This window comes from Oncorhynchus kisutch, linkage group LG10 (assembly GCF_002021735.2).
Source record: "Oncorhynchus kisutch isolate 150728-3 linkage group LG10, Okis_V2, whole genome shotgun sequence".
Lineage (NCBI taxonomy): Eukaryota > Metazoa > Chordata > Actinopteri > Salmoniformes > Salmonidae > Oncorhynchus > Oncorhynchus kisutch.
In genome coordinates this window covers 60,832,335-60,955,633 of record NC_034183.2, presented here as the reverse complement: position 1 = coordinate 60,955,633, position 123,299 = coordinate 60,832,335, and the positions used below count along the sequence as shown (strand labels likewise).

The window sequence follows — 123,299 nt, the reverse complement described above, 5'->3', positions numbered from 1 at the left end:
GGTCGCAAAGTTCAAGGGGGCCGAATACTTTCGCAAGGCACTGTATCTTATGTGTAGAACCAAAACGGTCTGCCCTCCTGGAAGTAAGGTCAAATATTTGTGCTTCCATTAATTAACATTTAAAGTTTTACAGAATATTTTCTTCTTTGAGATGCAAATGCACTAAAACTGTTTCCCAAACATAAATCTTGGACTCATTCATTACCTATGCAAAAGTGATTTATTCCCTCATCAACCTTTCTTCTTTTTATCCACCTCGAAGGACCTCATAGATGTCAGTTACATTAGATTGAAAGAAGAAAACAGGCTTTTAGTGGTCATGAAGTATTCATTGATGTATATCTGTTCCGTGGAAGAAAACATGTACACATCTATCTGGCAGACAGGCAGAGCCACTTGTGAGCTTCCTGATGGACTCTGTATGATGGGGGTGAGGTGGGTGAGTCATCCTCTAGGCTTGTCTCTGCTGGCAGTTTGTTGGGCCCCATCTCATCTCAGGGTATTTGAAGGAGTGGTGATGTCACAGCTACACTCTGCCTCAGGCCACACAGACTGCTCTTCTTATTGATGAACACTGGGAGAGTGAGACTGGAATGAATGGACTGTACTGTCTCTCTCTTTCACTCCTGCATCTTACCCTCCTCTCTCTCACCCTCTTCCTTCCCCACTCCCTGTTTTCTCTGCTGTTTTCTGGCTGGAGGTATGCATATTCATTTTCCCGGAAGAAATTACGAAAGTCAGCCAATTGGTTTCCAAGAAATGCTGGAACGCTGTGTGAGGCTTGGCATCGCTCCAATGGCTTTTGTTAGACTCAACTGTATCAATTGCATAATAAACACTACACCGCAGGCTTTGTATACAAGCCTATGAGTCAGAGACTCATATTTCAATGGTATTTCAGAAATAGAAAAACGAATCAGTTTAGCAGGCGGTGTTATTTTTGCTTGGTGTTAACTGGTGCACCTCACAGATAGCAGTGTTCTATGACTAAGTAGGATATTAGTGACTCATAAATTATTTTCAGTCGTCAGCAACACCCTGATTCATATTACCCTTGTAGTGACTTTGTGGAACTACCGTACTGTATAGGAAATGCTTTCTCCTATTTGTAAGGGTGATATCACCATCTTCTGGTAAAAGATGGTATCACATGTCTGAATCCACCCACATATTCTCCTTGCTGTGCTAATTTTATAGACCTACATATTACTGTTAATTGGATCAACAATTTTAACTTTTTGAAGAGGAAATGACCACTCATTTTCAGGTTAGTAAATGAATGATATTGTATGTTTTGGTTATGAGAGTATGAAAGCTACATTGCCTATAGAAAGTTTACACCCCCTTGAACCTTTTTTCACATTTTGTTGTGTTACAAAGTGGGATTTAAATAGATGTAAATTGTACGTTTTTTTTTTGTTGCCATTAATTAGACGCAAAATACTCCATAATGTCAAAGTGAAAAGAAAATTCTACACATTTTTACAACTTAATAAAACATCTAGAACTAAAATATAGTCGATGCATAAGTATTCACCCCCTTTGTTTAGGCAAGCCTAAATTATTTCTGAAGTAAAATGTTTGCTTAACAAATCACATAATAAGTTATATGGACTCTGTGTGAAATAATAGGGGTTGACATGATTTTTAAAGGACCAACCTTTCCTATGACCCCCATACTATACATGCAACATCTGTAAGTTCCCTCAGGTAAGTGTTGAATTTCAAGCACAGATTCAACTACAAAGACCAGGGAGTTTTTCGAAAGCCTCTTAAAGAAGGGCAGTAATTGGTAGATGGTTAACAATAACACATTAGGAATTGTATATGTCTTTAAGCATGGTCAAGTTAATAATTATGCTGCGGATGATGTACTAAACCACCCAGACACATCAAAGATGCAGTCGTCCTTCTGAACTGAGCTGCAGGAAAGGAAGGAAACTGCTTAGGGATGTCACCATGAGGCCATTGGGCGACACAGTTCAATGGCTGTGACACGAGAAAACTGAGGAGGGATCAGCAACATTGTAGTGACTCCACAATAATTACTTACATGACAGAGTGATAAGAAGAATAAAAATATGAAGATGTTTTTTTGCTTTAACATACGTGTGTATGCAAAGTAATGGTGAAAAGAAAAAAAACATGGTAAAAGAATACTCTTTCTGGCCTGAATGCAAAGCCTTATGTTTAGGGACAGTCTAACACAACACATCACTGAATAGCTGCCTTCTTATTTTCAAGCATGGTGGCTGATGCATCATGGTATGTGGGTAGCCTAGTGGTTAGAGAGTCGGGCCAGTAACCAAAAGGTTGCTGGTTGAATCCCTGAGCTGACAAGGTCCAAATCTGTTGTTCTTCCCCTGAACAAGGCAGTTAACCCACTGTTCCCCTTTAGGCTGTCATTGTAAATAAGAATTTGCTCTTAACTGCCTAGTTAAATCAAATGAATCAAAAATGCTTGACAATGGCAAAGATTCACAGCCAAATTCATAGAGGAAAACCACAGCAATTGATCTTTCAGCAGGACAATAACCTTCAACAAAAACCCAAATCTACACTGGAGTTGCTTACTAAGAAGACAGTCAATGTTCCTGAGCGGCCAAGTTACAGTTTTGACTTAAATCTGCTTGAAAATCTAAGATTTGAAAATGGCTCTCGAGCCATGATTCCCTACACCTTGGCAGAGCTTGAAGAATTTTGAAAAGAATAATGGATAAGAATAATAATAATTGCACAATACAGGTGTGCAAAACTCTTAGAGACTCACCCAAGAAGACTCACATCTGCAATAACTGCCAAAGGTTTTCTAACATGTATTGGATCAGAGGGTTGAATACTTATCTAATCAAGGTATATTAATGTTTTATTTTGTATTTTTTTTTACATTTCTTCCATTATGACATAACAGAGTATTTTGTGTAGATTGTTGGGGAAAAAAGACACTAAAATCCATTTCAATCCCACTTTGTAACACAATAAAATGTGAAGAAATCCAAGGTTGTAGACTTATAAAAAAAAGTTTTATAAAAAGGTATGCAAAATGTTTTCCAGCAGTCTCAATGCCACCACCTCAGTGCCCAGAATGAGATGAATGCTAATTTCTTTACAGCTCAGTGTATGAGAAAACAGGACATTCTTCTAGATTGTCACTAGTTACCACAGCCACAAAGTCAGAATTATGGCTAAACCCCACCTATTTCCACAATTTATCTTCTTAAAATATTTTTTTTTTTACCTAACCTCTTCCCTAACCACATTGCTAACCTTATGCCTAACCCTAACCCTAAATTAAAACCAAAAAGCTCATTCTTACTTTGTGGCTGTGCTAACTAGTGACAAATTATTCTATGACATTGTGCTGATGTCACAATGCAACTGCACTGTGCTGCCCCCCTGTCAGACATTCTCACAGCTACAGCTAGTGTCATCATAAATCCCTGTGGCACTGTGTGCTGAGACAATCTTGTCCATCGAAGCCCTGTTCCTGTACCCTGTGAAGAGAAGAGAGGAAGCAAGGGGCTGGCGAAACCTACGCAGAACCCCCTGTCAACACCAGGAAGAAGGAACCATGACCGCCCTTCGGGACAGCATGTTATTAGGAGGAGGGAACACACGGAGGAAAGAACTCACCAACATCACCATGGCAGCCTTCATGCTCCCCGTGCAGCACCTTAATGAGATCACCTCTCTGATTCTGCTGGAGTTCCACCCTGAGGTGGAGGCTGACACTGTGGACTGGCTCCTGGGGAAGATCCTTACACCTGAGCCCCTGGGGGGACTAGACCTCTTGGCCAGAGTGATCAGCCAGACCAGGGCCGGGGGTGCCATCATGGTGGTGGGGGCCACGCCAGAGCGGCTGCTCCTGGAGGCTGACGAGGACCTTCTGTTCAGACACAAGCCCTGCTGCCCTATAGGAGGTCAGGCACGGGAGGTGGGGGACCTGGGGGGGACGCGCCCCACAGAGGGGGTGTATGGGATGCTGTCATCGGCTGAGTGTGTGACCCTGGTGCAGAGGATCCTAGACAGGCTGAGAGTGGGGGAGGGGGAGGAAATTCAGGTGCTCCAACGGATTCCCCTCCTTCCAGGAGAACCAGTGATGGCCAGTCTGTCCCGCTTAAGAGTCCTAACTAGCATCTACCCCCTACATGAAGCCCCGCTGCTTCAGAGCCTCCAGGGGAGGTGGTGGGCTGGCTGGTGTGGCCTCAAACCCTTCAGCCAGAGAGAGCATTGGCAGCTGCTGGAAGATATCAGGGCTTATTTTGGGGAGGCGGTGGCCCTCTACTTTGGGTTTGAGGGTTCGCTGGTCAATGCTCTCCTCCTGAAATCCACGTTGTCCATGTTTCTCTCCTTCTACCCCCTCAGGCTGGGGAACAACCTGGTCTTTTTCACCCTCTCCAGTGTGGTGTGGTCAGAGCTGTTCCTGCAGGGCTGGAGGGAGAAGAGCAAAGCCCTGCAGAGGGACTGGGGGACTGTGGTCACTCATCCGTCACACAGTCACTCATCAACAGCAGCAGCGGTGCCCAGGGTGGCACAGGGCACAGCACCACCACAGTCCCAGATCGATGCCCACCCTTTTGGAAAGATGAGCTTGAGGAGACTGCAACACTCCTTTGCCTTCTTAACCTGCACCCTCTGCCTCTCCTCCATCCCAATCCTGATGTATTTACACCTAGATGGACTAGTGGGGGACTTCCTCCTGAGAGAAGAGCTCAGTTTCCTCTTTCACAACATCCTTGTTTACCTCCCCAAAATCGCCTTCACGGTTGCCATGGCAGGGATGGACTATGTTGCATTCCAACTGTCCCAAGGCCTCAGCCCTGATCCCGAGCCGCCAGGTCATCAGTCACCAAGGCAACAGCCCATGCTCCCTGAGGTTATCCTCTCCTGCCTCTTCAACCACTTTTCCATCCACCTCTACAGGGCTCTGGTCCTGAATGACCTCACCATGGTGCGCTTCCACCTATCTGTGCAGCTGGCCACCCACCTGGGCATTAAGCTGCTGTCCGCCATGCTATTGCGCCGCTTGAGGAGGATGAGGATGCCCCCTGGCCGCGCCCACCAGGAACATCAGTCTCACGTCCTTAGACAGATCACAGAGCAGAGCAACAGACCACTGTGTGACACCCAGACCTGGAGCTACCTGGAGCTCCTCATCTCGTACTGCCACGTCATGTTCTTCTCAGGCATCTACCCCCAGTGTGCCCTCTGGTGCCTGTTGACCATCATAGCTAAATCCTGCATGGACTTGTGGCACCTGTGTTCAGGCGCACGCCGCCCCTTCCCTAGAACATCCCCCGGGGGTAATGTTTTGTGGCAGCGGGTTTTCTGTGGCTTTGAGGCTCTGGCTGTCCTGCTCAACTCCCTCCTGCTGTGGTCCTCTCTGGAGTTCAGGCTTCTCTTCCTGAGTTATACTGGGTGGGAAATGCTCAGGGCCTTCCTCCTGCTGCAGCTATTGCTGCTGAGCCTGAGAGGGGCGGTCACCTTCCTGCTCCTCCACCTGGCCTGGTTTGTTGGCAGAAAGGCAGAGCAGCCTGAGACTCGCCAACCCCACCTCCACAGGCTCCATCGCCACCAGCACCATCAACAGCAGCACTCTCACATACTGTAGAGATGCAGCAGCCACTCAGCTTTAGGCTTTGTGGGAGGATCATTGTGTCCTGCAAATAAAGTGAGGAGTGAGGAATGACATACTGTAGGTGTGCTGTTTGTGCGTGTGTGTAGGGGTATCATTTTTCTTTTACCGAGTCTATCAACTTTGGCATTAGAGTACAGAAAGCTTTCTCAAACAAATCAAGCTCACACATCTATATCTGGGATCTTTAGAGAGTCATTCTTAACCGTTGTCCCATCTACTGTAGGCTATGCCCAGGCTTTGGCCTACGTTGAATGGTGATAACAGTCAGACAATTAACACTGTGACTGGAGTCCTTCCGCCCTGGCAGTGGGACTGACAGATGGTGCTAAGCAAGGCTAAACTCAGTGGTCATGTCTGTGACCTCACAGATTAGACACTCTCCACTGAGTCTGATCACAGACCGGAGAAAGTCCTAGTAGGAGAAAGTCCTCCTGTTTTAATGATCAGCTTTTTGAGACTGATATATGTTTGGTAAACACATGACCGAGCTACAGTATGTATCAGTATGTATCAAATATGTATCTGCATTAATAAAGACACTGCACATGACTAGATTACAGTGGCATTTTACAGTGTTTATGGACTTACACCCAGGCCTTCCAGTGCCATAAGAGAGTGCTGCTAGCCTTTGATCCTTCAAACATTGCTATTGTTTTCTAAATTGCAACTCAGACATAGCAGGTAGTCTCCTGGGTTCTTTCTTCTACATTTTAAGAAGCTATAACTTAAAAATAATGTAATGTGAAAGTTATTGTAGTTCCAGACTTTGGCCTAAACTGCTCCGCCCACAACCGTAAGGCTCTCCAGAGGTGCTGCACAACGCATCACCGGGGGCAAACTACCTGCCCTCCAGGACACCTACAGCACCCGATGTCACAGGAAGGTCAAAAAGATCATCAAGGACAACAACCACCTGAGCCACTGCCTGTTCACACCCGCTATCATCCAGAAGGCGAGGTCAGTACAGTTGCATCAAAGCTGGGACCGAGAGACTGAAAAACAGCTTCTATCTCAAGGCCATGAGACTGTTAAACAGCCATCACTAACATTGAGTGGCTGCTGCCAACATACTGACTCAAATCTCTAGCCACTTTTAATAATTAAAAATGGGATGCAATAAATGTATCACTTGGCACTTTAAACAATGCCACTTTATATAATGATTACATACCCTACATTACTCATCTCATTTGTATATAGTCATATATAGTCCTACAGCCATCCTACAATCTAAGCTTGATGCCCTCAATCTCACACAAATTATCAATGAACCCACCAGGTACCACCCCAAAGCCATAAACACAGGCACCCTCATAGATATCCTCCTCACCAACTTGCCCTCTAAATACACCTCTGCTGTTTTCATCCAAGATCTCAGTGTTCACTGCCTCATTGCCTACATTCGTAATGGGTCAGCGGTCAAACGACCTCCACTCATCACTGTCAAAAGCTCCCTGAAACACTTCAGCGAGCAGGCCTTTCTAATCGACCTGGCCCGGGTATCCTGGAAGGATATTGACCTCATCCCGTCAGTAGAGAATGTCTGTTTCTTTTTATTTAAATGCCTTCCTCACCATCTTAAATAAGCATGCCCCATTCAAGAAATGTTGAACCAGGAACAGATATAGCCCTTGGTTCTCTCCAGTCCTGACTGCCCTTAACCAACACAAAAACATCCTGTGGCATTCTGCATTCGCATCGAACAGCCCCCGTGATATGCAACTTTTCAGGGAAGTTAGAAACCAATATACACAGGCAGTTAGAAAAGCCAATTCTATCTTTTTCAAGCAGAAATTTGCTTCCTGCAACACAAACTAAAAAAAGTTCTGGGACACTGTAAAGTCCATGAAGAATAAGAGCATCTCCTCCCAGCTACCCACTGCACTGAGGATAGGAAACTCTGTCAGCATTGATAAATCAACTATAATTGAGTATTTCAATAAGCATTTTTCTACGGCTGGCCATGCTTTCCACCTGGCTACCCCTACCCCGGTCAACAGCACTGCACCCCGCACAGCAACTCGCCCAACCCTTCCCCATTTCTCCTTCTCCCAAATCCAGTCAGCTGATGTTCTGAAAAAGCGGCAAAATCTGGACCCCTACAAATCAGCTGGGCTAGACAATCTGGACCCTTTCTTTCTAAAATTATCTGCCGAAATTGTTGCAACCCCTATTACTTTCGTGTCGTCTGAGATTCCCAAAGATTGGAAAGCAGCTGCGGTCATCCCCCTCTTCAAAGGGGGGGACACTCTTGACCCAAACTGCTACAGACCTACTGTATATGTATCCTACCCTGCCTTTCTAAGGTCTTCGAAAGCCAAGTCAACAAACAGATTACTGACCATTTTGAATCCCACCGCACCTTCTCCGCTATGCAATCTGGTTTCAGAGTTGGTCATGGGTGTACCTCAGCCACGCTCAAGGTCCTAAACGATATCTTAACCGCCATCGATAAGAAGCAATACTGTGCAGCCGTATTCATTGACCTGGCCAAGGCTTTCGACTCTGTCAATCACCACATTCTCATCGGCAGACTCAATAGCCTTGGTTTCTCAAATGATTGCCTCGCCTGGTTCACAAATTACTTCTCTGATAGAGTTCAGTGTGTCAAATCGGAGGGCCTGTTGTCCGGGCCTCTGGCAGTCTCTATGCGGGTGCCACAGGGTTAAATTCTTGGGCCGATTCTCTTCTCTGTATACATCAATTATGTCGCTCTTGCTGCTGGTGAGTCTCTGATACACCTCGACGCAGACGACACCATTCTGTATATTTCTGGCCCTTCTTTGGACACTGTGTTAACTAACCTCCAGACAAGCTTCAATGAGTAACAACTCTCCTTCCGTGGCCTCCAACTGCTCTTAAATACAGGTAAAACTAAATGCATGCTCTTCAACCGATCGCTGCCTCCACCTGCCCGCCCGTCCAGCATCACTACTCTGGGCGGTTCTGACTTAGAATATGTGGACAACTACAAATACCTAGGTGTCTGGTTAGACTGTAAACTCTCCTTCCAGACTCACATCAAACATCTCCAATCCAAATTTATATCTAGAATTGGCTTCCTATTTCGCAACAAAGCATCCTTCACTCATACTGCCAAACATACCCTCGTAAAACTGACCATCATACCGATCCTCGACTTCGGCGATGTCATTTACAAAATAGCCTCCAATACCCTACTCAACAAATTGGATGCAGTCTAAAGCCCCATATACTACCCATCACTGCGACCTGTACGCTCTCGTTGGCTGGCCCTCGCTTCATACTCGTCGCCAAACCCACTGGTTACAGGTCATCTACAAGACCCTGCTAGCTAAAGTCCCCCCTTATCTCAGCTCGCTGGTCACCATAGCAGCACCCACCTGTAGCACACGCTCCAGCAGGTATATCTCTTTGGTCACCCCCAAAGCCAATTCCTCCTTTGGCCGCCTCTCCTTCCAGTTCTCTGCTGCCAATGACTGGAATGAACTAAAACATCTCTGAAACTGGAAACACTTATCTCCCTCACTAGCTTTAAACACCAGCTGTCAGAGCAGCTCACAGATTACTGCACCTGTACATAGCCCATCTATAATTTAGCCCAAACAACTACCCCTTCCCCTACTGTATTTATTTAGCTCTGTTACACCCCATTATTTCTATTTCTACTTTTCACATTCTTCCACTGCTAATCATCCATTCCAGTGTTTTACTTGTTATATTGTATTTACTTTGCCACCATGGCCTTTTTTGCCTTTACCTCCCTTATCTCACCTCATTTGCTCACATTGTATATAGACATATTTTTCTACTGTATTAATGACTGTATGTTTGTTTTACTCCATGTGTAACTCTGTGTTGTTGTATGTGTCGAACTGCTTTGCTTTGTTGGCCAGGTCGCAATTGTAAATGAGAACTTATTCTCAACTTGCCTACCTGGTTAGATAAAGGTGTACCATCTACTGCATCCTGCCTATGCCTCAAACATTTCTGGTGTTAAAACAGAACCCTGTTTCCACTATTCATCTGAGTCATATCATGACAGTGTTTTATATGTTGATGGACTGAACTTTGGTTACTCCATGTCATTATGTCATACTCCATCCAATCATTGAGAGGCCAGAAAGCTGTCTGTCTCACCTCTAACTTGTGACTTATGGCAGATAGAGAGACCCACAGTGAAACCTTAGCTTTAGCCACAGAGGCCCGAGCTCATGTTGAAGTAGACTGGGTGGGTTATGGTCAGCTAACTATGCTTGCTGAGTCAAACATGGTTGCACCCAGGATAATAGTCATCTGGTGTTCAAAATGAATCTGGGTCCAAGCATATAATGTAAATGACAATTTCTTTAGGTCCTTGTTTGTTCACTGTCAGTCGTGACTATAACATGAAGGACAGGAACCTTCCTGTAGCAAGATAAATTAGACAGAGTTGATTTGAAAAGGATATTTAATGTATGGACTTCATTTCTCCTCACTGGATTGTATTAACAAACTGTACAATACTGATAAGCAGAGCCTGATGGGACAAAACTGAGATATGATTGCGGCATTTGTGCGTTTACTGAAACATTTATAGTAGTTTTGATTACCTTCACATTTATGCAATTCTTGATAATGACATTTCTCTGTATTGCGGATGACATTTGTCATTTTGATCGAACACTGAACAGGAGTTAAACCTTTACAAGCAGAGCAGTTAAATGAGAGAGGACGTCTTTTGTACATTGTGAATATTTGTCATGAAATTGTAATGTTATATACAAAACAGATGCTAGTCTTACAAAGCATGGAATGTTCAAGCTAATACTAATTCAAGTTTCTGCCGTCGTAGTGAATTATGCAGTTCTACCATCCTAGTTCCTTAGTGATACATTTGACATGTTAATGTTATAGAAGTCCTGGTATTGGTGACCTCCAGTATCAGTCCTGTTCCCGTGGCAGTGGCCCGTTCACCATACCTGCCTCCCAACGCTGCCACAGAGGAGTTTTCTGGCCGCCTGCCTTGTAAACCTTGGGCTCCTGGAGAGATAATGCAGGACACAGGAAATGGATTTAGCTAGTCTGATTAGCAGGTTAGGTTTTCTTACATGTCAGTCAATCTCCATTTAGCCACACACAGAACTTGAATATAAACACATCCCTTGTCAGATGTCAAACATTATAGGCCAGTTACTTCTGAAAATAAATGTTGAGGTCAGCTTTGCCAGTGTAAATACACCACTTCTCAACTACTACTGTAACTACTGTTACATTGCTAGCAGAGACAGACATACAGTATAATTGCAATCAAAGCTTGTGAGTGAATGACATGTTGTGTTCCTGTCACAGGGAGGATACTTCTTGGAAAGTAGAGCTGTACCTGTGTTTGTCCAGGGTTCTCCCTAGCACTCTTAGGATTGGGAGGAGGCCAGGTCCGATCCAACTTCCCCTTGGATTGTCGGCCATCAACTGCAGAGAGGCAGGATAAGGAATAATGAAATGGGAAAAGGAAAGGATTTACAGACTGATCAAGCAGGCTCCAAAACACTGCTAAGTAAAAATACAAACTCCTTCTAGACTCCGTACCATTTGAAGATGTATCCATTGCAGTTACTATAATTCATATTGTAATTCCTCCGATGGCTATTTTTGGAACGAGTTGATTTTATTTTAATCATGCTAGAAGTCAAGGAAATGATCTTCTCCCGTCTGTCCCCCCAGACCCCTAAATATATATATATATAACATCCCAATGTCCACAAGTTTATGATTCAGGAATAAGCTGTGACTGCACTGTGCTCACAGAACCCCTTGCTGCCCCCCAAGACACATCTGCCATCTCAAACATGCAGATGCCCAGAACACCCTTGATCTGAACTTCCTGGCCTTTGTACTGCTGTGGTAACTTTGGTTACATCCTACAAAGTCTTTCTGTGACATGTGCTGCTGATTCAGATAAGGGTTCAGCCAGAGTGATCTTGCCCTTGATGACACTAAGTTGACGACAATACTGTGCCCATAATAACATTATCTGATGCTAATGCAAATAGGCAGACATTAAAGTGATTGGGCTGAGATGAATGTGTGCTGTGGAATGAATGAGGCTATAACTGGCTTATCCACTTTCCCTCAGCTAGGTGTGTTTATCATACGTTGACACAACACCATATAACGATGGTACAAACAAATACTTTTTGCAAAAATTCAAACATGTGACTCCCCCTCACTTTGCCCTAATTCAAACACAAAGGAATTCTACATGTAATACAGGACATGTCCACTGACCTGATGCTGTGAAAGAGGAGGTGGATGAGGGAATGCGTGTGGTAGGTGAGTCTGGGCTGGGGTCCTCTGTGCTGTCTGGCCTGCCCCCACTGACTCCTGCCTCTCCGTACAGACTACACCTCTGCCTGCGCAGCTCCTCCTCCCTCTCCCTGGCTTCCCGGATGTCCTTCTCCACCTCCGGCTTCATGGCCAGGGAGGGACGCAGCTTAAAGAAAGGGTTCTCCCTAAGGATGTCAGAGCCCTCGTCCTCATTCCCTGGCTGTTCTCCCCTCACCTCATCCGTGTGCTCCTCCTCTGTAGAGACAGTGCCCCCTATACTTAGGCAGTCTAGGCTTCTGTAGAGGCGCTGGGCTCCTATGTCTCGGTTCGGATAGTGGGCTATGATTGTGTCGTCACTTTCCAGAATAACCACCTTCCTCGCTGCTCCTTTACCGGTGGGTTGGTTCTCTGCACTTGGGTTTTGGCCTGAGCTAGCCTCCTTTTGGTCCTTTAAGTCAAACAGCTGGTGGGAGTGGGCTCTTGAGAGAGGGCAGCCTTTAAAAGAGACAAGCTCCATGCTACGCGTCCTCTCCAGCACAGAGGGGTAGACATGACCTCTCATCCCCAGGCCTGCTGTGGTGAGGGGTCTCCTGTGCCTGGTGGGTCCTTCTGCATTGCCTTGTTGGAAGGCTTCAAACAGCAGCTTCCTCTCCCTCATCTGGCGTACTGTTCCCTTGCTGTAGACTCCAGGGATCTTCCCCATGTTCACCAGGACAAGCTCCCTCTGGATCTCCTGGCTGATCTCCTTCTGCATCTTCTTCTCTGAGAACTGCCAGTCAGCGCCCTGCCCCGGTCCTGCCTTAGAGGACAGTGTCTTAGCCAGCAGCGGAGTCTTCATCAGGGGGATGTCTACCACCTCCTGGCCTTCCTGGGTGTTTGACATGCACCTGGACCGTCGCAGGCTCTGCTCCCTTTCAGCAGATCGCCGGATCTCCCTCTCGATGGGAGTCTCCTTCCGGGGTGGGGGAGCCTTGTTGTCCATGATGGGGGCTGTGGTCGTGTGGATCTCGTGTGTGCCGACAGGGGAGAAGTCAGTGGACACCCCGCTGTCACTCTGGTCATCGTCACTGCATTCCATCTCGATCCTGACCATAGGTTGGACACTGAGCTGGGCAGAAGGACGAGACTGGACCTCCTCCGCTTTCTCTCCTGCCACTGTTTCAATATGTTCTTTCTCTGGAATCTCTTCCTCACTTACCGCTGCCCTCTCTTCCACCTCGACAGTCTGTACTCTCTCTCCCTGCTCCCTCTCTTCCACCTCGACAGTCTGTACTCTCTCTCCCTGCTCCCTCTCTTCCACCTCGACAGTCTGTACTCTCTCTCCCTGCTCCCTCTCTTCCACCTCGACAGTCTGTACTCTCTCTCCCTGCTCCCTCTCTTCCACCTCGACAGTCTGTACTCTCTCTCCCTGCTCCCTCTCTTCCACCTCGACAGTCTGTACTCTCTCTCCCTGCTCCCTCTCTTCCACCTCGACAGTCTGTACTCTCTCTCCCTGCTCCCTCTCTTCCACCTCGACAGTCTGTACTCTCTCTCCCTGCTCCCTCTCTTCCACCTCGACAGTCTGTACTCTCTCTCCCTGCTCCCTCTCTTCCACCTCGACAGTCTGTACTCTCTCTCCCTGCTCCCTCTCTTCCACCTCGACAGTCTGTACTCTCTCTCCCTGCTCTCTCTCTTCCACCTCGACAGTCTGTACTCTCTCTCCCTGCTCTCTCTCTTCACCGCTTCCCTCACTCTCTCCTTCCTCTTCTTCTTCCTCTTCCTTCCTACACTCAATTCTCTCTCCCTCTTGGTAGCCTGTATCCTGATTGGTTGTCTTCATGGCTACCTGGTGAGAGGGCGGAGGCTCCTGTGGCACGTGTTGTCCGTCCTGTCTCTGTTGCACCAGATGCAGGCGATGCAGCAGCTGCTCCCCCTGCTGGATGTCTTCAGCTACTGTCAGGCTGCCAGCCTCCTGCTGCTCCTGCTGCTCCTGCTGCTCAGAGGCAGGTGACTGAGGCGTGGGCACTGATACCTGTTCTCTGGATAAGCCTCTTGAAATAGATAGGTGAGGCTGGAGGCGCTGGACGTCACTGCTAGCACTGTCTCTCCTGACCCACTCATCTTTGGTCATGTCGTAGTCTAGTGATCTACCATTGACCATGTCCTGAACATCATTGTTACTCTCGTCTGTATGTTCTGGCTCTATGATGGTCCCTTCATGGGTTGGATGACTATTGTTGTCAAGGCAGTGCTCTGGCTCAGACTCCCTTGTCTGTGATAATGGGACAGAATCTGTCTCTTTCAGAATGCTGGTTTCCATGTTCGGATGTGTCTGCTCAGGGCTACTGGCACCCACTGCTTTATATCCGTCTGTTGGTGGTGGCGTGACAGAGCCAGGTCTTTCAGTCAGCACTGTGATATCCACAGATCCTCCCTTCTTCAGTTCAGTCTGCTGCTCCTCTTCCACTGTTACTGTAGCCTTGTCCATGACTGGAGTGCTGCTAGGCTGAACTCCATCTAAGCTCCTGGGATTTTCTTTAGCCTCTGTGACGGTTATGGCCCCAACATTGGGCTCCATTGTGCTGCCCTCTTCTGGACAAGAAGGGTCTTTGCATGGTGGGGGAAGGATGAAGACGTACTCATCCTCCTCCATCCTATCGGGGTGGCCTGCGCTGACCAAAGAGGGAGGTGGTATGACAGCCTGCCAGACCTCACAGGGCTTTTCCCCAGAAGTCAGGGAGGAGTTGTCTTTGGCCATATCTGTGTCCTCTGCCGGTTTACAGCCAACTTCCATCCAGAGACCACAATCCTCCTGGGAGACTGGACTCTTCGGAGATCGGGGGCTGACCATGGGCTCTGTTTCCATAGTGATGGGGTATAACTTCACACCTGTTAATATTTATATTTTTATCCTTTCACTGTCTTTGGTTTCAGTGTCACAATCTGAAATATATGTTAATGACTTTGCAATTAGAGGCATGTTATTTGAGCCCCTTCAAAAAACATACACCACGAGGCTTAGATGGTCTACCATTCAGTAAACCAAATAGTTACGAAATGTGTTGGTCTTTCAAGTGTGTACTAAAAATGTCTATTTTTATAGAAATGTTGTAGATGTCAGGTATTACCAGCAGAAATAGGACAATAAAGTAAACGTTTGTGAATCTGCTGTTGCCCAAGTTTCTTTTGAGGACTGCTGTCAGATCAGTTGAAAGAAAGGTTGACTGTCATTATGCCAGCTTTGGCCTGGCATAATGTGACTTTATGGGAATTGATTACCGTATGAGAGTTTCACATCACTAAAACATGGAACTTGGATTTTATAAATATATACTCACAAATTGCAACTTCACCTTTTTAAGCTTTAAAATGAAGGAAATGATCTGAAAGTTGTAGTGCATTCTGTTCTCTCTCACCTGACATATTTACTAGCTGACACTACAATGGTGATGCAAATGACCTGAGCAGAGTTCTGCTTACTAGGGGGATGAGTAATCAGCTTTTCACTGTCTGGCACATCCACTATGCATCTGCTACAGGAGCCTCCTTCACAGATTTCTCCTCCAGAGCCATATCACTTTCAGCCTTAAGCTCAAAACATTGATTTCATGACAACATGCTAATTTAAACTCCAGCCAAATTAGAGAGCTCTCTCTGTGAGAACCAGTAAACCACATAATGAAAAGTCATGTTTACGGTATGTCATTTGCATGAATGTCTCCAGACACCACACCTGTTAAGATGACACCAGATTTTTTACTATGCACAATGGCAAACTGATCAGAACGGTCATTGTCATTGAGGTTGTGCAGTTCTGCCTGTCATCGTGTCTAATTACAAATAAATGCTCCCATGTCATCTACAGATGCAGGATCTTAATTTTAAGACAGTTTGCTAGAGCAAGAAAATAATCCTGCAGCAGCAGGAAATGTGAATTATTGTGTGGATTAGCCATTTTTGTAAATCAAGTCTGAAATTTCAAAGTGGAATTTACAAACTTTAGAAGCCTTTTAATAACACTACAAGTTTGTGTTTTCTGCTGTGCAGGAAAATTCTTAGCAACAGAATAATGATTAAATTAAATTCCTACATCTGTAGTCACCTCAGGGGCAGGTGAGATTTATATGTCTATATTTACCCTCAGGCTTATAGCCATACTCCTGCCCTGGATTAGCAAAAAGCCAGCCACACTATGTATGAAGTGATTGCATCGCATCGCAAAATATTAATGATATTTAATGAGCTTATCTCCTCCATTAAGAGGAAGTCAACCAAACATTTCTCAGTGATACAAATACAAGCTCTTCCTTGAAAACCACAATGAATTATACATATTACCTCACGACATATCAAATATCCTGAAATCTCAGATATTTAAAGCCTTTTCGTGGGAATAAACTGTAGGCTGTATATATGTACATTAAAGTAAAGCTAGACGCTTGTTTTAAGGGTTGTTACTTTGTGATCAATAATAACAGCCATACTGTTCAAAACCATTATTATTCGTTTATGAAAACTAAATGGGTTATGGAAATGAAATGTAAATGAATCATATGCATCTGTGAGTGCTACTAATGACAAAACGTTGGTAACTAACAGTATAATATCAGAATACGGTAAGGTACTGTAAAATGAATAATAAGAAAGAGACCCACCTGTTTGCAGTGTCGTGGCTGTGTCCTGGCTTCTGTCTGAATGATGCTGCTAGGCTGCTGCTGAGACCCGTGAGAGGTGAGACTGCCTGTCACTCAAACGGCGAAGGGGCTGAAGCTCATTGACTACAACTCAAATTGCTACAGGGCTGGCCCACGTGGGGAACATTTTAGGGAAAATGTCATAGCACATCTTCCAGAAAAATATATCTTTTATACTAGGGATTTCATGGCTAATTGTGGTAAGACAGTAATTCTCCTCATATATTAATTATGTATGAACTACACATGGACACATCCAGCCCAAAGCGAGAGGTAAAAAAACAACTTAATAGTCGCCAAAGTTCCGTAGCGTGTCTTTAATGGTATGTCACAGCTCAGTTGCAATAAAGAGTCCTATACATGAACGTCCTGACAGGAACGTTGCTACTGCTGATCAAAAGGAGAGACCGAGACTAACAACATTTTTAAGAATATGAAATATATTGTGTTTTGATAATCACACACATTCCAGTTTTCTTTTAATCCACCTTCATTAATTAACAGACATGGCTAAATCAAAATTCAACTACCAAACACACTTACACATACAAATCGCACTGAATAGATGTAATGGCAACCAACCCTTCTTTAACAGACTGTTTTGGTCAGTGACGGAATACAATATCATATTCATAACCATAACATTTGTATTACTGATGCGGACACTCTAAAAGTAGAGAACAAAAGGGTTAGTTGCCATTGAAATAGGCACATCGGGCATTTCTGAGATGAATATTTAAAAATCTATTTCCAAAAAGAAACAGATCAGTGGTTGTTGTATTCTTCATCTTTGGTTCATTCCTAGAGGACATAATGCGGAGTACGTTTTTTGGGCTGACACAACCAATCCAGAGGAGTGTGAGATGAGTGCTGCTGGGATTCTGGCAGTAAAACCTAGTCGCATTACTGAACTGTGTCCAGCAGGAGGCAGAAGGGCTTTGTAACAGTCACACTGGAGTCTGTTCACAGAGCTGTTTGATGAGAGGAGGATAACAGTAAACACTCCTTGACACAAGCCATGTGGGACTGTAGTCTCAGAGGATACCAGTGACATTTTAGATGAGGAGCAAAGACACGCTTCTCTGGAGCACATCCTGTGCAATTTAGACAATGTTGTAGATTTAGGCCACACATACAGACCATTCATCATGAGTGGCACAGCTTAGAGGAATGGGGGGGTGATGCTCTATCATGTGCAGAATCACATGATAGAGCAGCACTTGGTATTGTGTTTGGATGACCTCTTTAATGTTTCCTCGGCTCTGTAGCGTGGGGTTGGTCTGGGGGGATCATCCTCATGTCCCAGATCCTCAACCTCTTCCTGAGTGTAGCCCAGGATGACAGGTGGGACAGGGCCCTCCACAAAGACAACCAATCCACTCACGTCCTCCTCATCATCCTCATGCACCACAGCCTCAACCTCTTGCTCAGTGTAGCCCAGGAAGGGTTCAGTCTCAGACCCAAGAACCGGAGACTGAAGAACAATCTCCTCCTCACCTGCGTCAGAAATGATCACCCTCTCCACCTCCACCAACTCTCTATCATTCTCATGGCCCAGACCCTCGCTCTCTGACTTTACCTCAGTGTAGCCCAGGAAGGTCAGTGTGACAGTGCCCTCCACAAGGTCTACCTGACCTACTCCTGTCTCCCTGTCCATCTCATCATCCTCATAGCCCAGATCCTCAACCTTTTCCTCAGTGTAGCCCAGGTCGGTCGGTCGGATAGGCCCCTCCACAATTTCCACCACTCCTATTTCTATCTCCTCGTCCATCTCATCATCCTCATACCCCACAACCTCAACCTCTTCCTCAGTGTAGCCCAGGGATGTAGGTGCGGCAGGGTCCTCCACATTGTCCACCTCCTCCTCCATCCCACCACCAACCTCTATCTTCTCCTCTGCCTTCTGTTGTGGTACAACTGGGATCTCATCCAGCAGCACTTGCATCCCGACATCGTTGATGACACTAAGGAGCTGTCCCAGCTCCTCAGCAGAAGGCTGCCCCTCTGCCCCACCGACGTGGTGGACACTCTTCCTGCTGTCATTGAACACCGTCTCCCCCAAGGCCCTGGGTGCTCCAGACACGGGCACCACAGACCTGATCTTGGTGACCCCTGTCTTTGAATCCCTCTCCACCTGCACTGTAACCATCCCCAGCACTGCAACACAGAGGGAGAAATTATACTGGTCAATATAACAGTCAAGTCACTATACTTGGAATCATGGTCAGAGCATGGATTACCTGGGATATAGAAACATAAAATATGAATGTTATATTCTACCCATACCACCACTCAAATACTATCAATATAGCCTTTCCCCTAAAGCAAGGCCTACATTACCAGTAGGTGAAGGACGAGAGGGCACATTTTTGTGTCATATGTCAGAGCCCTCTTTGCTAATGTCAGCCTGCACAACATGAGTAAACAGCACAAGGTCAATGTGCAGGCTCACAGTGCACAACCCAGTACCCTTTCCACTCTCCATAGCCCCCAGCATGCATAAGAAATGTACCAAGAGAAACAAAGTGGCCTAAATATAACTATCGCCTGCATTCTGCTCCAGCCCTTCAACCCAGCCAGCCACATCGTTAAGCCGTACCCTGGAGGCAAAACCCAGCCACAGGAACAGATATTGAGAAAAATATGGAGAGAAATACAGTTTCCCTCATAGTGAAGGTATGTTTAGATTTTCACTGTGGCTGGGCCCGTCCCAAATCAATGGTGTGGATGATGATCAGCACTATCACATTTCTGTGGAAGGAATCCTCCCCAAACAGTACCTGATCGACCTTCCAGTCCATTCTCATGGAGAAGCGTCTCCATTACTGGCCCAGGGAGCTGACCCCCAGCAGCTCTGATGATGTCTAAAAGATGAAGATACACATAATACAAAACCATTGTACTTTCCATATACAAATTCTAATGTTCTGCGTGACAATCATGCGTTTGAGTTATATCATAGCAATTATAAAACAATCACAGTTGTGGCTTCATTCTGTCACCCTGATTACATTAGTGTCAGTCAGAAAGATATGAAAGAACAGTCACATGCAGGATGGTCTAAGAGAAAGTGAGAACAAATGAGATATCCAGGCCTAGAGCTAAATGACCATGCAGGTGAAGCTTACCTTGTATCCCACCCTCTTCAATGTCAGCCTATGGGGAAACAGAGGAGACTATTTTAAGTGGAACCCCTGGTCCAATCGGTTCTACAGTCACTGTCTCCCCCAAACACTTTCCTCTTCTTCCCTTATCTCTCTCAGGCCCTGCGCACTGCCATAAATATGTCACAGTAACCATTAGAGCAGTGTGGCGCTGGGCTCAGCTTCGTGTTAGAGTGTTAGAGATGAATACACACTGAACTTCCTTGCAAGTGTTAGTGTGAGCTAAAGATGGACCAGACACAAACCGGAATGTAAAAGTTCAAGTAATGGTCAGTATATTATATACACGGAGTGTGCAAAACACACCTGCTTTTTCCATGACATAGACTGACTAGGTGAATCCAGGTAAAAGGTATGATCCCTTATTGATGTCACCTTTCCTAAATTAGCCATGGATGGAGATAAGGATTTGGACTGGTTCTACTTAATTCTCCGTACTAGACAATGATATAACGGTGATTCTGATCCAACCATAAATTCATACATTGTTGTGCCCCTGAACTGAGAGGATGGAAGTTCAATATGTAGCAAGATGTAGTAGGCTAATGTTAACTAGCTAACGTTGCCCATGAAAGGAAGTTGGGCTAGCGAGCAAGAATTTTAGCCAGGTAGCCCAGGGCAAACAAAAACTACAAGCTGTATGACAGAGTGATAGCCTGTTTCATCAACAGGAAAGAGAGGAGGATGACATTGGCGTTTCTCTCTAGGTAGGGTGAGTCAACATGTTTTTCCCATTATGCGCACACACACACACACACACACTCACTCACTCACTCACTCACTCACACACACACACACACACACACACACACACACACACACACACACACACACACACACACACACACACACACACACACACACACACACACACACACACACACACACACACACACACACACACACACACACACACACACACACTCACACATACATACACACATGACTACCATGGATAGCCACATCATGTTTGGCGTATGTTGATTGGACTAAATCTTTTTTTGGTATCTTTTAGTTGTTACTGTATTAGACTAAGCAGAGGTGATTTGATGGTGTTGAAATGTTGAAGTTGAAATGGTGCTGGAATAGTGGAGGCAGCTCCTGTTTTCTTTGTGACTTGCGGGAACTCTACGTGGTTCTAAATCAATAGTCGTTTAGTAGTCCGAAAATGTTCAAAACATTAACTTGCTTGACCATGCTGCAGGTCATGTAGCTTTTTGTTACATGCAATATGCTTTGTGGACTTTATCGGACAGATGTTACTCTCTGGTTTTGTGATGAAACAAAGGTGTGTTTGATTTTTCTGCCACTGTGTCTTATTATTGTCTCTGCCTTAGGCCTATATATCACAGTGGCAAGGCATATGAACTAACAGGTTATAGAGCAAACAACAACAATTATCACTTTTTTTCTGGCTTGGCTTCCCCGGTGATTTTACCCACGCACCACTACTGGTGGAATGCTTTTGACACCTTGTCCATGTCCCGACGAATTGAGGCTGTTCTGAAGGGAAAAGGCGGTGCAACTCAATATTAGGAAGGTGTTCCTAATGTTTTATACACTCAGTGTATGTTCCCCTGTAGAGTTCACAGTTGGTACGGGGTCAAAGTCCTGCCAGTCAATAGCCAGACACCCTTTAGGGCTCCCCCAATGTGTAGGGCTATAACGTCACTAAATGTCAGAGTCAGTTTTCCATTGGGTAGCATACATACACTCCTACTTTAAAACAGGGGATCGGCACTTTGCAATGTACTGTGGTTTGATTTCCAAAGGGAGGCAAAAACCAATCTGTTGAAAAGGTCATAACTGCATGAACAACGGGATACTTTACTATAGAGAGGAGTGGTTTCTGCTGAACATCAATCTGTAGGATCAAAGGCTTAGTGAGGGAAAAGATCTTCAACTGCTGTAGTTGTGAAATATCGAAGCTATTTATATTACACAGTTCCAAACTGAATCAGGTGTTATTGATGTAAAAACGTTGAGAATATTGAGTAAAACACACCTTTGGGGTAAAAAAAAGTATACTGAACATAAATATAAACGCACACGCAACAATTTCAACGTTTTTACTGAGTTACAGTTCATAGAAGGAAATCCGTCAATTGAAATAAATTCATTAGGCTCTAATCTATGGATTTCATATGACTGGGCAGGGGTGCAGCCATGCATGGGCCTGCGAGGGCATAGGTTCCACCCACTTTGGAGCCAGGTCCACCCACTGGGGAGCCAGGCCCAGCCAATCAGAATGGGTTTTTCCTCACAAAAGGGCTTTATTACAGACCTAAATACTCCTCAGACGATCCCGCTGGTCAAGAAGGCGATGTGGAGGTCCTGGACTGGCATGGTTACGTGTGGTCTGCGGTTGTGAGGCCTGTTGGATGTACTGCCAAATTCTCTAAAACGACGTTGAAGGCGGCTTAAGGTAACAGCTCTGGTGGCCATTCCTGCAGTCAGCATGCCAATTACATGCTTTCTCAAAAGTTGACACATCTGTGGCATTGTGTTGTGTGACAAAACTGCACATTTTAGTGGCCTTTTCTTGTCCCAAGCACAAGGTGCACCTGTGTAATGATCATGCAGTTTAATCAGCTTTTTGATATGCCACACCTGTCAAGTGGATGGATTATCTTGGCAAAGGAGAAATGCTCACTTTCCATGTTGCATTTATATTTCTGTTCAGTATATAATGGGGAAAATCTGCTAAGATATCTAATATGGCACAGAGGTATTGTAATTGATTAAGTATATTATAAATCATATTGAAACTCGGAATGTCTCTGCTTTTTCCACTTGCCTGGCTGTGGTTCTGGGCATTGGTGACTGTGTAGCTTGTTGATTCAATGACCTCCACTATATCCTCTTCAGTTGGCAACCTAATTCACATACATTCACACGATGATGACCGTAACACCACATAACATGTGAAACCAGCACATTAACATACATACAAACCCATTCACACATACAATACATACTTTCAGAGGCATCAATACAGTTCAGGGGAGGGTCAGTATCAAGTGCTTTATGTAAGAGATATAAAAACATCTGAGCATATCAACTCCCTCAGCCAACAGGCATGGGGAGTGATAGATTGTGTGTGTGTGTGCCGTGGGTGTCTCACTCCTCTGTGTAGTTCTCAGCACTGCGCCCAGGGACAGGCTGGGGGTTCTCGCTCAGCCACTGGTCCCTCAAGGACTTCCGCTGTGAGGAGAGATTTGGAGAGAGAGAGAGAGGGATGGAGGGAGAGAGAGAGAGAGAGAGAGAGGGATGGAGAGAGAAAGAGGGTTGGTGACTATGACTAGGGTCTGCTATGTCCTGTGCAGTTAGCATATGCATGAAACAGCCTATGCTCTGAGCCTTCTCTCTCAGCATGCAGCTCCCCCAACTGCCAGCTCATCCTTCCAAAACAAGCCTATTCTCTCAAATTCCCCATAGCAAAAGAAGCTAACAAAAACAAAAGCCTTCTGTCTCTATGAATACTGAAACAGTTATCCAGCATGCAGTAACCAAAACAAACAGCCCCTAGACACAGAGCTCTGGCTGCCATTTTGGATCTCCAGCAGGATGAGTGAGGCCAAGAGCCTGGTGTTATCTGTCTGTGAGGGAGAAACTGCCCCCAAACTGTCCCCAAACCCGGGTGTAGGCTTGATCACAAGGGGTTTGATTGAGACTGACAATAATAAACCTGACCATGTTAATTTAGAGAGTGTTTGTAAATGGACCAACCTACATTTGCTACGACTCAGTTAGTTCCCTTTTAACCTTTGAAGCAGAAACCTTCCAGAGCCCAGAGGTACAGTAAAGGAGGGGTCCTCCTTTCATTCTAACTCAGGTATGACAACACCAAGCCGAGGGGTGAACATAGTCCTACCTGGCTCCAAGCCTCATCAATACGACGATGTGGGGAGTGTGAGAGGAAGCCAATCCACAACAACAGACAGACAGTGGTGACAATGACACAACATTATATTGGAGTGGTGGTGACATTAAGTTGGCCTTGTTCACAACTATTTGCCAAGACAACCTTTTGGATGGAAAGTATGTGACCACTCCATGTGGACCAGTCTCTTACTGTGCTCAGAGTCAGAAAAGAAATGTAAGACAGGAGGGGAAGTGAGCTGTGCTTACAGAGATGCTCTAACTTCTGGGCTGACTGCGAACAAGAGACTGTTCTCACACTTCACACTGAGGAAGAAGGAAGCCCTGTGGCTTCAGACAACTCTCTTTCCTCTGCCATGTGTAAGGCTGGTGCCGCCAGCACAGCACACATCCTCAGGCAAACCCAGTAATGTAGAGTAGACTATTTGTGTGGGCGGCTGCCTGAGTGATATGTGTTGATGGAGCGGTTCTAGCCACTCCACCCCTGATCTGACGTGAAGGAGTTAATGGGGTCCAACAGGGATCAGTGCTGGTGGTCCCAGTGGAGGAAAGAGTTACTGACAAAGATCAACACAATGCACAGCTCTCTCTCACTCTCACTCTGACTCACTCCCTCCCTCTTTCTCTACAACCACCTCATCCTTTCAGTTCCTCTCTTTCATGTGATTTATCTCTCCGTTACAGAGGTCATGGTAGCAGAGATCATGGTAAGATGATGAGCAGAAGAGAGGTGAACAGGAAGGAGGAAGAAAAAGACTCTTATACAGAGGAATAGAGAATGCCTCAGGACACCTCATGGTGTTGGGGATGTTGTCTGGTGTTATGGAGCTAATTGAGTTTATCATCACACAGGAGGGCTCCACCCTGGGCATGTGAACCAGCTGCCAGCCATGTGGCTCCCTGCAACAGGACAACAGGGAAGGACAGACAGACAGACCTTGCGCTGGGCCTGCGTCAGCCACTCCTCCTCCATCTCCCTCCTTGCTTTCTCGTCGTCCTGCTGCTTACGTCGCTTGTCCTGGTGATGGGAGAAGAAGAGAAAGAGAACAACAAAAAAGAGAGATTTAGGGTTGAGTGGATTTAGATATATAATTATGTTTCTGAACCTAATGAGGAGCACTTCCTGTAATTAAACATCTCAGACGTGTGTCACCACAGAGACAGAGTCCCACAGCTCACACTGCTTCCAAGCTCTACTGAGATAGTCATAGTTGTCATTTGAATGATGCTAGTGGAGGAGAAGATAACAGCACAACTACAGTACTGTATACAGTATAAGTGAAAAGCTGTGAAAGTAGATTAGAGTGACAAGCCCCATAGACATATATGCTGTTGACCGGTGGAACAGCTGGTTCTTTAAGGTCAAAGTGCAGAGAAACGGAGATGAAGGGGCAAGGCTAGGAGTACGTAGGCATGCCAGCACTCCATCATCATCAGCTAGTCTGACAGTAACACACATATCACACAGACTGCACATTCATGTTCTTTCAGGAGGAGCGGTTCACTCCCATACATTAGCACCAATCCAGGCCTGAGACAGGAAAACAACCACTGCTATCCCTTCGGACCTCTCATAGTTTCCCCAACATCCTTCCTTTCAAAAGCAACTGCAATTAGATTACACTAAACAGAAGGGCTAATTTAGATCAGACTTTAATTAACGATTTTGGTCTAACCTAATTCAATAACAACTGTGTTGTGGCATAACATGTGGGAGTTGGCTAGAACACTACTTCATCAAAGAAAGACAGGATAAAGCATGGAGGGAAGGCATGAGCATTGTGTGTGTGTGTGTGTGTGTGTGTGTGTGTGTGTGTGTGTGTGTGTGTGTGTGTGTGTGTGTGTGTGTGTGTGTGTGTGTGTGTGTGTGTGTGTGTGTGTGTGTGTATTTCTACTGTATCTTAATGCCCAAGGTCCCTGTAGTGTTTAACCCTGCTGATGAGGTCAGTAGTGGCCCTGAAGCAAACACCATGCAACCCAATTGAATTATTCAAACATGGACAGACCTGGGGGAGAGCAGGTATGTTATGTGGATGTACATGGCTGAGGGAGAGCAGGTATGTTATGTGGATGTACATGGCTGAGGGAGAGCAGGTATGTTATGTGGATGTACATGGCTGGGGGAGAGCAGGTATGTTATGTGGATGTACATGGCTGAGGGAGAGCAGGTATGTTATGTGGATGTACATGGCTGGGGGAGAGCAGGTATGTTATGTGGATGTACATGGCTGAGGGAGAGCAGGTATGTTATGTGGATGTACATGGCTGGGGGAGAGCAGGTATGTTATGTGGACGTACATGGCTGAGGGAGAGCAGGTATGTTATGTGGATGTACATGGCTGGGGGAGATATCCATCATATACGCATAATGTATAGTACATGTCAATGTGCTCTGTGTGGGTTGTGTGCCTAATGTTAGAATGTCTTTAATTGTGTTGACTTCAGCAGAATGTGAGGTTAAAAAGGGTAACTATTTACAGATCACTGCTTGGATGCAGAGTAAAAGCCTCTCAGCCCTGACCGTTGTTGTGCGTCTTTATCAATGCACAAGTTCAAATACATTTGTAAGGTGGAACTAAAACCCTGAGACTCACCTCTATAGCCTGCACTCTCTGCTGGTACTTCTCTGCCTCGTCCATGTTGGGTCTAAAACACAAGAACACAGAGGAGAGTTATAGTTACTTTACTCCTACTGTAGTTGTCCAGAAAACTGTTCATCATTTAAATGAAACTCAATTATTTAAAGTTGTTCCACACATATTTAGCGAAAGCGCAGAACTGATTTTCAATTCCCTTCGCTGTGGGACAGTGGATGAGAGAGTGTGATGATGTGATGCCTGATCCTAGATCAGTCATATATCAAAGCAGTGCAGAGGCTTATCATGGAGAGACTGCTACACTACTGTATTCTGTCATGTACTGGGTCCTTTTGGGTGTTGTCCTGTCATCCTTCAAACCACCAACTACATGCTCATATTATTATACACTTTCCACAGAGGTGACTGGAAAACTGCCTGTTAGCAAATCTGCACTTGAGATGATTACTACATAATTCTTATATAATTATTTTCTAAACCCCTAAGTGAGACAGCCGAGAGGATCTGGGAGAAGGGAGAGCACATAGCAGCCTTTGATGCTGAGTTGCTGAGCTCCCAACAGTAATAAGGCTGATTGAAATGAAAGGAACGATTGATTCCTGGAGCAGCAACCTCACACACACATAAAGTGTATGAGAAGAGGGAGTAACACAGAGGCTGAGGAGAGGACTATGGATCAGTTTGACTTACAGTAAGAGTGGGAGGGGAGGGCTGCTCTCATAAGATGTATTCGGTTCACACTGCCTTTCCCCCTCTGTTTTCACTCCAGTCATACGGTATCATCAACTGTAAATAAAACGCTCTACACCAACCTGTCACAGCTTTGATCATCACTGACATGACAATGACACTAGTCCAGAGTGTACTACAGAGTGTACTACTCTACAGAGTGTACTACATAGTGTACTAATCTACAGTACACTGTGTACTACAGTACACTGTGTACTACAGTACAGAGTGTACTACACGAGAGTGTACTACGTAGTGTATTACACAATAGTGTACTACAGTACAGAGTATACCCCATAGTGTACTACACTACAGAGTATTACTACCGAGTGTACTACAGAGTGTACTACAGAGTGTACCACAGTACATAGTGTACTACAGTGTGCACTACAGTACAGAGTATTACTACATAGTATTACTACAGAGTGTACTACACTACAAAATATTACTACAGAGTGTACTACACTACAGAGAATTACTACAGAGTGTACTGCACTACAGCGTATTACTACAGAGTGTACTACGGAGTGTACTACACTACAGAGTATTACTACAGAGTGTACTACACTTGAGAGTATTACCACAGGGTGTACTACACTACAGAGCATTACTACAGAGTGTACTGCAGTATCTCCTCCTGTCATCTCTATAAACATACTTAGAAGTGTTGACATAAGAAGAGCTGGAAGAGCCCCTTGAGTCAAACTCCAACAACTGTCAGAATGGCTACACACACACACACACCAAAGCTCACTCTGAGAGACGGCTGCTTGATTGAAGTTGCAGATGTGTTAAGCAATAAAATATCCATTAGGATTTATAGCCAATGACAGCCATTTCATGAGAGCAGAAGAGATTATAATTATACACAATTTTAATTATACAGGTTATAATTCAACCTCAGATATTTACCTTATATCTGTAAATGAACAAATATTCTATACACATGATATACATGATTGGTATAACTAGCCTTCCATGGAGAATGGTACTCAAGAGGCACGGGTGACTATATTTTAAGTACTGTTCTGTCCAACTCAGATTGATACTATATAGCATAAGTGGTTAGAGATTGAGGATGGTTGTTTGGTGTCTGAGGGCTGCACAGCTGCAGTGTGATATAGCCATAATCAGCCACACAGGCCTATTGTTAGTCCCAGGTGGGCATTGTAGTGAGGGTGACGGACGGCTCTAGAGGGGGTGTTGGTAGAGGGGGTGTTGTATTGACGGCAGGGCTGTGATGGAGAGGGAGGGACTGTGACGTCTCACACCCAACACGGAGGTCATTAGTGGCCACTGTCACGGTGATGGAGTGCCACAGGCAGAGGTTCATTAGAAGAAGCACGAGGGCGCTGCCAACCCGGGGGACTCTCTTTGTCCAGATTATGGACGCCTTACACACTGCCAACCGCCAGCCATCACAGAGCCCCCCCCCCACACACACACACTCACTAGGACACCCCAGTCCTTCTGTGTCTGTCTGGGTACGACTGGCTGCTGCTGCTACCCTGAAGAGGGGGGGGTGTTGTTGCTGCTGTTTCTAGACACCATTTGTTGCATGGCATTCTCCTGGGAATCAGCTAATGTGATGTGTGCTGCTTATCATATGAGCCCACACTCCTTAGAGAGAGAGAGAGAGATAGATAGATAGATAGATAGATAGATAGATAGATAGATAGATAGATAGATAGATAGATAGATAGATAGATAGATAGATAGATAGATAGATAGATAGATAGATAGATAGATAGATAGATAGATAGATAGATAGATAGATAGATAGATAGATAGATAGATAGATAGATAGATAGATAGATAGATAGATAGATAGATAGATAGATAGATAGATAGATAGATAGATAGATAGATAGATAGATAGATAGATAGATAGATAGATAGATAGATAGATAGATAGATAGATAGATAGATAGATAGATAGATAGATAGATAGATAGATAGATAGATAGATAGATAGATAGATAGATAGATAGATAGATAGATAGATAGATAGATAGATAGATAGATTTCCTGGGAGGACGTCAAGGGACCGGACCTTCCAGGGAGCTTCGCAGGGTTTCTGCTTAACTTAAATGTAACTTCCGAGGAGAAATGACTAGGGCCAAAGGGACAGAAACTTTCCATGCATCAAATGTCCCTGTACACAGTACTGTAACTCAGCCCCTTGAGAGACCCTGACCTGAAAGAGAGAGATAGAGGAAAGAGAGACACCTGGGTCCTCTGTGACCTGACCTGAGGGGAAAACACAATGTACTTCCAACAGCTACAAATCGAGCACTTAAGCCAGGGTCCCTGCAACCCTTTTCCACTGAGCGGAGTCCTGGAGCGGGACCAAAATGGAATGTAAGCACAGACACTGAGGCTGGTGTGTGGGTGTCCCTCACCTGTCCCCACTCTGTCACTGAGCTCTCTGTCTCTCTCTGTCTGTCTCTCTCTCTCTCTCGTCAGCAGAGAGAGGAGTGCTCACGGAACATGGAGTGCCCACTCAGGCTGAACTGATTTCTCTCCAGCTGTGGGTGAGATCCAGGGACGGAGTGAGTGTGTTGTGTGTGTCACATTGAGTGTCTCACAGGGGAACACAGATAGTATGTACAGAAAGGTGGGGGATGTAAATGGGTGGGTGATGTGTGTGTGTGGGCGAGAGATAGATAGATCTGACCTGTGTTTCTCAGCCACAAACAACTGCAAGACGTCTGACAGTCAGCGCCTTATGTTCTCCAAGGGGGTTGGGAATCTCCTCTGTGTTTTCCGCTTAAGGCACGGCTCACTGAATGTGACTGTGAGACTGGAGGGGGGAGGAACACTGGGAGATATTTACACCAGTAGTACAGCAGGAGGCACATTCTGTAGCCTGACACCATGCAGTACAGTATGCATTACTGATGCATACAGAAATAGTTTAAAGGCTTTACACATTCAGTATTACTGTAATCACTATGCTGTACGAACAATACTCAAGAAGAGCACTGCCCATATGTTTGGAATGGTGGGTGGAAACATAGGGGAAAATGTAACATGTAAATGTTACTCCTCCATAGGGAACCCAGTTTATCACTATGTGGAGGATCAGGATAACCTCACCCTGGAATCCTAACTATGTGGACGGGGCTGGAATGGATCTCTCCCTGGAGCTCCCCATGGACTCACTGTGGGGGAGACCAGACCAGCCCCAGGATGGGGGTCAATTGGTCTCCAGGATTTCTGGTATACATTAAGTTGAGTGCCAGGAGTTTTTCCTGACTGTGTGATCTACCCAGGAAAATACTTGGCCTTAGTTGTGACTATAACTAGGGCTCAGATTTTTTTCTGGCCAGGTCCCATGATCTGGGAAAAACTAATGGCCCTACATGCATCGTAATCGCAATCGTTAGTGTAAAAACAAGAAATGGCCAATCTGGTCTGGCCACTGGTCTTCATGGCACATCCAGTCCACAGAGTGAGACCAACTCAGACCCTGACACTTAGCCATATTCTACATGGGGGTGAGAGTCAGCCAGTCCAGAGAGAAAGCGATTCTCTGTCCCAGAAACCAGTCATGTACTAAAGTTACACTGCTCCGCTCTCTAATGTATAATTCAGCACTAGGAAGGCATTCTATATGTCCCCCGGAATCGACTCGGTTTTTAAAGTTACTTTCTGTGTTGTTTTCCAAGTCCTCCTCTACTTCCCATTGCTGAAAGCATGGATTCAATTGTTTATACTTTTGGTTTTTAATAAAGTGCAAGTGCTTTAAGTCGTTGTGGGTGTGCATGTCAGCATGCATTTGTTGCTTTGTGTGAATCTGTGTACGTGTGTTTGGTAGATTGAGTGCTGGAAGTAAAGGGAGCCGTAAAAGTGACAGAATATGAGTGGAATCAGAAATATTTGATTTGAATGCCACAGAAGTATAACTCACAGAACATTCTTCCTCAAAAGCAAAAGCAGGTCTGGAGGAGGAAGCTCACAGCTCTGTGACTGATGTGACGGTGGGAACTCTGGAGATGTGACAACGGTATAAGCTCCCAGTGAGATTCTGGAGGTTATCAGGAAGCCACACATCTCTCCTGGTAAGCCAGTACACAGCTGTAGTTATACTAGCTAAATATTTTATTCACATCCAAAACATCTCTAAATGGGATGTAAGGCAGGGATCAGGGAGATAATTGGCCTTAGCAGAGGTGTTCACCCAGCAACAATATTCATACACCAGTAACTATGGGATGTCCTGAACTCTGTAACCAACACCACCATTTCCAGGAACAGAGGTGCAGCTAACATTCCAGTACAATGAAGTCAACTAGAGAATACAGCACGTTCCATCGGAATCACTGTTGTCCAGACATACTGTAGACTGTGGAACTGTACTAGGCTCAGGACAGGAGAGCCCCAACCCTCCTCAGCCTAGCACATGATGGGCTGCTAGGAGCCAGGACTTACAGGCCAGTACTCAGCTGATAGCACACAGCTTAGCAGGGGAGACTGACTCACATTAATGGACTCTCTGTCAGGGACCTGGGCCGCGCGCACGCACGCACACACACACATACACACACACACACACACACACACACACACACACACACACACACACACACACACACACACACACACACACACACACACACACACACACACACACACACACACACACACACACACACACACACACACACACACACACACACACACCACAATGAAGCTCCTGCCATGTTGAGGCCCAGATTGCAGGACATGTGTCTGTTGCCTACCAAGCATTTGCATTGTCATTGTGGATTACTTCATCATTGGGTTCAATTACCATCAGAGCTGTGCTTGGTGGCACAGATGGTTCATGTGTGCTCTGTTTGTTTGTCTGAGCCTCTCTGTCAACGTCTTTAATTAGAATAAGGAGAAACAGTATGCTGCTTCCCAACGGGAAGTAAGATGCAGCAATACACTCCATTTAACTTCACAAGAACTCACACAGGAGCTCCGCCTATCACGTGCATGTGTTCAAACACGTTCAAACGCGCATGCGCACGAACACACACCCACACTTACTAACACACACACTTCACCAACTTTCCCTGGCAAACACACTTGGATGGAAATGCTCTCTCACTTCTTAGCCTCTTAGAGCTACCCCCCTACTTTTTTCAATTTCCGCCTGAAGACATACCCAAATCTGACTGCCTGTAGCTCAGGCTCAGAACCAAGGATATGCATATTCTTGATTTCATTTGAAAGAAAACACTCTGACGTTTGAGTAAATGTGAATTGAATGTAGGAGAATATAACACAATAGATCTGGTTTAGATAATACAATGAAAAAAACGTAAATAAAAAAACATTTTTAGTGTTGTATCATCATCTTTAAAATGAACAAGACAAAACAAACATTCAGATAGGATGATGAGGACAATTTCAGTGAAAAACATAAGAGGGCAACAGTACTTGTGCAAGGCTTCAAAATGATAACTTCCAAAATGAGTGTGCTACATGACATTTATCATGAAGTCACCCAGGTGTCCCACAAGTAGCCCAAATGTACCCAAGTGGCCAAATTGGTGAAGTTATAACTATATACAAAATACCAACATGGTATTCTAACACCCCCCCCCCCAAAAAAAATGGAGAAAAAACATGAATAAATATATATACATTTACAAAATAACACTTTCAATATTTGGAAGACCCTCAGTCTTCTACACAATATTGTGCTGCTGATGCCAGGTGCCATAGCAGTCTCTGTCTGCTGTGGTGCAGGTGATGGGGGACTTCATTTTGCAAAGAACACAGCGACACCTCCATGCTGTGCCCTTTTGGCCCTGAGGCACATCTATGCCTGCAGAAATAAATTTGGGCAGATGAACACCACTTGTGGCAGGAGCTGGATGAACCAGCTTCAGTGGGGGATGGACACCTTGGCACTGGGGGCTCCCATTCGGAGTCAGTGTCACTGTGAAATAAAATGTTCAGTTAGAATAGTTTCACATATGAGCCCTGTATCAACAGGTATAATAAACAGATATATATAGAGTACATGGAACATAAGGTTGAATATATTATTATAGACCTGCTAGATCTACTGTCTCATTTATATTATGACAGACCAGCTAGATCTACTGTCTATTTTATATTATGACATTTCAGCTAGATCTACTGTCTCTATTATATTATGACAGACCAGCTAGATCTACTGTCTTTATTATATTACAACAGACCAGCTGTATCTACTGTCTCCATTTCACGTTGACCATTGTTGTGGGCCTGCCCTCCCCTCAACAGCCTCAAATAGGCTATTTCATGTGGGGGTGGGGTGGAGCGGCAGACACACGCATCTCACATTTCATTACATTACATTTTTATATATTGCTACTAAAATGTTTACAAATCACAAATAATATTTTATATTATTTATTTCAAACAACAGCATTAGCATGAGAAGAACTTCAAAACGATGTCCTCTCTGTTCAAAACATTTTCATCCATTAAATGAATCTCTGTCTCACTTTCCCGATCAATTTCTTCTAAAATTGTGTGTACATCTGTATATCTAGACTTAGATTTAGCTTTCCCTGACTTAGTCGCCATACTGATTGATATATAAACAGCTGAAGATGCGCTTTACCAAAACAACGCTGTGCGTAACATGCGTTGCTCCTTCCGGTATGAAACTTCAATGGCGAATGACCCTCTTTACGCCGGAGTTTACTACATGGGTTGGTCTTCCAACACGTAAACATTGCATATTGCCGTTTACCTCAGCTCATTGGCTATCTACCCAGCTAGTTTAAGACGATCAGTGGTCATTGGGTTCAAATACAGTCAATCAACGAAACAGCGGTCATATCATTGGTGTACAATGATGTCATTACTTGTCTTCAAATCGGTTTCTTTCAGTCAATACGTCCCGCGAAATGACCCATCAGGTTTGGTTGTGTTACAAACAAACCAGTTGATTGCAATGAAACCAAACATGACTGGAAAAGTCACGTTTACTGTGTGTATTTACATCGAATGTGTCGTCGAAAATGGAATGAGACGGAATTCACGACACAAGAGGTTCACAAAATGTTTCGTGTTAGGCTATAAAAATTGATTTTATCAAACAAAAGACCATTCATTGTGTAACAATAAGCATTGGGATTGCAAACAGAGGAAGACCGTCAAAGGTAAACAATTAATTTTATTGCAGTTTGTGATTTTGTTACGCTGTGCTGGTTGAAATAGTTTTTTTTTTATGGGGCTCTATCCTCAGATAATCGCATCGTATTCTTTCGCAGTAAATCGTTTTTTAAAATCTGACAACACAGTTGGATTAGCAAGATTCTAGTCTTTCGAAACATGTGAGACACTTGTATTTTCATGAATGTTTAATATGACTATTTATGTAGCGATCACCGTATGTTGTCGAATTTCATCCCGCTAACGGGTACGGTGCACAGAGGTTAACAGTTTTCCTAGAAAGAGTACTGAACTGTGTGCCGTTTATACTGAACAAAAATATAAACGCAACTTGTAAAGTGTTGGTCCCATGTTTCTTGAGCTGAAATAAAAGATTTTCCATATGCACAAAAAGCTTATTTCTCTCAAATTGTGTGCACAAATTTGTTTATATCCCTTGCCATGATAATCTATCCACCTGACAGGTGTGGCATATCAAAAAGCTGATTAAACAGCATGATCATTACACAGGTGAACCTTCCAAAGATGTCTCAAGGTTATAGGGTGAGTGCAATTGGCATACTCACTGCAGAAATGTCCACCAGAGCTGTTGCCAGATAATTGAATGTTCGTTTCTCTACCATAAGCCGACTCCAAAGTTATGTCCGAGAATTTGGCAGTATATATAACCGCAGACCATGTGTATGGCTTCGTGTGGGCGAGTAATTTGCTGATGTCGACTTTGCAAACAGAATGCCCCAGTGGCGGTGGGGTTATGGTATGGGCAGGTATAAGCTACTGACAACGAACACAATTGCATTTTATCGATGGCAATTTGAATGCACAGAGATACCGTGACAAGATCCTGAGGCCCATTGTCATGCCATTCATCCTCCACCATCAACTCATGTTTCATCATGATAATGCACAGCCCCATGTTGCAAGGATCTGTACACAATTCCTGGAAGCTGAACATTTCCCAGTTCTTTCATGGCCTGCATACCAGACATACCAGTCACCCATTGAGCATGTGTGGGATGCTCTGGATCGACGTGTACGACAGAGTGTTCCAGTTCCCGTCAATATTTTGCAACTTCACACAGCCATTTTAGAGTTGTGGGACAACATTCCACAAGCCACAATCAACAGCCTGATCAACTCTATCAACTCTGTGTCACCCTGCATGAGGCAAATGGTGATCACACCCGATACTGACTTTTTCCCAATTTTTTAAAAGGTATTTGTGACCAACAGATGCACATCTGTATTTCCCTGTCATGTGAAATCCATAGATGAGGGCCTAATGATGTTATATCAATTGACTGATTTCCTTATATGAACTGTAAGTCGATAAATTCTTTGAAATTGTTGCATGTTGTTTTTATGTTTTTGTTCAGTATAAATGCCTGTCCTATTGTCACGCCTTGGTCTTAGTGTTTTGTGTTTTCGTTATATATTTGGTCAGGCCAGGGTGTGACAGGGGTTTATGTTATTGTATTTCGTATTGGGGTTTGTTGTATTTGGGATCGCGGCTGATTAGGGGTGTTGTATAGGCTTGGCTGCCTGAGGCGGTTCTCAATCATCAGTCAGGTGATTCTCATTGCCTCTGATTGGGAACCGTATTTAGGTAGCCTGAGTTTCGCTTTGTCTTTCGTGGGTGATTGTTCCTGTCTCTGTGTAGTTTCACCAGATAGGCTGTAATTAGGTTTCACGTTCCGTTTGTTGTTTTCGTATTTATTTATTTATTTCATGTATCACTTTTTTCTTCATTAAAGAACATGAGTAACCACCACGCTGCATTTCGGTCCGACTCTCTCTCAACAAACGAAGAACGCCGTTACACCTATTGTCAATGGATAAAATAGGGTGGGACCAGGAGACGTGAAACTGTGGTTGTGTTGAGCATAAACTATTCAAGTATTCAGTTAATAAGTGATCCAAAGTCAGGTGTTCCCAAAACTTTTGGCCCGTGACCCCATTTTGATATAAAAAATGGTTTGTGACCCCACCATGTAAAAAAAGTAATGCAATCAACAGCCATTGTATACTTTTTTTATTATTGGAGCAGTTTATTACAAATCAGTCTGCCGGTACTTGTGACAGTATTTCAATCTGAAGGGAGTATGGTTTGAAGTAAATTAAATGCATCAGAAAGGTATTGGGAAGTTCAGAAGATCAGGGCCTGGTCTTGTCTACTGTTTTAATGAGTCCTGCTTGGCTTGTGGGCATGGTAGAAGGAAACAGAAGACACATACATGTTTCTTAGAGGGTCATAATATTTTGAAGCTTAAACCGTTCAAACGATGGAGCCACATTTGTAGGAAGAAAACTGAAACCGCTCTGTTAATTACAACTGTATCTAGTGGCTACTGGAGGGTCCTGGCAAAACCCCAGTTCCATGAACCAAGTTTCTCTCCGAAACTCATTTTCAAACCAGGCGAACCCTAGTTAGGGAAACGCTGTCCCAACTGCTGTGTATATACAGTATGTCAGGCTGCATCCTCTTCCCTGCGGTACCTACCGTGCCAAATCAAAGCAATACCATGAGGAGGTGACTGAGCCTAGCTATAGTTAATGGGAACAGACCAGGGTACAAAATGATCAGATGCAGCCAACGCTTCCACCCCACCTCAATCCTCCACTGACATTACTGTCCATACACATGGATACACATGGACACTTGGCTGCATAAACAAGCAGGCAGAAACAATGTGCTCTAGATTGCATGAAGTGTTACCATAGTCTCTGCAGCAGCACATTGTGTGAATGGAATATTCTGCACAATGAGGGCCGAGAATACACAGTGTTGACCCAGGAAAATTTCATCTCATAAATAGTTAAAAAGCTGGGCTTTTAAAAGAATTGGTCAACTTGTTCGGCGGTCTACAAAATATGCATTCAGGGAGGTGGAAACGTGCTTTTCTGGGCTGCCTAGCACTCAATAGCTTTGGCTCTGGTCTGTAGAATGTGGCCTATAAGCATGCCTGGTTAACTTTGAGAACCTGCTCTGCTCACATAGACTTCTCTCTACCTCTACCCAACACACACAACACCTCATCCTTTACACTGTTGACCATTATCATCACGTTATACAGTTCCATTATCAGCAGAGTTGCCATCACTATGGCGAGAAAAGCCATAGCACAATGAGTTAAAGCTGGTGAACCTTACGTTACCTTCAGTGATTCAGCCGTTCTCGTCCATGATCAGAATGAAACTACCCACAATGACCAATCAACATTACGGCATTACAGCAATTACTGTCTGGCCGGCAACATCAAATTTAAAAGGCCTAATCCTCATTCAGTAATAAAGACTCTTGCAATATAAGTAATGAGCAATATAACTACTGACCTTTCATTTACTGCTGCTTAAAATGACAGCTAGGTCACACTGCAATGACAGCTAGGTCACACTGCAATGACAGCTAGGTCACACTGCAATGACAGCTAGGTCACACTGCAATGACAGCTAGGTCACACTGCAATGACAGCTAGGTCACACTGCAATGACAGCTAGGTCACACTGCAATGACAGCTAGGTCACACTGCAATGACAGCTAGGTCACATTGCAATGACAGCTAGGTCACACTGCAATGACAGCTAGGTCACACTGCAATGACAGCTAGGTCACACTGCAATGACAGCTAGGTCACACTGCAATGACAGCTAGGTCACACTGCAATGACAGCTAGGTCACATTGCAATGACAGCTAGGTCACACTGCAATGACAGCTAGGTCACACTTTTGAGCTGAGGCTGGGGTCCTATGTGGCTCAGTTGATAGAGCATGCCGTTTGCAATGCCAGCATTGTGGGTTCAATTCCCATGGTGCACCTGTAAGAAAATGTAGGCACTCTCTACAGTAAGTCGCTCTGTATATATAAGAGCATCTGCTAAATGACTAAAATATCAAGAAAAGAATGTAAGGCAAAAGTGTTTGTTGAGGAAGTTCAAGGTGTAGCTATCAGTACCTGTGACCTGCAGGAGGCCAGGTTTAGGTTTGTGTGGAGCAAACCAAAATTGGTTCTGTAAAGGTTTCCAGCACATTTGTTAGGTTGTGGCAAATTTTCTCTTAACACAAAAACTGTCTAGTTGTGAATATTATAGAATGTTTTTATAAAACACTTACCTGATGTTCCTAGTACACATTTAATCTGTTCCCAGAATGTTTCATGATGTTGTGGGAACATTGTGTGGACACTATAGGAGATTATAAGAGTTCCCAAAACACAAAAACTGTCCACTTGTGATGATTATTTAAATGTTTCTATTAGGTTGCAAAAAACAACAACATTTGCCTGATGTTGCAATAACATTCCCAGGACAATTATTTTGTTTCTTTAAAAGTTCCTAAAACATTTCTTTAGGTTGTTGGAACATTGTAGGGATATGACAAGAAATAGGTTCCTAAAAGACAAAAACTGTCCATTTGTGCTGACATTCAGATAATGTTTGTATCCGGGTGCACAAAACATTCCTTTAATGTTGCAAGAATGTTGACAGAACAGCCTTTCTAAGTTCTTTAAAGGTTCCCAGAAAATTTAATTCGGTTTTGGGAACAGTGTGGCTGCATTACAAGAGATGCATGGTTGTGATGAAATTCATACCATTTTTAAGTTAGGTTGCACAGGACATTCCCTTAATGTTATAAGAATTAAATAAGACAGTTTCTATGATGTCCGTAGACTATTCTATTGACGTTAACGAACGTCATAAAAACAGACTCATTGCTGCAGACTCATTGGTCGAGCCATGATTCCTCCGAAAAATGACCCGCCAAACCGCACTTCCTAACACCCGCTCGCTCAACCCGGAAGCCAGCCGCACCTATGTGTCGGAGGAAACACCATTCAACTGACAACCGAAGTCAGCCTACAGGCGCACCGGCCCGCCACAAGAAGTCGCAAGAGCGCGATGAACCATTTAAAGCCCCCCCGGACAAACCATCCCCTAACCCGACGATGCTGGGCCAATTGTGCACCGCCCTATGGGACTCCCGATCATGGCCGGTTGTGATACAGCCCGGGATCGAACCCGGGTTTGTTTACTTTTTTAAATTTTAATTTAGTTTATTTCACCTTTATTTAACCAGGTAGGCTAGTAGAGAACAAGTTATCATTTGCAACTGCGACCTGGCCAAGAAAAAGCATAGCAATTTGACACATACAACAACACAGAGTTACACATGGAATAAACAAAACATAGTCAATAATACAGTAGAACAAAAGAAAACAAAAAGTCTATATGCAGTGAGTGCAAATGAGGGAACATAAGGGAGTTAAGGCAATAAAAAGGCCATGGTGGCGAAGTAATTACAATATAGCAATTAAACACTGGAATGGTAGATGTGCAGAAGATGAATGTGCAAGTAGAGATACTGGGGTGTAAAGGAGCAAGATAAATAAATAAATACTGTATGGGGATGAGGTAGGTAGATAAATTGGCTGTTTACAGATGGGCTATGTACAGGTGCAGTGATCTGTGAGCTGCTCTGACAGCTGGTGCTTAAAGCTAGTGAGGGTGGGTAATGTATGGGGCTTTGGTGACAAAACGGATGGTACTGTGATAGACTGCATCCAGTTTGTTGAGTAGAGTGTTGGAGGCTATTTTAAAGATGACATCACCGAAGTCGAGGATCGGTAGGATGGTCAGTTTTACAAGGGTATATTTGGCAGCATGAGTGAAGGATGCTTTGTTGCGATATAGGAAGCCAATTCTAGATATAATTTTGGATTGGAGATGCTTGATGTGAGTCTGGAAGGAGAGTCTAACCAGACACCTAGGAATTTTCGTTGTCCATGTATTCTAAGTCAGAGCCGTCCAGAGTAGTGATGCTGGATGGGCGAGCAGGTGCGGGCAGTGATCAGTTGAATAGCATGCATTTAGTTTTACTTGCATTTAAGAGCAGTTGGAGGCCACGGAAGGAGAGTTGTATGGCATTGAAGCTCGTCTGGAGGTTAGTTAACACAGTGTCCAAAGAGGGGCCAGAAGTATACAGAATGGTGTGGTCTGCGTAAAGGTGTACCAGAGAATCACCAGCAGCAAGAGCAACATCATTGGCCAGGTTGATGAATACGGCTGCACAGTAATGTCTCTTATTGATGGCGGTTAATATGTCGTTAAGGACCTTGAGCGTGGCTGAGGTGCACCCATGACCAGCTCTGAAACCAGATTGCATAGCAGAGAAGGTACGATGGAATTCTAAATGGTTGGTAATCTGTTTGTTAACTTGGCTTTCGAAGACCTTAGAAAGACAGGGTAGGATAGATATAGGTCTGTAGCAGTTTGGGTCTATAGTGTCACCCCCTTTGAAGAGGGGGATGACCGCGGCAGCTTTCCGATCTTTGGGAATCTCAGACGATACGAAAGAGAGGTTGAACAGGCTAGTAATAGGGGTTGCAACAATTTCAGTAGATAATTTTAGAAAGAGAGGGTCCAGATTGTCTAGCCCGGCTTATTTGTAGGGGTCCAGATTTTGCAGATCTTTCAGAACATCAGCTATCTGAGATCTTGATTGAAAACAGCAGAGGTGTATTTGAAGGGTGAGTTAGTTAGGATGACATCTATGAGGGTGCCCGTGTTTACGGATTTGGAGTTGTACCTGGTAGGTTCATTGATAATTTGTGATGATGGCCGGGGTGTTAAGCATGTCCCAGTTTAGGTCACCTAGTAGCACGAGCTCAGAAGATAGATGGGGGGCAATCAATTCACATATGGTATCGAGGGCACAGCTGGGGGCAGAGGGAGGTCTTTAGCAAGCGGCAACAGTGAGAGACTTGTTTCTGGAAAGGTGAATTTTTTGAATTGTTTGGGTACAGACATGGATAGTAATACAGAACTCTGCAGGCTATCTTTGCAGTAGATTGCAACACCGCCCCCTTTGGCAGTTCTATTTTGGCGGAAAATGTTATAGTTAGCGATGGAGATTTCAAGGTTTTTGGTGGTTTTCCTAAGCCAGGATTCAGACACGACTAAGACTGAGGTTGGCAGAGTGTGCTAAAACAGTGAGTAAAACAAATTTAGGGAGTAGGCTTCTAATGTTAACATGCATGAAACCAAGGCTTTTACGGTTACAGAAATCAACAAATGAGAGCACCTGGGGAGTGGAGCTAGGCACTGCAAGACCTGGATTAACCTCTACATCACCAGAGGAACAGAGGAGAAGTAGGATAAGGGTACGGCTAAATGCTATACGAACTGGCCGTCTAGCACGTTCGGAACAGAGAGGAAAAGGAGCAGGTTTCTGGGCACGATAGCATAGATTCAAGGCATAGTGTACAGACAAAGGTAAGGTAGGATGTGAGTACATTGGAGGTAAACCTAGGCATTGAGTAATGATGAGAGAGATATAGTCTCTAGAGACGTTTAAACCAGGTGATGTCATCGCATATGTAGGAGGTGGAACAACATGGTTGGTTAAGGCATATTGAGCAGGGCTAGAGGCTCTACAGTGAAATAAGACAGTAATCACTAACCAGGACAGTGATGGACGAGGCATATTGATATTAGAGAGAGGCATGCGTAGCCATGTGAACACATGGGTCCAGTGAGTGGTTGGGCTGACTGGGAACACGCCGATTCAGACAGTTAGCAGGCTGATGCTAACACGCTAACAGTTAGTAGGCCGGAGCTAAACAAGCTAGCAGTTAGCAGACCGGGTTAGCAAGCAAGCAGTTAGCTGGATTTAGCAGTTAGCAGACCGTGGCAGGCAAGCTAGCAGTTACTAGACCGGGGCTAGCAAGTTAGCCTTTGGGGGACGTCGCGATGGGGGTAAGTCTGTTTTTGCCTCTTCGTGCGGTGACGTCGATAGACCAGTCATGGAGTTACTAGGGTTCCAAGTAGCTCTAGGTAGCTAGCAGGCTGTAGTGACGCCTCTAGCACTGCAGTGCCTTAGACTGTTGCACCACTTGGGAGGCCCTTTCCAAGGATATTTCATCTAAAACATTTTTTGATAAATAATTATCATCCTAAATAGGAGCCTTTTTGCAGACAAGCTGATATTCAGTCCCATAGACACTCAGATCACCTATGTACGCGAACACTAGTTAATAGTTCACTGTTCTGACTGGTTGTTTCGTTCAGCTGACAGCAGCGCTGAACTCTGACACTTTCAAGACGAAGGTCATTGAAAAGCCTGCTCACGTCTCGTCTTCACACATTCCAGGCAATGAGATCACATTTACTGTACACACAGAGACAGTAAGAAGGCTGCAGAGAGCAGAGTGTACACAATGCAATCTCCTGTAAATCTCCTAGTCTAGTAAAGTCACATGATGTCTTGCAGTCATTCCCTTTGTAGGATTTCCACCTCCTTCATAGAAACAGGCTGCTCGTTGAACATTCCAAAATCATGGGCATTAATATGGAGTTGGTACCCACTTTGCTGCTATAACAGCCTCCACTATTCTGGGAAGGCTTTCCACTAGATGTTGGAACATTGCTGCGGGGACTTGCTTCCATTCAGCCACAAGAGCATTAGTGAGGTCGGGCACTGATGTTGTGCGATTAGGCTTGGCTTGCAGTCTGCATTCCAATTAACCTCAAAGGTGTTCGATGGAGTTGAGGTCAGGGTTCTGTGCAGGCCAGGCAAGTTCTTCCACACCGATCTCGACAAACCATTTCTGTATGGACCTGCTTTTGTGCATGGGGGCATTGTCATGCTGAAACAGGAAAGGGCCTTACCCAAATTGTTGCCACAAAGTTGGAAGCACAAAATCATTGTATGCTGTAGCATACAGCCCGAACCATGAAAAACAGCCCCAGACCATTATTCATCATCCACCAAACTTTACAGTTGACACTAAGCATTCGGGCAGGTAGCGTTCTCCTGGCAGTTTGAAACTCGTTAGTGAGTGTTGCAACATAGGATATATTATTTTTCCATGCTACACGCTTCAGCAGTCCCATTCTGGGAGCTTGTGTGGCCTACCACTTCGCGGCTGAGCCGTTGCTGCTCCTAGATGTTTCCACTTCACAATAAGAGCACTTATAGTTGACCGGGGCAACTCTAGCAGGGCAGAAAATTGACGAATTGTTGGAAAAGTGGCATCCTATGACGGTGCCACAATGAAAGTCACTGAGTTCTCCAGTTCTGCCAATGTTTGTCTATGGAGATTGCATAGCTATGTGCTCAATATTATACACCTGTCAGTAACGGGCGTGGCTGAAATAACCGAATGCACTAATTTGAAGGGGTGTCCACATACTTTTGTGCACATAGTGTATGAACTGAACATAGACCAGCCTAAACACTACATGTAAACAAATGCATGCAATCATTTACACATGTGAACCTGACCCGAACCCAGACATCCTGTACATGATAGCAGAAATGCGCTCAACCATGCACACAACTACATGGCCTGCTGTCATGCACATAGTCTAGAACTCAAATGCAAAACTATACACATATGAGGATCCACATATACACATACATTATGCACCACTAGTATGTCCTCATTCTGTCCTCCCCAACAGTCTGTAAATCATATCTCATGCTATCTATGCACATCATATTCCACTTAATCCTTGTTTATTCTGTGTAGGCTAAGGCTCACGCACATCTGATAAATCATGGCGTCCAGTTCATCATACCATGTGCTCCTCCACAGCACTCTGATCCAGTTGGAGAAACAAACAGAAGACATAAGCTGTTGTTGTCCCCTAGCTACATTGTTTTTAGCCATCGACCCTGCAGCCTCTCTCTCCTCTGTATTAACGTTAGGGAGGGACGGTTACATCATTTGGGTGGAATATGCGGAATATATGTATGGTGATGTCTTTTCAAGTCAGATTACAGATGAGGTCATGTTGTTAACTTCAGCGTTAAGGTATGCATGGCTTTGTCATGTGATGTCAACCGTGGTTCCTTCAGCTTGGATTATGAAAGACAGGTTGTCCATTCAAATGTGTAAACACTTTGGAAAATAGTGCATTCAGCCTGTCACAAGTACTTTACACTCAATTTACTCTTTGGAAAAGGGTATTCAATGCACAATTCATATATTTTTCTTCTACACCTCACTTGACAAGTACTTTCACTGTTTCAAATTCAGCATAAAAACGGCAATGGAGCAAAAGCATTTCAAACCATTTTTAGACGTTTCCAGAGCATTCCAATGCAGCTTCCTGAAATAGCTCAATGTCTCTTGGTAGAGGTTACAATTTAATCACTTTAACAAATAAAACGGGAATTGTCAATGTACAGTGCAAGTCTAATGAGTTCATGGCTCCATAATGGGAAAGAGCATTCATCAAGCACTTAGCCTCACTTGCCAGGCTTATATTTTAACACCACATTGTTGAAATAGGACCCATAAATTATTTATGAGGCAGCAACTAGAGGGAAAGGGGCCCAACTATAGTCTTATTGAAGGGTAATTAGATCCATGTTATCTCCCTCTCTACATTCAAAGATTCAATCATGGACACTGTTACTGACACTTGTGGATACTTTGCGTGATGTCTTGTTGTCTCTACCTTTTTGCCCTTTGTGTTGTTGTCTGTGCCTAACAATGTTTGTACCGTGTTTGTGCTGCTGCCATGTTGTTACCTTGTTGTTGTTGTGTTGCTACCATGCTGTGCTACTATGCCTTTGTTGTCTTAGGCCTCTCTTTATGTAGTGTTGTTTCTCTTGTCATGATGTGTGTGTTGTCCTAAAAAAAAGTATATCCCAGCCTCCGTCCCCGCAGGAGGCCTTTTGCCTTTTGTTAGGCTGCCATTGTAAATAACAATTTGTTCTTATTTGACTTGCCTAGTTAAATAAAGGTTAAACAAAAACTAAAAATAGATTAGATTGAGGCAGAATGAACAGCCATTGTCTGATGAGCCTCCAAATGTCAATCCAAATCCTACACATCTGACCTCATATCCCTTGGGCGTACTACTGAATGAATTTGTGTACAGTATAAAGACGTATTCAAAATCTGAAGTATTGCTTCGTGGAAGTTCCTTTCAACAGATAACCACCCAACATAGGACAGCCCACGTCATGTCAGAGTTGGATGGTAAATGTTCCAATAAATGTTGATTAATGGTCCCCTACCAGTCATTTCCCCTGCAGTGGCATCCATCCCCTTTAAAAGTGGGTCATGTGAAAGTAATGGGGGCTGTGGAACAGGACAGAGCAACCCCATACATAATAGAGAAGGGAAAGCAAGGCGGTGTTAGCCGCAGCGGCCATATTCCTTTGTCTGTAATCACATTTCTAGGCCCAGCTTCGTCAGGCAAATCCATAGAGGTTTTGTGTCTAATGGTGTCTTTTCATCAAGGTGTAAGTCTGATTCACGACTCTGGAGTGACAGCCCATTGTCTCCTCCCGGAACCCAGAATCCTCAGGGTTTTCTCAAGCTGTCAGCTTGTGTATCCACGGGCTACATTAAGCTGATGACGGGATGGAGATTTTGTGGGGAGAAGGGCAGGCATGGCTGAATGCAAACAGCTCAAAGCTCTCCATCAATCTAATTGTGTGAGAGACTGTGCTGCTGATATCACCAAGGAGATATCACGGAGAGCAGTGCTCAAATGTGTTAATTGAGTTGACACTCGATTTCCAAATCCACGGGCAGGATTTTAGTTTGGCCTCATCTAAGGAACAGTACTGTACATTTCCACATCCATTTGATCAACAGTAACAATCATTTAAACTACAGTACAAAAGTATTTTGCACAGTTATCTAATTCCTCCATATCTCAGAACATCTGATCAAGACCAGAACTGCCTGAGGTTACGGAGCAGCAGATATTCAGTATCAAACTGCATGGTTAATGTTCCTCTCTCTGGAATCCATTTTCCTCCCTGTGACTGAAGCTCTGACATTTAACTGTAATGGCTCGGAAGAACCTGAACCACTCAGCCATATTTTCAGGAAACAGCGCTGCTTCTCTTTGAGATGATTGACAATAAGTTAGCCATGTACCAAGAGCTTTAGAAGTAAGTCTCTTACCTGACGTGATGGGAAACATCAAATATTCAAGAGATCAAAATTCACCTGCCTTTCCCAGCGCAGTGCACCCCACCACTGAAAATTGTTGGCTCTGGACAGGTGCAAAGCCCTAGTTCCAACCTAATCTCGGTTAACCCAGAACTAAAATCTCACATAATTTGGTTATGTTTATGTAGTCTGTCCACGAAAGATTAGTTCCAACCAAACAACCAATACTCTGAATATTTAAGGGGGCACAACCTTTTGGTACTATCATATTGTTTCTCGCAATCTCTTCAACGGGAATTTTAGTTGGCTGTTTTGACCTTAGTGCTTGAGATTTTACACATCGACAAGAAGTCAGGCTGCGAACCGGCTGTAAAGGCTTGACTCCACAGGAGCGTAATGTAGTTCAAGATTCTGACCAGATGGAGCCACGAGAACCATCCCTTCATCTCCCTCCTCCCCCCTCCCCCGGTGTTCCTCCCTCTGTGTTCTACCTAATGAAGCACTTTGCTGGAGCATGTGGGTGTCTTTAAGTGAGACTCACCCGCCTCAGGCCCAATCTGGATGCTCATAACACTGGCAGACACTCTATTCGCTGCATATTTCCCTCCCTTACAGAGTGCAGAGCGATGGCTTCAGACTCCGTCCAGCCTAGAACCAACACTATCACTCTGATGATGTGAAATCAATATGAACATTAGAGCCCTAATCACTGCTAATGTTCTTTATGATCGTTACCCATTTACTCATTCATTACAAGACATTGCTTTGATATTCATATTCACATGAATATCCTTATTCACATGACTATCATTATGGTAATGGGGTGATACTTTGCCTGACAACAAGCTCTATATTTGGTAGGTGGAGCCTGTGTCAATTCTAGACTAGTTATCTCCTATGAAGATCCTCAGCCTGATGCTGATATATGTTTAAGCTCTGTTGCAGAAGACGTCACAAGAGGAATGAGGGACTCTCTCTGTACTGCAGCATAGAGGCCAGAGCTGGAGTGGTGGTGTTGGGGGGGTGCGGTGTGGCTGGAATATAGTAGCACTTCATTCCAATTAGACTCAATTTCATTATTGTGTCCTGGCTGAGAATCTCTAAGCAATTTGTCTCCTTAAGCATTGAAGCCATTTTAGGGGATGTTGCCATGGAGTAGGTTAGTTAATGAAGCGCTCACTGTTAGAGATGTGTCAGTCGTCTGTGACTGACAGGTTGTTTATCAGTATTGAGTGGTCCACAAAAGCAGCTATTTTAAATGCACCAAGTCACAGTCATCTCTCCTATACCAAAATCAGGGATTTGTGTCTTAAACTTTGTCAATAGAGTGAGGTGACAAAGTTCTTCAGTTCAGGAATGCCCAAAGAGGACCATTTATTATTTAACATCAGGCAGTCTATTGTGAAATGATGCCAGGTACTTGGTTTTTACACTTTGAACAGGAATACAATGAAAGCTGACAGATTAATTTCACATGATATTCATAAAAATGTGTAATTATATTGAACCAGCCCAGTTATAACATTATAATAGACAATGTTGCAAAACAAAACGTGTGGGATCCACATGGTACAACTTCATGGGATATGATAATACGAAGTTGACCCGCAGAGTGGACTTTTAAAAGAGATGATGAACTACAATAGTTTACATACAACTGAAATGACGTGTAAAGCATTTGAACAAATAGGTAAATAGCCTTACCTTGCGTAACTTTCACTCGCAGTTGGAATGTAGAACAAGCGCACAGAAAGATATGGTTCAAAAAGTTATGAACTCTTCAATCAGATTTGACTGTATTTTCCACTTCTACGATGTGTAACGTTTGGTATGAAAACTGCTGGGAAGTTAGTAAGAAAACACGAATTCGTTTGTGGGAGTGACCACAAAGTTCAGTGAGACGTAATAGGAGGCTAGAGTAGCCCAGTCCATAATGAACACTTCGGCGCGCCTCTCGTTCGGGGAAGGTACCAGGGAAGAAGAATAGCATGCTCCAGAAGAATGATCGAGACCGGTAACTACCGCAATAGTATTGGCGTTTTACTTTCTAAAAACAGTTTTAGAATATGTCTTGCTGCCAGGATAGGTAGCGAAAAAAGAAAGAAAGTGAAACGTCAACTTGAGTTCGGCTGCTCGCTCCTTGGTTATCTCGGTTTTCTTGTGGGTCGGTTAAGTTAAGATAACTAGGTGAAGCCTATGGCCAGATACCAGATACCGTATGGGCCATATACCACACAGTAGACATGTTAGGGACCCTTCCATGGTATGCACTCGATTGTAAACGTCATTGTCACATGTCTGGAAAAGGCCTCAATATGTATAAGCATACCTACACATGTTCATTTATTTACACCATTGAAAACCCATTGATTATTACTTGATAATTCAGGAGAAGGAAACCATTTAATCCACTAATAGTGTCTGCTTGGCTGACTGCATGGTCTATCACCAAGGCAGAGTGGAGTCATTATTGGAGTGCTCCTTTGATAGTGTACACATGAGACAGTGATTAATAATCAGCTCTGTAGGAGGTGCACTTCTTGTCATTATAATGAGCTTGTGTCCCCAGCCAAATTTGACAAATGGGATATTTTCTGCATGCAGGTTTTCTACCTGTCATGTGGGATGCCAGCCTGCTCCAACCTGAGTAACCTTGCAGCGTCATCCATTAAAATGAGCCCTGTGCTACCTACATTGCTACCTACATTTCCATCTCATTAACACCCTAAACCTCAGTGTACTCTGCCTCGGGGCCCCATCTGGTGTGTTCACAATACCATGCATCATTTCTCCCATGCCTGAAGGCTTTTCTGCAGTCTCTCATGAACAAGATGCTCCTTCAGAACTTGTAAAAATAACGGAAGCGTGTAAAACAAAACACATTATTTCATTTTCTAATCAGCATCAAAGCATCTCACCTAGTCCCTGTCGCTTGCATGGCCAGCCCACTCACTGTATCCATTCAGTCCATATTTATGACACCAACCCGAAGCAACCCAACACAAAGCATAGACTACAGTACAGCTCCAGCACTGCGGGAGCGCAAGCATGGAGACCACTCTAGCAGACATTTACATACGGTTAGAAAGGTCAGTCAGGCATTTGTGTGGCTGACTGAACATTGTGTCACACCTTCAAATCAAATCAAATCAAATGTATTTATATAGACCTTCGTACATCAGCTGATATCTCAAAGTGCTGTACAGAAATCCAGCCTAAAACCTCAAACAGCAAGCAATATGCAGGTGTAGAAGCACGGTGGCTAGGAAAACTCCCTAGAAAGGCCAAAACCTAGGAAGAAACCTAGAGAGGAACCAGGCTATGTGGGGTGGCCAGTCCTCTTCTGGCTGTGCCGGGTGGAGATTATAACAGAACATGGCCAAGATGTTCAAATGTTCATAAATGACCAGCATGGTCGAATAATAATAAGGCAGAACAGTTGAAACTGGAGCAGCAGCACGGTTAGGTGGACTGGGGACAGCAAGGAGTCATCATGTCAGGTAGTCCTGGGGCATGGTCCTAGGGCTCAGGTCCTCCGAGAGAGAGAAAGAAAGAGAGAATTAGAGAGAGCATATGTGGGGTGGCCAGTCCTCTTCTGGCTGTGCCGGGTGGAGATTATAACAGAACATGGCCAAGATGTTCAAATGTTCATAAATGACCAGCATGGTCGAATAATAATAAGGCAGAACAGTTGAAACTGGAGCAGCAGCACGGCCAGGTGGACTGGGGACAGCAAGGAGTCATCATGTCAGGTAGTCCTGGGGCATGGTCCTAGGGCTCAGGTCCTCCGAGAGAGAGAAAGAAAGAGAGAAGGAGAGAATTAGAGAACGCACACTTAGATTCACACAGGACACCGAATAGGACAGGAGAAGTACTCCAGATATAACAAACTGACCCTAGCCCCCCGACACATAAACTACTGCAGCATAAATACTGGAGGCTGAGACAGGAGGGGTCAGGAGACACTGTGGCCCCATCCGAGGACACCCCCGGACAGGGCCAAACAGGAAGGATATAACCCCACCCACTTTGCCAAAGCACAGCCCCCACACCACTAGAGGGATATCTTCAACCACCAACTTACCATCCTGAGACAAGGCTGAGTATAGCCCACAAAGATCTCCGCCATGGCACAACCAAACTGAACAGGCAGTTAACCCACTGTTCCTAGGCCGTCATTGAAAATAAGAAGTTGTTCTTAACTGACTTGCCTAGTAAAATAAAGGTTAAAATAAAATTTAAAATAAAAATAAAAAAAACCAAGAGGGGGCGCCAACCCAGACAGGATGACCACATCAGTGAATCAACCCACTCAGGTGACGCACCCCTTCCAGGGACGGCATGAGAGAGCCCCAGTAAGCCAGTGACTAGAGGCAGAGAATCCCAGTGGAAAGAGGGGAACCGGCCAGGCAGAGACAGCAAGGGCGGTTCGTTGCTCCAGAGCCTTTCCGTTCACCTTCCCACTCCTGGGCCAGACTACACTCAATCATATAACCCACTGAAGAGATAAGTCTTCAGTAAAGACTTAAAGGTTGAGACCGAGTTTGCGTCTCTGACATGGGTAGGCAGACCGTTCCATAAAAATGGAGCTCTATAGGAGAAATCCCTGCCTCCAGCTGTTTGCTTAGAAATTCTAGGGACAATTAGGAGGCCTGCGTCTTGTGACCGTAGCGTACGTGTAGGTATGTACGACAGGACCAAATCAGAGAGATAGGTAGGAGCAAGCCCATGTAATGCTTTGTAGGTTAGCAGTAAAACCTTGAAATCAGCCCTTGCTTTGACAGGAAGCCAGTGTAGAGAGGCTAGCACTGGAGTAATATGATCAAATTTTTTGGTTCTAGTCAGGATTCTAGCAGCCGTATTTAGCACCAACTGAAGTTTATTTAGTGCTTTATCCGGGTAGCCGGAAAGTAGAGCATTGCAGTAGTCTAACCTAGAAGTGACAAAAGCATGGATTAATTTTTCTGCATCAGTTTTGGACAGAAAGTTTCTGATTTTTGCAATGTTACGTAGATGGAAAAAAGCTGTCCTTGAAATGGTCTTGATATGTTCTTCAAAAGAGAGATCAGGGTCCAGAGTAACGCCGAGGTCCTTCACAGTTTTATTTGAGACGACTGTACAACCATTAAGATTAATTGTCAGATTCAACAGAAGATCTCTTTGTTTCTTGGGACCTAGAACAAGCATCTCTGTTTTGTCTGAGTTTAAAAGTAGAAAGTTTGCAGCCATCCACTTCCTTATGTCTGAAACACATGCTTCTAGCAAGGGCAATTTTGGGGCTTCACCATGTTTCATTGAAATGTACAGCTGTGTGTCATCCGCATAGCAGTGAAAGTTAACATTATGTTTTGGAATAAAATATATATATATATATAAAATATATAGTGAAAACAATAGTGGTCCTAAAACGGAACCTTGAGGAACACCGAAATGTACAGTTGATTTGTCAGAGGACAAACCATTCACTGAGACAAAATTATATCTTTCCGACAGATAACATCTAAACCAGGCCAGAACTTGTCCGTGTAGACCAATTTGGGTTTCCAATCTCTCCAAAAGAATGTGGTGATCGATGGTATCAAAAGCAGCACTAAGGCCTAGGAGCACGAGGACAGATGCAGAGCCTCGGTCCGATGCCATTAACATGTCATTTACCACCTTCACAAGTGCCGTCTCAGTGCTATGATGGGGTCTAAAACCAGACTGAAGCATTTCGTATACATTGTTTGTCTTCAGGAAGGCAGTAACTTGCTGCGCAACAGCCTTTTCAAAAATTTTTGAGAGGAATGGAAGATTCGATATAGGCTGATAGTTTTTTATATTTTTTGGGTCAAGGTTTGGCTTTTTCAAGAGAGGCTTTATTACTGCCACTTTTAGTGAGTTTGGTACACATCCAGTGGATAGAGAGCCGTTTATTATGTTCAACATAGGAGGGCCAAGCACAGGAAGCAGCTCTTTCAGTAGTTTAGTTGGAATAGGGTCCAGTATGCAGCTTGAAGGTTTAGAGGCCATGATTATTTTCATCATTGTGTCAAGAGATATAGTACTAAAACACTTGAGCGTCTCTCTTGATCCTAGGTCCTGGGAGAGTTGTGCAGACTCAGGACAACTGAGCTTTGAAGGAATACGCAGATTTAAAGAGGAGTCTGTAATTTGCTTTCTAATAATCATAATCTTTTCCTCAAAGAAGTTCATGAATTTATCACTGCTAAAGTGAAAGTCATCCTCTCTTGTGGAATGCTGCTTTTTAGTTAGCTTTGCGACAGTATCAAAAAGGAATTTCGGATTGTTCTTATTTTCCTCAATTAAGTTAGAAAAATAGGATGATCGAGCAGCAGTAAGGGCTCTTCGGTACTGCACGGTACTGTCTTTCCAAGCTAGTCGGAAGACTTCCAGTTTGGTGTGGCGCCATTTCCGTTCCAATTTTCTGGAAGCTTGCTTCAGAGCTCGGGTATTTTCTGTGTACCAGGGAGCTAGTTTCTTATGAGAAATGTTTTTAGTTTTTATGGGTGCAACTGCATCTAGGGTATTGCGCAAGGTTAAATTGAGTTCCTCAGTTAGGTGGTTAACTGATTTTTGTCCTCTGGCGTCCTTGGGTAGACAGAGGGAATCTGGAAGGACATCAAGGAATCTTTGTGTTGTCTGTGAATTTATAGCACGACTTTTGATGTTCCTTGGTTGGGGTCTGAGCAGATTATTTGTTGCAATTGCAAACTTAATAAAATGGTGGTCCGATAGTCCAGGATTATGAGGAAAAACATTAAGATCCACAACATTTATTCCATGGGACAAAACTAGGTCCAGCGTATGACTGTGACAGTGAGTGGGTCCAGAGACATGTTGGACAAAACCCACTGAGTCGATGATGGCTCCGAAAGCCTTTTGGAGTGGGTCTGTGGACTTTTCCATGTGAATATTAAAGTCACCAAAGATTAGAATATTATCTGCTATGACTACAAGGTCCGATAGGAATTCAGGGAACTCAGTGAGGAACGCTGTATATGGCCCAGGAGGCCTGTAAACAGTAGCTATAAAAAGTGATTGAGTAGGCTGCATAGATTTCATGACTAGAAGCTCAAAAGACGAAAACATCATTTATTTTTAGTAAATTGAAATTTGCTATCGTAAATGTTAGCAACACCTCCGCCTTTGCGGGATGCACGGGGGATATGGTCACTAGTGTAGCCAGGAGGTGAGGCCTCATTTAACACATTAAATTCATCAGGCTTAAGCCATGTTTCAGTCAGGCCAATCACATCAAGATTATGATCAGTGATTAGTTCATTGACTATAATTGCCTTTGAAGTAAGGGATCTAACATTAAGTAGCCCTATTTTGAGATGTGAGGTATCATGATCTCTTTCAATAATGACAGGAATGGAGGTGGTATTTATCCTAGTGAGATTGCTAAGGCGAACACCGCCATGTTTAGTTTTGCCCAACCTAGGTCGAGGCACAGACACGTCTCAATGGTGATAGCTGAGCTGACTACACTGACTGTGCTAGTGGCAGACTCCACTATGCTGGTAGGCTGGCTAACAGCCTGCTGCCTGGCCTGCACCCTATTTCATTGTGGAGCTAGAGGAGTTAGAGCCCTGTCTATGTTGGTAGATAAGATGAGACCACCCCTCCAGCTAGGATGGAGTCCGTCACTCCTCAGCAGGTCAGGCTTGGTCCTGTTTGTGGGTGAGTCCCAGAAAGAGGGCCAATTATCTACAAATTCTATCTTTTGGGAGGGGCAGAAAACAGTTTTCAACCAGCGATTGAGTTGTGAGACTCTGCTGTAGAGCTCATCACTCCCCCTAACTGGGAGGGGGCCAGAGACAATTACTCGATGCCGACACATCTTTCTAGCTGATTTACACGCAGAAGCTATGGTGATCTCTGACTGTTTCATCCTAACATCGTTGGTGCCGACGTGGATAACAATATCTCTATACTCTCTACACTCGCCAGTTTTAGCTTTAGCCAGCACCATCTTCAGATTAGCCTTAACGTCGGTAGCCCTGCCCCCTGGTAAACAGTGTATGATCGCTGGATGATTTGTTTTAAGTCTAATACTGCGGGTAATGGAGTCTCCAATGACTAGAGTTTTCAATTTGTCAGAGCTAATGGTGGGAAGCTTTGGCATCTCAGACCCCGTAACGAGAGGAGTAGAGCCCAGAGAAGACTCGGCCTCTGACTCCGACTCGCTGCTTAATGGGGAAAACCGGCTGAAAGTTTCTGTCGGCTGAATGAGCGACACCGGTTGAGCGTTCCTACAGCATTTCCTTCCAGAAACCGTGAGAAAGTTGTCCGGCTGCGGGGACTGTGCCAGGGGATTTATACTACTATCTGTACTTACTGGTGGCACAGACGCTGTTTCATCCTTTCCTACACTGAAATTACCCTTGCCTAACGATTGCGTCTGAAGCTGGGCTTGTAGCACAGCTATCCTCGCCGTAAGGCGAGTACAGCGACTGCAATTAGAATGCATCATGTTAATGTTACTACTTAGCTTCGGCTGTTGGAGGTCCTGACGAATCATGTCCAGATAAAGCGTCCGGAGTGAAAAAGTTGTGACACCTTATGTCACTTTGAGCACCCTCTGCTCTCACATCTGTGTTACCTAACTGCTCATTTGGTTAGGGTTAGGGTTAACTCTAACTGATCATTGGGTTAGGGTTAACTCTAACTGATCATTGGGTTAGGGTTAGGGTTAACTCTAACTGACCATTGGGTTAGGGTTAACTCTAACTGATCATTGGGTTAGGGTTAGGGTTAACTCTAACTGATCATTGGGTTAGGGTTAACTCTAACTGATCATTGGGTTAGGGTTAACTCTAACTGATCATTGGGTAAGGGTTAACTCTAACTGACCATTGGGTTAGGGTTAACTCTAACTGATAATTGGGTTAGGGTTAGGGTTAACTCTAACTGATCATTGGGTTAGGGTTAACTCTAACTGATCATTGGGTAAGGGTTAACTCTAACTGATCATTGGGTTAGGGTTAACTCTAACTGATCATTGGGTTAGGGTTAGGGTTAACTCTAACTGACCATTGGGTTAGGGTTAACTCTAACTGATCATTGGGTTAGGGTTAACTCTAACTGATCATTGGGTTAGGGTTAACTCTAACTGACCATTGGGTTAGGGTTAACTCTAACTGATCATTGGGTTAGGTTTAACTCTAACTGATCATTGGGTAAGGGTTAACTCTAACTGATCATTGGGTTAGGGTTAGGGTTAACTCTAACTGATCATTGGGTTAGGGTTAACTCTAACTGATCATTGGGTTAGGGTTAACTCTAACTGATCATTGGGTTAGGGTTAGGGTTAACTCTAACTGATCATTGGGTTAGGGTTAGGGTTAACTCTAACTGATCATTGGGTTAGGGTTAACTCTAACTGATCATAGGATTAGAGTTAACTCTAACTGATCATAGGATTAGGGTTAACTCTAACTGATCATTGGGTTAGGGTTAGGGTTAACTCTAACTGATCATTGGGTTAGGGTTAGGGTTAACTCTAACTGATCATTTGGTTAGGGTTAGGGTTAACTCTAACTGATCATTGGGTTAAGGTTAGGGTTAACTCTAACTGATCATTGGGTTAAGGTTAGGGTTAACTCTAACTGATCATTGGGTTAGGATTAGGGTTAACTCTAACTGATCATTGGGTTAGGGTTAGGGCTAACTCTAACTGATCATTTGGTTAGGGTTAGGGTTAACTCTAACTGATCATTTGGTTAGGGTTAACGCTAACTGATCATTGTTTTGTTTCTCAGTGACCCGAACAAGGCAGACCAAGGCCAACAGTATGAGGCTGTTTAGACAGCAGACCAAGGCCAACAGTATGAGGCTGTTTAGACAGCAGACCAAGGCCAACAGTATAAGGCTGTTTAGACAGCAGACCAAGGCCAACAGTATGAGGCTGTTTAGACAGCAGACCAAGGCCAACAGTATGAGGCTGTTTAGACAGCAGACCAAGGCCAACAGTATGAGGCTGTTTAGACAGCAGACCAAGCAGAGGAATGTACAGATATAGGATTTTCATTTGACCTATATTGACACAGCAAAAATAATCATGCAGCAACAGGATTTGAACATTTAGTCCATAATGTTGCTTGATTGGTGGTTAGGCTATTAGCTGGCCAAAAGTAGGCTACATGAAAAGTGCATTACTGTTAATATAACCGTGTGTTATTGTGCATTTTCGGTGAATTTATATTAATCATAAAGCTTATCTGCATTTCCTACGGTCAGGAAGATTCTCAGCAACAAAAGACTGATCAAATTAAGATCCGACATCTGTAGCCTATTGTTGTGTGTCTGATTAATGAGTTGCCCCTATGCACCACAGCTGGAGCCTTGGCTTGGCATTGTGTGTGTGCACATATGTGTGTATGCGTAGGCATGCACATGTGTCCTATTTTCCAGTCTTTCTGCAGACTGATCTTCCTGGGTGGAGGGTGTCCATGTAGGAAATGTGTTATGGAAGTACATTGTTAAAGGAAATAAGCAGTCATTTTTGCAATTAAATCCAAACCTCTGGATTTGTACTACTATTTGTTCAGTTCTCTGACTGCCCATCAGACTGACTGCCCAATACTACAGGATCATCACATTCTTTATATTGCATGGATGCCCATCAAATGTAAGACTCTCACAAAATCAATCACCTAAATAATTCAAACGGGTCAGTATGCAGGTGTTATAGGCAGTAAAACCAGACTGGATGTGCTTACGTATTCACATACATGTACAGCATATATGAATATTCTATTAATTTGGTGTATGTTCGTGCGAAGTGCATGCTCGTGTAAATGTATGTGTACATCCCATAAAGTCCACCCATGTTGGGTTTGTCTTTTTGTGTCTCGGTGTGCAGCGTAGAGTTACCACGGTAACCACACATCCACATCCCACAGTGAGAATACCCGGCCCCCTCCACCTCCCTCTCTCTACCGCCCTCTATCCCTCCCTCCTCTTCTCCCCATTCCTCCTCTGTCTGTATTGATCAGTCAGTAAGGCAGCTCAGTTATGTTCTCACCAGGCAGGGCAGGGGAGGGGGGGGGGGGGGTAGGAGAGGGTAGGGGAGGGCAGGGAAAGAGAGGGGAGGAGAGGGCAGGAGAGGGCAGGGGAGGGAAGGGGAGGAGAGGAGAGGAGACCCATGGGACAGACATCCAATGTGCTGTAAACCATAACGGCCTAATAATGGGCAGATTCCTCATTTCCACAATGCCGTAGCCATATCTCATCCCCACTCTGACAATCCCACCGAGCCAGAACAGCAATGCATGCTCAGCGCCTGAGTGGTAGTGAGGGGGGAGCTGGGTCTGGTGCTTGGGCTAGGGCAGGGGCTATAGAGCTGGGCAACCAGTCTTTTAGTACAGCCCTAGCGCCACACATAATAGTCCCCATTTATATTTAACCATTGACTGACCTACTATGGCTATGATTAAATCAAATTTGATTAAATTTATCACATGCTTACAAGCCCTTCCTAACGATGCAGAGTTTAAAAACAATAATAAAAAGAAAAATGTTAACACAATTATCATAATTTTTTGTATACAGGCCGTGCACAACTACAAATAAACAGTCTTGCATTGCTTTATGCTTGCCTAGAGGGGTTACCCCCAGTGGCTGTGTTGATTTATGCTGTAGATACATATTTATATAATGTATGTGTATAGGTCAGATACTATAAAGAGAGCACTGTGTGTTAGCTAATGTGGCTAATGCCTATCAGCCTCCCAGTGGTAATGCTATATTAATGAAGGTGAGTGAGTCATTGTGGAGTTACCCGTGGTTGACCTGCTGATTCATTTAACACCTCAGGGTGGAATGGGGAGCACTTAGAGGTCCTCATATAAACACTCCCACTAAAACTCAAGAGCTTTTCTGGCCACAAGGCATTCTGGCTCCCGAGTGGCGTAGTGGTCTAAGGCACTGCATCTCAGTGCCAGAGGTGTCACTACAGACTCTGGTTTGATTCCAGGCTGTGTCATGATTGGGAGGGTTAGAGTTAGGGCGGTGCAGCGTCGTTTGGGTTTGTCTGTCGTAGGCCACCATTGTAAATTGAACTTGCCCAGTTAAATAAAAAATGATTCTGTCCAGTCAATGTTTAAATGTTAATTAAAATGTGTTTCAAAGTGCTACTGAGCATGTGTGAGAAGCTGAGGTTTTGAGACTAGACAGAACCGGTTTTTGAGACTAGACAGAACCGGTTGGGCATAGCTACCTTGGTATAGTTGGGTCTATTTTGAAGACATGTGTACTATGATTCAGATGTGAGCTGAATGGGGCTGCATTAAAACCCCGCTGGCTACTGAATGAGGACATTCTTCATGCGGTGAAACTGTGAGCCTCAGATCTTCGCAGTATGATCACATAGCAAAGTTTGACGTGTACTTTCATCAATAGCCTGAGCCCACAGTCCCTTCCCCTGGAATGTTACACACACATTAATAATAGGCCAGACTACCCCCATCAAGAATATCAGAGCGTGTCATTGATATTGTTAATATGATAAGCCTTGGCAAGAACATGTATGTCGACCACCCTCAATTTAAGGGCTTTATTGGCATGGGAAACATATGTTAATATTGCCAAAGCAAGGGAAGTTGAAAATAAACAAAAGTGAAATAAACAATAAAGATTAACAGTAGACATTACACTCACAAAAGTTCCAAAAGAATAAAGACATTTCAAATGTCATTATGTGCAAATAGTTCAATTACAAAAGGGAAAATAAATAAACATAAATATGGGTTGTATTTATAATGGTGTTTGTTCTTCACTGGTTGCCCTTTTCATGTGGCAACAGGTCACATATCTTGCTGCTGTGATGGCACACTGTGGAATTTCACCCAATAGATATGGGAGTTTATCAAAATTTGGTTTGTTTTCGAATTCTTTGTGGATCTGTGTAATCTGAGGGAAATATGGGTCTCTAATATGGTCATACATTTGGCAGGAGGGCAGGAAGTGCAGCTTAGTTTCCAATGTGTCAAGTAATTCTCTTTTTGTTTCCTCATGATTTGGTTGGGTCTAATTGTGTTGCTCTTTCTCTCTCTCTCTCACTCTCTACACACACTTTGATTCTCCCTTCCACTATAACAGTTCCCCTCTGGCTGTTGACCCTGTCCTGTTTAACAGTGGCAGGCAGGCAGCCAGCCCCTATCTCTTATCAGTCCTGACCTGCAGTATTAAACCCACACCAGCACGAGATCAATAGCCATGTATTCATTGGATTGTGTGCCCTGTGGCAGGCAGGCTGCAGCCCGACACAGAGGCACACCTGAGCTCCCCCCTCCCTCAATCCTTCTCTCTCTCTCTCTCACACACACCACTCTGTTTGGGGTTTACATCCCCTCCCTCCCTCCCTCATTCACTGTGAGAGAGAGGGAGGACAGAGAGAGAGGGATGGAAGGAAACCAGTTTTGAATACAAATGAGCTTCTCTCTAGTGGCACAGATACCACACATCCCTCTCTCTCTCTTACTCACACACGAATACACAATCTTCCACACACGCTGCCTCTCGGTCTGTATTGGAAGACAGCGCAGCACATGCAGTAATTCCCGACACTTAATTGATTAGCCCAGGCTGCTTATTTGAAGTGGCTAATTAGAGGGGGAGTGTGTCGAGTGTGTGAGGAGGGCTGGGGAGTCGCTAGCGCTCTTTATCTCCGTGCGCGTGTGTCTGTCTGAGGAGCTCCAACACCACGCTTCACTCTGGAGCAGGAGGAGGAGGAGAGAAGAAGAAGAAGAAGAGAAGAGATAGACAGGCAGCTGGGTGGGGAGATTTTCACTACACTTTCCCTCATCTGATATGGCCTCCGCGTAGGAATCTGGTGCCACAGCAACAGAGGAGCTAGGCAGCAGCGAGGTGTCTAAGGTAAGGGGGGGGGTTCCTCTCCTCCGTCTGTTTTCCTCTCCTCTGTCTGCATGGGTTGCAGTATGAGGAGCATTAGCATGCTAACATTGCGCTGTATGTCAATGGTTCAGAATGTGGTCTGATGCAGAGAGGCAGTGAGAGTGTTTTGGTGTTTTTGTGGCGGTGAGGAATGTTTCACCATGGTATTCCCCAAAGGGAAGCTCTAATAACCTAGCGTTCTGAAATCCTATTAGGGTCCCCCCCCCCTGCCAGAGAGACAATCCCACTTCACGCTTTAATAGGGCGGTGTAGGTAGGGGGGGGGGGGGTTATTACCGCATGTAAGTGAAGGTGTGTGTGTGTGTGTGTTCATGTATTCTGCACACAGGATATCTGCAGATTCAGCATGTGGTCTGGTTTGAGTGAAACATGTCTGTCAAGAGCAAGGCACACACACTCAACATACTACCATCCTGCATGCTAACTACACACACCTTGGTAATGCACCAAGACAACAGTGCAGTGATTAAAGGGACTTGGACTGATCTCTTTGAACGTGATTGGTAATAGGAGAGTATTCAGCAGCACAGGATAGCCACACAAAGGGTGATAGAAAGAAGCAGACAGTGCCATGTAAATGCTGCATTGGACTGTACAAACACATTGAATATACTACCCTGTACCTCTCTGAGTAATATCCCCATCAGGGGGATGGCTACATTCAAGGATGAAAGGATCAACCAGACTGCCATATACAGTGCCCTTCAGAAAGTATTCACGCCCCTTGACCTTTCCCACATTTTGTTATGTTACAGTCTGAATTTAAAATGGATTAAATGAAGATTGTTTTGTCACTGGCCTACACACAATACCCCATAATGTCAAAGTGAAAATACATTTACAATTTAATTAAAAATGAAAGCTTGAGTCAATAAATATTCAACCCCTTTGTTATGGCAAGCCTAAATAAGTTCAGGAGTATACATTTGCTCAACAAGTCACATAATAAGTTGCATGGGCTTACTCTGTGCGCAATAATATTGTTTAACATTATGTTTTAATGACCACCTCATCTCTGTACCCCACATATACAATTATCTGTAAGGTCTCTCAGTCTAGCAGTGAATTTAAAACACAGATTCAACTACAAAGACAAGGGAGGTTTTCCAATGCCTCAGAAAGAAGGTCAGCTATTGGTAGATGGGTAAAAAAAAATCAGACGTTGAATATCCCTTTGAGCACGGTGAAGTTATTAATTACACTTTGGATGGTGTATCAATACACCCAGTCACTACAAAGATACAGGCATCCATTCTAACTCAGTAGCTGGAGAGGAAGGAAACCTTTCAGGAATTTCACCATGAGTCAAATGGTGACTTTAAAACAGAGTTTAAAGGCTGTGATAGGAGTAAACTGAGGATGGATCAACAAGATTGTAGTTACTCCACAATACTAACCTAAATGATAGAGTGAAAAGAAGAATGCCTGTACAGAATAAAAATATTCCAAAACATGCATCCTGTTTGAATACGAAGCGTTATGCTTGGGGCAAATTCAGCACAATGGTTCACTTCATATTTTCAAGCATGGTGGTGACTGCATCATATTATGGGTATGCTTGTCAACGGCAAGAACTAGGGAGTATTTTAGGATAAAAAAGTAATGGAATAGATCCTAGAGGAAAACCTGGTTCAGTCTGCTGATAGACTACTTTTTTATTTTATTTTTTATTTCACCTTTATTTAACCAGGTAGGCTAGTTGAGAACAAGTTCTCATTTACAACTGCGACCTGGCCAAGATAAAGCATAGCAGTGTGAGCATACAACAAAGAGTTACACATGGAGTAAACAATTAACAAGTCAATAACACAGTAGAAAACGAAGGGGGGGTCTATATACAATGTGTGCAAAAGGCATGAGGAGGTAGGCAAATAATTACAATTTTGCAGATTAACACTGGAGTGATAAAAGATCAGATGGTCATGTGCAGGTAGAGATATTGGTGTGCAGAAGAGCAGAAAAGTAAATAAATAGAAACAGTACGGGGATGAGGTAGGTGAAAAGGGTGGGCTATTTACCAATAGACTATGTACAGCTGCAGCGATCGGTTAGCTGCTCAGATAGCTGATGTTTGAAGTTGGTGAGGGAGATAAAAGTCTCCAACTTCAGCGATTTTTGCAATTCGTTCCAGTCACAGGCAGCAGAGTACTGGAACGAAAGGCGGCCAAATGAGGTGTTGGCTTTAGGGATGATCAGTGAGATACACCTGCTGGAGCGCGTGCTACGGATGGGTGTTGCCATCGTGACCAGTGAGCTGAGATAAGGCGGAGCTTTACCTAGCATAGACTTGTAGATGACCTGGAGCCAGTGGGTCTGGCGACGAATATGTAGCGAGGGCCAGCCGACTAGAGCATACAAGTCGCAGTGGTGGGTAGTATAAGGTCCCACTTAGACAATGGGAGACAAATTCACCTTTCAGCTGGACAATAACCTAAAACACAAGGCCAAATATACACTGGAGTTGCTTACCAAGACCACATTGAATGTTCCTGAGTGGTCTAGTTACAGTTTTGACTTAAATAGGCTTGAAAGTCTATGACAAGACTTGAAAAGGGCTGTCTAGCAATGAACAACAACCAACTTGACAGAGCTTGAGGAATTTAAAAAGAGTAATGTGCAAATATTGTACAATCCAGGTATGCAAAGCTCTTAGACTTACCCAGAAAGACTCACCGCTATAATCGCTGCCAAAAGGTGATTATAAAATGTATTGACTCAGGGGTGTGAATACTGATGTAAATGAGATTTTTCATTTTCAGTCAATTTGCTGAAATGTTTTCACTTTGTCATTATGGGGTATTGTGTGTATATATGGGTAAGAAAAAAATATTGAATCCATTTTGAATTCAGGCTGTAACAACAATGTGGAATAAGTTCAGGGGTATGAATACTTTCTGAAGGCACTGTACATTGTACTTTGCTCTTTTATGTTCATATAGAATATTACAATATATATCTGTGCAGTTGTTATATATTTGTGTGTAGTATCTCTCAGTATGTGGTAGAAATAGCTGGACGTGAAGGCAGCCGTGATCCAGATTGTAGTGTCCAATTAGCCTTTGTGTCCCCAGGCGGTGTGTGTCTGTACATGTGCCTGTGCGTGTGTGTCGCACGCGTGCATGTTCGTGTGTGTGTCTGAGGGAGGAGAGTGGACATATGGTTTCTTGGGCTCCTCTCCTATGACTGTAGATTCAGACCAGCAGGATATTGTATAGTTCTCCTCCTCCTCTGTGTCAGCTAACTAGTCACTAGTCTATTCATATTAACAACCTCATCCTCATCCTTTCATTCCCATCAGATGTCCTTTCCTCCTAACCCCCTTCTCTTATTCTTTTTCCTCCCTCTCTCTTTCCCTGGTATTTTCCTCTCTTCCCTCAATTTCTCTCACTTTTGTGTTTGCGTGTGTGTCTGTGGGCTGCAGTGTCTCAGTGATGACAGGCTGGCTGGGCTCTCTGACGGATGGCAAGCCAACAAGATCAGGACTCCTGTCACCCTGCCTCCCTTTCAGATCAAATCCAGCTGGACTCACACACACGCACACGCATGCGCAGGCAGGCATATGCTAACAAACAACACTCTCTCTCCTATCTCTGGGTAAAATTGCCCTTGGTGTCCTACTTTTATCTTCCTCGACAAATCTCTCTCTCCTCTCTCTCCTCCCTGCCCACCCAAAAGGTTTCTACAAAATACTACATCTTTTCTATTCGGTATGTAGCACATGTGGACACAGAGGCTTTCTCTTTGACAGACACTGTTCCATCTCAAATAGCAACACCTGTGTTCTGACCTGCTCTCATCCTCCTCCTGGCATCCTGATCTTAGGGACGTTAGACACCTGGCCGTCCCCTCAGGCTGCATTACACTGCCCATCAGCTGCTGGGATCAGTAGAGCAGGATCACCAAAATACCCTGTGTGATTTTCCCTTACCTGGTGCTTCAGCTTGTTCAGTCACAGCTACAAGATGTTTGAGAGAGAGAGATATTTCTAAAAGCAGCCCTGCTTCTCTTCGTTCTCTCTGCTGCTAAGAGCCCAGTGTCATTCCTTATTCATCCTCACCGCCTATTCTCTGACATCCTGCCAGACTGACTGTCAGTGGGGGTAATGGGAACTCTCACAGACCAGATCCAAGCTATAGGATCTTTTCAGGAGGAGTTCTGGTACACAGAGGTTGGATGGTCGTAAGAAGGTCCCTGCGTTTCACCTGACCACCTGACTCGCAATAGCCTATGACTAGGGCCTGTAGTTTTTCCTGTAGTCAGGGAAAACCTCAGGTCCCAGCTCAGGAGACTCCTCACTGACTGAGCACCATGTCCAGTTTGCATTGTTCCTGTCTGTCCCTTAGCCTTGCCTTGAACCGATAAGGCTAGCTTGTTGTATTCTTCCCCTCAAGGTAATTCTGCTGGGGATACAGTGTATTTTCATTTTACTTCGCCTTTATTTAACTAGGCAAGTCAGGCCGTAAGTCACGCAACAATGTCAGGCGGCTTCTTAATGTAATTCAAGCCTACCAACAAAGTGCTGTGGATGGTCTTGTGCTCTCCCTAGATGCTGAGAAAGCATTTGATCGTGTGGAGTGGTCTTACCTATTATTTGCTCTAAATAAATTTGGTCTAGGGGACAACTTTATAAAATGGGTGAAAGTTTTATATGATGATCCTCAGGCTGCTGTCCTTACTAATGGGCTAAGGTCAAATAGCTTCTCTATACACAGAGGTACCAGACAGGGTTGTCCTTTATCCCCCCTCCTCTTTGCACTCGTTATGGAACCACTGGCTGAGGCCATCAGGGTAACGCCTGCTATACAGGGGCTGCTCATTGGTGATGTTCACCATAAAATAAGCTTGTGTGCTGATGATGTCCTGATATTCATCTCTAGTCCCTTCAATTACATCTCTTATTAATATTATTGAATTATTCAGCGAATTCTCAGGCTACAAGATTAACCTAACTAAGTCAGAGGCTATGCCACTTGGTAGCCTACACTCTGTACCTAATACTTCTCCCTCCTTCCCTTTTAAATGGTCTCCCTCAGGTTTCATGTATCTGGGTATATTTGTAACTCCTAAATTCCAGCAAATGTACAAAGCCAATTTTGTTCCCTTGTTTGATACAATAAGACCAGATCTGGAGCGCTGGAACTCTCTCCCAATTTCTTGGTTGGGTAGAATATCCCTCTTGAAAATGAACATTTTACCTAGACTACTTTACCCAATCCAAATGATCCCAGTATTACTCTCCAATAAGGTAATAAAGGATGTAAATGGATGGCTAAGTTCCTTTATATGGAGTAAACACAAGCCAAGACTTAAGATGGAAATATTGCAGCTGCCAAGTTCTATGGGCGGCTTGGACCTGCTCAATATCAGGTTCTATCAATGGTGTGCCCACCTTTGTTATATTTCTGACTGGAACACAAATTGTGACTCCTCTATTTGGTTAGACATTGAGACTTCTCTTTCAAAATACCCTTACAGGATCTTTTATTTTTCAGAAGTTTCAAGTCTGTAGAAGATCACTGCAATAATCCCGTTACACTTAACACACTCAAAGTATGGAGGTCAGTTCAACGCTTCCTGGGAAGGTCCAAACTAACCTCTGCTCTTACCCCAATTCTTAACAACCCAGATTTCAGTCCAGGATTGCTGGATGCTGGCTTTAACTTTTGGCTTAATAAGGGCATACGCAGGCTAAATGATTTATTTGCTGATAAGATTTTGTTGTCATTTGAGCAGATGGTCGAGAAATATCGACTCCCAAAGCAGGACTTTTTCCGCTTCCTACAAGTAAGACATTATATTCTGAAGAGCACCACCTTAATTGGTAACCCTGATGTGTCTGTCATTGAAAGAATCCTTTTTTTTCCCACAAAGGAAAATGTCTGTAAGTCTGTTTTATGATACTTTAAGGTCCTTTTCTGCTGTCAACACACAGAGGGTGAAACAAGTGTGGGAGAAAGAATTGTCTGTTACTATTGACGAAGAGATGTGGGAGGACATTTGGAGATATGCAAAAACAATATCTATATGTAATCGTACTAGAGCAATCCAATTAAGAATAATACACAGATTGCATATATCCCCAAATCGCAGACACGCTTTTAGCCCCACTTCCTCTTCCCCTCAGTGTCTTAAATGCAAAACTGATACAGGCACCCTAACACATTTTTTATGGTCATGTACCAAAATATAAAGATACTGGTCTGGTGTTCTGCAAGAAATTGAAAAGATCCTAGGGGTTGATGTAGAATTGGACCCAGTTTCTTTACTGTTAGGTCTCCCTAGTAGGCATGACTTCTGTGGGTAAAAGGAGGCTTTACAACATCCTTACCTTCGCAGCGAGGAAAAACATCCTTTTACAGTGGATTAGTGATAAGGTTCCTTCTATTAAAGATTGGCATAAGATTCTATTTGAATGGGTGCCTCTGGAATATCTGACATGTACATTGCATTCTAAAACAGACCAGTTCTACAAAGTATGGGAACCTTATCTAAATTACCTAGAACCTGAGGTATCAGCTATTATGCTGCAAGGATTCTCTTAGAACGGCGGGGATCTATGTATTTCAGAACTACACTGTACGTTCCATGTGTGGAACCTAACTTCTTGGTTTAAACTGAGCTTTTTTGTTTAATTTCTGTTTGTAAGTTTGTTTAAAATGTATGTATTGAGAGACGCAATGATGGTGATGGGGTGAGAGAAGCACCGAGCGGGAAGAGGAAAATGGTGTACGTATGTATGGGTGTGTATGTGTGTGTGTGTATGCATATATATGTGTATTTGCATGTGTGTGTGTGTGTGTGTGTGTGTGTGTGTGTGTGTGTGTGTGTGTGTGTGTGTGTGTGTGTGTGTGTGTGTGTGTGTGTGTGTGTGTGTGTGTGTGTGTGTGTGTGTGTGTGTGTGTAGATATGTGTAAGTGGGTGCTGTTTTTCTTGTTTTTTTTCTGTGTGCTTTGTCTCTGTTGTTGTATCTCTTAATATGGGTGAAAATGGTGAAATTCCAATAAAAATACTGTTACAAAAACTAGGCAAGTCAGTTAAGAACAAATTGTTATTCTACCAAAAGGCAAAAGGCCTCCTGCAGGACCGGGGGTGGAATAAAAAAAATATTAAGAAATAATAATAAAATACAAAAATATATATATAACTATAGGACAAAACACACATAAAGACAAGAGACACAACACTACATAAAGCGATACTTAAGACAATAACATAGCAAGGCAGCAACACATGACAACACACCATGGTAGCAACACAACATGGTAGCAGCACAAAACATGGTGGAAACATTATTGGGCACAGACAACCGCACACAGGGCAAGAAGGTAGAGACAACAATACATCACACAAAGCAGCCACAACTGTCAGTAAGAGTGTCCATGATTGAGTCTTTGAATGAAGAGATTGAGATAAAACTGTCCAGTTTGAGTGTTTGTTGCAGCGAACTGAAAAGAGGAGCGACCCAGGGATGTGTGTGCTTTGGGAACCTTTAACAGAATGTGACTGGCAGAACTGGTGTTGTATGTGGAGGATGAGGGCTGCAGTAGGTATCTCAGATAGGGGGGAGTGAGGCCTAACAGGGTTTTATAAATAAGCATCAACCAGTGGGTCTTGCGACTGGTATACAGAGATGACCAGTTTACAGAGGAGTATAGAGTGCAGTGATGTGCCCTATAAGGAGCATTGGTGGCAAATCTGATGGCCGAACGGTAAAGAACATCTAGCCGCTCGAGAGCACCCTTACCTGTGGTGTAAAGCGTGTAGACATGACATTGAATGAGACATGCAGACAGAGGGTTGTGCCTTGGTTGGAATATAGTCTAATTCAGTATAGATGAGAACATAAATGTGATTATGCAAATGTCAAGAGCATATTTCTAATCTAAGACTACTTTGTAGCATGCATCATTAAGATATGCTATTTCCATGTTGTGTTGTGTATTGGCTGGATTTATGTTTATTCTAACTCATAAAGGTTCCATTCATTATAGTGGCATTCAGTGTTAGACACAATCTGTATTTTCATTTCAGCACTGACTCATCAGGACTGCGGGAGAGGCTCATTACTGCACACTGATAGGCTTATTTTATACTATTTAGTTGTTTCTTTGTGTTTGTTGAGGAGAGTGGGAGGGAGTGTGTGGGTGGGGGGTAGGCTCTTTGCACTTTGTCTCATGGCCACAGAGGTAACATGTAAACAAAATTGTTATTCTGTATAAGAACATCAAGACCCATTGTTCCATCCAACGCTACATTCTTGTCATGGGATAAAACATAATGTTGTACTTTGAGCCTCAAGCTCCCTTTAGATCAAGACAACTCTTACTGACCTGGAATGCTCTTTCCTTCACAGGTGTGAGGAGAGAGAGAGTGCTGGAGAGAGGACAGGAGAGAGAGAGAACGAGAGAATGATGGCAGCGGAGGAGGAGAAGCCGGGTTTGAAGAGCAGCAGCTCCATAGTTCCCTGCTTCTTGTTTGTTGAGGTGAGTTGCCAAGTCTTTCTTTTCCTGATTGGCTAAAATGACACTACTGGGAGGAGCTGATGGACCCTCTGGCTCCTCATGGGTCCAGTAGGGCCTCTTCATGCTGGTTGATGATATCTCTTTATGGGGAATTTCCGTATCCCTTAACCTTCCCCATATTCAGTTTCTCACCCCCCCTCCCCTCCTCTCAGAGCTCAATGAGCTCCATTCATTCTACTACTTGACCTCAATTGGCTGTTGTTTGCTGTCCAGCAGCCAGGGAACACTTTCTCATATTTAGCTTCAGTGGAAAATGTTGTAAATATTGTCAGCTCAACACACATCCACCTCACTGCCACGGTCTCTCTGCCATGGCTGAGACGGAGTAACATGGATCAAGTGGGTATAAAATAGTTGTTATAGTATGTAATCTGTTCAGATGGAGCTTCCTGTCTTCACACTGCTACAATATGTGATCTCTGCTTCCTGTTTATACGAGTCTTTGCATCTGATCCATTGAAGTATTTAGTGATATCACAGCTAACTGTGTTTTGTATAGGTACTGGATGCTCTGCACACACTGTCAGGCACACACACACACCGACACAGACTCACATACAGACTACAAGCGCGCACACACAGGACAAGGTCTCTCCCGTAGGCGTGTCCCGTATTGCTGTGGGAGCAACATTACTCAGAGGGTATTGAAGGTCTCTCCCGTAGGCGTGTCCCGTATTGCTGTGGGAGCTACATTACTCAGAGGGTATTGAAGGTCTCTCCCGTAGGCGTGTCCCGTATTGCTGTGGGAGCTACATTACTCAGAGGGTATTGAAGGTCTCTCCCGTAGGCGTGTCCCGTATTGCTGTGGGAGCTACATTACTCAGAGGGTATTGAAGGTCTCTCCCGTAGGCGTGTCCCGTATTGCTGTGGGAGCAACATTACTCAGAGGGTATTGAAGGTCTCTCCCGTAGGCGTGTCCCGTATTGCTGTGGGAGCAACATTACTCAGAGGGTATTGAAGGTCTCTCCCGTAGGCGTGTCCCGTATTGCTGTGGGAGCTACATTACTCAGAGGGTATTGAAGGTCTCTCCCGTAGGCGTGTCCCGTATTGCTGTGGGAGCAACATTACTCAGAGGGTATTGAAGGTCTCTCCCGTAGGCGTGTCCCGTATTGCTGTGGGAGCAACATTACTCAGAGGGTATTGAAGGTCTCTCCCGTAGGCGTGTCCCGTATTGCTGTGGGAGCTACATTACTCAGAGGGTATTGAAGGTCTCTCCCGTAGGCGTGTCCCGTATTGCTGTGGGAGCTACATTACTCAGAGGGTATTGAAGGTCTCTATGCTGCTAGATTATGGTCCACAATAAAAGCCCTCCCTTAGTCCACTGTGCCATCCCTCATACATATTTAATGTGAGGTGGAATAGGCGATATTTGAGGTACAAGGTGTTCTGTGTCATGTGAAATATGTGAGGTCTATATGTGAGGTGTGATGTATGACATGTAAGGTGAAAAGAATTGTATGAGGAATGAAGTGCTACATACCTTGTGGTATTCAGTACAGTTGTAATGATATGTGGGATTTGTGGAATCATAATGTGCAATATGTGAGGAAGCAGTGAGTGAGTGTAGAAGATGTGACAGTGTGGTCTGACTGAGACCCAACCATTTTACCTCCCCTCTCCCCTGTCCCTCTCCCTGTCCCCCTCCCCTCCCCTCCCCAGCGGTGTGTCACAGACAGACAGTGATTTAGACTGAACCAGGACCTGCTCTTTTATTTAGACTCACACCTCATCAGCCCGTTTCCATGGAAACCAATCAGCTGAATACATTTTCTGTCTGTCTCTCTCTCTTCTACCTCCTTTCATCCACTACCTACCCTCTTATGCAGGCTTTAGCCTCTCTCTCTCTCTCTTCTGCCTCCTTTCATCCACTACCTACCCTCTTATGCAGGCTTTAGCCTCTCTCTCGCTCTCTCTCTCTCTCTCTCTCTCTCTCTCTCTCTCTCTCTTCTACCTCCTTTCATCCATGACCTACCCTCTTATGCAGGCTTTAGCCTCTCTCTCTCTCTCTCTCTCTCTCTCTCTCTCTCTCTCTCTCTCTCTCTCTCTCTCTCTCTTCTGCCTCCTTTCATCCACTACCTACCCTCTTATGCAGGCTTTAGCCTCTCTCTCTCTCGCTCTCTCTCTCTCTCTCTCTCTCTCCTACCTCCTTTCATCCACTACCTTCCCTCTTATGCAGGCTTTAGCCTCTCTCTCCCTCTCTTCTACCTCCTTTCATCCACTACCTACGCTCTTATGCAGGCTTTAGCCTCTCTCTCTCTCTCTCTTCTACCTCCTTTCATCCACTACCTACCCTCTTATGCAGGCTTTAGCCTCTCTCTCTCTCTCTCTCTCTCTCTCTCTCTCTCTCTTCTACCTCCTTTCATCCACTACCTTCCCTCTTATGCAGGCTTTAGCCTCTCTCTCTCTCTCTTCTACCTCCTTTCATCCACTACCTTCCCTCTTATGCAGGCTTTAGCCTCTCTCTCTCTCTCTCTCTCTCTCTCTCTCTCTCTCTCTCTCTCTTCTGCCTCCTTTCATCCACTACCTACCCTCTTATGCAGGCTTTAGTCTCTCTCTCTCTCTCTCTTCTACCTCCTTTCATCCACTACCTTCCCTCTTATGCAGGCTTTAGCCTCTCTCTCTCTCTTCTGCCTCCTTTCATCCACTACCTACCCTCTTATGCAGGCTTTAGCCTCTCTCTCTCTCTCTCTCTCTCTTCTACCTCCTTTCATCCACTACCTTCCCTCTTATGCAGGCTTTAGCCTCTCTCTCTCTCTCTCTCTCTCTCTCTTCTGCCTCCTTTCATCCACTACCTACCCTCTTATGCAGGCTTTAGCCTCTCTCTCTCTCTCTCTCTCTCTCTCTCTCTCTCTTCTGCCTCCTTTCATCCACTACCTACCCTCTTATGCAGGCTTTAGCCTCTCTCTCTCTCTCTCTCTCTTCTACCTCCTTTCATCCACTACCTACCCTCTTATGCAGGCTTTAGCCTCTCTCTCTCTCTCTCTCTCTCTCTCTCTCTCTCTCTCTCTCTCTCTCTCTCTCTCTCTCTCCCCCTCCCTGAAAGTCATAGACATTTATTAGAAATAGATATCTCCTCCCGTCTCTTCTATCTGAATGTGAATTTCAACATCAATAGCGCTTATATACGGGTCAGTTTCTCTCAGCACTGGGATGCTACAAAGGATGCATGGAAATGCCATTGTCAGAACACAGACATGCTTTTAGGAAATAATCCACTGAGTGTGTATAAGTAATCAGGTGTAGCAGAGAACTCAGCTTTTGGGTTGTAAAGGCCACATTAACATAAACAGTTATCCAGACCAATGGAGGAGGAAATACAAAGTCCCCCTCCATGCCCCTCTGATAGCTTTGGATGTACTGCTATTGGACAGCCGGTGTCATGTGATTGGGGTGTGTGGTGCGTCTTGTAACCTAATATTGATGTGTCCTGTCCACACAGCACCATGTATGGGTGGTCACAGATTCAGTTTATGAAGTGTGGGAATGTGTTTTGTATAATGGCTGCAGCTGCAATATGGAAGCAGGAATAACCTAGCCGAATAGTTGGAAACATCAACTTCAATGAACAAAAACTTCAACCACAAAGAAGTATTCAAGTAATATGCTCTACACACACTCTACTCTAACATTTTTAAAAAGCAACGATAACTGATTTACTCTCAATGTTTCAAATGTTTTATTTGGACGTTAAATGACCCGTTCTGTTATACATGATGTGCTTTCCCCTCTTATTGTCCCACGTTTCTCAGCCACTGTTATGGACTGAATGGTTATGAGTCAGAATCACGTTGGAGATTTCCGTGACTGCAGGGGTGTTTAATGTCTTTGGCATGAGCAGTACTCATAATGAGCAGTACTCATAATGAGCAGTACTCATTTTGTGTTTGTGTGTGGGCATCATCTATCTCTCACCACATGCAGTGTGATGGACCATTCCCCTCGGCGTTCCATGGGAGGACTCTATAGGACTCTATACCCACCAGAGGGCACTGTTGATGTACTGTTAAGGCTTTCAGAGCTGCTTTTGGAAGCTCAGTAATACTGTATCGTCATGGTTTTGTGTCCAACCAGAGTCAATTTGTCTTTATATCCTGCTAATGTTGTATTTAGCCAATGAAGCTCAGTTTTGTTGTGTTGGTATATTCACAGTAAGGACAAGGAATGGTAATGGTGACAATTTACGGTAATGAATATTCCACATCTGTCAATTTTAAAACGAGTTGCCTTCATTTTCATAGAATTTTAATTATTGTTCAGAAGAACACACACACACACACACACACACACACACACACACACACACACACACACACACACACACACACACACACACACACACACACACACACACACACACACACACACACACACACACACACACACACACCTCATTAACACTTTAAATAGGTGAAAAAACACCTTTCCTTCTCTTTTGCTTCCTCTGTCTCTAAAAATAACCCCAGTGTGTGATGGTGGGTAACACCTGTCGGAGAGAGTCTTTCAAGTGAAGTGCACAAAGAACACACACACACACATTTTTTTAGAGTGCTGTGATCAGCTGGAGCCCTAAGACACAAAGAAAAACGGACTTTTCCTTTGGTTGCCATCTGGTAAATGTCCATTAAAGAGCTGCCCCTGCATTATGTTTTGGCCTCTGAATCAAAGCAGGGAGAATGCACTCAGCACTCAGCCAGCCAGCCAGCCAGTCCAGCTTGAGCACAGTGTTTTCACCAGCTCTGCACTGTGGAAGGGAAAATAGTAGTTCAAGTAAAATAATGAGAGAAGCATGAATGACTGGTGAAAGACTGTGATTCGGAGGTCCCTATTTCAGAAGTATTTGGACAAATTCATTGTTTGTTTTGGTTTTGTTTCAGATTATGTTGTACCCAATAGAAGTGAATGTTTCATGGAATTAATTCTGAATAATGATGAGTGAGAAAGTTACAGAGGCATAAATATCATACCCTCCAAAAAGTATGTATTGGGGGTGTGGTCTTTGTGCCTGTCATATTTCAGTTTTTTATTTCTAATAAATTTGCTAAAAAATTCGAACTTAGACCGCTGCGCTACTTGGGTGTGGTGGGAGAGTTGATGCATGAAGTGCTTTTATTTCTAAATGGTAAAACATATACAATACCAGTCAAAAGTTTGGACACCTACTTTATGTTTATCTTTATTTTTTACTATTTTCTACATTGTAGAATTATAGTGAAGACATCACAACTATGAAATAACATATGGAATCATGTAGTAACCAAAAAAGTGTTAAACAGATAAAAAATATATTTTAGATTCTTCAAAGTAGCCACCCTTTGCCTTGATGACAGATTTGCACACGCTTGGCATTCTCTTAACCAGCTTCATTAGGTAGTCACCTGGAATGCTTTTCCAACAGTCTTGAAGGAGTTCCCACATATGCTGAGCACTTCTTTGCTGCTTTTCCTTCACGTTGCTGTCCAACTCATCCAAACCATCTCAATTGGGTTGAGATCTGGTGATTGTGGAGGCCAGATAATCTGATGCAGCCCACCATCACTCTCCTTCTTGGTCAAATAGCCCTTACACAGCCTGGAGGTGTGTTTTCGGTCATTGTCCTGTTGATAAAAAATGATAGACCCACTAAGCACAAACCAGATGGTATGGCATATCACTGCAGAATGCTGTGGTAGCCATGCTGGTTAGGAGTGCCTTGAATTCTTAGTAAAGGTGACATTCTGTACTGTTGCCTTGTATTAAACATTTTATTTCAAATACAAAATGCTGGAGCATAGAGCCAAATTAAACTTTCTAGCTGCACTGTCCAAATAAATATTAATAAATACATAGGGGAGTGTATATTAAAGGTGGATTTACATGAGTAAAATATGTCTAGTGAGATCTATCAGATTAGCAACTTTTCTATTTACACAAGCCTTTGATGTGGTGTGGCCAAAGCCACATTCCTGCTTCATGTGGGAGTGTAGCTATTAGCATACTGTTAATGTCATTGTATATGGACAAACAAAATGAGGATAGCAATTCAAACTATACAGGAGCTTCTCATCTAAACCATGTTGCACATAGTGTTGCAGACTTGATTAACGCAATGATTCACAAATTTGGCTCACAAAGCAAAAGTGCTGCCTACTGGTATTGGTGTAATTAAGGTAATTCTTGCATGGACATGTGGTGTGGGAGAGCTGTTGTCTTTACACTGTACCATTCAGAGGGCGGTATGTGATGTAGATTTCTTCCACACTACCTCTGGAGCTAGTGTGGGAGACATCTCTTAAAGAGAGATTTAAATTGAGAGCATGTTGACGAGCTGCATCACCGCTTGGTATGGCGACTGCTTGGTATGCGACGGCAAGGCGCAACAGAGGATAGTGTGTACGGCCCAGTACATCACTGGGGCCGGGCTCCCTGCCAAGCAGGACCTCTATACCAGTCGGTTTCAGAGGAAGGCCCTAAATAATGTCAAAGACTTCAGTCACCCAAGTCATAGACTGTTCTCTCTGCTATCGCATGGCTAGCAGTAGCGATGCACCAAGTATGGAACCAACAGACCATGAACAGCTTCTACCCCCAAGCCATGAGACAACTAACTAGTTAGTCTGGCTAGCTATATGGTTAACTATTTAACTATCTGCCTCAACCCTTTTTGCACAAACTGTTTTTGACTCATCTCATACACTGCTGCTACTTTTATCTATCATAACATCACTTAGTTACTAGTTAAATGTACATATCTACCTCAATTACCTCGTACCCCTGCACATCCACTCAGTCATTCTACCTCGTATATATAGCCAAGTTATCGTTACTCATTATTATTACTTTTATTATGTGTTTTACTTTGCTATTGTTTCTCTATTTTCTTTCTCTCTGCATTGTTGGGAATGACACGTAAGAAGTCATTTCACTGTTAGTCTGCACCTGTTGTTTACGAAGTGACGAATAAAATTGCATTTGATGATTTGATTAGAATCTAAATCCGTCTCTTTACACTACACAAGTATCTCTCCTGGACCTAGTTTGTGTCATCAAAGAGGCTCTAAAACATTCCTGATTGAAGCATTCCACCATTTTGCATTCAGGAAGTTTTTTTGTTCATTTTTTGATTTCACCTTTATTTAACCAGGTAGGCCTGTTGAGAACACCTTTATTTAACCAGGTAGGCCTGTTGAGAACACCTTTATTTAACCAGGTAGGCTAGTTGAGAACACCTTTATTTAACCAGGTAGGCCTGTTGAGAACACCTTTATTTAACCAGGTAGGCCTGTTGAGAACACCTTTATTTAACCAGGTAGGCCTGTTGAGAACACCTTTATTTAACCAGGTAGGCCTGTTGAGAACACCTTTATTTAACCAGGTAGGCCTGTTGAGAACACCTTTATTTAACCAGGTAGGCCTGTTGAGAACACCTTTATTTAACCAGGTAGGCCTGTTGAGAACACCTTTATTTAACCAGGTAGGCCTGTTGAGAACACCTTTATTTAACCAGGTAGGCCTGTTGAGAACACCTTTATTTAACCAGGTAGGCCTGTTGAGAACACCTTTATTTAACCAGGTAGGCCTGTTGAGAACACCTTTATTTAACCAGGTAGGCCTGTTGAGAACACCTTTATTTAACCAGGTAGGCCTGTTGAGAACACCTTTATTTAACCAGGTAGGCCTGTTGAGAACACCTTTATTTAACCAGGTAGGCCTGTTGAGAACACCTTTATTTAACCAGGTAGGCCTGTTGAGAACACCTTTATTTAACCAGGTAGGCCTGTTGAGAACACCTTTATTTAACCAGGTAGGCCTGTTGAGAACACCTTTATTTAACCAGGTAGGCCTGTTGAGAACGAGTTCTCATTTACAACTGCGACCTGGCCAAGATAAAGCAAAGCAGTGCGACATAAACAACAACACAGAGTTTCACATGGGATAAACAAACGTACAGTCAATAACACAATAGAAAAATCTATATACAGCGTGTGCAAATGAAGTAAGATTAGTGAGATAAGGCAATAAAAAGGCCATAGTGGCAAAATAATTACAATTTAGCAATTAAACACTGGAGTGATAGATGTGCAGAAGATGAATGTGCAAGTAGAGATACTGGGATGCAAATGAGCAAAATAAATAAAAATAAATAACAGTATGGGGATGAGGTAGTTGGGTGGGCTATTTTCAGTTAGGCTGTGTACAGGTGCAGTGATCTGTGAGCTGATCTGACAGCTGATGCTTAAAGTTAGTGAGGGAGATCTAAGTCTCCAGCTTCAGCGATTTTATTTTGCAATTCATTCCAGTCGTTGGCAGCAGAGAACTGAAAGGAAAGGCGGCCAAAGGAGGAGTTGGCTTTGGGGATGACAAGTGAAATATACCTGCTGGAGCGCGTGCTACGGGTGGGTGCTACTATGGTGACCAGTGAGTTTCGATAAGGCAGGGCTTTATCTAGCAAAGACTTATAGATGACCTAGAGCCAGTGGGTTTGGTGACGTTGGCTGGCACTCGCTTCATACCCGAGAGCATACAGGTCGCAGTGGTGGGTAGTATATGGGGCTTTGGTAACGAAACGGATGGTACTGTGATAGACTACATCAAATTTGCTGAGTAGAGTGTTGGAGGTTATTTTGTAAATAACATCGCCGAAGTCGAGGATCGGTAGGATAGTCAGTTTTACGAGGGTATGTTTGGCAGCATGAGTGAAGGAGGCTTTGTTTTGAAATAGGAAGCCGATTCTAGATGTAATTTTGGATTGGAAACGTTTAATGTGAGTCTGGAAGGAGAGTTTACAGTCTAACCAGACACCTAGGTATTTGTAGTTGTCCACTTATTCTAAGTCAGAACCGTCCAGAGTAGTGATGCTAGTCGGGCGGGCGGGTGTGGGCAATGATCGATTGAAGAGCATGCATTTAGTTTTACTAGTGTTTAAGAGCAGTTGGAGGCCACGAAGGAGTGTTGTAGGGCATTGAAGCTCGTCTGGAGGTTTGTTACACAGTGTCCAAAGAGGGGCCAGAGGTATACAGAATGGTGTCGTCTACGTAGAGGTGGATCAGAGAATCACCAGCAGCAAGAGCGACATCATTGATACTTACAGAGAAAAGAGTCGGCCCGAGAATTGAACCCTGTGGCACCCCCATAGAGACTGCCAGAGGTCCGTACAGCAGGCCCTCCAATTTGACGCACTGAACTCTATCTGAGAAGTAGTTGGTGAACCAGGCGAGGCAGTCATTTGAGAAACCAAGGCTGTTGAGTCTGCCGATAAGAATGAGGTGATTGACAGTCGAAAGCCTTGGCCAGGTCAATGAAGACAACTGCACAGTAATGTATTTTATCAATGGCAGTTATTATATCGTTTATTACCTTGAGCGTGGCTGAGGTGCACCCATGACAAGCTCGGAAACCAGATTGCATAGCGAAGAAGGTACGATGGGATTCGAAATGGTCGGTGTTCTGTTTTGTTAACTTGGCTTTCGAAGACTTTAGAAAGGCAGGGTAGGATATATATAGGTCTGTAACAGTTTGGGTCTAGAGTGTCTCCCCGTTTGAAGAGAGGGATGAACACGGCAGCTATCCAATCTTTAGGGATCTCAGACAATATGAAAGAGAAGTAGGTGATTGTTGTCGCTGTAGCCAGCTGTCAATCAATCTTCTGTGAATGTGGTCTCTTAGTATCACTTTGTCAAAGTTCCCCATCCTTTTAGTGTTTCATGTATAATACCTCATTTGGGATTAAATGTGTTTCAAAACATAGAATATTTGGAAACACCTTAAGCAGTTGGCTGCATAACTTTCTGCACTCCCCTCACTCCCCTTTCTCTGAAGATTGAAAATCAGAAACAGAGAGAAAGAGATATTTCAAGAAGGAGCCCTAGAGATGTTTTCTGGAGGACGATCTAAGCTCAGCTCACATCTCTCTCTTTTGTACCCATTCTACTCTCCCCCTCCTCCACTATTTCACACAGATCGGTCATCTCTCTCTTCCTCTTTCTCTCTCTTCCTCTCTCGCTCTTACTCTTTCTCCCTCTATCTCTCTATCTCTCTCTCTCCCCTTTTCTCACACACACACAGCTCTGAAAGCATGCCAAACTACCAACCTCTCCATGCTACAGTACCTCTCATATGCCATTTTCACTCTCCTCTCTCTCTCTTCACTCACCCCCTCTCAACCTTTCTCTTTTCCTGTCCCTTCCACTCCCCCGCCATCCCGTCCTCTTTCCTCCCTCCATCCTTGTACACCTCCTCTTCCTCTGCTTTCCCTTCTTCCTCCCACCACTGGGATCTGTACAGACCCAACAATGCACAGTGAGACATACTTCCTGTTAATTTAATCTCCCATCCCTCCTCGTCCATCTATTTTTCCTCCTCCATCTCCGTTATTTTGCTCTCTCATGCTTTCATGCTCTTTCTCTTTCTGTCTCCCTCTGTCTCTCTCTCTGTCTCTCTCTTTCTCTCTGTCTCTGTCTCTGTTTCTTTCTCTGTCTCTCTCTGTTTCTCTGTCTCTCTCTCCATCTCTCTCTTTCTCTCTGTCTCTGTTTCTCTCTCTGTCTGTCTCTCTCTCTCACACTCACACTCTCTCACACTCACACGTTTCTATTGACTATTATCTGCTCTGTCTAATAGTCACATGATCAGCTTCTGGCTGGCAGAATGAGCAAAAAGTACTATCTCTAATGTTGCTAGCTATTCAACATGTGAGTCTGATAGATGTTGAGATGGATCTTATGAAAGAAATGAAGAGAAAGGATTAAAGAAAATTAAGAGTATAGATTGATTGAAGAAAAATATCTCCATTCCAGCCTCACTAATCTCCCATTCAGCTCACCTGTTTGTCTGGCACAGGCCTGAGATCAGGATTAGACCACAGCCCTGCCAACTCTACTGTAGTCTGTAGCTGAGCTATAATTAACACTGACCTGCTGTCAGCTGCATGGATGGGAACATCTACCTAGTAGAGATTTGGTTGTTGACACACAATAGGAGTATATTAAGTTGTATGTAATGAGGGCAACACCAAGTCCTTAGACTGAGGATGCCAGTGACAACCGTCTCTGTGTTGTTGCATCGTGTCTTATAGTGTGAAGGGCAGGAGTGATCTCTCTTCTCCACATGCATTGGTCAGTACCCTGGAGATGGGTGTGTGTTTTTAAAGGTTACACAACGTCCATTTGAGCCCCCCTCCCAGCCCACTTTACAGTCAGTTACAGAGGAGCCTCCCAGCTCAACATGCGATTCAGCACACACCAACACACACACAAACACTTGTATGCACATAGGGTAAGGTAAGCAAGTTGAAGGGAATTTTCTTTAATCTACACACTTAGTGAATCATAAAATCATCTGTTATTGTGCCCTCTACCCTCACCGTTGGACCTGGTCCTTAGTGAATGTTATTTTTGTGACTGTGGAAGGGGGAGAGAGGGGACTTCTGCTGCTACCACCACCCCTAGTCCTGCACCTGTTCCCTGCATTCCCCCTCCTCTCTCCCCATGTCTCCTGTCATGTCTGGGCAGTTCAGTGTAGCGTGTGTGATGACAGTAGAGTGGAAGGCTGTTGGGGGCTCTTAATGGACAGCATGTGTTTGACGTGGGCCCTTGTGCCCAGCTCTCCATCTGAACCCGCCCACCCCACCCAGCTAAACACAAAACTGCTCTTTCAGAGCACACTGCTTTAGCAGCACCAAGGGACATGGCTGTTCCTCCTGAGAAAAACATACTGTACGTTGAGACAAAACTATGTACAAATATTTCAGCTGACCCTGTGTTAGAGTATGGTGGTCAGTGGTAGTGAGCATCACGCTACACAGTCTTGTCCACTCAGCATGGGAGTCCATCTGCAAAGTTGTCCTCTCAGTGGGGGGTGGGGTCTGTCAGCAGAGCTTGGAGTGATGGAGTAAGGTTAGACCGTGTACTATAAAATGGAGGGAGAGAATGCATCATACATGGAGGCAGAGAAAAGCACGTTGAAAAGCAAACAGCATCTCTACAGATGTAGGACCTTAATTTCCTCATTCTTTTGATGCCGAGATTTTTTCTGCCCAGCAGGAAATGCAAACTAGCAAAGTGTATTTGAGTCTTAAAAAGGCTTCTAAAGTTTGTCATTGTCACGGTCGTCCTCCTCTTCATCTGAAGAGGAGAGGCGAGATGGATCGGAGGACCAAAATGCGGCGTGGTATGTGTTCATCATTAATTTTAATACAGAAAACGCTGAACACTGAAACCCTATACAAAAACAATAAACGAAAGAACAACCGTGAAGCTAAATGCAAACTGCACTGAAACAAGCAATCAACATAGATAATCACCCACAAACAAACAGTGCAACCCAGGCTACCTAAGTATGATTCTCAATCAGAGACAACTAATGACACCTGCCTCTGATTGAGAACCATACTAGGCCGAAACATAGAAATCCCCAAATCATAGAAAATCAAACATAGACTGCCCACCCAACTCACGCCCTGACCATACTAAATAATGACAAAACAAAGGAAATAAAGGTCAGAACGTGACAGTCATTTCCACTTAAAAATGTCAGAATTGATTTTCTCTCATGAAAAATGCATCAACCCCTACAAAAATGTCCACATAATGATTCACATTTTCTGTTGCTGCAGGATTATTTTCCTGCTGCAGAAAACTGGCTCAAATTAAGATCCTACATCTGTAATCCCCCATAACATTCATAAAACATCATATAACATACAGGCCTGCTTACACATGAATGGCAGGCACACAGGTCAATAATAGTATATTATGTACTCTTTAGGGAGATACACTGAGTGTACAAAACATTAGGAACACGTGTTCTTTCCATGACACACTGTAGACTGACCAGGTTAATCCAGGTGAAAGCTATGATCCCTTATCGATGCCACTTGTTAAACCCACTTTAAATCAGTTTAGATGAAGGGGAGGAGACAGGTTAAAGAAGGATTTTTAAGCCTTGAGACATGGATTGTGTATGTGTGTCATTCAAAGGGTGAATTGGCAAGACAAAATACTTAAGTGCCTTTGAACGGGGTATGGTAGTAGGTGCCAGGCGTACCAGTTTGAGTGTGTCAAGAACTGCAGTGCTGCTGGGTTTTTCACGCTTCACCGATTCTTGTGTGTACCAGAATGGGCCACCACCCAAATAACATCCAGCCAACTTGACACAACTGTGGGAAGCACAACTAACTTGGTGTCAAAATGGGCCAGTATCCCCGTGGAACCCTTTCGACACCTTGTAGAGTCCATGGCCCAACAAATCAAGGCTTTCTGAGGGCAAAAGGAGGTGCGACTCAGTATTAGTAAGGTGTTCCTAATGTTCTGTACATTCAGTGTCAACAGCGTGCCCTTACCAATCCAGTCTTGATCTGAGTTCTTGTATCATTATTATAGGGAACATGGATTACAATCATTTTTTTAAATGAAAGGGACAAAAGAAAAGATTTGGGATTACACCCAAGGATTAGGATTAGGATGTGGAGTTAGGACTAAGATACATGTTTTATCTGGAAGCTTGGGGTGAGAGTGATGGAGTATTCCCTGAGTTTATTGGCGTAGTCTAAATGGTGTCTTCAAGAACTTTGTCTTTCTGGTCTGTCCTGAACACAGATGTACAGCTATGAAATATTCACCACAGTTAAAGCATTCTATGCTAGAGAACAGCTGGGAAAATACGAGGGGAGGAGACGTGGAGAACAGTGAAACCTGAGGGGAGACTGAGGGGAGAAAGAGTATTTTAGGAGGTGAATCAGGGGGTTGAGAGAGGGGAAAGTAAAAGGTTCAAATTTGAGGAAGATGAAGAAAGACAGGGACATGGGACATGTTGAAAGGAAAATATATACACACAATGTGAAATTCCTAACTTCGTACTTAAGCAAGGTGGAACAGTATTTTCAGAAAAAGGCTAAATTGCTTCCTGTCTGTGTCATTTTGAATACTGGTGCTGTGAGGGTGTGCATGACAGGCCAGCCTTTGTTGAAAAGGGGTACGACAGGGTAACTGTGTTCAGCAGTGTGGGTGTCACGACTGCTACTCAAACTGTGGTCATTGAAGGTAATGACAATTATCTCCCCCTGTGTTTGAGTGCTAACAATGCAAGATCCCAAGCAAGAAAAGTATCTCTCTGCGAGGGATGCAGGTAATTTTGAAACGATTCCACCACAAACAACACATAACAGCGCTAGAACAACACTAAAGTGGGACTAGCTAGCACAATAGCTCCCTACAAAACATCTGATCAGGAGAACATAGTTGTATAACTGTATAACCACAGTCAGGATACCTGAGCGAATGTCCACTTGCTTAGGCTCGGAAACAGAATAGTTTCAAATGTAGATCTTTTAAACTATTCAGTCTTCTGAAGCATGCTTAATGAAGAGGACACACTGTTCTAACATTCATCATCACATTAGATAGTCTCTGGCCACGACCCAGAAGTGTGTGACTAAGAATAAGGGAAGAGCGTTCTAGTTGGGCGCTGCGCTCTGCGGGGGGTCCTCAGCTAGGTCCATGTCAATTAACACTTAATGATCTTAGAATAGAGGAGAAGAGGTGCCTGTCACTCTGCAGTGTGCAAATTCTTCCTCCAGGCTAACGGAACCATCATTTCCTGGAAGAAGAAAAAACACCATCCCAACTGAACAGGCTGAAATTCCATTTTTTTTTTCAACAGCTCTTACACAGTAAGTGCATTATCATTTTCACAATTTCAGAGTGTTATTTTGACCTCATAAAGTGGAAAACAATATCTATATATTTTTTTAACTATTCTGCCCCTTTTTAAAGGATTTTTTTCATACTGGCTAATATTAAATGGGACCGACCCACATTGTAAACAGTACTGCCATGTTTCACATTGTGACCATCCAATCACAGGTTACGAATTATGACTGACCAGGGATTGGTTGACATGAGCTCTGACAGCAGCACAGCTGGACCAGTCAGATACAAGCAGATTGGTGTGTGTGAGAGAGAGAGATACTGTAGACAGTGATTGAGTGTGAGAGAGGGAGGAAGAGAGAGAGAGAGCAGCAGAGGGAGGTTGAGGAGGTGTCAGGGTGTACATAATGTGTCTGAACATCACCGGTCCAACGAGTCAGATGAAAGTGAGACTGGCACAAAAAACAACAAACTCACAACTGGATTTGGACAAGAGGCCACCTGAATGGGCATAATGTCCTCACTACTGTTACTGTCTTATTGAACGATGTACTGCTAATAACACAATGCCATACATTTTCTCAGATGTCTTTCAAATGCATTACTGTGAGATGGACAGTTCTCAGAATGTAATGATTCAAATCCCTCCCAGATCATATGTAAAATAATGGTACAGGGAAATGATATGACTCACTCCTACTTCAAAATATCTCTGTTTCTCTCCAGGCTGTTGGGGATAAAGATACACAATGAGAGAATAACATTGGCTTGGGATGTGATAAATCAGGGGCTTTGGGTATCATTGTTGATAAGTTAATGTTGTATCTGGAATAGGCTACACTATTGCAGATGTGTTACTTAAACATAAACCTACTCCGCATACTCATTGTCAGGATAGAACATACAGTTAATAAACAGTATACTTTAATATAATGCCATTTCTAAAGTATATGAGTTTGTTTAGTTCTTATGTATCTTTCAGTGATGCTGCTGGTCTTCATTACTCTTACAATGTTCTCCCTTGAATCCTTCTGAATGTGGACAAGATCACACTAACCTAAATATACTATACCTTCACACTTTATGCAATCATAAATCCTGTTGAGAGGAAATGAAATTACACAATATTGTGAACTCATCTCTACCGTTACATTCTTCACCATGACAACCGCACATGGCATAACATGTCTCTCTCTCAAGGGAGGGTAGAGAGAGTGAAGAGGATTCTGAACAAATCCAAAAATATATAAATATCTGAGTACCCTGGTGTGTGTGTGTGTGTGTGTGTGTGTGTGTGTGTGTGTGTGTGTGTGTGTGTGTGTGTGTGTGTGTGTGTGTGTGTGTGTGTGTGTGTGTGTGTGTGTGTGTGTGTGTGTGTGTGTGTGTGTGTGTGTGTGTTTGTGTGTGTGTGTGTGTGTTGCAGTGTCTATGGTCAGAGGGAGATGGAGCACAGATAATATCCTAAGGGAGTGTGAAGCTGAAACATGTCCCCTCACCCAGCACCATGTCCCTAGCTAAGTGGAAGGAAAGGGGCTATTACTATCCCTTCACTTCCATGATAAACGAGGCCATACAGCTAGGATTTGTTTTGTGTATTTGAGTTAAGTCAGATGCAGCTCCATTCCACCATACTACTGTACAGTGTACATTCCATGAGATACAAAAGGTAATAGAAAAGTATATTTTGGTCTATTCAATATGGGGGAAAATATTACATGTAGACAGCATTTTCATATATATTTTTTAAACTGTAGGACGACTTGCAATTGAGTTGATATCTCAGTAGTGTATTATTATCTCTGATATCCATGGATTTGCCTATATAAGAAAAACCCTGGAGTCAGACATCAATCAGTCACAGGGGATGTCAGCTCATATAACTGGTTTGGGGGATGCTTATGATCACATTCACACTACTCTTCACACACAGCATCCAAAAATACACCCACTGCTCCTCCGTAGTAGACTCAGGCGCGCCGGCACCGATACCAATGCAAGCAGTTCTCCCTCTACCTCTACCTCACACTCTTTTCACCCTCCTCACTCCCAGTCTCTCTTTTGCTCTCTGATATTCTTTGTTTTCTCTCTTCATGTTGCAGTAGAATTCTATTTTTCCTGTCTTTATTCCATCTTCCTCCTCTCCCCTGTAATTGCTCCCTTCTCTCTCTCTCTCTCTCTCTCTCTCTCTCTCTCTCTCTCTCTCTCTCTCTCACACACACACACTCCTCTGTCTCCCGCTGCACTGGTCAGGCTTACAGTAGGTGCTCTCTCCCTCTATTGATCTCTTCACCGGACCTCTCTCTCGCTCCCATCACTCCTATGCCTCTCTCTGTGGATGAGGGGAACCGGGACTTGACTCTCCCTCCTTCCTCTCCTCCGCCACCTCCTCCTCCTCTTCTTGCCTAACGCGGGGATCATGTTCTATTTCCAGCTGGTGATCATGGCAGGGACGGTTCTCCTGGCGTACTACTTTGAGTACACAGACACGTTCCCCGTGCACATCCAGGGCTTCTTCTGCTACGACAAGATGTTCTCCAAGCCCTACCCCGGCCCGGATGAAACCAGCAAGATACCCCCACTGCTGGTCTACTCACTGGTTACAGGCATCCCATGCTTCACGGTAAGACCATGTGGTTAATCCTGTGTGTGTGTGGGGGTGGGGGGCTCGGCTCGGCTCGGCTCTGGATCTGTATATTACCATTCATAGTTTGTCTGAATGTTGGTGAGTCAAAGCATCTCCAATGCGTCTCTGCTTTATGACAGACATGATGAACAGATTGGTGAGCCACGTGGAGCGCCCTCCCTCCATTTCAGAGCCTGTCACAGAAAGGTGTGTGTGTGTGTGTGTGTGTGTGTGTGTGTGTGTGTGTGTGTGTGTGTGTGTGTGTGTGTGTGTGTGGTCAGCCAGGGAGGAGAGCTCAGGCTTGTGGAGAAAGCTGTGTATGGACAGACGTAAATAGAGATTGAGTAAAGATGTAATGGAAACAAACAGAGTCTGAGAAACGATTGGCGAGAGAGTGAGAAAACAGAACATGGAAACAGCAACGTTTTAGAGGCTGTGAGGGTGATAAGGTCAGTGGGTTTCATTTGAAATAGACAGAAAGGCCAATTGAATGAAGATGAGAGACAATAAAGAGAGACAAAGAACCACAGAGATGGTGGATAGAAAAGAGATGGTAATGTGGATGGAAGGGTACCAATGTTGTGGAGCTGTCAGTGTGAGAGATTCAGTGGGAGTAAAACATGGAGCACCTGGCACTGAACAACACAGGCCAAACCTGCTTCCTTGTTTCAGACAACAGACAATAGCGGCCTTAGCTGAAAACCACCTCAATCTACACAATAAAAGACCACAACAGCTTTAAAGTGCATTAACCAAGATTTGACCTGGGTCAAGCCTCATTTCACTGCATCAGACCACAGCCAAAACCTGACCTAACCTTAACTGACAGGGGCCAAACACGTAACCAGTGGGCAGGCATATTCATAACACCTCCCGCCTATAGTTCCTCTGTCATTTTGTTGTTGACTCTAGTCTAGAGGCATTTGATCCCTTTTCCCAACAGCTACAGTACAGTGCACCAGTCAGTCCTTTACCTTTGCTTGTTGGCCAATGTATTTGGGTCAGTGCCAGTCCTCCAGGGCTAGTAGTTGGCACTATCCTCCTCACTTATCTTCCCAGGGGTCCCCTCTTTCCTAATTAAAGTAGTCAGTCATCCTTTGACGTCTCAGCTCTCTGCATTAGGAGCCAGTCCCCTGCTTAGAGGCCAACAGTATCCACACAGACCAAAGAGGGAACTTTGTTTGGCCACTTTCACGCCTAGTCTGTGATTTTTCAGTTAGTGCTTGTTGATGATTGACCCCTTTTCTTAGAATGCTGCATTATGTATGAAGTACTACTGTATGATGACCCTGTGGGTCTCTGCTGTGACAGCAGCATTTACAGTACAGTGATACCGTCACAGATCTCATAGCTGTTTTATGTACAACACTGTGTTGGAACTTTGTCCCGAGTGTCTGTGGTGGTCACCAGTCCAGTGGTTAGACCTAGTATTTGTAGAAATGACATCATGATGATGTAGTGTCAGTATCCAGTGGGCTCTACTAGAAAGGTGTTGTGAGTGATCTAGAAAAAACTGTGATTTTTTTTGTGAGGGTGGATGATGAATGGGCAGCAGTTGATATCACGCTCAGGTAACGACAGGATCCTCTACACCAGTGTTATCACACTGAGGTAACGACAGGATCCTCTACACCAGTGTTATCACGCTGAGGTAACGACAGGATCCTCTACACCAGTGTTATCACGCTGAGGTAACAACAGGATCCTCTACACTAGTGTTATCACGCTGAGGTAACGACAGGATCCTCTACACAAGTTTTATCACGCTGAGGTAACGACAGGATCCTCTACACCAGTGTTATCATGCTGAGGTAACGACAGGATCCTCTACACCAGTGTTATCACGCTGAGGTAACGACAGGATCCTCTACACCAGTGTTATCACGCTGAGGTAACGACAGGATCCTCTACACCAGTGTTATCACGCTGAGGTAACGACAGGATCCTCTACACCAGTGTTATCACGCTGAGGTAACGACAGGATCCTCTACACCAGTGTTATCACGCTGAGGTAACGACAGGATCCTCTACACCAGTGGTATCACGCTGAGGTAATGACAGGATCCTCTACACCAGTGTTATCACACTGAGGTAACGACAGGATCCTCTACACCAGTGTTATCACGCTGAGGTAACGACAGGATCCTCTACACCAGTGTTATCACGCTGAGGTAACGACAGGATCCTCTACACCAGTGTTATCACGCTGAGGTAACGACAGGATCCTCTACACCAGTGTTATCACGCTGAGGTAACGACAGGATCCTCTACACCAGTGTTATCACGCTGAGGTAACGACAGGATCCTCTACACCAGTGTTATCACGCTGAGGTAACGACAGGATCCTCTACACCAGTGTTATCACGCTGAGGTAACGACAGGATCCTCTACACCAGTGTTATCACGCTGAGGTAACGACAGGATCCTCTACACCAGTGTTATCACGCTGAGGTAACGACAGGATCCTCTACACCAGTGCTATCACGCTGAGGTAACGACAGGATCCTCTACACCAGTGTTATCATGCTGAGGTAACGACAGGATCCTCTACACCAGTGTTATCACGCTGAGGTAACGACAGGATCCTCTACACCAGTGTTAGAGAGGCATTTTTTTATTTATTTTTTTATTTTTTATTTTATAAACTAGGTAAGTCAGTTAAGAACAAATTCTTATTTTACAATGACGGCCTACCCTGGCCAAACCTTCCCCTAACCCGGACGACACTGGGCCAATTGTGCGCCTCCCTATGGGATTCCCGATCACGGCCAGTTGTGATACAGCCCGGGACCGAACCAGGGTCTGTAGTGACGCCTCTAGCAATGAGGTGCAGTGCCTTAGACCACTGCGCCACTCAGGATGACAGTATCCTCTACACCAGTGTTTTCCAACTCCAACCGTACACCCTTTTGCTGTAGCCCTTGGACAAACACATCTCATTCAATTCATCTTGGGCTTGATGACAAAATCTTGGGCTTAGTTGACAAGTTGAATCAGGTGTGCTTGTCCAGGGTTACAATAGAAATGTGTACTGTTGGGGGTACCGGAGGACCAGGGTTGGGAAACTCTGCTTTACACGGAAGCAGAGCTGAATCCCTGCAGGGAGCCAGACCCCATGGAGTTTACATTCAGCTGGAGGGACGTCATTCTGAAGCTGGCTTTTGATTTAATGTTATCTCAAAAACACGTGTGTGTGTGTGTGTGTGTGTGTGTGTTTGTGTGTGTGTGTGTGTGTGTGTGTGTGTGTGTGTGTGTGTGTGTGTGTGTGTGTGTGTGTGTGTGTGTGTGTGTGTGTGTGTGTGTGTGTGTGTGTGTGTGTGTGTGTGTGTGCGTGCTGTGTGTGTGTGTGTGTGTGTGTGTGTGTGTGTGTGTGTGTGTGTGTGTGTGTGTGTGTGTGTGTGTGTGTGTGTGTGTGTGTGTGTGTGTGTGTGTGTGTTTGTGTGTGTGTGTGCGTGCTGTGTGTGTGTGTGTGTGTGTGTGTGTGTGTGTGTGTGTGTGCGCGCACGTCAACTGAATTATTCCAGAAAAACAAGTGAACTTTAAAAAGACAGCTGCATTTATTTATTTATTAATACATTCCATCCAGTAGGATACTGTGGGCTTTTACCCCAAGGCTGTTTCTGCATTTTCAGTTGCTGTGGCCCCTGGTCCACACGCAGATCGTCACACACATGCAAGCAAGCGCGTGCACACACACTTGAGTTTGGTTTATTGTAGGACATCTTAGAAGTAGGTCTGAGGCTTAATTACATTTACATTACATCATTTAGCAACTTACAGTTAGTGCATTCATCTTAAGATAGATAGGTGGGACAATCACATATCACAGACTCTGCTGTCCTAGCTTCATGGGGAAGCTGGTTCCACCATTGTGGTGCCAGGACAGAGAAGAGTTTGGACTGGGCTGAGCGGGAGCTGCCCCCTGTAGGGGTGGGAGGACCACGGTGCTTGTGTTGGGGTGTAAGGTTTGAGTATAGCCTGAAGGTAGGGAGGGGCAGTTCCTCTTGCTGGTCCGTGGGTAAGCACCATGGTCTTGTAGGGGATGCGAGCTTCGACTGGAAGCCAGTGGCGTGTGCAGAGGAGCGGGCTGACCTGAGAGAACATGTCTTATAGTAGATTCTATCTGACAGTTGATGAGTGTGTGTATGTGTGTGTCTACATTGTCATGCAGAGATGTAGTGAGATCTGACGCATCATCCCAAGAGTCCTTTATTAGTTCCCCCCATCAAAATATCTGCCGAGATAGAGGATGGATCCTCTGGACGGCCCTCTCACTTCAGTCTTAATGGACTATCACTTGGCCTACCAAACATGCTCACCAGAGAATACTTTTGTGGCATATACTGTATTGTAGGCCTATGAGAGAAATACTGAAGCTGGGGTGAATCCCAATACTCTACTGTGGCAAATCATCCTCTTCTACTCCAACAGTTATCTGAGAGGACAGAACAGATGGAAACGATCTGGTTAGTGCCCATTATGTGTGTCTCATTGAGGAGAAGCTGAATCTAACAGGAACCTGAGGAATTCACACTAGCAGTCCTTGGTTTTGCTAGCAAATAGGCTCATACCATAGCACGTCTGCCCATCCAGTCTCTTCATATCAGGAAAAGGTCATGGGGATGACAGGTAGCCCTAATGGAAGAGAAACAAGAGTTTTTTTACTCCTCCGTCTGTGTTTAAAATAGACTAGAACAGGGATCGTCAAATAAATTCAGACATGGGCAATGTTTTTTTCTTGAGTGGATGGTCGTGGGGTCGGAACATAATAACAAATAATTTGCAAATTAACTGCAAGAAGTCCAAACAGAATTAATATTTGACTAAAACATCATTTCAAACCTTGCTTACATTTGTATACGATCACGTGCCTCTGCTTGGGAATACTTGGAACAACTGAAATTAAAATCACTTGGAGCTGATTTCCTAGTGTTTGTACAGTATTATATGTCCAACAACAAAAAGTATAAATAATACACATTTAATTTTAAAAAACATACTTTTTTTTGCTCAGAAAATTGGCCAAATTCGCACAGGCTTGCCAGTTGGGGAAACCTGTATAAGAGTTGCCAGTTACCATTACCATGTCATTTCTTATTTCTTACTTTAGTGACATCAAAGTAATAAGGGATTGTGTAAGTAAGATGTCATCTAAGATTAGCGTCTCTTAACAGTTAGCCTTTAGAAATTGGGTTAGATGCTAGCTCTATGGGTGAGCTCTAGAACTGCTTGTTCAGTACAGTTCCATCAGGCCAAGTCGAAGTGAGATCTCATGCACATGATCCAACTGGCAGACAGAAACGTTTTAGGTGTCCCATACCCTGTCAGCTGACTTTGCTCTCCTCACCCTTCCTCACCCCTCCTCACCCTTCATGTCTCGCCTCCCAATTAGCACCTTTCGTCTCGGAGCTGACCGAGAGTCTTTGCTCGTTAGCTTACATTCTAATTACCATGCAGATGATGGCAATTTAACCCAGAGAAGATGTTTTCTCTCCTGCGTCTCCCTGCTGCTCAGAGGCTGGGGGGTTAGATCAGCTTTAATATTGCAGACAGATTGTGGCTTCCATCAATGGAATTGTCTGCATAATTTCCAATCCCCCATATATATTTTTTGTAAATATATACACTACCGTTCAAAAGTTTGGGGTCACTTAGAAATGTCCTTGTTTTTGAAAGAAAAGCAACAATTTTTTGTCCATTAAAATAACAGAAATACAGTGTAGACATTGTTAATGTTGTAAATGACTATTGTAGCTGGAAACGGCTGATTGTGTTATGGAATATCTACATAGGTGTACAGAGGCCCATTATCAGCAACCATCTCTCCTGTGTTCCAATGGAACGTTGTGGTAGCTAATCCAAGTTTATAATTTTAAAAGGCTAATTGTTCATTAGAAAACCCTTTTGCAATTATATTAGCACAGCTGAAATCTGTTGTTCTGATTAAAGAAGCAATACAACTGGCCTTCTTTAGACTAGTTAAGTATCTGAAGCATCAGCATTTGAGGGTTTGATTACAAGCTCAAAATGGCCAGAAACAAATAACTTTCTTCTGAAACTCGTCAGTCTATTCTTTTTTCTGAGAAATGTAGGCTATTTCATGTGAGAACTTGCCAAGAGACTGAAGATCTCGTACAATGCTGTGTACTACTCCCTTCACAGAACAGCGCAAACTGGCCCTAACCAGAATAGAAAGAGGAGTGGGAGGCCCCAATGCATAACTGAGCGAAAGGACAAGTACATTAGAGTGTCTAGTTTGAGAAACAGACACCTCACAAGTCTTCAACTGGCAGCTTCATTAAATAGTAGCCGCAAAACACCAGTCTTAACGTCAACAATGAAGAGGCGACTCCAGGTTGCTGGCCTTCTAGGCAGAGTTGCAGAGAAAAAGTCATATCTCAGACTGGCCAATAAAAATAGAAGATTAAAATGGGCAAGAGAACGCAGACACTGGACAGAGGAACTCTGCCTAGAAGGCCAGCATCCCAGAGTCGCCTCTTCGCTGTTGACTTTGAGACTGGTGTTTTTCCAGATTGTGTTTCGTTATAGCCTTATTCTAAAATTGATTAAATTTAAAAAATCCTCTCCAATCTACACACAATACCCCATAATGACAAATTATATTTTTAGAACATTTTCCAAATCTATTAAAAGCAAAAACAGCTCGAAATTGAGCTCAGAGCTCAGGTGCATCCTGTTTGTATTGATCATCCTTGAGATGTTTCTACAACTTCATTGGAGTCCACCTGTGGTAAATTCAATTGATTGGGCATGATTTGGAAAGGCACACAGTTGACAGTTCATGTCAGAGCCAAAACCAAGCCCTGAGGTCGAAGGTATTGTCCGTAGAGCGCCAAGACAGGATTGTGTCGAAGCACAGATCTGGGGAAGGATACCAAAAAATGTCTGCAGCATTGAAGGTCCCCGAGAACACAGTGGCCTCCATCATTCTTAAATGGAAGAAATTTAGAACCACCATCTCTTCCTAGAGTTGGCGCCTGAGCAATCGGGGGAGAAGGACCTTGGTCAGGGAGGTGACCAAGAACCTGATGGTCAATCTGACAGAGCTCTATAGTCCCTCTGTGGAGATGGGAGAACCTTCCAGAAGGATAACCATCTCTGCAGCACTCCACCAATTAGGCCTTTATGGTAGAGTGGCCGGACAGAAGCCACTCCTCAGTAAAATACACATGACAGCCTGCTTGGAGTTTTCCAACAGGCACTTAAAGACTCTCAGAACATGAGGAACAAGAATCTTTGGCCTAAATGCCAAGCGCCACGTCTGGAGGAAACCTGGCACCATCCCTACAGTGAAGCATGGTGGTTGCAGCATCATGCTGTGGGGATGTTTTTCAACGGCAGGGACTGGGAGACTAGTCAGGATCGAGGCAAAGAGGAACAGAGCAAAGTACAGAGAGATCCTTGATGAAAACCTACTCCAGAGCGCATAGGATCTCAGACTGGGGCGAAGGTTCACCTTCCAACTGGACGACGACCCTAAGCACACAGCCAAGACAATGCAGGAGTGGCTTCGGGACAAGTCTCTGAATGTCCTTGAGTTGCCCAGCTAGACCCCGGACTTGAACCCGATCGAACATCTCTGGAGAGTCCTGAAAATAGCTGTGCAGCAACTCTCCCCATCCAACCTGACAGAGCTTGAGAGGATCTGCAGAGAAGAATGAGAGAAACTCCCCACATACAGGTGTACCAAGCTTGTAGAGTCATACCATAGAAGACGTGATGCTGTAATCGCTGCCAAAGGTGTTTCAACAAAGTACTGAGTAAAGGGTCTGAATACTTATGTGATTTAAAAATAATAATAATAATCACACATTAACAAAAATGTCTAAAAACCTGCTTTTGCTTTGTGATAATGGGGTATCAAGAATAAAGCTGGTATGTAACAAAATGTGGAAAAGTGAAGGGGTCTGAAAACTTTCCGAAGGCACTGTATATGCATTTTACAGACACAGTATATTTTACAATAGTTGTATTTTGTTTGATTTTAGTCCCATCCTTCAGCTATCCCTCCATCTATCTCTGAAAACCATACGGTTTTATTTGCCACATATTTCTCCACTGGCTGTTTCACAAAGTTCTGAACTTTTCTAATCTCATACTTTCTACAGATAGTAAATTAAAGATAAACATTTTTGCTGAGAGAATTACTATATTGATCGACTGACTATGACTTTTAAATCACCCAGCAGCTATTTGCAGAGTTGGCTCCAGGTAAATATTGCAATTCATCACTTGTTTCAAAAGCCCTGCGCACTGGGAAAGCGAAATGTTCCCATGAGACAAACTCCGCCTACCCGGCAGACCGGCAAATCTGTGACTAAATCAAGTGTATCTACTGCGCTGCCCAATCGGATAGCACAAATCACCGTGGCTACAGAGCTTCCATGACCCTGGCCACAGCCAAGTTTAAAGGCTACTAACCTACGTAAGATTTAATAACCTTTAAAACCATGACCATAGAGAGACCTGTCAACGAATACAGCAAAGATCTGCAGTTTTTGAGTGAGTTCATGTTTAAGTTTATATTCAACACTATTACAAAATGTGCTTCTCCGTACTTCCGCTCGGGCTGCAGCTGCAATGAATGAGTGGCCAAGTATCGATAGCCCTGCATTATATTATTAGCAGCTCGTCGTGACGATTTTAATATTAAGGAATATTTAACTTTCTCTGGTCATAGGAAAAACATGAATTTGTGCATGAGGCAGATGCGGTGCGACTCGGGTTTCGCCATTTGGTGGAAGACTGTGTCCCTTCTCTCTGGTCAGTCTCACCGGAGGAAAGGAAGGATCGTTTTGAACGGTCATCCAACTCGGAATTCCAAGTCAGAAACTCGCCATCTTTCTAGAGCTCCGACTTTTCGACCTGAAGATCACTCACGTCGTGATTTGACCTCGTTGACCGTCAGATGCAGGTACCATCAGTCCAGTAAAATAAAAAATCAAATCATGCTCCACAGTGCCTCACAAGTGCTAAACCAACTGATCCATTTTGTTATCAAAGCTCGAGTTTTGAAATATAATATGGTCTGATTAACAATATTGGCAGGCAAATCATACAGACAGTATGCTGTGATATGTATTAGGCCTACTGCCCAAACATCCTTCCTACAACTGTTTGTGTGGGTTAATGTAAGATAATCATCTGAGCAGTATATCTCAGTTTGCCTTTTGACTTGCGAAAGTGATCTTGACTCAGAAAACGCTTGTGGCCACTGATCTAGATCATCTATGAGGCTGTGGAGGAAATCACCGTACAATACTTACTGACTTTATTGACCCCATGGGGAAATTTTGTTGCAATGTCAGACTAGCCTGCTGGCCTTGAGTCAATAGGAACATTAGCCCGAGCTATTTAGGAGGGATATCACACCTGGCACAAATGATTGTCTAGTTGTGTTTTTCCTGCTGAGGGGTGCCCTATACCTGCTCCCAGAGGGGTGTAGTTCAAAGTCCAGGTACAGGGGGTGGCTTTTTAAACCCTGGATTTCTAAGCCCTTGATAATATTGTTGGATCAGATTTGAATAGATAACATTTCTATGGCCATAATAAATAGATATGCCAATAGTGGACAACCTTGTTTTACTCTTGACAGTTTAATACCTTCTGAAAAGTAGCCATTATTTACTATTTTACACCTAGACTTACTATACATAACCTGAACCCAGTGTATAAAAGATTTAACAAAATGTAAATATTCCAGGCCTACTTTATCAAGACTTTTCAAAGTCAGTTATGGATACCAACAACTTCATACTAAGAATAACATCCAACAACTTCATAATTATTTGTATTTATTTATTTTACCCCTTTTTTCTTCCCAATTGGTAGTAGTTAGTCTTGTCTCATCGCTGCAACTCCCGTACGGACTCGGAAGAGGCAAAGGTCGAGAGCCATGCGTCCTCCGAAACACAACCCAACCAAGCCGCACTGCTTCTTGACACAATACACATCCAACCCGGAAGCCAGCCGCACCAATGTGTCGGAGGAAACACCGTACACCTGGAGACCTGGTCAGCGTGCACTGCAACAGGCGTGACACAGGAGTCGCTAGTGCGCAATGAGGCAAGGATATCCCTGCCGGGCAAACCCTCCCCAACCCAGACGACGCTGTGCCAATTGTGCGCCGCCCCATGGGCCTCCCGGTCGCGGCCGACTGCGACAGAGCCTGGGCTCAAACCTAGAATCTCTGGTGGCACAGCTAGCACTGCGATGCAGTGCCTTAGGACACTGCGCCACCTGGGAGGCTCAACTTCATAATTCTATGCACTATGAATTTTGCTAGAATCTTTACATCACAACACTGAAGTGTAAGGAGCCTCCAATTTTTTTACTGGACTGGATTTTATATTTACCACTTGGATCCTGTTTAAGTAAGTTGAGTATCTGATAATCTACCATTTTTATAGGAGTGGTTAAAACATGCAAATAACGGTCCTCTGAGTACATCAAAAAGGTTTGGTATACCTCAACTGTTATGCCATCCAGCCCTGGAGTTTTCCCGGACTTAAAGGCTTTAATTGCATCAAGAAGTTGGATGGAGGAGACTGAAACGAGTACTTTTGTAAGGATCGACACTGGTAGAGACGAGAAGCAGGTACAGGGAGTGAACATTTAATATCAACGGACATGGAACAGGACAGGACAGCGTCTGGACATGAACACATAATGACAATAATGCTGACACAGGGAACAAACGGGGGAGCAGACAAAAATAGGGAAGGCAATCAACAAAGTGAAGGAGTCCAGGTGAGTCCAATGAGCGCTGATGCGCGTAATGATGGTGACAAGTGTGCGTAATGAAGGTGTGCGCAGCCTGGCACCCTCGAGTGGCAGAGAGGGAGAGCGGGAGCATGACAACTTTGCTCCCTCTTCCAAAATATTGTTTGGTGAATCATGGGGGACTCCGTCATTTGTAAGTTTCAATAAATTAGGTTGAAGATGAAAAAATGATGTGGTGCATTTTTCCCCATATTCCATCCAGTTCACTTTATTTTTTGTCATATATTACACTTGATCTTTCTTGAATAAGTTCCTCCATTTATTTTTGTTTTTCCTCTTAACATATTCTGTGCCTCCATGGTACAGTTTCTATTACTATCTGTACTGTTTGTCCCTCTATTTCCTTTGGTAATATGAGTTCTTTTGACCAAAATTGCTTTTGTTTTAAAGATGAGTATTGAATTACATGACCTCTAAATGCACATTTAAGTGTCCCATAGATTAAGGGGATCTGCTGTGCCTATATTATGTCAGAAAAAGTAAGTTATAAATGATTCTGTCCTGGTTAAAAACAAGGTGTTATCCAATAAAATGTTAATAAAATGTCCAATATCCTCACCAATGAGGAAATTCTATAAGAATAATTGTATAAGAATTATTTGACTACCTTTTTAATCATAGGGATACATACTGAAATTAGAATTTTGGGGCCAGAAGGTAAGATGGAAGGAAGGATCAAATGAAGGACATCTGGAGTGCAAATGAGCACACACACACACACACACACACACACACACACACACACACACACACGCAGATGGCAGGGTGGGTTCCAGGGGGACGTCTGTGTCTCTTCTCTGCCATGGGACCATAAGTGTCTAGAAAGAGTCACTGTTGCCGCTGTGGACTGCTTCAGGGAAGGACAGGGTGAAGGAGGGGTGCTGATGGGGAGGAGAAGGTAAGGGAGGGGTGTAGAAGAGGAAGGTAAGGAAGGGAGGGGTGCAGAGGAGGAGAAGGTAAGGGATGGGTGCAGAGGAGAAGGTAAGGGAGGGGTGCAGAGGAGGAGAAGGTAAGGGAGGGGTGCAGCGGAGGAGAAGGTAAGGGAGGGGTGCAGCGGAGGAGAAGGTAAGGGAGGGGTGCAGCGGAGGAGAAGGTAAGGGAGGGTGCAGAGGAGGAGAAGGTAAGGGAGGGGTGCAGAGGAGGAGAAGGTAAGGGAGGAGTGTAGAGGAGAAGGTAAGGGAGGGGTGCAGAGGAGTAGGGGGTAAGGGAGGGGTGTAGGGGGTAAGGGAGGGGTGTAGGGGGTAAGGGAGGGATGCAGAGGAGTAAGGGGTAAGGGAGGGGTGCAGAGGAGTAGGGTGTAAGGGAGGGGTGCAGAGGAGTAGGGGGGTAAGGGAGGGGTGCAGAGGAGTAGGGGGTAAGGGAGGGTGCAGAGGAGTAGGGGGTAAGGGAGGGGTGCAGGAGGAGGGTAGGGAGGGTGCATAGGGTAAGGGAGGGGTGCAGAGGAGAAGGTAAGGGAGGGGTGTAGAGGAGGAGAAGGTAAGGGAGGGGTGTAGAGGAGGAGAAGTAAGGGAGGGGTGTAGAGGAGGAAAGGTAAGGGAGGGGTGTAGAGGAGGAGAAGGTAAGGGAGGGGTGGTAGAGGAGGAGAAGGTAAGGGAGGGGTGTAGAGGAGGAGAAGGTAAGGGAGGGGTGTAGAGGAGGAGAAGGTAAGGGAGGGGTGTAGAGGAGGAGAAGGTAAGGGAGGGGTGTAGAGGAGGAGAAGGTAAGGGAGGGGTGTAGAGGAGGAGAAGGTAAGGGAGGGGTGTAGAGGAGGAGAAGGTAAGGGAGGGGTGTAGAGGAGGAGAAGGTAAGGGAGGGGTGCAGCGGAGGAGAAGGTAAGGGAGGGGTGCAGCGGAGGAGAAGGTAAGGAGGGGTGCAGAGGAGGAGAGGTAGGAGGGGTGGCAGAGGAGGAGAGTTAGGGAGGGGTGCAAGGAGGAGAAGGTAAGGGGAGGAGTGTAGAGGAGAAGGTAAGGGAGGGTGCAGAGGAGTAGGGGGTAAGGGAGGGGTGTAGGGGGTAAGGGAGGGTGTAGGGGGTAAAGGGAGGGATGCAGAGGGAGTAAGGGGTTAAGGGAGGGGTGCAGAGGAGTAGGGGTGTAAGGGAGGGGTGCAGAGGAGTAGGGGGTAAGGGAGGGTGCAGAGGAGTAGGGGGTAAGGGAGGGTGCAGAGGAGTAGGGGTAAGGGAGGGGTGCAGAGGAGCTAGGGGGTAAGGGAGGGGTTGCAGAGGAGAAGGTAAGGGAGGGGTGTAGAGGAGGAGAAGGTAAGGGAGGGGTGTAGAGGAGGAGAAAGGTAAGGGAGGGGTGTAGAGGAGGAGAAGGTAAGGAGGGGTGTAGAGGAGGAGAAGGTAAGGGAGGGGTGTAGAGAGAGGAGAAGGTAAGGGAGGGGTGTAGAGGAGGAGAAGGTAAGAGGAGGGGTGTAGAGGAGGAGAAGGTAAGGGAGGGGTGTAGTGGAGGAGAAGGTAAGGGAGGGGTGTAGAGGAGGAGAAAGGTAAGGGAGGGGTGGTAGAGGAGGGAGAAGGGTAAGGGAGGGTAGGGTGTAGAGGAGGGCAAGGGGAGAATGTAAGGGAGGGGTGTAGAGGAGGATGAAAGGTAAGGGAGGGGTGTGTAGAGGAGGAGTAGGTAAGGGAGGGAGTGCAGAGGAGGGAGAAGGTAAGGGGGGTGTAGAGGAGGAGAAGGTAAGGGGAGGGGTGTAGAGGAGGAGAAGGTAAGGGGAGGGGTGTAGAGGAGGAGAAGGTAAGGGAGGGGTGCCAGAGGAGGAGAAGGTAAGGGGGGTGTGTAAGGGAGGGGTGTAGAGGAGAAGGTAAGGGAGGGGTGTTAGAGGAGAAGGTAAGGGAGGGGGTGTAGAGGAGGAGAAGGTAAGGGAGGGGTGTAGAGGAGGAAGGTAAGGGAGGGGTGTAGGAGGGGAGAAGGTAAGGGAGGGTTGTAGAGGAGGAGAAGGTAAGGAGGGGTGTAGAGGAGGAGAAGGTAAGGGAGGGGTGTAGAGGAGGAGAAGGTAGGAGGGGTGTAGAGGAGGAGAAGGTAGGGAGGGTGTAGAGGAGGAGAAGGTAAGGGAGGGTGTGTAGAGGAGGAGAAGGTAAGGGAGGGGTGTAGAGGAGGAGAAGGTAAGGGAGGGGTGTAGAGGAGGAGAAGGTAAGGGAGGGGTGTAGAGGAGGAGAAGGTAAGGGAGGGGTGTAGAGGAGGAGTAGGTAAGGGAGGGGTGCAGAGGAGGAGAAGGTAAGGGGGGTGTAAGGGAGGGGTGTAGAGGAGAAGGTAAGGGAGGGGTGTAGAGGAGAAGGTAAGGAGGGGTTGTAGAGGAGAAGGTAAGGGAGGGTTGTGTTTGCTGTAGTGGAGGAGAAGGTAAGGGAGGGGTGTAGAGGAGTAGGTAAGGGAGGGGTGCAGAGGAGTAGGTAAGGGAGGGGTGCAGAGGAGGAGAAGGTAAGGGGGGTGTAAGGGAGGGGTGGTAGAGGAGAAGGTAAGGGAGCGGTTTGTAGAGGAGAAGGTAAGGGAGGGGTGTAGAGGAGAAGGTAAGGGAGGGGTGTAGAGGAGGAGAAGGTAAGGGAGGGGTGTAGAGGAGGAGAAGGTAAGGGAGGGGTGTAGAGGAGGAGAAGGTAAGGGAGGGGTGCAGAGGAGTAGGTAAGGGAGGGGTGCAGAGGAGGAGAAGGTAAGGGGGGTGTAAGGGAGGGGTGTAGAGGAGAAGGTAAGGGAGGGGTGTAGAGGAGAAGGTAAGGGAGGGGTGTAGAGGAGAAGGTAAGGGAGGGTGTAGAGGAGAAGGTAAGGGAGGGGTTGTAGAGGAGAAGGTAAGGGAGGGGTGTAGAGGAGGAGAAGGTAAGGGAGGGGTTGTAGAGGAGGAGAAGGTAAGGGAGGGGTGTAGAGGAGGAGAAGGTAAGGGAGGGGTGTAGAGGAGGAGAAGGTAAGGGAGGGGTGTAGAGGAGGAGAAGGTAAGGGAGGGGTGCAGAGGAGTAGGTAAGGGAGGGGGTGCAGAGGAGTAGGTAAGGGAGGGGTGCAGAGGAGTAGGTAAGGGAGGGGTGCAGAGGAGTAGGTAAGGGAGGGGTGCAGAGGAGGAGGTAAGGGAGCGGTTGTAGAGGAGGACAAGGTAAGGGTGAGGTGTAGAGGAGAAGGTAAGGTAAGGGAGGGGTGCAGAGAAGGAGGAGGTAAGGGAGGAGTGCAGAGGAGGGGGAAAGGGAGGGGTGCAGAGGGGAAGGGGGTGGGGGTAAAGGAGGAGTGCCAAGGGTGAAATGACAAATTGATAAAGGTGAGAAGAGTACCAGATGATAAAATACAGGGAGTGGATAGAGAAAGATTGAGTGTGCAGGCACAGAAAGAGATGGTGGGAGAGTAGGAGTTTCCTTTTTCTCCCTACGAGAAAAACACAATAGATCTAGTTGAGAGGGGTTGAAGTGAAGGTACATAGTACACACCATTAAGAAAAAGAGAGGTTGTCACCTATTATTGTAAGGAGAATGACGGTGTCTAGTTTAGCCACTGTGAAGTGGTGCTGTTTGGTATCCGTGCAGCAGGACAATTTACAGGCAGCTTCACAGTCCCGCTCAGCCTCAACACAATCATTGATAATCACTTTACTGAGCTCGATCAGAGCCGATACACTGATCGCACCATCAAACGATTCACTCCATCCCTTTATCGCTTCTTTCTATCTCTGTTCTGATCTGGTTCTCTTGCTTTCTCATTTCTCTACTGTTTCTCTTTTGCTCTGTTGCTCTTTTTATTTGCACGACTTTCTCTCTGAGAGTGGGTATAGTTTGTATATAGCTTATGTTTACTTTATGGTATAGTTTGTGAATAGTTTATGTATAGTTTATGGTTTAGTTTATGTATAGTTTATGGTATAGTTTATGGTATAGTTTATAGTTTATGGTATAGCTTAGTTTATAGTTTATGGGATAGCTTAGTTTATGGTATAGTGTATGGTATAGCTTAGTTTATGCTATAGCTTAGTTTATGGTATAGTGTATGGTATAGCTTAGTTTATGGTATAGCTTAGTTTATGGTATAGTTTATGGTATAGTTTATGGTATAGTTTATGGTATAACTTAGTCTATGGTATAGTGTATGGTATAGCTTAGTTTATGGTATAGTGTATGGTATAGCTTAGTTTATGGTATAGTGTATGGTATAGCTTAGTTTATGGTATAGTTTATGGTATAACTTAGTCTATGGTATAGCTTAGTTTATGGTATAGTGTATGGTATAGCTTAGTTTATGGTATAGTGTATGGTATAGCTTAGTTTATGGTATAGTGTATGGTATAGCTTAGTTTATGGTATAGTTTATGGTATAACTTAGTCTATGGTATAGCTTAGTTTATGGTATAGTGTATGGTATAGCTTAGTTTATGGTATAGTGTATGGTATAGCTTAGTTTATGGTATAGTTTATGGTATAACTTAGTCTATGGTATAGCTTAGTTTATGGTATAGTGTATGGTATAGCTTAGTTTATGGTATAGTGTATGGTATAGCTTAGTTTATGGTATAGTGTATGGTATAGCTTAGTTTATGGTATAGTGTATGGTATAGCTTAGTTATGGTATAGTGTATGGTATAGCTTAGTGTATGGTATAGTTTATGGTATAGCTTAGTTTATGGTATAGTTTATGGTATAGCTTAGTCTATGGTATAGTTTATGGTATAGCTTAGTTTATGGTATAGTGTATGGTATAGCTTAGTCTATGGTATAGTTTATGGTATAGTTTATGGTATAGCTTAGTTTATGGTATAGTGTATGGTATAGCTTAGTTTATGGTATAGTTTATGGTATAGCTTAGTTTATGGTATAGTTTATGGTATAGCTTAGTGTATGGTATAGTTTATGGTATAGCTTAGTTTATGGTATAGCTTATGGTATAGTTTATGGTATAGCTTAGTCTATGGTATAGTGTATGGTATAGCTTAGTTTATGGTATAGTTTATGGTATAGTTTATGGTATAGTGTATGGTATAGCTTAGTTTGTGGTATAGTTTATGGTATAGCTTAGTCTATGGTATAGTTTATGGTATAGTTTATGGTATAGTTTATGGTATAGCTTAGTCCATGGTATAGTTTATGGTATAGTGTATGGTATAGCTTAGTTTATGGTATAGTTTATGGTATAGCTTAGTTTATGGTATAGTTTATGGTATAGCTTAGTTTATGGTATAGTGTATGGTATAGCTTAGTTTATGGTATAGTGTATGGTATAGCTTAGTCTATGGTATAGTTTATGGTATAGTTTATGGTATAGTTTATGGTATAGCTTAGTGTATGGTATAGTTTATGGTATAGTTTATGGTATAGTTTATGGTATAGTTTATGGTATAGCTTAGTCCATGGTATAGTTTATGGTATAGTGTATGGTATAGCTTAGTTTATGGTATAGTTTATGGTATAGCTTAGTTTATGGTATAGTTTATGGTATAGCTTAGTTTATGGTATAGTGTATGGTATCGCTTAGTTTATGGTATAGTGTATGGTATAGCTTAGTCTATGGTATAGTTTATGGTATAGCTTAGTCTATGGTATAGTTTATGGTATAGTTTATGGTATAGTTTATGGTATAGTTTATGGTATAGTTTATGGTATAGCTTAGTCCATGGTATAATTTATGGTATAGTGTATGGTATAGCTTAGTTTATGGTATAGTTTATGGTATAGCTTAGTTTATGGTATAGTTTATGGTATAGCTTAGTTTATGGTATAGCTTAGTTTATGGTATAGCTTAGTCTATGGTATAGTCTATGGTATAGTTTATGGTATAGTGTATGGTACAGCTTAGTCTATGGTATAGTTTATGGTATAGCTTAGTTTATGGTATAGTGTATGGTATAGCTTAGTTTATGGTATAGTTTATGGTATAGCTTAGTCTATGGTATAGTTTATGGTATAGTGTATGGTATAGCTTAGTTTATGGTATAGTGTATGGTATAGCTTAGTTTATGGTATAGTTTATGGTATAGCTTAGTTTATGGTATAGTTTATGGTATAGCATAGTTTATGGTATAGTTTACGGTATAGCTTAGTTTATGGTATAGTTTATGGTATAGCTTAGTTTATGGTATAGTGTATGGTATAGCTTAGTTTATGGTATAGTTTATGGTATAGCTTAGTTTATGGTATAGTTTATGGTATAGTATAGTTTATGGTATAGTTTATGGTATAGCTTAGTTTATGGTATAGTTTATGGTATAGCTTAGTTTATGGTATAGTTTATGGTATAGCTTAGTTTATGGTATAGTGTATGGTATAGCTTAGTTTATGGTATAGTGTATGGTATAGCTTAGTCTATGGTATAGTTTATGGTATAGCTTAGTCTATGGTATAGTGTATGGTATAGCTTAGTCTATGGTATAGTGTATGGTATAGCTTAGTCTATGGTATAGTGTATGGTATAGCTTAGTTTATGGTATAGTTTATGGTATAGTTTATGGTATAGCTTAGTTTATGGTATAGTTTATGGTATAGTGTATGGTATAGTGTATGGTATAGCTTAGTTTATGGTATAGTTTATGGTATAGTTTATGGTATAGCTTAGTCTATGGTATAGTGTATGGTATAGTTTATGGTATAGCTTAGTCTATGGTATAGTTTATGGTATAGTGTATGGTACAGCTTAGTCTATGGTATAGTGTATGGTATAGCTTAGTTTATGGTATAGCTTAGTTTATGGTATAGCTTAGTTTATGGTATAGCTTAGTTTATGGTCTAGTGTATGGTATAGCTTAGTTTATGGTATAGCTTAGTTTATGGTATAGCTTAGTTTATGGTATAGCTTAGTTTACGGTCTAGTCTATGGTATAGCTTAGTTTATGGTATAGCTTAGTTTATGGTATAGTTTATGGTATAGCTTAGTTTATGGTATAGCTTAGTTTATGGTATAGCTTAGTTTATGGTCTAGTGTATGGTATAGCTTGGTTTATGGTATAGCTTAGTTTATGGTATAGTTTATGGTATAGCTTAGTTTATGGTATAGCTTAGTTTATGGTATAGCTTATGTTATAGTTTATATGTAGTTTATGGTATAGCTTAGTTTATGGTATAGTTTATGGTGTAGCTTAGTTTATGGTCTAGTTTATGGTGTAGCTTAGTTTATGGTATAGCTTAGTTTATGGTCTAGTTTATGGTATAGCTTAGTTTATGGTATAGCTTAGTTTATGGTCTAGTTTATGGTATAGCTTAGTTTATGGTCTAGTTTATGTTATAGTTTATATGTAGTTTATGGTATAGCTTAGTTTATGGTCTAGTTTATGGTGTAGCTTAGTTTATGGTATAGCTTAGTTTATGGTCTAGTTTATGGTATAGCTTAGTTTATGGTATAGTTTATGTTATAGTTTATATGTAGTTTATGGTATAGCTTAGTTTATGGTCTAGTTTATGGTATAGCTTAGTTTATGGTCTAGTTTATGTTATAGTTTATATGTAGTTTATGGTCTAGCTTAGTTTATGGTCTAGTTTATGGTATAGCTTAGTTTATGGTCTAGTTTATGGTCTAGTTATGGTCTAGCTTAGTTTATGGTCTAGTTTATGGTCTAGTTTATGGTGTAGCTTAGTTTATGGTCTAGTTTATGGTATAGCTTAGTTTATGGTCTAGTTTATGGTGTAGCTTAGTTTATGGTATAGCTTAGTTTATGGTCTAGTTTATGGTATAGCTTAGTTTATGGTCTAGTTTATGGTGTAGCTTAGTTTATGGTATAGCTTATGTTATAGTTTATATGTAGTTTATGGTATAGTTTATGTTATAGTTTATATGTAGTTTATGGTATAGCTTAGTTTATGGTCTAGTTTATGGTGTAGCTTAGTTTATGGTATAGCTTAGTTTATGGTCTAGTTTATGGTATAGCTTAGTTTATGGTATAGCTTAGTTTATGGTATAGTTTATGTTATAGCTTAGTTTATGGTATAGCTTAGTTTATGGTCTAGTTTATGTTATAGTTTATATGTAGTTTATGGTATAGTTTATGTTATAGTTTATATGTAGTTTATGGTGTAGCTTAGTTTATGGTCTAGTTTATGTTATAGTTTATATGTAGTTTATGGTCTAGTTTATGTTATAGTTTATATGTAGTTTATGGTATAGCTTAGTTTATGGTCTAGTTTATGTTATAGTTTATATGTAGTTTATGGTCTAGTTTATGTTATAGTTTATATGTAGTTTATGGTGTAGCTTAGTTTATGGTCTAGTGTATGGTATAGTTTATATGTAGTTTATGGTATAGCTTAGTTTATGGTCTAGTTTATGGTATAGTTTATATGTAGTTTATGGTATAGCTTAGTTTATGGTCTAGTTTATGTTATAGTTTATATGTAGTTTATGGTGTAGCTTAGTTTATGGTCTAGTTTATGGTATAGCTTAGTTTATGGTATAGTTTATGTTATAGTTTATATGTAGTTTATGGTCTAGCTTAGTTTATGGTCTAGTTTATGGTCTAGTTTATGTTATAGTTTATATGTAGTTTATGGTCTAGTTTATGTTATAGTTTATATGTAGTTTATGGTGTAGCTTAGTTTATGGTCTAGTTTATGGTATAGCTTAGTTTATGGTATAGTTTATGTTATAGTTTATATGTAGTTTATGGTCTAGCTTAGTTTATGGTCTAGTTTATGGTCTAGCTTAGTTTATGGTCTAGTTTATGGTATAGTTTATATGTAGTTTATGGTGTAGCTTAGTTTATGGTCTAGTTTATGGTATAGCTTAGTTTATGGTATAGTTTATGTTATAGTTTATATGTAGTTTATGGTCTAGCTTAGTTTATGGTCTATTTTATGGTCTAGCTTAGTTTATGGTCTAGTTTATGGTCTAGCTTAATTTATGGTCTAGTTTATGGTATAGTTTATATGTAGTTTATGGTCTAGTTTATGTTATAGTTTATATGTAGTTTATGGTCTAGCTTAGTTTATGGTATAGCTTGTGTATAGTTTGTGGTGTAGTTTATAGTATAGCTTATGGTATAGTTTATATATAGTTTGTGGTATAGCTTATAGTATAGCTTATGGTATAGTTTATATATAGTTTGTGGTATAGCTTAGTTTATGGTATATTTTATTGTATATCTTAGTTTATGTATAGTCTGTATAGTTTATGGTATTTTATTGTATAGCTTGGTTCATGGTATAGTTTGTATAGTTTGTATAGTTTATGGTATAGCTTATGGTATAGTTTCTTGTATAGTTTATGGCAGAGTTTTGTCTCTATCAGCTCCATGTAGCATTAGCCTGGTTCTCCTGAGAAGGTTTCTTTAATGACCTGATTGGCCATGGATGGAGCCTACATATACCTGCATGTAAAGTAATACTGTATGTGTGTATAATGTACATATGTGTATGATGTAAGCAGATTATGTTCCAGTATCTAGTTGTACTGTATGTGTGTATAATGTACATATGTGTATGATATAAGCAGATTATGTTCCAGTATCTAGTTGTACTGTATGTGTGTATAATATACATATGTGTATGATATAAGCAGATTATGTTCCAGTATCTAGTTGTACTGTATGTGTGTATAATATACATATGTGTATGATATAAGCAGATTATGTTCCAGTATCTAGTTGTACTGTATGTGTGTATAATATACATATGTGTATGATATAAGCAGATTATGTTCCAGTATCTAGTTGTACTGTATGTGTGTATAATATACAAATGTGTATGATATAAGCAGATTATGTTCCAGTATCTAGTTGTACTGTATGTGACAGCTGAAGACATACACCCGCTTGTGCAATGTGATTAGAGTGAACTCGTTAGTCACAGCTCCACAGCACGGATGACTGATCCCTTTACGCTCAGGCAGAAAGCAGAGACACCTCAGTGGTCCTGGCAGAGGGACGTGCTTCACTCAGCACCCCAGAGACCAGTTACCAGCATCATCCAATTCTGTTTTACTCACTCATTCTCACTCTCTTTAGCTTCTGCTCCTCTCTTCCTGCATCTCTGTGCTTTTCACACTAAAGACAGACTCTGTTCCTCATCTGCAGCTGTGGCTTAGCTGTTTGGCTGGTGACAGGGAATTTAGAGGGATTTAACGGAGGAGATTTTGGGAAAAGAGAGCATGAAATGAAAGAGTTGAAGAATGGAGGGGAAGGACAAAGGGAGAGAGAAATCCTAACCTACTTTCCCTGTTGAGGACTGGGAGGAAACATCTATAAAGGTTGACTGATATAGAAAAAGACATGAGGGAGGAAGGAGTGGGTAAGAGAAGAGTGATATAACACAAGACTAAAGGGTTATGGTTGGTAAAGACTATAGAAATCACAGCATTAGAACAAACTGAAAACAACCAGAATGATTAACCGTACATGTCAACCATAGAAACAGTAAATGTTTAGCTGTTTACACTGAAATAAGTGCGTTGAAAACAGTTATTTTCCCTTCATATCAGAGAGCTATAGCTATCAATGTCCATGAAGTGTATTCACACATTAGTTAATTGGCGTGTGTGTGTGTGTGCGTGCGTTTGTGATTGCACGCGCGTATACAGATTTCATTCAACCGCGATAGTGCTTGTTCTCTCTTGTAACGGTTCATGTTGAACAAATGGTTTTAACAATCCCCAGCCTGGCCAGCTGTTCCTACCCTCCGTGGAGATGTGGTACAGCCTGGTTCCTCTTCATATTAACATGATACTGTATACACTACAATCCCAGCCACTACTGTATGTACTAGATGGGATCTAACTCCAAGTCACCAAGGCCCTTAACACTTCCTTTACGTACCATTCGTAGTGTTGTAGGCTGTAGCTTATTCTCTCAGCACCAGAGGAGAATCAACTCAGTCCGCTGTGACATGTAGCCTACATGGTAGACCTATCTAAAGCCCAGTGTATGTTGAGGTGATTCAGGTCAGATTCCACTGTAGGTGATGACCGATACAAACAAATAATTACAGTAGAGGTGATATACCATGTCCCATAATGCATCTGCTTATGGGATTGGAATCATCAGCCTTCCATTTCCTTACACACTCATCTTGACAGAGTCAGCTGTTGGACCAGAGCGGTGTGTGTCGGTTCGCTGAGCATCCGTAGCCCTGTGTGTGTGTGTGTGTGTGTGTGTGTGTGTGTGTGTGTGTGTGTGTGTGTGTGTGTGTGTGTGTGTGTGTGTGTGTGTGTGTGTGTGTGTGTGTGTGTGTGTGTGTGTGTGTGTGTCTGTCTGAGGAACAATGGTTCTGCTCCAGTGCTGTGTTGTTGTCAGGAGGCTGCTGCTGTTCTTGTCACTCTCGGTTTTATTGTCTGTGTTTATCTGGGATCTAACAGGCCTCTTGGAATTAGCCTCAGATGATTACCTCAGGCTGTTATCTCCCTGCCTCGTCTGCTCCTTATCTTCTTTCTGCCTCTTCTCCCAGTCTTCATATCTCCTTCCCCCTCTTTCCCACGTGATTAGAACTGATTCCCAACTTGTTTTGGAGAAGACACATATTTTGATATGCACAGTAAAGATATTTACCCAGTTGCTTACACACAAACACAAACTGACTCCTCCAACTTGCTCTCACTCTGGCAGGAGTATTTACACACACAGGCACATGCACACATTAAAACACACACACCCCAACAGTGTCAGGGTCCAGTTCATCCCACTGGTCAGAGCTTTTCTCTGATTCAGCGGCAGATGAGGGTGAAGTGCAGGAAGTTCTCTTTTCTCTTCTCCTGTCCACTCTGTGTCTCCACGCAACGGATATTAGACTGATGTCACAGCCCAGACACGTGATTGGTCAGATACTATTCTTAGTCTGTTGAGGGGCTACTGCCTGTCTGCCAAGGTTGGTGTAAAACATTTAGTTTAATTCCAGTCAATTCAGGAAGTATACTGAAATTCACATTTCAATTCCAACTCAATGCTTTTCAATGAGGGAAGTTTGGAATTGGAATTAGAATTTGGTTGACTTCCTGAATTGACTGGGATTGAAATGTAATTGAAACCAACCCTCCTGTGTGTTTTCCACTTTCCTCCTCAGAGGTGTGGTAGAGTGGGTCTAATAACACTGGGAACAAACACTTACTGTAGCCTTCTGCTTCACATCAGTCAACTGGTGCTGTGTGGAAACAGAAATGTTACGTGATTGTGTTTTAATGTCAAGGAAGTTAAGTACAGCAGCCAATGTCCTGTCTACAACACAAACACTCCAGCAATGTTACCTTGACTCCTTAAGAGAGCAGTAAGAATAGAGACACGCAGCAGCATGATGGAGGGGGATCATTTAAAAGACGTCGGTTGAAATAATGTGCAACATGATTCACCATGCAGACAGGGTCCAGGCACATCTGTGAATAATTCATTGCTACAGTTTGTTCTCTCTCTTTCCCTCGCCCCTCTCTTTCTGTGTCCCTCTCTTTCTGTGTCCCTCTCTTTCTGTGCCCCTCTCTTTCTGTGCCCCTCTCTTTCTGTGTCCCTCTCTTTCTGTGTCCCTCTCTTTCTGTGTCCCTCTCTTTCTGTGTCCCTCTCTTTCTGTGTCCCTCTCTTTCTGTGTCCCTCTCTTTCTGTGCCCCTCTCTTTCTGTGCCCCTCTCTTTCTGTGCCCCTCTCTTTCTGTGCCCCTCTCTTTCTGTGCCCCTCTCTTTCTGTGCCCCTCTCTTTCTGTGTCCCTCTCTTTCTGTGTCCCTCTCTTTCTGTGCCCCTCTCTTTCTGTGTCCCTCTCCCTTCACTCGCTCCCTCCATCTCGACACGCTCTTCTATTCTCCCTCTCTGTACTGATTGTATCTCCAAAGTGTTTTCATCTGCTCCAATTCTGGAGGATGTAGCTATTAACAGTGGTGAAAGAGGGATGGTTGTACAGTATTGACTATGTGATATGCTTCCGAACAGGATCACCACCCTACTGCTGAACAGCTTTTAGCAGACTGAGAATCAGTGTTTCAGAGTAATGATCCATGCAGGAGTAGGATGGGATGAAGCCCAATACCTCACTTCCCTAACACATGCTAACAGATTTACTGTGTGGACATATGTTTGTCAGACAAATCAAATCAAATTTATTTATATAGCCCTTCGTACATCAGCTGATATCTCAAAGTGCTGTACAGAAACCCAGCCTAAAACCCCAAACAGCAAGCAATGCAGGTGTAGAAGCACGGTGGCTAGGAAAAACTCCCTAGAAAGGCCAAAACCTAGGAAAAACCTAGAGAGGAACCAGGCTATGTGGGGTGGCCAGTCCTCTTCTGGCTGTGCCGGGTGGAGATTATAACAGAACATGGCCAAGATGTTCAAATGTTCATAAATGACCAGCATGGTCGTATAATAATAAGGCAGAACAGTTGAAACTGGAGCAACAGCACAGTCAGATGGACTGGGGACAGCAAGGAGTCATCATGTCAGGTAGTCCTGGGGCATGGTCCTAGGGCTCAGGTCCTCCGAGAGAGAGAGAAAAAAAGAGAGAATTAGAGAGAGCATATGTGGGGTGGCCAGTCCTCTTCTGGCTGTGCCGGGTGGAGATTAAAACAGAACATGGCCAAGATGTTCAAATGTTCATAAATGATCAGCATGTTCGAATAATAAGAAGGCAGAACAGTTGAAACTGGAGCAGCAGCACGGCCAGGTGGACTGGGGACAGCAAGGAGTCATCATGTCAGGTAATCCTGGGGCATGGTCCTAGGGCTCAGGTCCTCCGAGAGAGAGAAGGAGAGAATTAGAGAACGCACACTTAGATTCACATAGGACACCGAATAGGACAGGAGAAGTACTCCAGATATAACAAACTGACCCTAGCCCCCTGACACATAAAACACTGCAGCATAAATACTGGAGGCTGAGACAGGAGGGGTCAGGAGACACTGTGGACCCATCCGAGGACACCCCCGGACAGGGCCAAACAGGAAGGATATAACCCCACCCACTTTGCCAAAGCACAGCCCCCACACCACTAGAGGGATATCTTCAACCACCAAGCCAGTGACTCAGCCCCTGTAATAGGGTTAGAGGCAGAGAATCCCAGTGGAAAGAGGGGAACCGGCCAGGCAGAGACAGCAAGGGCGGTTCGTTTCTCCAGAGCCTTTCCGTTCACCTTCCCACTCCTGGGCCAGACTACACTCAATCATATGACCCACTGAAGAGATGAGTCTTCAGTAAAGACTTAAAGGTTGAGACCGAGTTTGCGTCTCTGACATGGGTAGGCAGACCGTTCCATAAAAATGGAGCTCTATAGGAGAAAGCCCTGCCTCCAGCTGTTTGCTTAGAAATTCTAGGGACAATTAGGAGGCCTGCGTCTTGTGACCGCAGCGTACGTGTAGGTATGTACGGCAGGACCAAATCAGAGAGATAGGTAGGAGCAAGCCCATGTAATGCTTTGTAGGATAGCAGTAAAACCTTGAAATCAGCACTTGCTTTGACAGGAAGGCAGTGTAGAGAGGCGAGCACTGGAGTAAAATGATCACATTTTTTGGTTCTAGTCAGGATTCTAGCAGCCGTATTTAGCACCAACTGAAGTTTATTCAGTGTTTTATCCGGGTAGCCGGAAAGTAGAGCATTGCAGTAGTCTAACCTAGAAGTGACAAAAGCATGGATTCATTTTTCTGCATCATTTTTGGACAGAAAGACATCGGTCAGTCACTCGGCAACCTCTAGTTTGTGTTGATCATCTCCTTCCAATTTAATGTCATGGTTCATATTAGAGTTAGTTTAATGTTGCTATAGAACCATTAGTCGCTATGATGTATGTTTCCCTAATGGAGGGGGAGTGCTATTGGGCACGCACATAGGAACACAGAGCCTCTGCTTCAGAGGCTGTTAGCTCATTCAAACTCTCCAGTCTTACTTTTTCTTAGATCTGAGACTTTTTATTTCTCTCTCATTTCTATAAATAAGGGAAGGTAACATGTTATTCTCTGCTATTCCTCTGTATTGTGGATCCCGAGTGCATTTTACATTTATATTTCATGAAAACATAACTTGGATTCCGTTATACTTTAGTGTTAGGGTGGCTATTAGCTTAAGTCCTTGCTGTTGGAGTAATAAACACATGGTTTTCTACAGAAGAACAAGCAAATGTTTTGTTGAGGCAAGTCGCTTCGGAAATGGGAAATAGTTGATGTTGTCTGAGTACCATGCATAAAAGAGTGAGTTTCACAGTTCAGGGCCCTCAATAAAGCAACATGCACTCAGTGGGTGTGAAATGTAGCTACTGTTATCTGGTTTCTTCGGCTGTCACGAGCCTGGCACGTTCCTCACTCCAATGGTGGGTATTTTTTGGTAACAAAAAAAAATGGCTGGACTCCTGCGAATGTGATGTTGATGATGAGGGTTTCAAATGAAACTGTGTGGGTGTGAACATGGGGATCACTAGCCACGCACGGACATTAAGCCACGTGTTGTGTGAGAGAGTTGAGGTCTGTGTGGGCAAGTGGCTTTCTGAGAACTTGTGCATAGCCTAAATTAAATCAAATACCTTGTCGTTTTCAAGACGTGCTCTCTCGCTCAGTTCAGATCCCTCAATAAAGCTAACTGGATCTCTCTCTGTTTCTCTCTCTCTGTTTCTCTCTCTCTGTTTCTCTCTCGCTGTCTCTCTCTCGCTGTCTCTCTCTCGCTGTCTGTCTCTCTCTCTCTGTCTCTCACGGTCTCTCTCTCACGGTCTCTCTCTCTGTTTCTCTCTCTCTCTCTCTCTCTCTCTCTATCTCTCTATCTCTCTCTCTCTATCTATCTCTCTCTCTCTCTATCAATCTATCTACCTACCTACAGATCCTGGTAGGGGAGCTGGTGGCGTTCTTTCTGAAGGCTGAGGGGACGCAAGAGAAGACCATAGTGACAGCAGACTGCTGCTATTTCAACCCCCTGCTGCGACGCATCGTCCGTTTCCTAGGTAACCACTACAGCCTCTAGAGTTTAGGCCAACACCACCCAGCCCTGCCTGAACTAGTCTTGAATGATTAGTGTGTCCAACAAGATGATATATACACACCTGGAATTGGAAATATCTACAAAAGGGTACCTACATTTGATATATTTTTAAAGGAAAATGTAGATGTTGATTGTATTTGTCACTGTGCACAGGATATAACTGGTATAAAACAGTACAGTGAGAGCTCTTTCCCAACAATGCAGTAATAATAGTATAAATAATAATAATAATAATAATAATAATAATAATAGTACAGATAATAATATTAATAATAATATAGATGATAATAGTATAAATAATATAGATAATAATGATAATAATAATAATATATATATAGATATAAATAATAATGTAGATGATAATAATAATAATAATAATTTAGATAATAATAATAAATATAAATAATAATCATACTATTATAGATACAAATAATAATAATATAGATAATAATATTAATAATGACAATATTAATAATAATATAGATGATAATAATATAGATAATAATGATCATCATAATAATATATAGATATAAATAATGTAGATGATCATAATAATAATATAGATAATATTAATAGATATAAATAATAATCATAATACTATAGATATAAATAATAATAATATAGATAATAATAATAATATGTGTAATATTTATTATAATAATAATATAATAAATAATAATAGTATTATAGATATAAATAATAATAATATAGATAATAATAATAATATGTGTAATATTTATTATAATAATAATATAATAAATAATAATAGTATTATAGCTATAAATAATAATAATATAGAAAATAATAATATAGAAAACAATAATAATATATAGAATATATATATGATAATACTAATAATACAATAACAATAGAAATAATAATATTGAAAATAATAATATAGATATAATATAGGTAATAATATAGAAAATAATAATAATAATATAAATAATGTTGAAGATAAATATTAATCATAATATAGGTAATAATAGTAACGTAAATAATATAGATGATGATGATAATAATTATATAAATAATAATATAGAAAATATTAATATAGATCTTAATAATATAGAAAATAATAATTATAGATATAAATAATAATATAGATAATAATAATATTGATAATATTAATCATAATATAGATCATATAGATAATAATAATAATAATAATAATAATAATAATAATAATAATAATAATATAATGACAGGCCTTAAGGTTATTATAGCTGCTGGTTGTGGGAAGGTGGAACGTTGTCCAAAACATCTGCTGAAAAACAGCAAGTGAGAGAACATGGGTAAGTTGATATAGAAATACATCCCAAGATTGACACCCATTGGTTGAAAGAGAGGAAAGTGATAGGTTTAACAGTAAGCCTGCAGAATGTGCATTATTGTGCCGCGCTTATAGATAGGTGAATGACATTCTGCACATGACTAATACGATAGAGGATAAGAACTAGACGCTATGATGATGAAAGTTTGTATTCTTTCCCACTATGCCTGTATAATAGGAAACAGAGTGAATTATGTTTTGCGGCTTGTTTTGCGGTATAATAGAGTGAATTATGTTTTGCGGCTTGATGAAGTTAAACAAGCATTCAGACAAGCCTTCCTGATTGAACTTGCTACATTTGAAGAAACACAAGAATGCAAGTAACACAACAATGAAACAGGAAGAGACATGAGAATGCAAGTAACACAACAATGAAACAGGAAGAGACATGAGAATGCAAGTAACACAACAATGAAACAGGAAGAGACATGAGAATGCAAGTAACACAACAATAAAACAGGAAGAGACATGAGAAGGCAAGTAACAACAACAGAAAAACAGGAAGAGACATGAGAATGCAAGTAACACAACAATGAAACAGGAAGAGACATGAGAATGCAAGTAACACAACAATGAAACAGGAAGAGACATGAGAATGCAAGTAACACAACAATGAAACAGGAAGAGACATGAGAATGCAAGTAACACAACAAAACAGGAAGAGACATGAGAATGCAAGTAACACAACAATGAAACAGGAAGAGACATGAGCATGCAAGTAACACAACAGTAAAACAGGAAGAGACATGAGAATGCAAGTAACACAACAATGAAACAGGAAGGGACATGAGAATGCAAGTAACACAACAGAAAAACAGGAAGAGACATGAGAATGCAAGTAACACAACAATGAAACAGGAAGAGACATGAGAATGCAAGTAAAACAACAATGAAACAGGAAGAGACATGAGCATGCAAGTAACACAACAGTAAAACAGGAAGAGACATGAGAATGCAAGTAACACAACAATGAAACAGGAAGAGACATGAGAATGCAAGTAACACAACAATGAAACAGGAAGAGACATGAGAATGCAAGTAACACAACAAAACAGGAAGAGACATGAGAATGCAAGTAACACAACAATGAAACAGGAAGAGACATGAGAATGCAAGTAACACAACAATAAAACAGGAAGAGACACGAGAATGCAAGTAACACAACAGTAAAACAGGAAGAGACATGAGAATGCAAGTAACACAACAATGAAACAGGAAGGGACATGAGAATGCAAGTAACACAACAGAAAAACAGGAAGAGACATGAGAATGCAAGTAACACAACAATGAAACAGGAAGAGACATGAGAATGCAAGTAACACAACAATGAAACAGGAAGAGACATGAGCATGCAAGTAACACAACAGTAAAACAGGAAGAGACATGAAAATGCAAGTAACACAACAATGAAACAGGAAGAGACATGAGAATGCAAGTAACACAACAATGAAACAGGAAGAGACATGAGAATGCAAGTAACACAACAAAACAGGAAGAGACATGAGAATGCAAGTAACACAACAATGAAACAGGAAGAGACATGAGAATGCAAGTAACACAACAATGAAACAGGAAGAGACATGAGAATGCAAGTAACACAACAATGAAACAGGAAGAGACATGAGAATGCAAGTAACACAACAATAAAACAGGAAGAGACACGAGAATGCAAGTAACACAACAATGAAACAGGAAGAGACATGAGAATGCAAGTAACACAACAATGAAACAGGAAGAGACATGAGAATGCAAGTAACACAACAATGAAACAGGAAGAGACATGAGAATGCAAGTAACACAACAATAAAACAGGAAGAGACATGAGAATGCAAGTAACACAACAGTAAAACAGGAAGAGACATGAGAATGCAAGTAACACAACAATGAAACAGGAAGAGACATGAGAATGCAAGTAACACAACAATGAAACAGGAAGAGACATGAGAATGCAAGTAACACAACAATGAAACAGGAAGAGACATGAGAATGCAAGTAACACAACAAAACAGGAAGAGACATGAGAATGCAAGTAACACAACAGTAAAACAGGAAGAGACATGAGAATGCAAGTAACACAACAGTAAAACAGGAAGAGACATGAGAATGCAAGTAACACAACAATGAAACAGGAAGAGACATGAGAATGCAAGTAACACAACAGTAAAACAGGAAGAGACATGAGAATGCAAGTAACACAACAATGAAACAGGAAGAGACATGAGAATGCAAGTAACACAACAATGAAACAGGAAGAGACATGAGAATGCAAGTAACACAACAATAAAACAGGAAGAGACATGAGAATGCAAGTAACACAACAGTAAAACAGGAAGAGACATGAGAATGCAAGTAACACAACAATGAAACAGGAAGAGACATGAGAATGCAAGTAACACAACAATGAAACAGGAAGAGACATGCCTCAGTAGTTTGTGATGATGATGGCTAAAACTGGTGTGAAGAATTTCAGACATATTTGCACGTTCATCACTTCAGGTGATCATGAAGGCTTTTGCAATTTCACACCTCAGCTAATAACAGGGGATCCGAGGAGGGCTGGGGATAACTAAACTCATCCTATTTTAGTTGGCTGTCATTGCTCCCTCTCGCTCTTTCTCTCTTTCTCTCTCTCCCTCAGGGGTGTTCTCCTTCGGCCTGTTCACCACCACCATCTTTGCCAACGCGGGTCAGGTGGTGACAGGAAACCAGACGCCTCACTTCCTGTCTGCCTGCCGGCCTAACTACACGGCCCTGGGGTGCACATCCAACATGCAGTACATCACCCAGCCCCGTGCCTGCACTGGAAACCCCCTGGTAGTGGCATCCGCACGCAAATCCTTCCCCTCCAAGGACGCAGCCCTCAGTGTCTACTCTGCAGTCTACACTGTGGTAGGTTCTGGTCTGGGGAGTAGGAGTTTGGACAGTTTGATACACATGTTTTGGTATACCGCCCTATAGTATAGAGTTGATACCCAGCCTACAGTATTACAATTCCTGACAGTCCTCCTGGTCTCCTCCCCCTACCTGTCTGTCTCAGATGTATGTGACGCTGGTATTTCGGACCAAAGGCACTCGGCTGACCAAGCCTACGGTCAGCCTGACCCTGCTATGCCTGGCCATGCTGGTGGGAGTGGTCAAGGTGGCAGAGTACCGCAACCACTGGGCCGACGTCCTGGCCGGCTTCTTCACTGGAGGAGCCATCGCTGTGTTTCTGGTGAGGGAGGGGAGGGGAGGGATGGAGGGAGGGAGCTGCTGAGGGAATGGTGAGGGAGAAGAGGGTGGTTAGGGAAGTCATTATTCAGGGAGATGAGGGTGATAGAATGTAACAGTGATGTATATTGCTGACATTTTCCGTAAGCACAGGGGCTGTTAATCCTGGTACTTCTCGCCATGGGATGAGAAATGTCACACTCATTTCGCTTACAGTGAGCCCCAAAAGTATAATATTGAGGAGTGAGAAATTTAGAGGCCGGAATTTCATACCCCCCCACACAAAAAAAATGCTAACTTTCCCTATTGGTAAGTGGTAAGAGGTTATTTATGATTCATTTTATCTTTAATCATGTTAGCATCCACATTAATACGTACGGTTTGCAACTGCACACGGGGACCAAGATCATACTTTATGGAGAAATGTCCTCTGGTCTGATGAAACAAAAATAGAACTGTTTGGCCATAATGACCATCATTATGTTAGAAAGAAAAAGGGGGCGGCTTGCTAGCCGAAGAACACCATCCCAACCGTGAAGCACGAGGGTGGCAGCGTCATGTTGTGGGGGTGCTTTGCTGCAGTAGGGACTGGTGCACTTCACAAAATAGATAGAATCATGAGGATGGAAAATTATGTGGATATATTGAAGAAACATCTCAAGACATCAGTCAGGAAGTTCAGGCTTGGTCGCAAATGGGTCTTTTCAAATGGGTCTTTCAAATTGACAATTACCACAAGCATACTTCCATAATTTTGGCATTACCTTTTATTTTCTTATTAACTCAGTTTTTCCCTCCCCCTTTCTCTCTCTCTCTCTCTCTCTCTCTCTCTCTCTCTCTCTCTCTCTCTCTCTCTCTCTCTCTCTCTCTCTTCCGTTCTCTTTCTCACTCCTCTCTCTCTCTCTCTTCCGTTCTCTTTCTCACTCCTCTCTCTCCAGGTGACGTGCGTGATCAACAACTTCCAGCAGACGAGGCCCCCTCCCCTTCCCCCGCGACCCCAGCGCCCTGAGTCGGTGCTAGGCATGCCCATGGTGGCTCTGCCCTGTGTGGAGAGTCCACTCGAAAAGTTAAGTGGAACTCAGGTAAGGGGTGGGGGTGGGTGAGCGGCAGGGCTGCACACACAGGGGGGGGGCAGACATGCACCCCTTCTCTCCCCTTCTGTCGTCCCCCCCAATCCCAAAATTAGATGTCCCCTCACAGTGCATGCCCCAGCACCACCCCTTACCCCTTAACCCTCAACCCTGACCAAAGCACAAGAACACCAAACCTTGTCTTTAGAGGGAGCCGTTTGCAGTAGTCTCTTCCTCAGCATTCATTCACCATCCCTCAGTGGTTTAAGCTTTGAAGGCCTCTTAGACATTTGAAGTGAATGAGAGGTGCACTGTGAGCTCTTTAGATAAGGGAGAGCAGAAGGCACTAGAGAAGGACAACCTGTTGGAAGTGTGATTCAAGGGAGCAGCTTTGAGATTGCTTGTGTCTCCTCTTGTCTGTCACCTACACTAACCCTCACCTGACCTCTCCCCTGTCTCCCACCTTGCTCTTTTCCCTTATCCCTCACTTGATCTCTATCCTTCTATCTATGTCACCAGCATCCTGCACTCTCCTCCTCCTGCCCCCCCTACAATCCCTACGTTCACCACCCATTTTGACCAACTTTGGATCTTTTTCTCTTGCTCCTCACTCGTTTTTCTTTTTTTCATCACTCTTTCTACCCCATCTTTCTCTGTCTCTTTCATTCCCTCTCTCTCTCATTCTTCCTCCCTCTCTTCTCTTCTGTCCCTCCCTCTCTCTTTTTCACTCCTCTCTCTCCCCTGCAGACTCCGAGGGGGTCTCCTTTCACAGAGATCACATGACCATCAGCCGTATCGGTTCCCCGCCACCCCAGATGTCCTCATTCCGTCTCGCTCCATTTCCAGCGAAGTCTAGACCAGCCACACGAACATGAACACTCACACGAACACCACTGCGCCGCCCACCCGGCAGGCCGCTACTCCACCCTCTACAGATCCTACTCCACGCAGGTCTAGACTATCTAAACACACGCACACAAGCACAACACACACAGCATACTCAGACCTCTACGCACCTCCCCCTAACCTTGTCCAAGCCCAAACCCCTGGGGGAACCGAAAGGTGAGCTCATAAAGTGAGACTCACAAAGACTTAACAGCTGTCCAGCTGAACATTCAGTACAGTGTCAGGTACAGGTAAGCCTCTTTCATTTAGTTGTTTCCAGAGGCTTCTTTTTTGTTTTGCAGACTTTTTTTTTTGAATGTGCTTCATTGTGTGAAGTACACATTTCACTGACATCACAAGGTGATGTTTCATCATCTTCGTGCTTGTAAGGAGAAACTGTCCGAATCCATTTGAGAACTGTGTTCTTTTGTGTTTTCAACTGTCTGTCGGATATGTCCTTCCTCACAGGCAATGCAGCCAGTCATCCTGAAACACTTCAGTCATTTGTGTCTCTGTGCAATTGTAAGATGAATCCAAACAACCGCTCAATGAACGCTCTCCACTGGCTTTAGGGCTCATTTTCAGTATCCTAGAATGAGCCAATCATCAAATATCTGCAAGAGTCAACCAACTCAATTGTTTACGGACCAATCACCTTCTGTAGCAACTGTGGTACTTAATTACTGTACCTTCCAAATACAGCATAGAGACAACGCACACAGATCAGACCTCTCTTCAGCTCTGCACGACATTACCCAGATCAAAGGATACTGTTCATATCACTGAGGAGAAGACGATACAAGAATAAACAGGATGAAACTGCAGACGGTTTATTTTTCTCCGCTTTCGATTGGTTGCTTCTGCAGCAAGTCAGCGTGAAATAGATACAGATTTGGTAAGACCGGATGAGACACATTTTGAAATACATCACAAGTGACAGGACTTGAGCTTTGTACAGTACAAAACATGTTATTTTACACTCAATGTATCTGGACAGGGAACCTTGGTTACCAAAGCTTTGTCATTGTGATGTCACTAAAATACTTGTTTACTTGCGCACCCCTTTTGCCTGGAATGGAACGGATCACATCGGCATGGAACGGATCACATCGGCATGGAACGGATCACATCGGCATGGAACGGATCACATCGGCATGGAACAGAACGCCACACTGGAAAACCAAGATTCCCTGTCTCTGGGCTGTAGAGAGATATTATTGGACTTTGCCTATTCATGTGATAATGTGATTTATTTATGAGGAGATTGATCGTAGATGTATTTATTTGATGTGTATATATGGTGTGGTTACCACAAACAGTTTAATTTTGATTTGCACAGCCCTCATTCATATCCAGTGGTGTAAAGTACTTAAGTAAAAAATACTTTAAAGTACTACTTACAGTGGGGCAAAAAAGTATTGTCAGCCACCAATTGTGCAAGTTCTCCCACTTAAAAAGATGAGAGAGGCCTGTCATTTTCATCATAGGTATACTTCAACTATGCCCTTGCTGATGGAAGGAGGTTTTCACTCAAAATCTCACGATACATGGCCCCATTCATTCTTTCCTTTACACGGATCAGTCGTCCTGGTCCCTTTGCAGAAAAACAGCCCCAAAGCATGATGTTTCCACCCCCATGCTTCACAGTAGGTATGGTGTTCTTTGGATGCAACTCAGCATTCTTTGTCCTCCAAACACGACGAGTTGAGTTTTTACCAAAAGGTTATATTTTGGTTTCATCTGACATTCTCCCAATCTTCTTCTGGATCATCCAAATGCTCTCTAGCAAACGTCAGACGGGCCTGGACATGTACTGGCTTAAGCAGGGGGACACGTCTGGCACTGCAGGATTTGAGTCCCTGGCGGCATAGTGTGTTACTGATGGTAGGCTTTGTTATTTTGGTCCCAGCTCTCTGCAGGTCATTCACTAGGTCCCTCTGTGTGGTTCTGGGATTTTTGCTCACCGCTCTTGTGATCATTTTGACCCCACGGGGTGAGATCTTGCGTGGAGCCCCAGATCGAGGGAGATTATCAGTGGTGTTGTATGTCTTCCATTTCCTAATAATTGCTCCCACAGTTGATTTCTTCAAACCAAGCTGCTTACCTATTGCAGATTCAGTCTTCCCAGTCTGGTGCAGGTCTACAATTTAGTTTCTGGTGTCTTTTGACAGCTCTTTGGTCTTGGCCATAGTGGAGTTTGGAGTGTGACTGTTTGAGGTTGTGGACAGGTGTCTTTTATACTGATGACAAGTTCAAACAGGTGCCATTAATACAGGTAACGAGTGGAGGACAGAGGAGCCTCTTAAAGAAGAATTTATAGGTCTGTGAGAGCCAGAACTCTTGCTTGTTTGTAGGTGACCAAATACTTATTTTCCACCATAATTTGCAAATAAATTCATAAAAAATCCTACAATGTGATTTTCTGGAATTTTTTTTCTCATTTTGTCTGTCATAGTTGAAGTGTACCTATGATGAAAATTACAGGCCTCTCTCATCTTTTTAAGTGGGAGAACTTGCACAATTGGTGGCTGACTAAATACTTTTTTGCCCCACTGTAAGTAGTTTTTTTGGGTATCTGTACTGTACTTTACTATTTATATTTTGCCTACTTTTACTTGACTACATTCCTGAAGAAAATGATGTACTTTTTACTCCATACATTTTCCCTGGCACCCAAATCATTTTTTATGCTTAGTAGGACAGGAAAATGGTCAAATTCATGCACTAATCAAGAGAACATCCCTGGTCATCCCTACTGCCTCTGATCTGGAGGAGTCACGAAACACAAATGCTTTGTTTGTAAATTATGTGAGTGTTGTAGTGTGCCCTTGGCTATCCATAAATTAAAAAGATTTGCTTAATATAAGGAATTTGAAATGATTTATACTTTTACTTTTAACTAAGTATATTTGAGCAATTACATTTACTTTTGATACTTAAGTATATTTAAAACCAAATACTTTTAGACTTACTCAAGTAGTATTTTACTGTGTGACTTTCATTTTTACTTGAGTCATTTTCTGTTAAGGTATCTTTACTTTTACTCAAGTATGCTCACCCTCCACTCCCCACTCCCTCCCACTGGCATATGGTTTTCTACCACTGTTTGGTTCTCTTCTTTGTGTTGTATCCTGACTATACTGTCACTGTGCTGTGGAATGTTTCCCTCTGCTGGACAACACACACACACACACACACACACACACACACACACACACACACACACGCGAAAACGCTCATAAGAAAACATATATTTAATATTGACAAACTAAAATAACAAAAATACACACACTTTTGGATGTACATACACATACTCACCCAACGAAACAAACAAACACACACACTCACTTACCTCTCCTAATCTCTAGGCTATACCTCCCCTCTTTTCCACTTTCTTACACTTAAACCTATTTGTATGGTTTTGTAAATAGTTATTTTTTGTAATGAGAATGTGATTTTTACACAGACATCCCTGCTCTCCTTACATTAAGTTG

General features: G+C 43.4%; 4 protein-coding genes across 10 annotated transcripts; 2 read left to right on the top strand and 2 right to left on the bottom strand.

Moving 5' to 3' along the window:
• The first annotated feature begins 3,571 nt into the window (after positions 1-3,571).
• Positions 3,572-5,611, top strand: LOC109891956 (anoctamin-10-like). The gene has a single exon (XM_031834985.1). It carries the CDS (start codon positions 3,572-3,574, stop codon positions 5,609-5,611), a length of 2,040 nt encoding a protein of 679 aa, XP_031690845.1.
• A 4,438-nt stretch (positions 5,612-10,049) lies between these two features.
• LOC109893445 (histone-lysine N-methyltransferase, H3 lysine-79 specific) lies at positions 10,050-16,640 on the bottom strand. Of its 2 annotated transcripts, XM_031834483.1 has the most exons (4): positions 16,558-16,640; positions 11,885-14,791; positions 10,980-11,068; positions 10,050-10,639 (listed from the first exon to the last, which is right to left on the bottom strand). In XM_031834483.1, exons 2-4 carry the CDS (start codon positions 14,766-14,768, stop codon positions 10,541-10,543), a joined length of 3,072 nt encoding a protein of 1,023 aa, XP_031690343.1. In that variant the 5' UTR covers positions 14,769-14,791; positions 16,558-16,640; the 3' UTR covers positions 10,050-10,540. The 2 variants fall into 2 exon arrangements, with proteins under 2 accessions (XP_031690343.1, XP_020342264.2); XM_020486675.2 differs by lacking the exon at positions 16,558-16,640 and having other exon boundaries at positions 11,885-15,114.
• Positions 16,641-16,898: 258 nt separating this feature from the next.
• LOC109891957 (paralemmin-1-like) lies at positions 16,899-48,018 on the bottom strand. 3 transcript variants are annotated; one of them, XM_031834481.1, is made up of 8 exons: positions 47,752-48,012; positions 26,237-26,288; positions 24,580-24,660; positions 22,885-22,964; positions 22,558-22,636; positions 19,725-19,752; positions 19,377-19,460; positions 16,899-18,753 (listed from the first exon to the last, which is right to left on the bottom strand). In XM_031834481.1, exons 2-8 carry the CDS (start codon positions 26,279-26,281, stop codon positions 17,798-17,800), a joined length of 1,353 nt encoding a protein of 450 aa, XP_031690341.1. In that variant the 5' UTR covers positions 26,282-26,288; positions 47,752-48,012; the 3' UTR covers positions 16,899-17,797. The 3 variants fall into 3 exon arrangements, with proteins under 3 accessions (XP_031690341.1, XP_031690340.1, XP_031690342.1); XM_031834480.1 differs by having other exon boundaries at positions 22,885-24,660; positions 47,752-48,018; XM_031834482.1 differs by lacking the exon at positions 26,237-26,288 and having other exon boundaries at positions 47,752-48,011.
• Positions 48,019-59,543: 11,525 nt separating this feature from the next.
• LOC109893442 (phospholipid phosphatase-related protein type 5-like) lies at positions 59,544-121,243 on the top strand. Of its 4 annotated transcripts, none has more exons than XM_031834477.1 (8): positions 59,544-59,931; positions 68,323-68,452; positions 85,541-85,729; positions 113,149-113,269; positions 117,279-117,529; positions 117,678-117,854; positions 118,789-118,932; positions 119,440-119,785. In XM_031834477.1, exons 2-8 carry the CDS (start codon positions 68,378-68,380, stop codon positions 119,497-119,499), a joined length of 1,017 nt encoding a protein of 338 aa, XP_031690337.1. In that variant the 5' UTR covers positions 59,544-59,931; positions 68,323-68,377; the 3' UTR covers positions 119,500-119,785. The 4 variants fall into 4 exon arrangements, with proteins under 4 accessions (XP_031690337.1, XP_031690338.1, XP_031690336.1 ...); XM_031834478.1 differs by having other exon boundaries at positions 59,545-59,931; positions 119,668-121,243; XM_031834476.1 differs by having other exon boundaries at positions 59,546-59,931; positions 118,789-118,916; positions 119,668-121,243.
• The last annotated feature ends 2,056 nt before the right edge of the window (positions 121,244-123,299 follow it).

Bases quoted from the DNA above. Each gene is read 5' to 3' on its own strand.
- LOC109891956 (XM_031834985.1), top strand. From the start codon at position 3,572: ATGACCGCCCTTCGGGACAGCATGTTATTAGGAGGAGGGAACACACGG.
- LOC109893445 (XM_031834483.1), bottom strand. From the start codon at position 14,768: ATGGAAACAGAGCCCATGGTCAGCCCCCGATCTCCGAAGAGTCCAGTC. The intron at 11,069-11,884 runs GTCAGTGGACAT...GCCTCTCTGCAG, and splicing joins CTCCTCTTTCACAGCATCAG to TTGATGGCCGACAATCCAAG. The intron at 10,640-10,979 runs GTACAGCTCTAC...TTATCTCTCCAG, and splicing joins AGAACCCTGGACAAACACAG to GAGCCCAAGGTTTACAAGGC.
- LOC109891957 (XM_031834480.1), bottom strand. From the start codon at position 23,135: ATGCTGAGAGAGAAGGCTCAGAGCATAGGCTGTTTCATGCATATGCTA. The intron at 19,753-22,557 runs GCAAGTGGAAAA...GTTTCCCCATAG, and splicing joins ATGCCCAGAACCACAGCCAG to GCTGACATTGAAGAGGGTGG. The intron at 18,754-19,376 runs GTACTGTTTGGG...TCTGTGTTGCAG, and splicing joins TGGACTGGAAGGTCGATCAG to TGCTGGGGATGGTTACAGTG.
- LOC109893442 (XM_031834476.1), top strand. From the start codon at position 68,378: ATGATGGCAGCGGAGGAGGAGAAGCCGGGTTTGAAGAGCAGCAGCTCC. The intron at 68,453-85,540 runs GTGAGTTGCCAA...TTCTATTTCCAG, and splicing joins CCTGCTTCTTGTTTGTTGAG to CTGGTGATCATGGCAGGGAC. The intron at 117,855-118,788 runs GTGAGGGAGGGG...CTCTCTCTCCAG, and splicing joins GAGCCATCGCTGTGTTTCTG to GTGACGTGCGTGATCAACAA.